We start from the raw sequence: 141,410 nt of genomic DNA, 5'->3' as shown, positions 1-141,410 counted from the left end.
CGGAACGTCAAAAGCTACTAACAACACACGCAGTCTCATCTCGTCACTAATGGTGGCGATAGAATTTCCTGTAAACCTGTTCCATGTGTTCCCCCGGTATTTCCTTATGAAACTCAACCGAAAGGGCTAACTGAGTCGGCTCAGACGAAAATTGTTATTACTGTAATAATAATAATGATAATAATAATAATAATAATAATAATAATAATAATAAAACATCTTAGTATTGGGCCAATTGACACTTTTATCGTTTTATATTGATCATTTATATTTAAGTAGTATTAGATATTATTATAGTTAACAGTCCTGTCATGCAGATAGGTTACAAATTTTCGCCCTATCTTGCTTAGCTCACTAGCATCCAAACGTGTATACTGCATAATAATAATAAAGCATTTATATAGCGCTAAGCTCGACTAGTTCTCCGTAGCGCTTTACAAAATTATAGACTAATTAACATAGCAATTAAATTATAAAAAATCGTAAATTAAAAAGCGTCTTTGAACAAGTATGTTTTAAGGTTCTTCTTAAAAATTGCAACAGATTCAGATGTTTTCAGGGAATATGGTAAATCGTTCCAAAGTTTGGGACCGGCAATGGAGAAGGAACGGTCACCATAGTTCTTTCGAAATGTTCTTGGAACCATCAGGAGCATTTGTGACGAGGAACGCAGTACACGAGAGCCATAATTCCTTTGATGCAACAGTTCAGCAATATAAGTTGGAGCTAAGCCATGTAGACCTTTATAGACAAGTAGAAGTATTTTGAAGATAATGCGATACTTAACAGGTAGTCAATGAAGTTTCTTTAATGCAGGTGTAATATGTTCCCATTTCTTTGCCAAAGTAATAACTCGCGCAGCAGCGTTCTGTATAGACTGTAGCTTTTTAATCATATAGTCAGGTAGTCCATAGAGAAGGGAATTGCAATTATCCAATTTAGATGTAATGTAAGCATGAATCACAATTTCAGCAGTTTCCAGACTGAGATATTTTCGTATCTTACTTATGTTCCTTAGGCCTGACAGACTATTTTAACTTGCTCATCCATTGTTAGATGTTGATCGGAAAACACTTTTAAATATCTTGTAGATTGAGCTGAGCTAATCTTTTCATCACCAACTTAAAAAAAACTTGAGTACAGGAGATTGACGAAGCCTGGAACTGATGAGTAACAATTCGGTTTTATCTTGGTTGAGCTTCAAGCCGTTCAATATCATCCATGAACTGTAATTAGATGTATGTTGGCTGTTTGCCAATCACTCGAGGAGTCTCCGAGGGCAGTAGATGAAGAAAAAAAAAGGAAGAAAGAAATCTTATAAGAGGAGACCTGAGGGGAAAAAAAAAAAAGCGAGATTAGTCAGTTTTGGAGAACCTTGCGTGTCATGGGAGATCGCGGTGCATGAAAAAATACTTCGTTCCCGGGACCTCTCCTCTAAACGAAGGCAAAGGGGAGAGAGTCTGAGAATGAGGTTGAATATTAGTGGACGACGTCGGCGACCGGGCCTGACGAGGCAACTTTTTGTTTTCTTTCTTGGTGAGCTTCTCGTTTTTATATTTTCTTCTTCATGGATTCAGGTGATCCAAATTTTTTGTCTTTACTGCTTTCCATTGGTCGCGAACTGACTGATGAAGATTTTGAGAATTTGAAGTTTTTGTGCGAGGGCACGATTCCTGCGAGTCATCTCGAGACGGTGAAGCGTCCGCGGGAGCTTTTTCTTGAACTAATTCACTGCTGTGATCTCAGCAACGAAAATAAAGACCCGCTGTCCTCACTGCTCTTCCACATTGGACGGCAAGACCTTAGGAATCGCCTTCTTGGAGTCCAAGGTCAGTATTGAACGGCGATCTTCTGGAAGATCTTTAGGTTCTGACGACATTTGTACCTAGCTTAAATTTTGGATTGTTAGCTTTTTATTTTGATTTTTTGAAAAGTAAACATTTTAGTTATAACCCCGTATTTAACTTTTTAAAGATATCTCTCTTATATAACGGAGAAAATGATTTCAAGAAGTGGTTTTGAGTAGATATTGGTTCTAACAATTATATATAAAACTGCGGACGTGATCACCCATTGTCATTAAATGGGGGTGGGGAGGCCAATGGAAGAACAGACTTTTGAATTATCGGAAATAATATGTCAAGCACTTGTAATACTGTGTATAAGGCCTACGCTTCGCCTAAATGCCATTTTTTTTCGAACTATGTTAACCCAGGCTTCGAAGGTTTTTTTTTGTTTTTCAGTTTAGGCAGCGTCTTTTCGTAATATATCTTCATGAATTTTACAAGGTGCCTAATCGTTGTGCATGAAGAATTTATTGTAAATAATTTATGCTACAACCTTTACCGAATTTATTATCTTTAAGATAAAATTTATTTTGAGGCTATTAACTGAAAACTTTTACCCTGAATGGCGTTAACGTTTCCCTAAACATGAACATCAAAGAAATTTAACAAATTTTAGATTCGGTAGGAAGAAACCATTGGTGTATTTCTTTTTCTGCATGTGATTACCATGTGATCAGTGTTTGATGATAATATTTATAATAAGTTTGTCATCACAGGTTGGGAGAATTCCTTTTTAGTTGCAATGTGATAAATGTCCCTCATTTGACATTTGAGTTACAATCCTTTCAATTAATATATGATTTTTCACCACTATTGTGATCACTGATATGGTGATAAGACCGAGCGGGGTTTGATTCAGTCTGTAATCCTGAGCGAATTGAATAGAATCAGACACTCTGGGGCAAGGTTCACATTTATAATTCAGGAATATGATTTTTGACAGAACTGGAAAACAGAAAGTGGTTGTATGATTTTTGAAAGAACAGGAAAACCCAGTGCTTTTTAATGTTTTCATAACGATTGATTCAAAACAGTGACATGTGAGACTCAAGGTACCCTTCTGTTGGACATATATATTCATGAATTGAAAACAAAAGTACAATTGACTTTTTTTCCATCTCACAATTAAAGCAATAGTCAAGAACTGAGCATCTGAAAAAGGAATACTGTCAACATGTAACTAAATGTACAGAATGAGTGAAGCATGACTGCCATATAATCACACCTGTATATTGTTCAATCATAAGCCTGGCCAGGGATTTCATCATCCTCGGAGACCCAGGGGCTGTGGGTCGATTTCAAGTTAGGGCATGAAGAGCCCCTGGGGACATTGCCTCACAAGACTAGTTCCAAATGGTCGCAGTCATTCTGCCATCTGATTGGTGCCAGAAAATCTGTGTTTTTCTGCCCAATCAGAGGGAAATGTGCTTTGGAGTCCTTTTGTGTGTTGTAACACAGACAAATACTAATTGCTCAGTTGCTCGCTATGTTTGTTTGGGCCATGTGACGGAGATTTGCTTGAGGTGAAAAGTTTCAGTCTCAGCACACAATGTAAGAGAAATCGATCAGATTGTCCGCGAAAAAATCTTACCAGAAATTATACTGAATACTTTCGCAGGTATCACTAGAGAACGTGTTTTAAAGTTTGCGAGGTTTGTATACAACACGATGGTTGCAGTCATTGATATGTCGCTTTAAACGTTAAACGAGATTGAAGCGTAGATCTTTCTAGATTTTTTGCATAATTTGCTGTGACTGAAACTTTGCCAATCCCATGAAGTTATTTCGTCGCATGGGCCACGCAGGTATGTTGAGCAACTGGTACTTGTGCAACTTTCTGTGCTTTCCAAAATCTAATCTCATCTTCGCTTGAAAAACAAGAAAAGCTAAGCATGGAAACTTTTGCTTATTAGCTGTGGGTAGATGACCCTGTGCTATTAAGCTGACATTTGCAATAAAGCAAACCCGCCCTTTCCATCCAATATTTCTTGGTCTTTTGTTTTGTTTTTCCCATTGAAAGCAGCATCGGATTGATTCCCAATGATCACAGGTATTTAACTTGTCTTCAACAATCGACAGAAGCGGTGAAATGACAATGACCAAGGGACTAGAAGAGAATCCGTGGCCTTCCCAGCTCAAGAATTTCAACACTCTAGGCAGCAGTTGAAAGATTAAACTCTTTCTAAACCCCTTCGGTAACTGCCCGAAAAAATCTGTCCTTCCCACAATGTTCTCGTTAATAAGTTTTTGTTCAGATTTTAATTAGCTAAACGGAAACACAGCTATGCTTTCTCTAAGGGCTTGCTGGAGGTCGTCCACGAAATTAAGCTGTATTGTGAACGACTTTACTACGAAGCGAAGATTAGATTTTGGCGCGCACAGAAAGCAGAAAGCTATGTAGGCAAAAGCGCCAGTTGCTCAACATACCTGCTTGGCCCGTGCGACAAATAACTTCACGGGATTTGTAAAGTTTCAGTCACAGCAAATTATGCAAAAAAATCTAGAAAGATTTAAACTTAAACTCGTTTAATGTTTAAAGTGACATATTAATGACTGCAACCATCATGTTGTATACAAACCTCGCAAACTTTAAAACATGTTCCCTAGTGACACCTGCAAAAGTAATCAGTATAATTTCCGTTAAGATTTTCGCGGACAATCTGATCGATTTCTCTTACATTGTGTGCTGAGACTGAAACTTTTCACCTCAAGCAAATCTCCGTCACATGGCCCAAACAAACATAGCAAGCAACTGAGCTATTAGTCTATGTCCGTGTTTAAACACACGAAAGGACTCTAAAGTACACTTCACTCTGATTGGGCAGAAAAACACAAAGATTTTCTGGCACCAATCAGATGGCAGAACGACTGCAACCGTTTGGAACTAGTCTTGTAAGACAATGTTCCCAGGGGCTCTTCATGCTCTAACTTGAAATCGACCCACAGCCCCTGGGTCTCCGACGATGGGATTTCATAAGATGCCAGCAATTGGCAAATTCTGGTGGCTACTTGCCAGAGCTGACTGCTATTGGCCATTTCATCTTCCACTTTTTGCATGTTTTTTGGAAAACATTCAATATAATATTCTAAAGGCAGTCATCAACAAAGGTGTTTTTTTTTATGATGCTTTGTCTCCTGTTTGGTTGTTGGGGGATTTTTATAATAAGTTCTAATAATAATGCAATCAACATGATTGCTGTGCACCATTTTGAATGGACAGAAGAGAAAGACTGGTGACAAATCTGCATTGATTACCCCTGAACTGTCTTCAGCCTACTTATGTCCTATTATACATCTACTTCCGAAATTAAAGAAATTCCTGCACGGCTTGTGAACTGCCCTATTACTATAATCTAAATGACCTACTTAGGACCAATCATGTTTGAGGGATTTGTGGCAGTTTTGATTTGATTAAAGCATTTCTAGTTTACAAGTTTGTTAATCATTGGTTTTTTAAGTTGTTACATGTAACTCATGCAAGAAAAACAAACTTATACCTTTAAACAGAGAAAAAGGGAAATATACGCCTTTTCTGCATAGAAAAGGCGTGTTATAAAATTTTAATTATCATTATTATTATTATTATAAATAATGTAAAACCTTGCAAAGCAGAGGTCAGTCACGCTCATACTGATAAGTTTTATCTCCTCAGAGGTTCTTCCTCATTGTTATTGCCTGACTTTTTTTTATGATCATCATCATCATACTAATGTTTTCCTTTCCTTCAGGAGTGGTTATTAAAAAGGCATTCCAGAACCTAGGTGGCATTCCCTCCAAAGTTCCAAACTTTGTTGGGCGGAAAGGTCAATGTTCCACAGTCATGGAAAAACTTTCAGCGAGTGATTCCTGCCAGATAGTCTCCATTACTGGACCTCCTGGGTTTGGAAAGTCTGCAGTAGCCATTCAAGTAGGACATGAATTAATAGCACAAGGAAAAACAAATGTGTATTATGTCTCCCTCAGGAGTTTGACATCCTTAAATGCAATGGTGAACTCCCTTCTAGGAGCTCTTCAAATTTTGGCCGGTAAGCAGCCAATCCAGCAGGCCAAGCACTGTCTTCGCACTTTAACAAAACACTGTGTCATCATTCTGGACAATGCTGAAGACATGTTACTGCCCCACGTGAAGGATGAATTTTGTAATTTTATTAGCACTGTTGCACAGACTGCTGCCCATGTGAAAATCTTGATTACATCTCGTCAGTCAATTACTTTCTTTTCTGTTGAAATGTTTGAGCTTCGGCTAGACTCGCTTTGTCCAGATCATGCCAAAGAATTGCTTCTGACGCTGGAGTCAAAAGTATCTGGACAGGATGCAGAACAGCTAGCCAATCACTGTGGTGGGGTGCCACTGGTTCTGCGCACCACAGCAGCCCTTCTGGCAAAGGGAGTAGATGCTAAAGCTCTCATACATGAGTTCCAGATGAGCCCAGTGTCAACTCTAAAATCTTTTAGTCTCAATTCACTGAGCCATGAGCATCAACTATTTAACTGTCTCAGAATCTGCTTCAGCCGACTGGAACCTGACCAGCAAGTTGCCCTGATTTCTCTAGCAGTTTTCCCAACAACATTCACTGTGACTGATGCCCATTTTCTCCTCAAAGACTTGTCAGACTACAAATTGGGGATATTACTTCAAAACCTTGTGGATAATTCCATGCTCCAATTTGATCATTTGCTAAAGCAGTATTACGTACACAATATTATCCAGTCATTTTGTCATGACTGCATGAACCAGGAAGAAGATTTGTACCCATTTTACCAATCAGCTAAGAAAGTTTTCAACATTCACTACTTGGGGAAACTAAAAGAACTCTATGCTGTTTTCCTGTCCAAAGATTGCTGCCAGGCTGTCCAGGTTTTCTTAGTCAATCGGCTTAACATCAGGCAGGCCCTGAAAGACTCTGTAACTGATCCTGACTTGGAAAAAAGGTGCATTGACACTGCTGTTGAAGTAACTCCTTTTCTAGCAAAGGTGTTCAGAAAAGAGAAGTTTCTCTCTGTTTTTGGGATGCTTACAGAAGCATGTAAAGCAAGCAATGATACAAAGAGGTATAGTGACTGCTTGACCTCTGAGGCATATTGTATCCTTTCCCACTGCGCGTGTCATCTGCCATGTCCACCAGCTGTTGCTAAGTTTAAGGAGGCTGACAAGATACAAAAAGAAATTAAAGATGACTCGTCCCTTGTGCGTGCATTTTGCCTGAGTAAACTTGGCCGCTGTTTTGGCCAACAGAGAGATCTGAAAGAAGCCCTTCCACGTATAAAGCAGGCAATTGAGATCAGGAAGCAACACAAGGATAGGATTTTTGTGGCAGTGGGTTATAAAGACCTTGGAGGTAAAATAAATAAGTTGGTATTAATCTCACTATTGTGTATAATACACTGTACAATTGTTTCACTCAATAATCTGTGAAGATTACCTGAGCAGCAGAGGGCCAATGTAGAAATTGAGTGGAGTGGAAGTTGGAATAGTAGGCCAGTTATCTTTGACTTAACAGCTACTAGTAACAGTGTCCCCACTTTCTTTGTATTTTCCAGTACAATGCATTTGTCACTCTCTAGTTCTAGGAACAAGAAAGCTCATTTAAAGACACAAACAAGCATTTGCAGAGTTTTCAACAGAATCAGTGAAAGTGGCTGAAGTTCAGCAGCAGGCCTAAAGCTGAGCACTCCTGTAAATGGTGTTGCTGTCCAGAAAGCTGTCAGTAGACACAAAGCTTTACAGCACAAAAAACACAAAATAACACAAATTGCTTCCAAATTAGTTATAATCCAGGCATTAGGTCCATCTGTTTTTCAAAAATGGATAAGCCCACCCAAGACTTGCATTCATTTCTATACTTTCTCATTCTACTCAAAAATTTGGGTGATTTCTAAATCAAAGAATGAGGTGAACTTGTGGGTTAAAATTGCTGGTCATCAACTCTTTGAAATCTGCGATTTACAAGCTCATTGTGGTGAATCAGCTGGATATTCTGTACATGATTGTAGAATATCGTATTCAAAAATGGGAACTTGCATGTGAACATTTCACAATTAACGGACACTACTCTGCGAAAATAAATTTAATGTACTGAATACTTTGTGAAAGAAGATACTGAATATTTGGTAGAAAGTTTTTGCAATAATCGATTTGTTTATATTTGGGGTAAATCAGTGAAATATTTTGAGATATTGCTTTTCAATGAGCACTTTAATGTAACTTAAATATTACACTTCATGACAAGTTCAGCCATATTTTTACATCTAATTGCAGCTGCTTATGCATTCAATGATGCTCACCAAGAAGCAAACAAGTTCAGAGCGGAATACTCCCTCCCAGTGTATTTGGAGTTGCTTGGAGACCATCCCTTTACTGCCACTCTGATGGATGACATGGGTATATCATACCAGGCCCTTGGAGACTATGAAAGTGCTATTAAGTTCCTCCGTGAAGCACTGCGCGTGAGGAATCATTCACTGGGTGACCACCAAGAGACAGCACGTTCCTTCCATGGTCTTGGAAAGGTGCAGAATTTTTCTCTTCATAATCAAGCAGAGAATGTCATGAGAACAAAATTAATTTTAAAGGGGATTGTTATTTGAACCAATTCCAAGTTCTCTGAGCTAACATCACAAGAGGTGTAATGCAAATAGTGAGGAGAGTTACTCATGCGATCCTGGGATTGAAAGGACTGACAAAAAAGCATAAATTAGCCTTTGTCTTGCCACATAAAGGTTAGCAGTTTCCAATTCAGAATTGCTAGTTTTAAAATGCCTTCTGCTCTCTTTTGCAATTAACAGGCTCTAGATATGAAGGGGGAGCTGAATGAGGCCCTAGAAACTCTGAGAAGTGCACTTCGCATTCAAGACAAGGTTTTAGGGAACCATCAGGAGACAGTGCGCACACATAGAGAGATAGCTCATGTCCTCAAACAGCTTGGGCGGCATGATGAAGCTAAAGAGGAAGAGCAGCTGGCTATGAAAAAGTGGTCATCTATCGACGAACCACAACCAGAGAAGTGATGATTTACTAAATCCACGGAGAGGAAAATTTATGTTTACTTAGATCTTAATTAGATAAGCAATGCTTTTTTTGTTCAGTGTGGAGTGTACTAAATGGTGAAGTAGTAAATATTGGAGCTTTTCAAGCCTCAGGTTTTGTAGAATTTTGTCTTCAAATTAGGCTTAGAAAACAGAGACATTTTTGTGATGATCATGACTAATGACAGCTTTTCACAACTGAAGTAAGCAATTTGTTAAAACATTATCATAGGTCCTGATTTGTCTGTGGAAAAATTGTCCTAATTATGTTTAAAATGGTAGAGGAGAGTTTTTAAATGCTGGACAATTTTAAGATTACATACATCATAGGCTTGCATTCATCAAAGTATAAGAATTGTTCAAGGTTTAGCTGAGAAATTTCTAGGAGCTTCATGTCAGCTGGGATAGGATTGTAAAACTCACAGGGCTCGACACTAACGGTGGCCCACTAGTCACAGACTAGTAGAAATTCTGTTTTGGCCGGTGGTTTTCAACTTCCACTGGCTAGTTTGGCTAGTAAACAAGCTGAAATTGTCGTAACATCTAAGATGTCACCAGCCACCAGGCTAATAAGTTGAAAAGTTAGTGTTGAGCCCTGACTCAGCTGACATATATGTATGAACCAGTTATTTAAGAACATTTTCAATTTGATACACTGTAGTTTTAATGTTGTGTAAATAGAAATTCCATTTCCAAGGCATAGATGTACATGTATACACCCTTCTCCTGATTAAGTAAACAAAAGCCTGTTTATGCAATTAAATTAAATTATATGAATTTAGTAGCTTAGCCATGAATTTTTAAAGCGTGTTGTATCACGACAAGTAGGGGCCGCCTCTTCTTGTCTAGTTACAAGTACATGTACATAATGAGTTTTATATCTTTACACTTTAGGAGAATCTCCTCTCTTATTTAAAGACATACAGGTAATTTTGGTATCACAGTAGCAAAGACAAATGAAATCTAGTGCAAGGAACATCACATCCCACTTCTGAAGGTCGGATCATCGGACCATTACACTATCTTAGCTAAACCAGCATGTGCCCCCCCTCGCTACCCACACAACAATGAAATCTGTGTCGCATGATATGCGAGACAGTGTGTGGCGCTTTCTTGGACGATGGATAACTCAAAAGGACTGGACCCCAATTCTCAATGCCTCCTCATGTGAGCAAAAGTTCCAGCTGCTTATGTCGGAGCTTAATGGCGCCATTAATAATTTTCTTCCGCAGAAGACCATAAAGGTACATCCTACTGACCACCTGTGGATAACTAGCAAGATCAAAATGTGGATCAGTAGACGCCAATCTTCATTTTCTCGACACAGAAAGGACTCAAATGCCTACTGGCATTGGAGAAACAAAGTCCAAGATGCAATAAAAACAGCAAAACGTCACTACTATCAAAAGAGGATTACGGAGGTCTAACATGTGAACCCTGCAAAATGGTGGAGGGAAATAAAAAAACTAGCAGGCCAGGATGTTAAGCAGGAATGGTACCATCAGTTCCTTGATAAAAACACAGACATCAAGCTGTTAGCAAATAAGATCAATAGCTTTTTTGTTGGGTTGACCGACCTTTCTCACCCCTGTGCCAAGGAGCACCCCTGCCATCTGTTCCTGATGAATTATTAATTTCAGAGTATGAGGCATACAATTCCTTGTCATCGCTTCAGACGTCAAAAGCAGTCCGTCCGGACAACATACCAAACCGGCTCCTAAAAGATTTTGCCTTTGAGTTAGCTCCCCTTGTTTGTGACATTTATAACCAGTCCCTGAGGGAGGGGTACATACCAGCTCTTCTGAAATCGTCTATTGTTACACCTATCCCTAAAGTGTCTCCACCTGGACTTATTGAGTAAGATCTAAGACCTATATCTCTTACCTGTACTATGGCTAAAGTTATGGAAGGCTTTACTTCTTCCAGACTTTTATCCCAATTGGAAGGCAAGATCGACCCTGATCAGTTCTCCCATAAAGGGCACTATACAACAGATGCTTTTATATATATGCTTCAAGTGATCTACGAAGCAGTTGATACTGGTGACGCCTCTGCTCGGATATTTTTCGTAGATTTTTCTAAAGGGTTTGATTTGTTTGACCACTTAATATTGATGCAGGAACTCGCAGACCTTGAGGTTCATCTTGTCCTTTTATCTTTGACTGCAGCCTTTTTAACTCATTGGAGGCAAGCAGTTAAAATTGGGGGATCTCTGTCAAATTGGTTAACACTAAAAGGAGGAGTGTCCCAAGGAACTAAGTTGGGTTTGATTCTTTTTATGGTGATGACAAACAGACTCCTGTCCGACTGGCGGTTGCGCATTAAATATGTTGATGATACCAGCACTCTCCAAATAATCCCGAGAAATTCCCCTAGCTTACTCAATGTTTTAGCCTCAGATATTCATAATTTTGCCATTGCTCATAATATGAGTCTTAATCCAACTAAGTGTAAAGAAAGGCATATTAATTTTCTACGCAACTCTAATTGTCTCATTAACCCCATATTAATTGGCTGCAACGTCATCCAGTGTGTCAGTACCTATAAGATCTTAGGAGTTATTATAGACAGTGACCCGAAGTGGAACTGTGATGTTAATTACATTATTAAGAAAGCTTGTAAGAGGTTATACTCCCCTAGAGTACTACGCAGAGCCAGGGTGTGTCAATCTAACATCTTGAAGATATATCTTAGCACAGTTCAGCCAATTTTAGAGTATGCTGTACCTGTTTGGCAGGATATTCCTGACTATCTGTCCGAATCCATGGAGCAAGTCCAAAAAAGGGCGCTTAATATAATTTACCCCGAGGCTGAGTCATATGCTTATGCCTTACAGCGCGGGTAAATTAGATAGGCTAGATGACAGAAGAGTAGACCTGTGTTATAAATACATGGCAAAAATGAAGTCCCCAAGGCACCCGCACCATCTGCTCCCCAGCCCACTCCTGCACCCATCTGCTCCCCAGTCCACTCCTGCACCCCTCTGCTCCCCAGTCCACTCCTGCTCCCCAGTCCACTCCTGCTCCCCAGCTCACTCCTGCACCCATCTGCTCCCCAGCCCACTCCTGCACCCATCTGCTCCCCAGTCCACTCCTTCACCCATCTGCTCCCCAGCCCACTCCTGCACCCGTCTGCTCCCCAGTCCACTCCTGCACCCATCTGCTCCCCAGCCCACTCCTGCACCCATCTGCTCCCCAGCCCACTCCTGCACCATCTGCTTCCCAGCCCACTCCTGCACACACCTAATTACAAGTTAAGGCAGAAAACACAAAAATACCATCTCTTCTGAAACAATCAGACATGTAGGACAAAGAGAACGGAGGACTTTTTTGCATTTAAATATTTTAAATCATTCAATTGTTATTATCATCATTATGGTGAGTCATAAATTTTTAGTTTTTAAATAATAGTTGTCTTAAGATTGAAAAACACTCGATAATTCAGGCCCCTTACTGCCAGACCGTTCAATAAACTTGTCATTCATATTCAACTAGTCATTCATTCAGACATTGGACACCCTGAATACTGTTACCTCTGAACCAACAAAAAGAATTCTAAAATAGTTGCAAAAGTTTCAGTGGAAAAAATTTCATAGTCCGATGGGGAGAATAAATAATATTTATGAAGGCTTGATTTTTTTGCAATTTGACAATGTTTTAATTCAAAACATTTTGTGTTATTTGTAATTTGTTTTTTTTGTATGTGTTGTCAATTTCAGGGGGAAAATAACGATGATTGATTATGAAGAATTATGTCATCAGAAACTGCTTTTCAAAATATGTTTCTTAACTTACTTGAAGTCAGCTTTCTCTAAGCTGTCAGGCACCATTGACTAATGTAGCTTGTAGTAATGTTGTCAGTGGTGTATTAGGCCATCATGGATATGCAGTTATAGTTACTAAAAGTTCCAGCATATCCCATGAGCAGCATCAAGGAGGTCTAAAGATGTTTTAGAATTATAGTAAGCATTAGATTTAAGTTCCTCTTCAGGTATCATAAGGAGTAAGTGCTTGGCTTTTACTGCTTTCTTGCCTCTCTTCCAAGGAGTTCAGGTTTATAATAATAATTCAAAATATTTATACAGGGTTCCTTTCTGGCACTGCAGCTGGTTATGAAGCCTTAGTCCTGGGGAGCCACCTTAATGGTAGTGCAGAACCTTGCAAAAATAGAACTCAGTTGACCCCTGCAAGAAAGATCTTTTCAACTTACAGTACTTCCCACCCATAATGAGGAGAGCCACACTAAATGTACAAGGATGCCCTGCTTTAATGCCCAAACTCTGGCCATTTTTTTTTCTTTTTTTTTTTTTTTTCACTTTTTGCCCAGAGGGTAAATGTACCCCTTTCTTATGCTTCCTTAGAGAAAAGAATCACTGTCTAGATTGTTAAACTGTGACCCTGAAACATGCACTAGTGAGAACTTTTAAGACAAGAAAATGTTTTGGAATGGAAACAGTCCCTTTTAATTAATTTCTTATTTTGAAATACATGGAGTCCACACTTCCAAATCTACACTTTTGCAAAGGAAAGTAACTTAAGAGGAAAATCCTTGTAAGTCCTTGTCAGGGTATACCCTAATAAGAATTTATTTTACCACACTTTGTGTGAGACAAATAATTAATATTCAATATTCCGGATGTAAATATAGTGTAAATAAAGTTCCACATATATAATGTGGAAATCTGCAGCTAAAAGCAATGTTAATATTTATTCATTTATTTATTTATTACAATTTAATGGCAAAAAGATGTACATAAATAATGAGAGCCATAAGGATAGCCTACGAAAGAGTCGAGGGACCCCATACAAGGCAGGCCACCTGCCATAACCCTCCCAATAACCGTTTACATTAAAGATAAAAACTTAAATGATAAATATTATTACATTATAAATATAGATCATGCATTAATTGAGAGACCAGAGACTGACCTGTGAGTCAGGACGAAAATATAGATATAAAAATAAAACTATATCTAAAACAAGATGAAAAGAAACAATCAAGTGATTCTAGTAAAGAGGAAGTCTCCTACTCCCCTTTTGAAACTAGAAATACTTGAAGCTTGCCGAACAGAAAGTGGTAGCACATTCCATGAGTCAACAATCCTATTAAAAAAACTTAAACTTAAAAGTGTCTGTCCTTGCAAAGTTCTTCTTCAATGTAAGTTCGTCCCTTCCCCTTAAAAGAGTACCTCTCAGAGTCTGAATAAAATTGAATATATGAAGAAACATCTAAGTTAATGTGCCCATTTAGAGCTTTATAAAAAAAGAAAACTTCCAACAAAACACATCTATCCTTCAAGGATAACAAGTTCAGTCTTTCTCTTCTAGCATCATACTCAGCATCTGTCTTTAATATAAACTTTGTAGCTCTTCGTTGAATTCTTTCCAACTTGTCAACATTTCTCGCTGTATAAGGTGACCAGAAAACAGAACAGTACTCCAGTTGGGACCTTTGACCAAGGTACAGTATAAGGATCTTAAGGTGCTTACATCATTCAGTCCCCTGCACATTCTTTTAATGAGGCCAAGAATGTTATTGGCCTTACTTGATATTTTGTCCACATGGGCATTCCAAGACAGCCTACTTGTAGTAACTAAGCCAAGGTCACAAAACTCGGATGCTTCCTCCAAGGTGTTATCATTGAGCTGAGGGTCAGAGTGGAAGGGCATCTTCTTCTTGGTGACACGCATCAGTTTACACTTCTTTACATTACAGTCCATTAAACTTTGTTGACTCCATGAGTACAAGTTATTCAGATCTGATTGAAACACTTCATAGTCGGATGGACAATTTATCACTCTTGATGATTTACAATCATCAGCATAATAAGGTAATTGTGTTACCAGCCATAACTGCATCAGGTAAATCACTAATGAATTTCACGAGGAACAGGGAACCTAATAATGAGCCCTGTGGTACACCAGATGGAATAACAGTCCAGGAGGAACTCATTCCCTCCATAACTCTTTGCTCTCTATCAGTCAAGTAATCCCTACACCAGTTTAGCAGAATGCCAGAGATGCCAAAGTTACACAACTTCTGCGGAAGTCTATCATGTATATATGAGACAATTTATCAAATGACAGCTTCTGAAATACAGTTTGGCTTCTTGAACACTGTTTGAAAGATTTCCTTCAACTCATTTGTGAATGACTATTGCGAACATTTTGCAAATTTCTCCTATCACTAAACTGATGTAACCGACTGACCCACCAACTCTTGATTCGACTGACTCAACAACACTAGGGGAGGCTGCCTGTCCATAGTGATGTGCTTTCCAAGGTTTGGCTTCGCTAATGAAGCGAAGTGAGTAGGCTAAGTATAATATAGGCAGTCATATTTTAAGGAAAATGTAGCCTGATGGAGCCTGATGTTACTTATTCAGCCCCGCTAATTGCGTGACTCACCCTCATCTTGAGATCGTCGTGTCACGCGCATCATATTTCAGACGCCAAGATCATCCACGTTTGCACCATGACAGATATGTCACTGTCCGCGCAATCGCTCAATAATCCGCCACCCGCTGGAAATTACCCAGAGTTTAACGCTTTCTTGGTTAAAATTGCTAACCGAATAACAGAAGAAGAGTTGGAGGAAATGAAATTCCTCTGTGACGAAAAAACCGACACTAATGATTTGCCACGAGGACAGCTTTGTGCCATCAAAAACCAACGCGAGTTTTTGAGCTTCTTACGCCAACACGGTAAAATCTGCCCAAATGAAATATCCTATTTGGTATGGCTTCTGAGAAACGTCGGATGCATTGAGCTAGCTGATTGGATCGAGGAACAAGGTAAGATTGTGGCAGGGACCCGTGTGCAGATGGATTTGTTAAGATTGAATGAGGCTTTTTAATGTGTAGTTCCTCTATAAATAATACGATCTTACAGACCTCAGATTTATCTTTGCGTTGAGAATTTTATGCATTCTCGCCAAGTCTTCGATAAAATCAAAGTTCATTTAGCTGTGTGCGCTTTAAAGAAAATGAATTATAAAGATAAATGCGCCAAAATTAATTGAACACGTTGAAACGTGGTATATTTCACGGTCGAGCGGCAGTATCGAACGATGTTTGATTTGATCCTTGTCTACGGCATCTATGCGTACAGTTGGAAATAAATGCAAGATTCTAAAACGTTTTACCTGACCACGAAAAACGCCTTTTAAATGAGTATTTCCTAGCCACGCCATCTTCGAAATTTTACGGATGGCTGCAGAATACAGTCAATATAACCAGAGGTAAATAATTCTGATTTAACAGATAATGGTAAACAGCTGTAGCATCTCTGTAATAGAAAGCTGAAAAGAAAAGTGGCTGTCATGTTAAATGGGAGAAAAGTAGCATCATGCATTGGTATTAACGATTGCAATCCTAAGACAAGCTTTCGCCATTTCTTGAGAAGGGCGGGAGCTGTCTAGACCAAGTCGATTTGGTCAGGTACAAAACGTAGGCCCCTTCTGGACTCCCTTCTGGACCCTCTTTTGGACCCCCTTTTGGACCCCCTTCTGGACCCCCAACTAGATTAAGGTGGCTCGATAGGCCAAAAAATCATAAAAACTTCATATTTTTGGAAATAAGTTTCTGGGCACCAACAGTCATTGTAGTTTCAAGAAAAGTAAGTCTTTTGTAATTTTTCCCATGGCTATTGTATGTTTTTCAACTGTTTTTGGATCTGTTTGAGCGGTTGCTATGGAAACCAGCATTGTTAACGCGTCGTTTTCCACCAAAAAAAGCCAATGATTTCAAAGAAATCTTCACAGGAGTGACCAGAATAGATTTCAGGGGCCTGGTAAATAGTTAGGCCCTAAATGAGGACATTGTGTGCTGATACATGACGTACTTGGCATGAGAAAAACGTGTTCGCTTGTTTACGATCTATCTACTGAGAGTTGAAGCGAATTATGCCTCCAAAAAGGAAATTTAGGAACGTTAGAAGAAAAAAAAGGAGGTTTACAGGCAACAAGTATACTAAGAAAAGAAATTCTGAAGAAATGGAAGGAACTGATGATCAGGAATCAGTGAAAGAAAGCGAGGAATCAGACATCACCGATATCGAAGATGAAAAGATTCCGAAAAACATCACACGGAATTCTGATCGTACTAAATCGATGCCTGCTACCCTGAGAAAGTTGGACGATAAGTCTAGCGATTCTGGAGACCCTGAAAACGATGAGGAGGAAAAGATGGCAAGTATAGAGGGTTTTCGTTTGATTGATATCTCTGTACTTGCTTCAGTCTTCGAGTCATTTTGGTGTCCGATGTGTAAATATGGCCACGTCACGTTCGAGGAGGATTGCAGCGCCAAGATGGGTTTTGCTACTCTTTTTGTGCTAAAATGCACATCCCAAAAGTGCAAATACTCGAAGAGGTTTTTTTCCTCTGCTAAAATCGAAGGGAGTCAGGCTTATGAAGTCAACCGAAGAGTTGTCCTTGCTATAAGGAACATTGGAATTGGACACCAGAGTCTTGTAAAATTCGCTGCGGTGATGAACATGCTACCGCCCATGAACGAGAACTCTTATCGAGATCATGTTGCCACAATTCGCAATTCTGCGGAGACTGTAGCCAAGGAGAGCATGCAAAATGCAGCTGAAGAGGCAAAAGAATTTTATGAGCCAGGAGAAGATGGGGTCTTTGACATTGGAGTGTCAGGGGATGGAACTTGGAGAAGAAGGGGGTACTCTTCAGCTTATGGGGTCGTCACTGCAATATCCACAGTTACTGGTAAAGTTCTCGATGTGGAAGTAATGTCCAAAGAGTGCAAGGAATGCATGGTTTGGAGAAGCAAAGAAGGAACTGTTGAGTTTCAGGAGTGGTGGGAAGGACACCAGCATCTTTGCCAGGCAAACTATTTTGGTTCTTCGGGGTCGATGGATGCTTCTGGAATGCTTGCCATATTTGAACGGTCTGTTCAAAACTACTCTGTTCGTTATACAGAATTTCTTGGGGATGGAGACAGTAAATCCCACAAACTTATTGTTGAAGAAGCCGTTTATGGGCCTGTTGAAGTAAGAAAATTGGAATGTGTGGGCCATGTCCAGAAACGTTTGGGGTCGCGACTTCGCTCACTGAAGAAGAGAACTGGTCAGACACGTCTTCAAGATGGAAAGTCAATTGGCGGAAGGGGCAGGCTAACAGACAATGTCATTGATAAACTGCAAGTATATTATGGGAAAGCCATTAGGAACAATACTCATGATATCCAAGCTATGGAGAATGCTGTAATGGCAATTTGGCATCATACACAGTCAACTGATGATAGCCCAGATCACGACCTGTGCCCCCCTGGAGAGAGTTCATGGTGTGGCTTTCAAAGGGATGTTGCACAGGGGACCTCTGATTATAGACATAACCATCCCCTTCCAACGGCTGTGGCTAATGCCATCTATCCCACCTTTGAAGCCTTGAGTGAGCAAAGTCTGCTTGCACGCTGTCTACATGGTGGTACGCAAAACCAAAATGAGGCCATCAATGCCCTTATCTGGCAGCGTGCTACAAAGGAAACCCACTCTGGGCTAGCAGTGGTGGAACTTGCTACCTTCTTGGCAGTCTCACATTTTAACAATGGCACTATTTCTATCATTTTAGTTCTTCGAAACCTGGGAATTGACCCAGGATTTCATTGCATCAAAGCTTGCCGAAAGCAAGATCATAATCGAATTCGCCATTCTCGCCGTAAAAGCTCTGAGCAAGCCAAAAAAAGGAGAAAACAGATCAGAAACTTCAAAAAAGGTTACAGTGACACTTTAGAGGCAATAGAAGGACAACAGTATGGTGCTGGTGCCTTCTAACATTGTTTTCAACTCTTGACTGCTTGCCCAATGATCTTGTGAACTTTATTTGCTATTTTCTAATTTTCCGTATTTCAGAGGTTTTGAAACCTTGTGACAATAATATCTCAAAAAATATTTACGATAAGTAGATCAAATTTTCACAGCATCTCAAGTGTCAATAGCTGTGTGCAATGACCTATTTTTATAGTGTTTGGACTTCTCACTCATGGGTTATGCCTTGTAAATTGAAGTGTAGTCAGGGTTATTTTTTGGTCTTTCTTTGTTGAGAGCTAATTCATGAATGCAACATAGTACTTACCTCAAAGTAGGTCATTGCACAGCTGTGATACAGTACAACAAGCACCTGAAGTTTTAGCTCTATAGCATAAAGCAGAGTAGAGATATCTTTGCCAAAAAACATACCTATTTTTGTCTCTCGGAATTGGGTGTGGCTAGAATAAATGGTGTGGCTCCTCTGAATTTTATGGAATGCTCTCCTAACTTAGTGGAAAGTAATGGGTAAGACCTATTTAAGTTTGTGGCACAAGTATAATGATATGATTTAAAGTTTAAGTGTTGGTAAAATTGTTGCCAAAATGAGCATTTTTAGACTATCGAGCCACCTTAAGAAAGGATGAAAACAATAATACCTGGTGCGACTTAGGGCCTGGTTACATGAGCCGGGCTGATTTCTTTTGTTTTCACGCTTTGGCAAACACCAAAACAAAAGAAATCAACCCGGCTAACAGGGCCAGCCCGGCTCATGTAATCAGGCTCTTAGGATGACGTCATGAAAGTGGCAGTTCAAGCTACAAACATTTGCCTTAATCTTGAAAAAGTGCTACTAGAAATATTAATTCTTCCGTGTGCTATTGTGGGTGCCATTTTGTTACTAAGTTAGAGTGGGGACCTCGGCACAAGACAACAAAACTTCCGGTGTTTCCTCTGATCGGCCGCTCCGATCAGATTTTTTCCTCCATTTTGATTGCATCATCTCATGTCCTTGGCTACCACCGGCTGACCAAAAAAAATTGTGGTAATCCATACAGGGAGCTATACGGTGAAATGTTGAAGGTAGGTGTGTGATTTTTTCGCATTTTGTATGCAATCTCGACATTCCTGAAGCCAGACAATCACGACATTTTCTTGCAAAACAATCACACACCTTACCCTCAACATTCCACCATAGGCCATTGCAGAAACGCGAGAGGACTGGAAAAGAGTGTGGTTGTTTTCCGTTTGTTTGAAAAACTAAGATATTCAAATGAAAGATCAACTAAATTTGAGAGTCTTAAACAAGAATAGAAGTACTTAGAGGAGGAAAAGGGCAAAATGACAGCTTTTCAAATATCACCTAAAATAGAGAGTTTGCATGGATTGGGTTAGTCTCCCTCGCAGCCGTTTGTTTTGGATGTCACGCAACGCTCCCCCAAAAGAACGGCTGCTGACAACCGAACTACATTCCTTTCTCATTGTCCTTGCGGGTTAGTCGCGGTCTATTGAACAGACCAATCACATACCAGAAAATCTGAATGACGTAAGGTTTCACGCGAAAATGTGGATGTTGGGAGAAACACTGAGGAAATTTGTCGATGAGAGCTCGAAATGTTTCACATGTTCATCGTTGTGCCCTGGTAAACATAGAGTTTATATTAGATACAATGAATATATGAAGTTTATATATTTGAACTGCGGTTGTAGATACGTATGATGCACGATCCTCGCAGTAGAGAGCGCTATTTATGCAATAGCGAAAATCAGACCTGAAAAAAATCAGGCCTGTACGGGATTCGAACCACTGACCTCTGCGATACTAGTGCAGCGCTCTTCCAATTGAGCTAACAAGCCAACTGGGAGCAGCCCGTTAAGTTGATTCGTAATAAACCCGTGATGATAAATCAGATACAATGAATATATGAAGTTCATATATTTGAACTGCGGTAGTAGATACGTATGATGCACGATCCTCGCAGTAGAGAGCGCTATTTATGCAGTAGCGAAAATCAGACCTGAAAAAAATCAGGCCTAAATAGCGCTCTCTACTGCGAGGATCGTGCATCATACGTATCTACAACCGCAGTTCAAATATATGAACTTCATATATTCATTGTATCTGATTCATCATCACGGGTTTATTACGAATCAACTTAACGGCCTGCTCTTAGTTGGCTTGTTAGCTCAATTGGTAGAGCGCTGCACTAGTATCGCAGAGGTCAGTGGTTCGAATCCCGTACAGGCCTGATTTTTTTCAGGTCTGATTTTCGCTATTGCATAAATAGCGCTCTCTACTGCGAGGATCGTGCATCATACGTTGAGTATATATTTTTGGGAAAACTTCTCACAATTTCGTTGAAATTATAGAATCTACTCTTAACATAGACGTCAACTGCTACGCCAACGACACGAACGCTAGATTGTTTGAGCGGTTAAAGTTTCAGCGAGCACCGAGAAAGTAGAAGAAGCAAAAAACTGAACTGAAACTCTTTATTCGCACTATTTCAAGAGGTTACTACAGATTATAAAAGTCAGAATATATAAGAAATAGTAAATTATATCAATAATCAAAAGGAAATACAAGACGCCTTTCAATCTAGGCCAAGGGCTAAACGCTTGCTTCGACCTACAGATGGAGATCAGGAGGAAAAAAGCGCGTGCTTGCCGTCAACAAACCTGGCGAAGCTTCGAGAACACTGCAATTTAGGTCGGCCAACGTCTCCTGCTCTACTTGTATTTCTTCATTTGCCAGTCCGCTGCTAGCTGGAGCCATAGTTAGTAGTATGCTGGAGCGAACCCGATTAGTTATGTTCGTGGCTTCTCACCGGGACAGGAAATCGGCCCGAATTATCGAGTGTTTCCGCAAGTTGGTACAACGCAACAACAATAACAATAATATGACCACTTTCATCGGTAACATGGTCAAACACGAGCGGGAGTGCTTGATATATTAACGATTTCCCGGATCCTGTAGGCAACTTAACAAAAACATCTTCTTTCTCGACTAAAACTTTTTTTAATTGCAAGCTTCTGGTGAGCTTTAAGCTCGAAAATTTTGAACTTTGACGACGCTTTGCGAAAAGCTCCTTCAAGCACCGCCATTTGTCTTGTGTTTTCCACATGAGGATCGCGGTAGAAAACGATATCTGATTGTACGAGTCTCAAAAGGTGAGTCTGGCGCGAAAAGGTTCCTGAAAATGGAACCCGAGCTGTGATTGGCCAATTCGGAGAAAGGAATGTAGTTCGGTTGTCAGCAGCCGTTCTTTTGGGGGAGCGTTCCGTGACATCCAAAAAAAACGGCTGCGAGGGAGACTAGGATTGGATAGACAGGGCAAAAAATTTTAAGGGTTTGTATGGAATTTTTTGCAACTTTTGCAAGGCTCCGATTTGGAAACTTTTCCGCTGAAAATTCTCAAACTTGGCCTAGTAGCTTTTCATTCAGTAACATTTCAATTGAAATGTTTAGATTTTTAATGTAATCAATATAAGAAACTCGTCCCAGTCCTCTCGCGTTTCTGCAATGGCCTGAACGCCGTGTATGATAACCACAGTTTTTTCGGTCAGCGGTGGTAGCCAAAGACATGAGATAATGCAGTCAAAATGGCGGAATAATCTGATCGGTCGATCTGAGGAAAAGACCGGAAGTTTTGTAGCCTTGCGCTAAGGTCCCCACTCTAACTTAGAAACAAAATGGATTCCACGAGAGCACAGGGAGAATTAACACTTCTAGTGGTACTTTTTGAAGATTCAGTCAAGTGTTTGTGGCATGAAATGCCACTTTCATGACGACCTCCTAAGTCGCACCAGGTATTTATTGTTTTCATCCTTTCTTAATCTAGTTAGGGAGGTCCATACAGGGTTCAAAAAGGGGGTCCAGCAGGGGGTCCAGAAGGGGGTCCAAAAGGGGTTCCAGAAGGGGGGTCCACGTATTGTACGGTCCCCAGATAAATGATTTGCAAAGTTTCGGGCAGAGCATCAAGCACAATGGCGTTATAACGGCTGAAATTATCGAGCATTAAACTAAATTCCTAGAACTATTACGATGACTTTATTTAGGGCCTTTCAGAAAATGCATTAACTGAGAGATAAGCGTGGTTAGTTGTGATTTGATTTTGCCTGTCGGTGGCAGGGTAGAATGGTTCTTATATTAAATTAGACATATATTTGCGTTCACTTGGGCTTTCTGTCGGCAAGAAACTTTGTTTTTTGTGCCTGCATTCGCCTGCACAGGATTGAATTTGTGTCTATGCTTCTTTCGATGAACACGAGAAAGCTCAGTTGATATAGCATTTTTCTCGATAAAAGGTTCTCTCATAAATGTTCGCTCGTAAAGAGATCTTCAGTAACATTCGCGGACCGACCCGTTCCGAAAACGCTCGACATCTTTTAGTGTAGGTCTACCGTGAACGCTGTTTTTATATTTTGTATGCGTTTTGAGTGTATTATACGCGTATCTCAGTGCTCTCAAGTCTCACGCATTGAGCGTTAGACTCACGCAAACAAAGTCAATCTCACACTCTCACGCTAAAACTATTAGTTCTCACGCATTTCAGATTACTTGCTCCTTTAGTGAAGTTCCTTTACAATAAACTAAATTTTATGATATAATTTAGCTCCTTGTTTGGTTTGTACTCGCTTCGAACACTTTATTCTTGTGCACAGCCAGCGTTTCTCTGGCCAGTGGGCTTAAGAAAGAGTTGATATTGGTCCATTAAAACGAAAATTCTGGGATCTAAATACTTAGTTTTAAAGCATGACATTTCTGCTCAAAATGAAGGAAAACAAGTCTTAGCTACTTCCATTTTTCAAAATTTCTTGAGGGAGCATGCCCCCAGACCCCTTTTAGCGGGGTGACGCCTATGGCGTCACAAACAACTGCTGCGCCGTTGCCGACCTCACTCTTTGCCAACAAATCATCTTGAGAGCTCTGGTATCTGTGCTGATTTTGCACGGCTAAAGCTTCTCTTCCTCTGCCATTACATCATACCATGTGCTTATTAGTCCAAACGTTGCGCATGCGTCAGAGTCAAAACGTCTCGCATGCGTGATAAGGACGTGACTACGATTTGCAACTGACTGAAAAAAAAAAAAAAAAAGAAAAGAAGGAAGCCGGAATTTCAACTCGAGCGTTTCCTTTGGAAAACCCGAGTAATTATTAAATGAAGTATGCAGTAAGAAAAAAAAAATTTTTTGCCACAATGATATGTTTTCAGGGGTGACGCTCAATAGCATACTGCTGTTCCTAGCATAATTTATCTCACCCCAATCAGAACGGTTGTTGTTCTCAAATAGTCAGTTTCCAGATGTCAATTTTCGTCTTTTCATACTACTCAAATATCACTTCCTTTCATGAATTTACTGTATCGAGATGAGAAAATCTAAAAGATTCGAAGAAGTCTTTATAAAATTCCTTTAAGGGAGTCCGAACCATTTCCAATTTTAAGCAAGAAATGTATTTCAGCATATGAGGGTCTGGAGTCCCTAGGTTTGGGGTAGGTAGGCCCGTATAGATTGTGTCAGTAAAAGTTGCACATTATGCTATTAGCGTTACTCGAGTTTCTTTTCAATTTATGTTCATGATTGTGCTCGTTTTTTAAAATTATGCTTCATTTTCTTTATATTTTTTTTAAGTATGTTTTTTAAAAAAGAACGGACAGGTCCAAAGTGTATATTTCTTGTTATTAAAGCGAGGTATCATCTCTATTTTGAGTTGCATTCTTGCTCTGAATTGTTGTGTCAAAATATATGATGTTTACGTCAGCTTTCTTTTCGACCATTTTGTCCTTCGGTGAAAGCGGAAACTGGGACGGACAGAGTCTTTATTTCCGGTGCGCTTACGAACGACTCAGTATATGCAGTAACCTTCTATTCTTCCCTCAAGACATTGCAAAAGTGAAAATGGACTGATCCAGTAACTTAACTTGAAAATAACCAACCTGAGAGAAGCAAGTCAGGACTCTGATAATGTTCCCTTCAAAAAAAGTGAAAATATGCTGATCATGCCATCAGTGCTACTTTTATAAAAAGAGCAAAAATTATGCTTGTTTTTCCAAATTATGCCAAATTATGCTCAGCCTGGTTTTGGGACATCTCTTGCACCTCTTATATCTCAGCTATCATTCTTGTATCGTTTAAACTCTTTTCGTTCTTTTCTCGTACTCTAGGTTCACCGTCGTCGCCGGGAGGTCAACCTCGAAACCTTCCGTGTTTGACTACACACTTTGTTGGAAGAGACGAGGACGTAGACAAAATCATAAAGAAAGTAAAGAGCTCTCGTATGGTTGTTATTCTTTCTATCCCAGGTATGGGGAAGACTGAAGTTGGAGTCCGTGTTAGTCACTTGTTAGAACAAGAGGGTAACCAGTTTGTTACACATATTCGAGTAGAGAGTCATCATCGGGGACTCGAAGACGTCTGCAGTGAGATTCTTGGTCGATTAAGTAGTCGTACCTGGTCGCAAACCGCTGATTTTGTGTCTCTTGTGAAGCGTAAACTATTGGAGCGAAATATCCCAACTGTTATAGTACTAGACAATACAGAGAATATACAGGATAAGGAATTTGACGAATTCGCTGAATGGCTGGTGAAATCTGCCCCAAATATAAAGTTGCTAATCACTACCCAGAAAGATGTTGCATTCGTGTCAGCAGACGTGTGTAAGTTTCGACTCAAACCTTTGGATCCCGACTCGTCCGCTGAACTGCTCCGGTTTCTAGTTGATGGCTGTAACGAGGAACACTCCAATGAACTTGCTAAGCTTTGTGGTGGGATACCACTCCTTCTTGTGACTTGCTCTGACTTGCTGAATAATGACTTTAGTCCTGAGATATTAATCCAGCACCTTGAGAATAATCCCATACAACTTCTCAAGACTAATGCGAACTGTGTTTATGACACGCTGAAAGTGTTTTTTACGAAGTTTGGCAATGAAGTAAAACAAAGTCTAGTCCTTTTTTCTGTGTTCCCGTCGGGGTTCTCAGCTGAGGACATTCAATTTCTCTTTGAAGATCCTTTACACTTTCAAACAGTGAAGACTAGGATGGTCAAGTACGCTCTCCTTCAGAGGGACACTGATAGAAACATGAGGATGCATGCTTTGGTCCAAGCCTACTTCCGGGCGGAGAAAGAATCTCTTGGCATGGGTGAATTATGGCGCGCCAATCAGCGTAAATTCAACCATCATTACCTTGGTCTTCTAAGAGTCTTGAGTAGAGAGTTTATTAGCAAAGATTCAGCTTTGGTTGCCATTCAGAAGTTTCGACAGCACAAAGCGAATATCGAGGAAGCGTTGAAGAATTGTCTCGAAGACTCTAGCGATTCAGATGACAAAAATTTCGTTCTAGACGTCGTTAACAGTACAGAAGTGCTGGATTTTGTGGCAAAAGTTTTAACTCCCCCCAAAGAGTGCACCATGCTGTACCAGAAATGCTGTGAGATTGCTAAAACATCCGGCGATAAGAAGAGACATGCAGAGAGCTTGAATTCACTCGGATTCCGTCGTCTCTGTGACGTGTCTCACAGCAAAGGCAGCCCAGAAGAAAACCAAGCCACCCTTGCAAAGTTTCAGGAAGCATATGTCATACGCAGCACTTTGCCGGAGGAAGAACAAAAGTCCCAAACGCATGCGCACACCGCTAGTAAGCTCGGAGTATGTTTTGTACTGCAGGTGAGATCATAAAAAACATAAAAGAGGACGGTGTGCTTTTTTGTTTTGTTTTTTTGTTTTGATTTTTTTTCTTATCCTTTCCTTTCCGAGGAAAATTTTTCTCTGCGGCTTTTTTAAGAACCACCCCTCCCCCAATTTTATTTCTGTCGGCTCATAAAATTTAAGTCGGAGTTTGTATGCTCTCCTCGTGTACCGAAGTTTGTTGAAAATGTAATGAAGCTTCATCATTAATATACAGAAATGGGCAAGTCTGCTTCAACCCTCATGGGGTATCACTTGTACTAAGATAGAATGAACCCGGATGTTTACAAGAGTGATTTATTTTGTAGGGAGACAAGAAAAAAGGAAGGAAGCTCATACAGGAAGGAATTTTAATAAGAGAGTATTTAAGTGACCGTTTATGTGTTGCTGCTGGATATTGTGACCTTGGAAGTAAGTAACCTTTTGGGTTTGCTTATCTCTGTAGGAGACTGGATGGAGGCGAAAAGGTGATAAAGCGCGCGGTGAAATTCCGAATTGGGCGGTTTTCATTTAAATTAAAATAGATCGTGAGAAAAAACGAATAAATTTTCAGTTAAATGAGAACCTGAAAGATGATTAACTAAGCCTCATGCATGTATTGCAATATAGTCGAGTCTTATTTCATGCAGAAAGAGGAAATGGTCTTGTCTGTGGTACATGGCGTGCCCCATTGACATAACAAACTTCATAAACTTCGAGTCGTATTTAAATTGATTCGTTTTATTTCCTCTGCGACAATCGTCTTTGTTTGGAAAAGGAAGTTATGCTGATGAAAGTCTAATGCACATGATAAAATATACTAACGTTCACATGTCAATCAGTTTTTAAAAAGTAAATAAACATAGTACGCACTGTCTGATTGGTCAGTTCAGTTATGGATGCTTTATCAGGTTATAGAGCCCGCATGTAACTAGTTATGTCATAAAAGCCATAGAAAGCATTTTCCGGGCTCTAAAACGTGATAAAGCCACTTGGGATGTTGGCAGAACTCTCGGAAAGCTTATAAATCACTCGACATCGGCTCGTGATTGATGAGCTTTCCTGCTTTCCTCTAAACGTTTACGGCTTATTTGACAAAATCACTCTTAAAGCGCCCACGTCCATTTCAACTGTTTCTTTTTAAAAAGCAGTAAGAATGTATTAATGTATTTAGAACGTATATCCTCTCTTTACACTTTGTTAGATTCCTATCAATTGTGTGATGATCATCAAAAAGCAATCGACATTTGGAAAGAGAACACTTTGCCAGTTTACAAGGAGCAGCTTGGTAAACACCCTTGGACAGCTTCGATTTTGTCCTACATCGCTGTCTCGTACAAGGCCCTTGCAGATGGAAGCTCTGAGAGAGGTTACATCGACCAGGCCGAAATGTACTTTAGAGAAGCTCTAGAGCTCCGAAAGAAGCTGTTGGGAGATCATCAGGATACAGCTCGTTCACGCGTTCAGCTTAGTGATGTTTTAGTCCTTCAAGGACAATTCGATGAGGCCTTGGAAGAGCTTAATAGGGCCTTTGTAATTCAAAACGATATTCTGGGTCCTGATCACGAAATCACGAGGGAAACTGAGAGCAAACAGAGTGATGTAGTGAACAAACGTGGATCAAATCCACGGTAATTGCATATTCTTACAACCGAAATATGAGGTAAAACTCTTGGGTTTTGATGAACAGACTGAAGCATGTAAATAAAACTCAGGCCAATTGTTATCTCATCAGTATTGCAAGAAATCTTTGTAAATCCATCGGCATAATGTATAAATCATGTTTTTGCCTTCCTTTATCATTGTTTGGAACGATTTATGATAGCTTAGTTTATCCTTATCTTGCATATTGTGTTTCGGTATTGGCATCGACTTATCCTAAAAACTTAAATCGTGCAGTATTATTATACTTCAGAAGAAAATCTTAGCATCATTACTCGGGCTACGCAGTTCCGGTTTGCTATCCATCTATCGGCAGTGTCGAAAGTGTGTAAGCCTGCGTTGCTTGAAGGTCTGCGGTATTCGTTTTACAAGTATGAGAAGCGTCAACATGGACGCCATATTGGAATCTTTCAAGATGACGTAATGCATTAGCAGAATCAAGAAAACTTGGTTTTATATCAGTGACAATGAGGATAAGTTTCTTATTTATTTACAACATTTAATAGCTTTGTTAACAAAGAGTTTGGTAATTGAACTCTCAAAAAATTGACGCTACACAAGCGAAAAAGCTGTCCAACTATCTGTTTTTGTTCATCCTATAAAGAGTCACATTTATTGGAGGAATACAGGTCTTTTTATACTAAATTTCTTACATCTCAATATGTTGATCACAAGCCTAGTGTTGTTTCGCGTGATCGAGAACCAATTGTGGTCAGCAGTTTCCAGGACATACTCGCGAACCTTTATCCGTGTTTTTCTGCTTTTGTGAGAAATACGTGTAAGTTGTTTGACTGCCCATGTCATGTAGAATGCATTGCTTTGTCAATAACTGTAATTTTGATCACGAAGAAGTAAAGTATCCCAAAAGTTATCATCAAAAGTTTAAGGGAAACCCAGCTTCTGGTATGCTTTACCCAGACGAAGGAAACTATGGTCTAGATATTCTCTTTTCATATTTCATAAAAAGGGCAAAGAATGCCAAGCTTATCATTATCCTCCACTGTTGACAAATCCAAGTTCACCAAAACGCTGCCTGAAGTTTATCTCATGTTTACAAGACTCTCAATCACAGAATCATTCACAGCAAGAAGCTACACAGACCTTTAATTCTCGCCGGATTTCCAGTTCAGAGGGAACGAATTGAATGCCTTGCTGTTTTTTAGCAAAATCGGGGTTGAGTGCTTTTCATTGTTAGTTAACATGGAGAGTTAAGGAGATTAACACTATAGAACAAGTTGATGCCATGACAAATTGGAAATACTAAAATCGCCAAATGAAATACGGGGACAAACGTAAGTACCGCGGCATAGTCTACAGAAAAGGAATAAGTTGCGTATGATGTGCGATCCTCGCAGTACATAGCGCTATTTTTGCAATAGCGAAAATCAGACCTGAAAAAAATCAGGCCTGTACGGGACTCGAACCACTGACCTCTGCGATACTAGTGCAGCGCTCTACCAATTGAGCTAACAAGCCAACTGGGAGCAGGCCGTTAAGTTGATTCGTAATAAACCCGTGAAAGTTATAAATGAGATGCAATGAATATATGAAGTTCATATATTTTAAACTGCGGTATTAGATGCGTATGATGTGCGATCCTCGCAGTAGATAGCGCTATTTTTGCAATAGCGAAAATCGGTTAAAGCAGTTTAAAATATATGAACCTCATATATTCATTGCATCTCATTTATAACTTTCACGGGTTTATTACGAATCAACTTAACGGCCTGCTCCCAGTTGGCTTGTTAGCTCAACTGGTAGAGCGCTGCACTTGTATCGCAGAGGTCAGTGGTTCGAGTCCCGTACAGGCCTGTTTTTTTTTCAGGTCTGATTTTCGCTATTGCAAAAATAGCGCTATGTACTGCGAGGATCGCACATCATACGCTTCTAATACCGCAGTTTAAAATATATGAACTTCATATATTCATTGCATCTCAGAAAAGGAATAAGTCACTTAGTGACTTAGCTCGAGTCAAGGAGAAATCAAGAATGATGGTAGCCATCCAACTCCACAGAACAATAAACGCATACCTCAGGCGTTCTACAAAACCAGTACTAAATAATGTCCTGCGTTTATCAAATTTCCGGTTGTAGAATTCATCAAATTTTGACCATGCAATACAAATCTTTCTCTGCCTGCACGAGTCAAATTGCCTTATTTTCCAATCCTATATCGAGTTTCCCCTCACAGTCACTCAATAAATAGCTGTAAGGCAAGCCTCGTTATCGTCTCAGTGGAGCCCAGCACTTCAAGCCTGAAACACTCTATGTCAAAACTCAACCTCGTTCCCAGGCTATGTCTACACCATTACTTTACGCCAGTAAAAAACTGCCACATGGCGTCTATTGTACATTTTCCTATACAGAAAAACCAAACCGAATTACTGATTCTGGCCCTTCACGGCAAGAATAATAAGTTGATCCTAGGCAGAGATGTAAAAAAAAATGCTGGCCCTTACACAGTTATTGATTCCAACAAGCTATTTCTGCTCCATATATATTCTCAAGCTGCGATATTTGGGTCAAATATTCTTTCTGTGCCACACATAAGTAGCCAAAGTACACGCCTGTAGGCGTCTACTTTCCAAGAAGCTTTTCGATGCTCATACTAACCCAAAAAATATTGAAGTTTCCTGCCACTTATTTGTTTCACATCTTGCGAGGTGTATGGAGTACCATTGAGGGCCGGTTTAATCGTGAAAATAATCAAGCATTGTTAACCTTGTTTGGTAAAACTCAAATTCCCAGATGCGAGAAACTCAGACATGAAATATTTTAATGTCGGGACAGGCATTAGCCTGAAGTTAATTTCATCAATTTTTCTTGTCTTCAAACTGAACTTAAGCAATTTGTTACCGGAACATTTTCCTTGATTTTCGTTTGTTAGAATGTGTGTCAGATTTAAATTTCTCTAGCTAGTTAACAATTATTCAGGTGGAAATGGCTAGTGGTGGATATTTACCACCACCGCTAGACACCGACACTGAGGTGAAGAGTTGTTTTGGTATATACTAAAACAGTGAGATAATACAGCAAAAAAAGACGATTTCAATTCATTTATTCCTGCCATGACGAGCTTTGCTCAAGAAAAAAATTCTCAGCAGGCATCGTAAACTGATGCCGAGGTTTGGGGAAGAAGGCGTTGGGTGGCTGTCATCACATTAATTACACCACAATGTAATTATACAGATTAGCGCCCACGAATCCACGAGAGATACGCGATTGCGTGCGAGTTAACGCGGGGTCATCTGTTGGCGATGAAAATCAAAATCATGAAATGAAATGAAGTTTGTTGTGCGTGTAATGGTCGTAAAATACTGCGTTTTCTCTGTTTCTGCCTGTTTCCTTATAACGACATTTTTAATCACGTAGTCTTTCAAAGATCCTTCCTTTTCACAGAAGAGGCAATACCGGCGAGGCGCCGTATTCGAAAAGCCTCTCTTTCAATTATTTAGGTATGATTCTTTCGCTTGGTTTGCCATAAAACAGTAACAAAAGATATCGCAATTTTCATGTGCCGTACGACCTGAATAACAACCGTATCGAATTTCCAGTATTGCGTTACTTGGTGGATCGATCAGTGTTCACGCTTTGCGATCGTAGTACACGATGTTACTGTTTTGGAACAAAACCTGTGGCGGTCGCACGACTTGGCCTCGTATCCTGGTTAAATTCTTACCAATATTGTAATATTAAACCTCGACGAGATTTTTCATGTCGAAATGTCGAAAAGCATCATGTTTTCGATTTCGAAACCATTCGAAATGAAGTCATAGAGGCAGTCGGATTTTCGACGTGCGGCTTTCCACCGGCTAACTTAACCACGCAGAGTCTTTGCAGGATTACAAGTGCCACACTTGACCCTTGCAAGCATTGGTATCTACTTTTGAAAGAGGTATGTGACGTTCCTTTGCGTAAATATTTCATATGCGATGTATTTAAGATATTTCCCGACGAAATCCAAAGTGTGGCGACACGGGAACTTCAGCCGGCCAACTCATCGTTCGGAGTAGTGGGGTTAGCCAGGATTCCCGACCTCGTTCACGTTGTGTTCACGTTCTGTCTAATAGCTGGTCTATCTTCTTCGTAATAAACAATCCCCGACGAACTTATTAAATCTGCGGGATTTATGACTATCGTAAATCTGGTGAACTCCGCCACGCTAGACTTTGAGCCCGAAGGCGCGAAAAATTTATCTTTTGGCGCCAAACTCAGTCACGACTCCGAAGAGCTCGCTTCCTAACTTACCGAAAGATCAGCTAGAGTAAATTCCCTAGGAGTGGAACTGAAGAAGCTTTGAACACAGATTTCTCATCTGGAATCAGCATGGAGTCAATTTTTCAGACCCTTTTTTCCACCTCAATATTCGTACCTTGTCATGGTGAGGTGTCTTGAGTGCCTCAATGACCAATTGCAATACAATGCCTTTAAAGAATTCAGCTTCAGTTGGTGGGCTGTATTTTCTGCAAGGTAGAGGCCAGACTAACACGGACTTTGTCGTTGTAGTTATTGTTATGATTATTATAATTATCATTATTATTACTGATTTTGTTATTGTTATCATTATCTTCATGATTGTGATTGAATCATTTTCAAAATGAAATAGGCTGCTCAATGAGGATGGCATGCTGAGGCAAGTAGATTTTCATTTATTTACCCCCCCCTCCCCCCAAGTAGAAATTCAAGTGTTTCTGATAGTTTTTCTCTTCAATAGATTGTTAGAATGCAGAAGATTTTCTAAGACACATTGTACAGAGGGCTTGTCTTAAGTAGTTGTTTTCTGATTCAAAACCACCTGCCTAGTTCTGTTTCTCTTGGGTAGTTAGTCCATGGACTGTTGTTATCTGATGGCAGAACTAACAGGTGGATCTGTTTCTCTTGGGTAGTCAGTCCATTATGGGCTGTTGTTATCTGATGGCAGAACCACCGATCTGTTCTGTTTCTCTTGGGTAGTCAGTCTATGGACTGTTGTTATCTGATGGCAGAACCAGTCCCTATTTTTTTCAGCACTATACAGTCAGTCTTTTATGGACAGTTATTTTTATCTGATGGCAGTTTTAGCTTGCTCTTTTTGTTTTGAAAAATGTGTTGCTTATGCTGTTTGTCACATATCATCTGTTATTAGTCGGAGGCACTTTGGTCAATCAATGCTATCATTGTCTTCATTATTATTATAATTGTTAATTCAGCTGCTACTCTTCTCTCTTTGCCACAGGGCCCACTACAGACAGCACTAGCTTAATGAAGTCCCAAAACCTTTGACAATGAGCCAACTCAAGAATTGCAGTCCTGAACAGTTTTTGGGGTTTTCCTGGCTTTTCTTGAGATTATTTTGTCTCAGTTTCAATTACTTCAATCACTTATTCAGCTAGACTAACAATAACACCATTTAGTTCATAGATAAACATTGAAATAATCATAATAGTAATATAAATGATAATAATAATGATTTGTTATTGTTATCATTATCATTATCTTTATGATTGTGATCATCATTTTCAAATTGAAATAGGCTGCTCAGTGAGGATGGCATGCTGAGGCAAGTAGATTTTCATTTAATTCCTCCCCCCTCCCCCCAAATAGAAATTCAAGTGTTTCTGATAGTTTTTCTCTTCAATAGATTGTTAGAATGCAGAAGATTTTCTAAGACACATTGTACAGAGGTCTTAAATAGTTGTTTTCTGATTCAAAACCACCTGCCTAGTTCTGTTTATATTGGGTAGTTAGTCCATGGACTGTTGTTATCTGATGGCAGAACTAACAGGTGGATCTGTTTCTCTTGGGTAGTCAGTCCATTATGGGCTGTTGTTATCTGATGGCAGAACCACCGATCTGTTCTGTTTCTCTTGGGTGGTCAGTCTATGGACTGTTGTTATCTGATGGCAGAACCAGTCCCTATTTTTTTTTTTAGCTCTATGCTGTCAGTCTTTTATGGACAGTTATTTTTATCTGATGGCAATTTTAGCTTGCTCTTTTTGTTTTGAAAAGTGTGTTGCTTATGCTGTTTGTCATGTATCATCTGTTATTAGTCATAGGGTGACTTTGGTCAATCAATGCTATCATTGTCCTTAGTATTATTATTATTAATTCAGCTGCTACTCTTCTCTCTTTGACACAGGGCCCACTACAGACAGCACTAGCTTAATGAAGTCCCAAAACCTTTCACAATGAGCCAAGTCAACAATTGCAGTCCTGAACAGTTTTTGGGGTTTTTCTGTCTTTTCTTAATTTGTTTTTGCCCCAGTTTCAATCACTTGGACACTCATTCAGCTAGACTAACAATAACACCATTTAGTTCATAGATAAACATTGAAATAATCATAATAGTAATATGAATGATAATAATAATGATTAGATTAATGGAAATAATCATAGGAATTATAACCATCAGGGTAATGAACATTATTTCTCTAACTATTGTAAATATTTTTATCATTATTATTATTATTATTATTATTATTATTATTATTATCATTATTATTGTTATCATTGTTATTATTATTATTATCATTATTATCATTATTATTGTTATCAATGTCATTACTATTTCCATCATGAATTATTAGAGATGCTTGGAAAAAAATGATCTATAGTTCCCTCCAACTCATTATTCTTTCAGTTAAGTGAATTAAGACTTTGTGAACAGTTACTGCTTTATTCTGTCATTCCTGATGACCATAGAAATGGTGAAAGTCCACAGATATTATCCCTCTAAGAGTTTTTCCAGGTGTTTTTTTTTTTCCTCTGAATTTGGTTACAACAGAATGAAGGGCATCAGAGTATAGTGCGCCCAGCTAGACATGAATTGCATTAATATTACAGGGTCATTTTGCTGTATTCAGGGTTTAATCTTAGCCTTCTACAGACAAGTTTGTTCCTCTAAATGCAAAACACATTTTATCGTTTTTTAAAACAAACTTACAAAAACTGCCAAGAAACAGCTACTAAATTTATGGAAACATGACGAACAAGTCAACTAGACTGTGTACTACACATCATTGAAATCAAAGTATCACTTTAGGAACATAAAATCGCAAGGTCAGTTTCCCATTTTTAGTGCCTGAGAAAAGATCAGGCCACCAGATTACTTCAAATTCTCTGGTTGCTCGTCCATCTCAATTTCCAACAACCATTTTAGTTTACTGGGTGAGAATCGTGCTTGATTTCTTGCCCCATGCTCTTTAATTGGCCGCCTGTAAAGCTTGTTGAGAGTTTAACAGCTACTACTTGCAGCAACCTCCATATTCCCCCGATAGCCTTTCTTCACTCTAATGCTACAGAACTTTGATGACTCAGACCAGAAATAACATCATTCACTCTACCATCCCTGTAATAAAAAACTTTGGATTTTTCTCTCCATACAGGGGGCCGCAAATATATTTTTACCCTCGCACGTTTATAAAAGCATTCGGCATGCCTGCTAACAAAGCTTGGATGTATGTTTCAGGAACTTAGTATCTTTCAACTCGACACCATTTGCCTGAAACCAAAATAATAATTACGAAAGTTAAGAGATTATTTACTTCTGGAGTGAAATGTACTAAATGATTTGCCCTTTCAAACATAAACCTGAGTTATCAGGTTTTGTCAATCACAAAATTACACGCCGGGTTATTAGTATTCCTTGGGGACCTTCCTATATTATCATAAATATCTAAGACAAGCAGGTCATTTAGCTAGGTAATCTATGTTAAAAACCGCGCAGTACAACACTTAGAATTATTTTCCTCACTCATTTTTCTCACACTGCAACTTCGCGTACTACGCAATTATTACTACGCAGTCATATCTGGTGTCCAATTGGGAGAGCTTATTATTTTTGTTTTAGAGGTGAATTGCGATTTCTTGTATGTCCCCTATTTCGTCGAAGAAAAGCTCGAACAAATACTGAAAGGTTCTGTCCTGGTGTACCGGTTCACAAGAGAATTACCATTGTTCTTTCTTTGTTTAGGAGTCACTGGTTAGCTGTTGTGCATTGTTCGGTCTTTTGTAACGGCTCTTGTGAACCGGTACATGAGGACAGAACCTACTGAAAGTAATGAGTAAGTCACTATGAACAACTAGTGCAAAGTGACAGCACTATCGAGCCAAACTGAGAACTGTTCTTTAATGATTTTTAACATGAACCACCAATTCTTACTATTTTTAATTTCTTCGTTTTAATAGACTTTGACATGTTCTTGAGAAGATATTAAATCGGTTAGCGCTGTTGTTCCCTTCAAAATTATTTTGGTGGAAGCGCCTCAGAAGACACTGGTTTAACTAAAACCATGTTGGGCGACGTTATATTTTGACTGCACAACCCGCAATTAAATTTAATTTTAACAGCTATTCGAGTGTGTGAAGAACGGTAAAGAGCAAAATTACATACCATCGGCCTTTCGATGCACGGACGAATTAAAACTTTTTACAATTCCACTTATCCATTGCTTGTAACTGATAGACCTTGTCCTTATTCTTGCGGGAGGCCGTACGATCTGTTGTCCATTGTAGAACTTGGCAAACTTCGCGCACTTCTTCGAGCGCAACAATGTGATCTTTCGATTCTCTATCTCACTAGCGCAGTTGTGTTGAACATGGACGAATAATACATCGCAGCGTGTCTTGTAGATAGCTAGAGATGCCATGCATGTTTAGGATAAGCGCTGAATATGGACGAGCGTTAAAGCCGCCACTGAAAAAGCACAATCGACCGTTTTTCATTGTAAGGACCAGGTCTTTCACACAGCTGTCAGAATTAAAGAGAGGAAGAACGTCGATCTCGCTCACCTAAGTAGCGAAGTACACCACGAGCGGCGACGATGATCAAACACCTGGAAGATCAGCGTGGTGTCCCTCTACTCTTTGGTATCATAACCAAGAGCGAGCACTTTCGACTTCTCACTAAGTTTTACGGTTTATAAAACAAAGGCCCCGCTCTACACAAAGCCTTAAAGAATGAAACACTAGAAAAGCTTACTTAGCTTGGAATTATAAAAATTTCCTTTCTTAAAAATCGAAGATTTTCATGGTTTCGTAACTTCGTATTTTTCCAAATTTCCTCTTTTACATGTTATGCCGTTTTGCATTTTCTTCAACGTATAATTTAGTTCAGCGTCGATCATTTATCATCCTTAGAAGAAAATATTCTGATCTTTACGTTTAACTATAAAATTGCTTTGGCTTACATTGTGCGCATAAAAGGAGCGTTAAATTAAACATGAGTTGATTCCACGCGAGGGTTTTACCTGGAAAAATGCCTGCACACGAGAGACACCGACATTACCGCGTGTCCCTTTCTGGAAAACATTCGTGTTATGACAAGAAAGGTCAGCTTAAGGGTTTTGGGTTACCCAAACTATGCAATTTTGACGCCGAAAAGTGCCAAAAAGTAATTACAGAAACTTCATCCGCAACACCTTGAACGTGCTGTGGGCGCGAACTGAGATCTTCTCTTACAGTTAATAATTGCCAGGCGGAACTCAGATCCGGCTAAGCCTAATTTGCATAAATTTTTTTGGTGGGCAAAGCTCGTCATGCGATTACAATATTTTCAGGCGCAAATTCTGCAGGCGTTTCTCGGAGATGAATAAGGAAAGGATATTCGGAGTTTGAGTAGTCAATCAGAGCGCGCCTTCAACGCTTTCTTCGGTTTCAGTATATACTAATTAACAATTAGAACATAGCTAGCAGAGCCGCGCAATCAAATTCAGTATACGTAAGCGTGCTCAAAATCCCGATAGTGCACACCGTTAGCGTGAGCAAATCGCTTAGCGAGAAATTTTTTTTTTCGCACGAGCGGCCAATGTTAGCGCGGGGAAAAATAATATATTTCGCGACAATAATGGATACAAACAGAGACTCGGCCTACTAGTCCCAAAACGAAGACAATTTTTCAACCTTTTCCCTTTCATGGGCTAGAGTTCTTAGATGAGGCAGAAAAAGACAAAAACAATGCAAAAGGAGACTCGGCATCAGCACCGCCACGATTCACTGCAATTGATATTGTTGTCCGTTTTTCGCGTCGGATTTGATGCACAATTGCACCGGCTATGTTCTAAAACAATTGGTTCATTCTTTCAGCTGTGCACTATCGAGTTATGGAGCACGTGGGAAGTTTGGAGAGCACTCAAGAAGCTAGAGTTGCCCTCAGCTATTGCCTCGGGCAACTCTTACACTTCTTTCGTGCTCTCCAAACTTCCCGCGTGCTCCATAACTCGATAGCGCACGCTAAAGCATGAACCAATTGTTAATTGGTTAATTGGTTAACTTTTAAAGCTCTCGATAACTTAGCTCCTGGTTACTTTGGTAATCTTCTGCACTTATACACCCCACATAGGTTGTTAAGGTCTTCATCAAAATTTCAGCTTCAAACTGCTTGGTGTGTATTTTTGTGGCGCTTTTGAAAGCACTCTTATGTTTACATGTCGTATCGCAGCACAGAAGACCCTTGAGTTGAAGGTGAGAACAGTCCAGTGAAAGGCTGACTTCCTGATTCATAGAAGGCATAATGCGCATCATATTTACTTCACTATGGGTTTCCTTGATCAACAAGGATGAATCTAGAAACTTCTAACAGTCCTTTCACCAATTTGGAGATAAAGATCGGGAAATTCTTCGCCATGATTTTTCACTCTCTTCCTCTGGATATGAATGAAAAAAAAAGCAATTTTACAAAAAATGGTAATGCTTTGTGTATTTTCTTCAGCTTGAGCTTCTTGTTTACTAAGGTCTCGCTAAATCCGGCGTCATTTGACAACCGCTAACCTCGTTGGCAAGCAAGCTTTTTTAGTAAGATTACATTTCCCAAGCTACCTCGGAAGAATCTGCTGAGGACCGTCCTTCCTGGAGATCCCTCGTTAAGAATGGTGTTGTTGAGTTTGAGGTAAACTGTATTTGGGACAAGGAACACCGGCGTCATAAAAGGAAAGACCGAAACAGTTCTGCCCTCCAACCCCAAGCATCCCCTGCCCCCATTGCAATAGGGGAATCCTTGTTTACAATATTTGCCTCAATAGCATAAGCAATTCAGTTTCTGATGGAGCTAAAAATAAATCAGTTCTGAATATCGAAAGGTCAAAGTACGATTAACTCGGCCAATGAATACGAGCCTGATGCATTGAATATTTTTTGTGCAACACGGGTTTAAAAACTCAAAATTTTACATAGAATGTATGAGCTGATTAGCGCTTTTGCCACCCAGAAATTTTGCAGTTTTTGATGGACTATTTCTCCTTGAATATTACACCCAAAGAGCTAAAAATTTCACCATGTACTAAGGTTTTCTAGCTCTTTAGCTGCCTGAAGTCAATTTGTATCTAACATGCTTCCTTCTTTACGCAAAGCCGTATGCAAATGAGCAAAAATGTAAACAATGACGTCAGCATGAATCCGCCTATAGGCAGTTCCGTGCGAAGATTGGCCTAATCAGCCATCTTCGTACTCACGCAACCCCTCAGTGACATTTTTGAAGTCGATGGTCATCTTCGCTTTCGAAGGACGAACATAATCACTTACACCCCAAAGTGATTCGTTGTGCTGCAATCTTACTTGCCAAGGGAAGCTGATGCGAAACGGTAGGGTCGATGATGCTGCAGTAATTACACAATTGTTACTTTACAATTACAGGAAAAGAATTGCAAAGACAATTGGGAAGTATTGTTTCAGAGTTCAGACAACGGACAAAATGAAATTTATAAATTTTATTTAAAAGTGGACTGGGTTGAAACAACCTCTTCTCGTATTTTGTTTGTACGACTGAAAATGTCTGTGCAGCGAAGTAACGTTTACCACTACCTATCCTTTAGCTTTGAAAGACATCTTTGCTGGGAAGTGACAAGTTTGAGTAAGCCGCCTCGAATTAACAAATGGTAAACACCACAGCGTACACTATTGAGTTATGGATGCACGCGGGAGGTTGCTAAGCACGAAAGAAGCATAAGAGTCGCTCGAGGCGATAGCCGAGAGCGACTCTAGCTTCTTGAGTGCTTAGCAAACCTCCCAAGTGCATCCATAACTCAATAGTGTACGCTGTGGTGTTTACCATTTGTTTTATAACATAACATTGACACATTGTAGCTAAAGAGTTCCCTTTTATTTAACAAATCTTACGCGACCAGAAAAAACAAGCGCGCGCGGAAAAATAGCCTTTGCATTTGCTCACGTCAGCAGCGTACACCCATGGGCAAATGGGGGACGCTAAATTGACCAATCAGAGCGCGCGCTTTACTTTGGTTATGTTATAAAATCAATTTGAATAGTTCTATTGTAACGCAAGTGAAGCAGAAACGTGAAACGTTGGCCAGTAGTACACTGAAGAAAACTGTTCTGGTTGGCGTTTTACAACAATTAATTGAAACATGAAAAGCGACGCGAATAACTTTGTCATTGTCTTAAACTTAAATAAATTTCACATATGGGAAACTATTTTCATAAAGGTCGGCACACACGAGGGGACTAGTCCCTGCGACTAGTCCCACCGACCAGTTTCATGCGACTAGCCCCTTCGTGTGAACTACACATTTCTGTGGTCGCAGGGACCAAAATTTGGTCACTGCGACTGGTCGCACGAATTCAAACTGGTTTGAATTCGTGCGACCAGTCGCAGGGACTTGTCGCATGAAACAAATGTTTGTCCCTTCGTGTGAACTGTTTGTGCGACCAGTCCCTGCGACTAAACGGTAAATAAGCCAATCACGGGTCAGTATGATGCGTGACTTCCGGTATTTGTAAACATTGCAGTTTCTAATGATGAATTTTCCATGACTTCTAGATTTCTACAACTGAAGAATAAAAAACTATTTCTAGTTTTGTAAACATATACAGATGGTTTGGAACCGTTTTGATGGAATTTTTACCCTATTTGACTGTGTCTGTTAAAAATAAAATTAAAAAAAACAAAAACGGAACACGTAAAAGCCTGAATAATCCGACTGAATAAGTGTAGTTCGTTTGCGCTGATGTTTAATAGTGCTACAATGAAAAGTTACCAAATTTTAATTGTTTTAGTGTAACGCCCCAGACTAAGAAACATCTTTTGCCTCTTAATTTTCCTATGTTCTTGTGCAATTGAGTGCTCTCGTATGAACACCTTAAGGGACTAGTCCCTGCTACCGGTCCCCTCGTGTAAACCCTTCAAAGACTTGTCGCCGGGACTAGTCGCACGGACTAGTCGCAGGGACTTGTCCGCTCGTGTGTGCCGACCTTAAAGATCACTTGCGTTACCACTTACCTAAATTTGGTAACTATTTCACAAAACTACGAAAAATCACGTGATTTCTGAGAAAGCGGTTCTACATTCAAAAAGTTGTTTTGCAAAGCCTATCATTACGTGTTTGAAGATTTCGTTTGTCATGAATTCGACGAGGAAGCACGATAAGATGCGATACTGTCTTCCGACATTCATCTTCTTAGACTCTTCTTGCCACTGGATCGGTCTTCCACCTGTTTTGAAGATGGTGGCAAGAGGATCGCGCTTCACATACCTGCCACGAAAGACTAGTGTTAAAGGGTAGTCGGCCAGAAAGTATGGTGGGTGATTCCCGCCAAAATTCAAGTCTTAATTGCTGTTTGATTTCTAAATTTTATGTGAGAGTGAATCTTATTTTGTCGAGTTTATATTCTATGCGGGTTTCTGATTTCCTGTGCTCTTCAAATTTTGTGACAAAATCAATTGAATCACACACAGCGAATTTTATGCTACACCAAACCTGTTCGGTCGGTACGAAAGCGTTCCGTCAACTTCTACCAGAAGTGGTCCATGTACGCGTCCTCCAGAGGTAGCGCTTGAATCCCCCTCCTCCACTCCCTCGACTGTTAAGGCACTCTGCAAAGGACGGACATACGCAAGTGCTTGTGCCAACCTTGACTGGTCTGCCTAGCTAGGTGAAAAAGATAGAACTTTAAGAGGCCGGTTTAGGCCGAAAATAAAATGGTCTTTGGCGGTAAAGATGGAGCAGCCGAAGTCAAAAGTAAACTGGAAACTATCTGCCCTAAGCTTGTGGAGGGGGCTGGGTTTGAAATCCTGCGTTTCTGGTGGAAGAAGTGATCCCGTTGTCGTGACACCTCCTACGGCTGGATATTTGCTTCCGTTTTTCCGACCGTCTCTTGCAGTGGATTTGACGAGCAGAAGAACTCGTGGGTGCGAGTTTCTTTCACTTTATAAGGCTGGAATCTTCTACCATTTCTGGCGACTGGCGCTACCTCTGGAGGACGCACATGGACCACCTCTGGCAGAAGTCGACGGAACGCTTAAGGGTATTATAAGCGTAAATTATCGTAAACTTATTTTTTAATGTGTAATTGTACTTTAGACTTAGATGCACGACCCCATAAGCACTAGCTTTAACTATCATCGTGCTGAAATAAAGTAGATGTATGTATGTATGTAACGCTTCCGTACGCACTGAACAGGTTTCGGAAATTTGCCAACACGGCGCTGTCATCGTGACGCAAATTAACGCGATTAGAAGTGGTTGGTGTGCTTGAGGTGGTAGTAGACGTCGTAGTGGTGTTATGAGGGCTGTTCAATCTAGACTAAAGTTCGTAGTTTGCCTTAATTAGCAAGTTGATAGCCGTCAAAAACTTTACAGGACTTCTACCTTCTTCGCTCTCCGCCATTTTTACAAACCACAGAAGTTGTTTTTGCCTCTTTCTCTTGTCTAGTCACCAGTCCCCAACGGACACTACTTGTCAACATCATCAAATTTGCCGAAGCATTAAATTTTAGACAGTAGGGAGTTTAAGCAGATCACTACGGCTGGCGCTGCTACGGCTACCATGGTTGACGAGGTTTGGGGAGAGTACGTCGCCGTAGCCCGCCAAAATTCAACTTTAAGCAACGCGAACTACAAACCTTGTACGGCTGAGAAGTTTAAAACCAATAAGCGTCTTCGAGGTAGTTTTTGCTCGTCTAAAAACTCAAAATGACTTCGTTCAAAGAGACGAGGGATTCCGACGTTTGGAAAAAAAATTGTAAGCGATCCTGTGCACAGTGAATGAGCGAATTAAAATATTTAAGCTTACGTGTTGTAAAATTGCCAGTTTGGAGCTTATAAACACCAAAGCAACGCTTCTACACGGTCCTTTATAACCCTCGTCATTCCTCAGCTTCAGCTATTTGAATTTCAAGTAGTCTTTAAGGTTCGAAAAGGAAAAGTTAGACTTTCTACTTATGTATTTCTCCTGGCGTTCGCTGCGTTCTCCATGTGCACACCGCTTCGATCCTTCGACAAACCCGGCTGCAAAAATAAAGGCAGATTCACTCAGTAAGGGACAGCAAGCTTGATAAATATTCACGATAAGCTATTTTTAAAGATGTTAAGTGTATTTCATTAGTTAAAGTTGCTCAGGAGAACGTATAAAGCGAAGAAAGAAGCGAGATAAGTTCACGTACGACAGACTACGCCGAAACCTTCCCACTCGCGTAGAAGGATTTCCCGCTACGGCTGGATGGGAACCACTGACATGCGCAATGACTCGTTTCTGGACAATTTTACTTCCGGTAGCCGTAGCAGCGCAAGCCGTAGTGATTTGCTTAAACTCCTTAGTAATAAATTTGATGCGGCATAAAATATGATGAAGCAGGACATTTAGAAAACCGTACATTAACTATTGTTTCCAAAATGCCTTGCATCACCAAATTCGTGTTCAACACAAAGTTACTCAATCATAAAGTTTGGTGTAGCATGAAATTCGCTGTCTGCGACTCAATTGATTTTGTCACAAAATTTGAAAAGGACAGGAAATCAGAGACCTGTTTAGAAAATAAAATCGACAAAATAAGATCCATTCTTATTTTGCGGAAGCGGAACGGAATCGGCGCGTTGTCGTGTTGCTGTTTCAATTTTCTTCAAGAAATGAAGAAATTTCCTGGTCGTCTAGCTGTTTTTCTTAGTTCGATTAATCTAATAAACTTAGACCTATATTTGCCAATCACTTCGACTCTTCGTTGTTAGGAATATGATTCAAATTGTCTGCGATGTTTTTTTTTTCGTAACTTCAATCCAATTCTTCGCTTGCGCGATGCGAAAAACCTGCGTAACCGATTCTCTAGAGTACAAATACCGCGTGATATTTGTAATCGTCTATGGCGTTATTTGTACTCTACGGAGTGTAGTTAGATAATAAATAGAGTTCACATCTTCAAATCTACACTTTCGTACACGGTGGTAACTTAAGTTAAGCGGAAAATCCTTTTAAGTTCTTGTCAGGGCATACCCCAATAAGATCTTATTTTGCAACAAATAATCAATACTTAATATTCTAGTTGTAAATTTAATTTAAGTATAGTTCCACATCCATAATGGCGACTCTGCTGTTAAAATCACGTCATTATACTTCAGACCTAACTCATCAAATAGCAGCTTCTGAAATATAGTTTGGCTTCTTGAGCACTGTTTGAAAGATTTCCTTCAACTCATTTGTGAATGATTATTGCGGACATTTTGCAAATTTCTCCCATCACCAAACTGATTATTGACCACCAAGTCATGATTCGACATGATGATCGACCAACAACTCGACGGGAATGCAGCTTGTCCATAGCGATGTGGCTTCCAAGGTTTGGTTTCACTAATAAGACGAAGTGAGCCGGCTAAGTATATATTCAGTTATGTTTTCAGGCAACTGTAGCCAGATGTTACTTTTTTAGCCCGTTTTGCGTGACCCACCCTTCGTGGTGTCACGCGTATCGGTTTTCGGTCGCAAACAATCAACCACGTTTGCACGGTACATGTCGAGACAGACCGTCTGTCAGAAATGTCGCAGTCCACTCGATCGCTGAATATTTCGCTACCCGCCAGAAACTACCCGGAGTTTAACGCTTTCTTAAATCAAATTGCTGACGAAATAACAAAAGAAGAGTTGGAGCAAATGAAATTTCTCTGTCTCGGACAAAACAACGATAATTACTTGCCACGAGGAGAGCTCCAAGCCATCAAGAGCCAACGCGAGTTTTTGAGCTTCTTGCGCCAACACGATAGAATCTGCCCAGAAGACGTGTCCTATTTGGTATGGCTTCTGAGAAACGTCGATTGCATTAGGCTAGCCGAATTGATTGAGAATCAAGGTAAGATTGTGGCCTTGACTCGCACGTAGATGGATTTGATAAGATCGGTTTTGGATGTGTTCTTCCTTTATGAATAATACGATTTTACAGACCTTAGATTTCTCTTTGCGTTCAGAAGTCAATACATTCCCGCCAAGTCTTCGATTAAATTAGATCAAAGTTCATCTAGCTGTGGGCGCTTTAAAGAAAATTTTAAGTTATAATGATAAATGCGCCAAAATTGAACACATCGAAAGGCAGTATATTTCACGGTCGAGGAGTTTGCTCAATCAAGACCAATGCAAATTAATTACATGTTGTTGGTGTCACGAAACTAAGACCCTCGAAAACTAAGATCTAAGACCTAAGACTCGTCTTAGTTTTCGAGATTACGAAAACTGAGACCCCCCCCCAAAATCGAATCCGTCCAAATATAAAGTCAAATTGTAACTAGAATAGATCTAATCTGTCAAATTATCTCCTGTCCGATCCTTTCCACCGAGTTTAAGGTCAAATTAACGGTAAATTTAGGGGTCTTAGTTTTCGTAATTTCGAAAACAAAGGCCCCTCGTCATTACGAAACGAAGACCCCCATCAAACCAATCTGTAAAATTTCTACAAAGTCGAGTTACGCCCGTTCAAAGACTATAATCTGTAAATCAACTAAAAACTACTATCGTACGCGTGCTAGACGATCCGCTTCTTCGAACAATTTGGAGCCATATCAGCATTGTGGCTTTAATTATAAAGAGGACGAAAGCCACAGACTACCTACTATAATTGTACACTGAAAATATGCCTTACCCTTATTAGTCTATAATTTTGGTTGTTTATCCTTAAAGTCATAAAATTGTTTTTCCACTGGAGTTGGAATTTTGTCTTCTTTGCGGGCTGACATGTCGCTAAGAGGAGTCTGTTTTCGAAATTACGAAAACTGATACCCCCAAAGTTACTGTTAAATTTGACCTGAAACTCGGTGGAAAGGATCAGACAGGAGGCAGTTTGACAGATTTCGTAATCTTAGTTTTCGTAATCTCGATAACTATAAAGACGGGTCTTAGGTCTTAGGTTTTAGTTTGCGAGGGTCTTAGTTTTCGTAACAGCCATAACGTGTTTGCAGCCGCACCGAATGATGTTTGATTGGGTTTTTGTCTACGGTATCTATGTGTAAAGTTGAAAATAAATGCAAGATTCTAAAACCACGCAAACTTGACCTCGTTAAACGCCTTCTCATTGAGTATTTCCTGGCGACGCCGGCCATCTTCGAAATTCTACCGATGGCTGTAGATTACAGTTTGTCAATATAACAGACAATAGTGAACAGCTAACACCTCTTTAATCATGATAGAAAGCTAAAAAAATTGGCTCTCTTGTTGAATGGGAGAAAAATGGCATCATGTATTGGAGTAAACACTTGCAATCCTGACAGAAGCTTCCGCCATCTCTTGAGAAAAGCGGGATTTGTCTAGACGAAGTCAGTTTAGTGTTTACATTAGGCTCAGATAAATGTTTCCCGCATAACCGCCTCCATAAGCTCAATGGATAGAGCGCTGGACTGATGTGCGGGAGGTCGAGGGTTCGAGTCCCGGCCGGATCAACACTCAGGGTCTTAAAATAATTGAGAAGAATTTGCTACCATTCTATAACATCAAGAAATGGTTAGATTTTCTAGTCTTCTCGGATATGGACGAATAAATGGAGGTCCCGTCTCCTGCAGGGTTGGGGTAGGAGACGTTAATTTCCCACACACGAGATCGCTGTGTGATGAATGTCCTCCCTTGGGGTGGGATTGGTGGGTTTATTGGGCCCGCAGTAATCGGCGCAAGCTGTTGCGGTGTCCCTGAATCTAAATACAAACGACTCAAAATCCGTTTTCTGTACCAAAACCTAGCGCATGCCCGTAAGTTATTCAGCTTTATCAGCGGAAGCTGGGACCGACGCAATCTTTGCTTCCGTTGCGCCCACGAACGCCTTGTATGCGGTGACCTTCCCCAAGACGAGAATGAACCATAGACCGAACTTGAAAATAATCATTCTTGAGATCAAGCAAGTCAAATATGCTAATCAAGCTGACAGTGCTACTTTTATAAAAAGGGCAAAAATTAAGTTGGTTTTTTTCCAAATTATGCCGAATTATACTCAGCTATCTCTTGTGTCTCGGCTATTATCCTCTTGTGTCTCGGCTATCATCCTTGTATCTATTCAAAGTTTTCCTTTTTTTTTTCCTCGTATTTTAGGTACACCATCGTCGCCGGGATGTCAACCTCGAAACCTTCCGTGTTTAACCGCACACTTTGTTGGAAGAGACGCGGACGTAGAACAAATCCTAGAGAAACTGCGGACCTTCCGTATGGTTGTTCTTCTATCTATCCCAGGAATGGGGAAGACTGAAGTGGGAGTCTGCGTAAGTCGCGTGTTAAAGCAAGAGTGTTACCATTTTGTTACACATATTCGAGTAGAGAGTTATCATCAGAAACTCGAAGACGTCTGCAGAGGGATTCTTGGTCGATTAAGTAGTCGTCCTTGGTCGCCAACCGCTGATTTTGTGTCTATTACGAAGCGTAAACTATCGGAGCGAAATATCCCAACTGTCATAGTACTAGACAATACAGAGAATATACAGGGTGAGGAATTTGACGAATTTGCTGAATGGCTGGTGAAATCTGCCCCGAATGTACAGTTTATAATTACTACTCGAGAAGATGTTGGATTCGTGTCGGCAGACGTGTGTAAGTTTCCACTCAAACCTTTGGATCCCGACCCGTCTGCTAAACTGCTCCGGAGTCTAGTTGATGGCTGTAGCGAGGAACATTCCAAGGAACTTGCTAAACTTTGTGGTGGGATACCACTCCTTCTTGTGACTTGCTCTGACTCGCTGAATAATGGTTTTAGTCCCGAGAGATTAATCCAGTACCTTAGGAATAATCCCATACAACTTATCAAGACTAGTGCGAACGATGTTTATAAGACGCTGGAAGTGTTTTTCAGGAATTTTTCCAATGAGGTAATACAGAATCTTGTCCTTTTTTCTGTTTTCCCGTCGGAGTTCTCAGCTCACGACATTCAGTTTCTTTTTAAAGATCCTTTACACTGTGAAACAGTGAAGACCAGGATGGTCAAGTATGCTCTCCTTCAGAGGGACGCCGACGGAAAAATGAGAATGCATCCTTTGGTCCAAGCCTACTTCCGAACAGAGAAAGAATCTCTAGGCATGGGTGAACCATGGCGCGCCACTCAGTATAAATTCAATCATCATTACCTTGATCTGCTAAGAGACTTGAGTAGAGAGTTTATCAGCAAAGATTCAGCTTTGGTTGCCATTCAGAAGTTTCGACAGCACAAAGCGAATATCATGGAAGCGCTGAAGAATTGTCTCGAAGACTCTAGCGATTCAGATGACAAAAATTTTGTTCTAGACGTCGTTAACAGTACAGAAGTGCTTGATTTTGTGGCAAAAGTTTTAACTCCCCCCAAAGAGTGCACAATGCTGTACCAGAAATGCTGTGAGATTGCTAAAACATCCGGCGATAAGAAGAAACATGCAGAGAGCTTGAATTCACTCGGATTCCGTCGTCTCTGTGACGTGTCTCACAGCAAAGACGGCCCAGAAGAAAACCAAGCCACCCTTGCAAAGTTTCAGGAAGCATATGACATGCGCAGCACATTGCCGGAGGAAGAACGAAAGTCCCAAACGCATGCGCACACCGCTAGTAAGCTCGGAGTATGTTTTGTACTGCAGGTGAGAACATGGTAAACATAAAAGAGGACGGCGTGCGGTTATTTTTTTGTTTTGATTTTCCTTCTCATCTTTTTTTCTTTTATCTTTTCCATTCCCATTCCCACATTTTTCTTTTTCTGGGCTCATGGGAATCTAAAGCTAAGACAAAGTTTATAAGCTTTCCTCGTGTATCGAAGTATGTAGAAAATCTAAGAAACTTCATCAATAACGGGCGGAAATGGGCGAGCCTGCTTCAATCCTTATGGGGTTCCACTTGCACTAAGGTAGAATGAATCCGGATATTGAAAAGAATTATTCGTTCTGCAGGGAGATGAGGAAAAAGGACGAAATCTCATACAAGAAGGAATATCAATAAGAGAGTCTTTAAGTGACCGTTTGTATGTTGCTGCTGGATATTGTGACCTTGGAAGTAAGTAACCTTTTGGGTTCGTGTATCATTGTAGGAGACTGGATGGAGGTGATAAAGCGCGCTGTCAAATTCTGAGTTGGGGGGTTTCTATATAAATAAACCGAGAGAAAAAGACAAATAAATTTCCAATTAAATAAAAACTGAAAAAAATATTTACTAAGCTCGTGTATTGCAATCTCGTCGAGTCTTATTTTTTTGGAGAAAGAGGAATGGTCTTGTCTATTGTCCACGACGTGCTTCATTGACTTTTACAAGCTGTCATAAACTTCGAGTCGTATTTAAATTGGTTCGTCTTATTTTCTCTGTGACAATCGTCTTCGTTCCGAAAACGAAAATATCTTGATGGAAGTCTAACGCACATGATATCACATACAAACGTCCAACAGTCAATCAGTATTTACAACATAAATGAAGGTAGTACGCATCGCTTGATCGGTCAATTCAATTTTCAAGCGGATGCTTTATTAGGTTATAGAGCCCGCACGTAACCAGTTATGTTATAACAGCAATAGAAAGCTGAATAACCAGGCTCAATAACGTGATAAAGCCACTTGGGATGTTGGCAGAACTCTCGGAAAGCTTATTAATCACTCGCTCTCGGCTCGTGATTTATGAGCTTTCCTCGAAACGTCTACGGCTTACAAGCTTGATATTATTTGACACAATCACCCTCGCCGTAGTCTCCCTCGCAGCCGTTTTTAGTCTCGTCACGCAACGAGGAGCGTTGCGTGACGAGACTAAAAACGGCTGCGAGGGAGACTACCCTCGACGCGCCCAAGTCCATTCCAGTTAGTTGTTTCTTTTTGAAACGCAGTAAGGAAACATAATGTAATATATTAAGAACGCATATCCTCTCTTCACACCTTGTTAGATTCCTATCGATTGTGTGGTGATCATCAAAAAGCAATCGACATTTGGAAAGAGAACACTTTGCCAGTTTACAAAGAGCAGCTTGGTAACCACCCCTGGACAGCTTCGATTTTGTCCTACATCGCTGACTCGTACAAGACCCTTGCAGTTGGAAGCTCTGAGCAAGGTTACATCGACCAGGCCGAAATGTACTTCAGAGAAGCTCTAGGGCTACGAAAGAAGCTGTTAGGAGATCATCAGGATACAGCTCGATCGCGCGTTCAGCTAAGCGATGTTTTAGTCCTTCAAGGACAATTCGAGAAGGCCCTGAAAAAGCTCAATAAGGCCTTTGTAATTCAAAACGATATTCTGGGTCCTGAACACAGGATCACGAGGAACACTGTGGAGAAACAGAGTGATGTGAGGGAGAAGCTTAGATCAAATCCCCGTTAACTGAATATTCTTACAACCAAAACTCGAGATAAAACTCTTGCGTCTCAGCGAACAGACTGAAGCGTGTCAGTTAAACTTAGGCCAACTAGTATCTCATCAGTGTTTCAAGAAAATTTTCTTGATCCATTGGTATAATGTATAAATCACCTCCTTTATCAACATTACGTACGATTTATTATAGTTTATTTTAACCCTATTTTGTATAGAGCGTTTCGGCGTTGGTGTCGTCGTATTAAAAATAGTAAGAGAATAGTTACTTTTTGACTGTTGCACGTATGTTGACTGTGTTTTTATTTTAGTCGTTGACTTCAACACACCTTTTTAGTTACATGAGAAGAAAAAAGTTACTACAAGCTTAATGCTGGTTGAGATGTTAACTTAACGCAATATATCTAGTAAAGTGGGAATACAAGTTTCCAACCAAGTGGCGTTGAGGTACGCCTTCACTCTATCTTACCTAAAGAGCTTTGGAAAATTGCCACTCTAGATGAACTCATTACCCTAGCAGCGCCATAGACCAAATGAAAAAGGCTTTATTTTGCTTTGTCTATCCCAAATAATTTGATGTAGCGATCCGCGAATGGAAAACCACCCTTTTTAACAAAGAAACCATCATCAATTTTTTACATTCCATATAATCGGCATTCGAAAGCACCTGAGCAATTATCAGATCATATAAGGACAATTCGCCTCAGGTTCAGTAAATATGATTGAATAATCCCCCGACTTCGTCTCGGTGATTATTCAACAAGATAATTTATTAAATTTCGCCCTCTGCGAATAACTGTTTAAGATTTGATCGTGTATGAACGAGAAACAAAGCTAAAAACATTTGATCTTGCCGCCTCAGATATTTTACTTCTATTTCTGCCTGTCAATAAGGGCTGATCCCCACCTCTGTTCTTTTGAAAACCATGTGACCCTCCCTCAAAAAATTAATTTTTTCTTCCGCAAACCCCCCGAACGAGCGAGTTGAAGATTTTTTTCATGATGATGCTACTCTGAAAAATGCCAAGTCCACGTGGATCATCCTCTAGTTAAAGGTTAGAGGTGCATATTTTAAGTCCAAAAGAAAAAAGTAAACATTGATCATGGTGTGCCCATTTTGTTCAAAAAAGGCCATTCGTAGTAATCGTGCAGTATCGCAAAGTACCTAACAAATGTATCGCCTCTTTACGAAAACAAACGAGAGGAAGTTCACTTTTTGACGTTTTATCTCTTCTGTTGCTCTTAAATACCTTGGAGAGGCAGTCAATGTACAAGAACTGAAAATTAATTGTCATACAGGACGAGCTGATTCACACTCACCAAGCCATGTCAATAGCTCTTCGAGGTCATAGAAGAACTAAGGAGGTAGAAGATGGAATGAATCGAGTGGGAGAGTGTGTGAAAAAGGTCGATTTGGGAGAGGCTCCTCTAGAAAAACTGAAGATCCCGAAGAACGAGGGTAATGGGTTGAATATTCCCCAGTCAAGCTTCGAAACGCAGAGCTTTAGAAAGTATCTTGTGCCTACAACAGGCGAAAAGACATCATTCTGACATTAGATAAATCAGTTGAAAACAGACAATCAATCCTTTAATCACCTTCCAAGTTTTCATTGGTTGGTTTGTTTTGTCAGTCCATCCGGTCAGTAAAGCGCCAGTCTGAAAAGTCTGTTCGTTTTTTCCTCTGTCCCTTTGTCGGGAATCCAGTCAATCAATATATTGATCAATCGGTCGGACTGTTCTATTCGTAGAAGTGCTCACTTGGTATTTCTACACAAAAAGAGAAAGAAAAGGGAAAATGAAGAAATTAACTTACTTATGTGAGTAACAAGATTGGCAAGGATTGATTTTACAATCAAGGATTGATTTTACAATCATCGACTTTAGGCATTGCGTAAGTAAGGAAATTCACTGCTCTTTAAGGACCTGCCCTTTTTTTGAACTTAATTTATTTAGATCCTTTTCGTATACTTCTAAAATCTCCTTTATCAATTAATAAATTCTACGTACCCAGAAATCCGGCCAGTTTTAAACCAGGGCTGAAGATAAACTCATAATTAATACGGAGTTGAAACACAGACTGCATCCTACGGACTACCTACGAAACAAAGACCTGGGTACAAAATACGTATACAGCAAAGTTTTCTGGTTGCTCTCCAAGGCCTTTGCAGCGATCTGTTCTTTTTTTAGACCCACTCCATGTTTTACAACCATTGCATAGTCCACAGCTAGGCGGTGTGCGCACTCTGATTGCGTTGCATCATGTTTTTTTCTTCGCGTTGGTGTCCAATTCGTTCACCTCTCATCATCATGGGAAAGGACAGACCGGTCTTTGATGCGACGTCTGACGATCGTCGACGTGCGTTCAAGTTTTTTAGGGCGAACTTTCGCGACTTTTGTATTATGGAAGACTACGTGGATCCTACTTAAGTTGTTGACAGCAATGAGTATTGGATTGCTGCGAAGCGGCCAAAAGTTATGGCTGCTCTTAGACGAGCGTTTCCCCCAGCAGAATGGGACGTCATGACCGTTACCATCGATGCTCAAATTGCAGATGGGGACAAAGGGCATCCTGCGAGATGGTTGACCCAGCTTTCGCAACACTACCTCGGCGAAGAACCTATTATTCAAAGTACTCATAACTTTCTTCGTTTACTCAAACAGGAACCGGGTATGAGCGTTCAAGCCTTGCACACGCTCGTTCGCCTCGAGTATCAAAAATGCAATTTCCCCACACAAGTGGATGATCGCCTTCAAAGAGATATTTTCATCATTGGTCTAAACGAAACTTTTAAAAAATTTCGCAGTGATGTCATTTCTCGAGAAGACATGTCGACACTCACTTTCGCTCAAGTAATTTCTTAGGCTCGTGATTTTGAGGCTGGACTCAACACGGAATCCGCTATCACCAAACACCAGCTGGAAGAAATGGTCCATAAAGTCCCCTCTGCTGGCAATAAGACACCACATCGCTTACCCCGACGTCAACCCCATGGTCAGCCTGGCGTGATTTCCTCCTCATCTTGTCAATGGTGTGGAAAGGCTACGCACTCAGCCAGGCGAGACTGCCCTGCAGCAAATACTACTTGCCATCGTTGTGGCAAAAGGGGCCACTGGCAGCAAGTTTGTCGCTCCTCCTCTTCAGCGAATACCGTATCAGAATCACTGGAAGCCCATCCTGTTAACTCACAATCTGCATGCGTCATCACTCAAGAGGTCCTTCATGTGCACTCCACACCTAAAGGTATATTTATTGACCTAGACCTAGACCCAGCATCCTCCAGCCCCCACCGACTTCGCTTCCAACTTGACACCGGATGCTCCTGCAACACCATCCATACCAGTGATCTTCAGCAACTGCCACAAGCTAAGATCGAGCCTTCCACAGTCCGTCTCCTTGATTATTCCAAGAATGTCATCCCCACACAGGGGCACACTGCTTTACACTGCACCCATCGTGGCAAATCTTATGACATAGTGGTTCAAGTCATCACAACTCAGACCTATTACGCTCCCCTACTAGGTCTCTCTGACTGCACACGGATGGGAATTCTTAAGTATGACGTCGACACTATTCAGAAACTCGAGGCGACCCCAAGACCTACTTTACCACCTCTTGGTGAGTTGACATTTAGTTCTATAAAATTAGTCTATCCTCACCTTTTCGAGGGTCTAGGAGAACTGGGAGAGCCCTATTCATTAACTCTTGACCCTACCGTAAGACCCACTCAAGCCGCACCTCACTGTTATGCTACTCCCAAACTTCCAATCATCAAGGAAGCATTAGACAAACTGGTAGACTCAGGCCAACTGGTGCGTGTGAATGACCCAACCCCTTGGATCTCCAATATGGTGGTTCGTGAGCGTCCAGCCTCAGCCACAAAACCTGCCAAAGTCCGTATTTGCCTAGACCCTTCGCAAACCATCAACAAAGCCATTATCAGGCCTGTATACCCCATTCCCACCCTAGAGGAAAACATTCACCATCTACATCGAGCTAAAGTCTTCTCCACGTTTGACCTAAAGGACGCTTTCCAAACTATTAGATTAACAGACCAATCTTCTCGGCTGACCACAATGCATACTCCCTGGGGCCGCTACGTTGGACTCGTCTCCCTTTCGGAATCAGTTCCGCGCCCGAGGAGTTCCAGCGGAGACTTCACGATGTTCTGTGTGGCATTGAGGGAGTAATTAACATTGCAGATGATATTTGTGTAGTTGGTCGCTGCGCATCATTAGCCTCGGCTCTGGTTGATCATGACCGTTCTGTTTTGGAACTCCTAGAGCGTCTTTCAGAACAAAATCTGAGACTCAATCCAGAGAAAGTTAAATTTAAAACAGATGCTGTCCCGTTCATGGGTCATGTCCTCACTTCTGAGGGTCTCAAGCCTAGTGCGGACATTGTCTCTGCCATCCTTGACATGCCTTGTCCTGAAGACAAAGCTGCTACCCGCCACTTCATAGGGAAAATCAATTACCTCTCCAAGTTCTGTCCTCACCTCAGCGAAATAGTTGGTCCACTACGTGAACTTACTCGCTTCAATCAGGCCCTCTTATGGGCTGACCAGCACACAGAGGCTTTCACTAAAGCAAAAGATTCAGTTGCTAAAGCTCCATGTCTTCGTTATTTTGATGGACACTCTCCCGTAGTACTTCAGGTTGATGACTCCGACTATGGCCTGGGAGCTGCCTTACTCCAGCCAACCTCTTCGTCTTCAAACTCAAATGACATCCAATGGCAACCAGTTGCTTTTAGCTCCAGCTCCCTCACTCCCACTGAACAACGTTATGCTCAGATTGAGAAAGAGGCACTAGCTATTGTCCATGGATTCCACACGTTTGATCAATTTCTTTTTGGCAAGGCTGACATAACTGTCCAGAGTGATCATAAGCCTCTTGAAACCATTTTATAGAAACCTCTTGCATCTGCACCACGTCGTCTACAAAGTATGATGCTTTCTCTCCAACGCTACTCGTTTCGTGTAGAGTACCACAAAGGTGTGTCATGACACATAGCTGACACGCTCTCGCGAGCACCTCTGCCTATGACATCTCACAAACAGATGCAGGAAGAGTTTTTGTACCGCAATGAAATAAGATTAAACTCTCCCGACCTGTCTGGCTTTCAGGATGCTACCCTACAGGAGATCAGAGCTGCATCAAGCACAGATCCAGAGCTCACGGCTCTTCGCCCTTTCATTGAGTCAGGTTGGCCAAATGACAAGGCTGCTGTCCCTACCCTTGCGCAACCGTATTGGTCCATTCGTCATGAATGAACTAAGCACGAGAACTTGTTTTTCAAACAGGATCGTGTCATCATACCTCTAGCTCTCCGCCAGAAGATTTTGCACAAGCTTCATGTTGCTCATCGAGGAACAGAGTTCACTCTCCGTCATGCGCGTAGTTGTGTGTATTGGCCTCGTATAAATGATCAGATCACGGAAATGTGCAAAACCAGCGTTATCTGTGCTCGGTATCCTCATCAGCATGCTCGGGAACCATTACAACCCTACTTGCATAGAGTGATGGCAGAGCAAGCCCAAAATGACGGAAATCGCCAAAAAACACAACGGAAACACAAAGAATGCGTAATTTTTATTAATCTAGCGAGTAAAATGTTCATATTTTGGAATATTTAGTGTTTTAAATGGACCATATTTTGTTCCCCATACTATTCCTTATAACGCATTCAAATCCTCAACAGTTGCTCGCGTAACCTAACACCGCATCACACAACGCGTGACGCTTTCATGAAATAATCCTTCGCTTTTGCTCGAGACGTGACCTTGGGATGCCTGTGGTGGATCTAAGTACAAAATTCAGTTACAATTTGAAGTTTACGTAGTCTCCTTCACAGCCGCTCGGGCCGGAGTCACGCAACGCTCCTCGTCCCCACGCGGCTGCTTCAAACCGACATACATTCCATTCTCTTTGTGTTGCGCTTTTGTTTGCTCGGACCAATGAAATAGTTGTCATTGTATACGCTGCACCAATCACACGAGAGGTCGTGTTTTCTTTCGCGGGAAAACCCTTGCGGCATCCAACGTGCTATGGAAGAGACGCCTAAGAAGATTGTGCAAAGCAATAAGTGTTTTATTTGTTCATCTATCCCTACCAGTAAAAATAAGATCTATATATTTGGTAAGACGTCCACTGATTTAGCTGGACTAATTCGATCGTCGCTGGAATTTGACGTAAATAAATACCACAAGGACAGTAATTTGTTTGTTTGCCGACAGTGTTTTCAGCAGTTAACTAAATACGAAAGAGCAGCGAAAAAACTGCGAGAAATCAAACAGGAACTGCTGTCTGCTTTTAGAAATAGAGAGCAACTGAGGGAAAAAAGACTTGGACGCGATGAAAACAGAGACGATCCGGAGACGATCAACAGTGGAGATGTGCGAGTGAGTGCTGCAAAGAGTCTCCGGTTCTCTACGGAAACTTCACATGTTTATTCCGATCCTGCCGCTTGTACTTCTTATGCTACACCGCTGGCTCAGTCCACTCCTGCTCCATCAAGCAGACAGGCATTCCTCTTTACCGGAATTTCACCCATTCAAACCAAGAATAATGCTTTTACTGACAGTCAGGGTGATGTTCAGGGCGATCTTTGCAACGTGTCCACGGGCTTCCATTTGTCAAAACCTGGATGCTCTGATAGCACCATTGTGAAGTTACATGTACATTATCCGAGTAAAAACTTGAACAAAACCCTAGTTGGCTCCCACCAGACTCTTGGTAAGGCATTAGCTCACGGAGTCCCTTCCCAAATCGCTAAGGCTGTCATGAATTGCCCAACAGTGCGAATTCATGTCGTTTCTAGTGTAATAAAAGCTGTATCAAAGGAAGTATCAGGGTTATGCGGCAAGAGCAGGCCGTCATTGCTTAGAAAAACAAGCAAGGAAGATTTGCAGAATTTTGATCTTCAAAAGTTGTGCGAAGAATGGCAAGAAAGGGCTCCAATATTTTACGCGTTCCTGTTGAACAGTGCCAGCCGACCAAAGCCGGCAAACCGTAAAAGCACTTGGTTTGGAAGTGTTGCACTTGCAGGATCGATACTCTTGAAACAAAGAAATCGTGAAATGAACGCAACTGTCGCTGTGATGGGGATTTTGCTGAAGAGCAAAGCTGCTGAGGTAAATTTGATCCCATAACGTCTATACTGTTTTTATCGGGCAGAATCGAAGTGGGTCAGTGGAATCAGAAGGAAGGGGAAGATGATATATTTTTAGAAAATTGAAATACACATGGTTTTCAGTGTAAAATTATGTAAAAAATTGTGTTTTAATTCTATCCTTGGTTAATAGTGTTTTTTGGTTTTAAATTCATCACCAGATATTTAAACTGATAACAAAGGAAACCATAAAGATAAAATTGGAAAACAACACGAACTATTAATATCTCTGTTTTCTTACAATGTTTGTCAACACAGAACCAAATACACTGTACAAGCCAAAACAGTTTCATCTCACAAGGATAAAGTTATTTTTAAAACATTAATTTAGTCTTGCCCCTTGTGTACAGTGAATGGTTGTGTTAACAAACACTCAGGTCATTATTAATAATATTGTTATTGGCACAATTGATTGCCTTAATTGAACTTAACAAGTTCAAACTTTATGTGGCAGTATTTTGGCTTACCTGCAAATAGCCACAGCTACATGTAATCTAGATGGCAAGAGCAAAAAGATCTTATTTCTACACTTACATGCACTTGATATTCTTCTATAATAGGCTACTATTTCCAGGTTCAACAAGCTCAAACTTACTAATTCCAACTCAAGCATACTTAGTAAGCTTGATGAACTGGGGAAGGATCACGATGCAGATCTAATCACTACCAGAGACCAGATTTCAGAAGAAAATACCACCCTAATGAAAGTAAAGGAGAGGATTTCAACAATTAAGGAAAACCTTGGAATGGCTGTAATCACCTCACCTACATTGCTGGCTGCCACACGGGAGGAGCATGAATTGAAAAAGTCTTTTCATCCTGGATTTGTCATATCCTTTGACAACCTTGACTTTCAGGTTAAGAGGAGGAATATGACTAAGGATAACCAGAATCAAGACTACCACTGGGTCAACCACCAAATGGTGGAAAACCGAGTTTCTGGCAACTCCCTTGATGTCAGAAAACCTGATCCTGAAGATATTGTAAATATCTCAAACACCAGGTTTCTTCCCAATTTGTACAATCAGCATAATCAACTTTTGGACTACATAATTTTGACATCAAGAATTTTAGTATCATACTTCGAAGTCTTGAAGCCACTGCAGGATGCCTGCATATTCCACATACCACATATAGACAGTAGGGAGATGTCTCAGAAGTCCAAAAAGGTATGCATTTTATCATTAAATGTTAATTCTTAGGAGTAAAGTAAACTTGGGAATTGTGGGGTCATTACTTTTGAAGTTCTATAAACTTTCATAAAATAATACTAATAGTATCACTGAAACGAACTTATTGTATAAATTAACCCATTTGCTGGCTGGAAAATATAAACCTGTTGTTTGTAATTTCATGCCTCTCAGTTCAAAGTGAATGCTTAATGTCTGTTGGAATGTTTTCTATTACATACAGTTCCTAAGAAAGTGTACACTGTTATCTTTCTCACTAAAATATTGTATTTCCAACTGATGTTTGTTTCTCCCAACAGGTTCCCCTTGGACTTATATTCAAGGATGAGAATGTTAATGAGGACATGCTTGAAATTTTGCAAATGTTCCACACCTATCTCCCCAACTCTAGTGATGCAGCCATTAGAGTGGATGGACAGCTGTTTTCAGGTGACCAGTTGACTGTGGAGAGAGCTGTCAATGTAATAGCTTCAGTGGCAAATGGACTAACACCACAGGATCGCTTGGATGGGATTCACTTGCAACTTGGGGATTGGCATGCCTCAGTGAAATTGCTAAGTGTAAGTGTCTATATTGGTGTACTTGAATTACAGTCAAGTCCATTTAAAACACAATGGAGGACCAATTATTATGATCTGGTATGCACATCAGCAGATATGCTTCACTTCTCATTTTTTACTTACCAAATTGATGAGGGAATATACACCATAAAGGTGAACTTCTGAAATTCAGAGCTATTTGTAAATGAAGAAGCAAATATCCAGATAACTTCTGCTGAACTCTCAGAAAAAGATAATTCCCTAACAACTATTGTTTAAAGCCATGTTTTGTTCATCTTACCTAAATCTTTTATCCAACATCTGGGGTGCTTAGCTCAAAAGCTACATGTGTGGTCCTCTTAATTCACCTTTTTTTTTTTTTACTTAAGGAAATACTCTGTAGACTTCATTTTATCTTAAAGTGTGAATAAAATGAAGTGAACTGAACTATGGCTAAGACTGTAATAGCATGTCTTGACCATGGACAGCATTATTATTTATTTAGGTTATTTGTTTTGTTGTTTTTAGTTGATCTATTCAAGATTCTATAGTGGCTCTTCAGCTGTTGACCAGTGTACCATGTTTGCGGACCGTACAGTGATAAACAGGAGGAATGTTTGCAGTGATGTCAAGTCAGCATACAGGGCAGACAGGGATTTCCTATCAACAGTGTTGAAGTCCAGGGTTATTGCTGCTGCCATGAATGTGTTGGGACTTGAGAACAAAACAGGGAAACCATCCAAGTTTGTTCCTCCTCCCAATATTGAAGACCTCCAGGAATCGAAGAAACTCAAACTGCTGCACGAGCTTGCAGCCAAGGTGGTTGATGGTTTCATTTTTCAAGACAGTAGTCATTTGGTGGACCGCATCCTAACTGCTGAAGAAAAACAGCAGGTGTTGCAACAGCAAGAACTGACAGATGATGACAAGTTTCCAGGTAGGTTTCCTGGATGTAATGCGAAATACAAATACAAGAAGAGGAGGAATAATCATGAACTTTCTCATGATCCACCATTTGTTGCTGAGGAACCTTCTGTTGAGCTTACCACTGCTATGCCTTCACCATCCTTAGACAAACAACACAATGTTGATGATGTCTACAGTTATAACTGTGCTCTCGACTGATGCAATGTTATTTTTCAATTTCCTTGATGCCATAAAGGAAGGTGACGGTGCACGAGTCATGCAGCAGTATAAATACTTTCTTCTCTACTGTAGAGCTGATGAATCAAGAAGCACCAAATATGCACTTGAGATTTTGTACCAGTTCTTCTTAGTTCATGCCTTGTTGTCAAAGAGGGACAGGGAGAGGTTTATTTGGAACCGATTTGTGAACAATCATGGTGTGAAAGGGGGAAATATCCCCCTTGATGAAGACATGGAACACAGTAACAATTTTGTTAAGCAAGGGATAAGAAATTTGGGGCCTAATTTGACAGTCTGCAATTTCGCGAGTGTGCAAAGCAGAGAATGCAACACGCACCATTTTAGACAAACTTGATGGCAGTTTGAACAGACAAACCCACTCAGGCAAGCATCCAGAAGGTTCACCAGATAAAGACATAGAAGAACTTGTCAACAGGGCTGTTGACCTGGATGTTTTCACAGAAACTGATGGGCGACACTACCAAACGTTCAATGACTTTAAGAGGGACAGACTTGAAGACCTGGATCTATCAAGTCTGTATAAATGGATCAACAAGCACAAAAGGAATATCCAATTGGGCTCACGTGCTAGATGAATCATTTTATTGAGGAATCTTTCTTTCAAAGCCCCAATCCTTTCCCCAAGGTATTCCCCAAAGTAGCAGTTTCATGGCTTTGACTTTAGATCAGTAATAATATGCACTTAATGTATGGTTCCCGGGGAAACAGTTTCTGTTTTCCCGAGTCCTTTGTCTTGGGAAACTTCAGAACTAAAGGGAAAACAAACTAACTAGTTTCCCAAGGGACCATACATTAACTGCTGGCTACCTCAACATTTTCCAAAGTCACTTAGGGCTTCATTCCACTCACCCCTTCAATTAATAATATTCGATAAGATATTAGTCCACGCCAGTCCAAGCGGCTGTGAAAGGAGACTAATAAGATCAAGATTTTATTGAAAAAAACAATATATTAGAATGAAGAACACATGATTACTAACATTTTATAAAATTGCAAAATGCAAAGGATCTAATTTGATACAGATCCTAAATTTAGATGTTCCAGTTTCATAGACCCTGGCTTTAGGCCAGCAATGGAAATCCACAACTGTGTGTAGGTGAAAATATGAATTTCTAGTGTGTGTTACCGGTAGGTGCTTGATTAACTTCAACTAAAGTGAAAATGATTGACATAAATTAGATTGGCCACAACACAAGGCCACATAATTATCATCTATATGACAATACTAAGTAAAATCCTCTATTAGAATCTCTCACAAAAAAACAAAACAAACAAACAATATTCTACAATGTTGTAAAAAACCTTTTATTTTGGGGAAAGGGTGGAGAGGTTTAGGGTACTGGAACAATCCAATAATTTACTAATCTTGAATAGGGTCAATTAAATGTCCACTTAATATTAATTACTTATTAATAATACATCATAACACACCAGAAGTTCCTGCAAAAGCTGTAAGCAAATCATTGTCATCATCAACAACGTCTACATCAGATGAATCATTGGGTTGATTGCCAAGGAAAGAACTTGTATCCATCTGGGAAAGTGAAATGTTGTCCATGACCATTTCAAACAGTTCATCGTCAAGTAAAATATCACTCCATTTGCCAAGTTGATCCTCACTAAAAACAACATTGTCGTCATCATCACCATTGACATCATATCAGCATTATTGCTGTTGAGATTTGTGTCATGAAAAGTTTCACTAATTACTTGGACAATCTCTAGTGCATGCCTTTTATGCCAGATTTCCACTGTTCTGTAAACATCAGACATTTCAAATATGTGCTCCAGGTTATCAAGAACCTGTGAAATTTGAAGATCTCCAAATCCTAGCATAAATTGAATGTTGGTCAATGTCCTGAGATTTGCTTTTGCAGCCATGCCTACAAAATCAACCAAGAGTGACTTGTGATACTTTATCAGGCAACTTTTTACATGCTCCCTCTGTAGTGGTCGAATATCTCTTGTCCTGCCTGAACTTGTGCTACTCTTTGCATCTACAGACACAGGATATTGAAGTGAAGTTTTGCATTCTGGCAAACCGCAGTCACAGTTATTAGCGCAATTATCACGGCAGAGATGTTTCAGTAGAGGCCTCTCATTATCATTGTCAGTGTTCCAGAATTGCTTTTCTTCGACAATCAGTTAATTTAATAAACAACTTAATGTCTCCCTCCACGTGATTCAAAAGCATGCCATTATACAACAAAAATGAGCTACTCTGATGGCCATCACGCCCAGCTCTCCCAGTTTCTTGAACAAAGGCTTCAATATTCTTTGATGGCCCATAATGGATGATCCTGTGAACAGCTTTGCAATTGACTCCCATGCCAAATGCTATAGTCGCAACTAAGACCCTTATGATCCCATCCTCGTGCTGGAAGGAGATCAAAATGTTTTTCTTGTTTGAGGCAGGGGTGCATGAATGCAACATCTCTACTAAGAGCAATTTTTGACCAGTGCTTGTCTTCTCGATGAAAAGGTCTTTCCCTAATAGTCCTCTTAGCATTCCATAGATAATCCCACACTGTTTTATGGTCTGACAGTAGATTATGGTCCTGTCACACTTATCTTTTAATTTCCTGTTGTCTTCTACAAGCCACTCAAAGAATAATTCGAGGTCACAATCTTTGTTCATCTTTGTAACTGAATAGGTAAGATTTACCTTGTTTGGACTTTCTTTAATGTCAAATGGATTCTGCATTAGGAGAACTTTTTTGAAGGTGTCTTCAGTTAGCTTTGTTGCTGTTGCAGTTAATGCAACCATTGGGGTATTTGGAGCAAGGGACCGCAACTCATACTGCTTTCCATAGCAATGACGACTTGCAGCTAAATACAGGAATTGCACCGACCTGTGATTGGAAGTTAAAAATAGCATTAGTCACGCTGTTGAGCTCAAGAGACTTGTAGATCACGTAGGCATTTGTGGTCGAAAGTTATGTTAGCATTAAAAATCTTTCCTCTTTTCGAGTCAAGTAAACACAAACTTTTATATTGTCGCTGGAAGAGAAATTTTCGGGTCAAATCTACTTCGTTAAAGGGGTAAATTTATGCCGTGGATTCGCTACCTACCGTTCGTTAATCATGGTCGAAAATTCACCACTGAAACAGCAATAATATTTGTTTTCGCTTCAGTATTGAGCACTTTTCGTTCGTTTCGTTTCCTGCGAAAGTTTCGAAAAAAGAGAATTTTCAAGGTTTCTAAACAGCGGTATCTCATTAATTAAATCATGTAATCGACACCGAAATTAAGTATTCTTTCCGGTGCAATTCCTGAATTTAATAGTTGAAAGCGTTAAAGGCAAGAAAAGCACCGGGTCGAAAGCGCGTTCAGAACGGGAGCTGTGGGCAAAATAACTTCGCTAGTGAAGATCTAAGGCTTTGGACTGAAGGAAGAAAGATTATGGCGTTCGGCGTTTCCATTTTTCACCGCTGGAAGTCGACCAATCGGGCCGGTGCAATTCCTGTCTTTAAGACTTGCGTTACAGAAAGGAATTGCACCAAGAGCGTAACGTTTGCAAATAGAACATATCACACAGCGAGTCAATTAACGAACGAAAACTGCTCGATACTGAAGCGAAAACAAATTTTATTGCTGTTTCAGTGGTGAATTCTCGACCATGGATAACGAACCGTAGGTTGCAAATCCACGCCATAAATTTACCCCTTACCGAAGTAGATTTGCAGACCCGAAAATTTCTCTTCTTGCGATAATATAAAAGTTTATGTTTATTTGATTTGAAAAAAGGAAAGATTTTTAATGCTAACATAACTTTCGACCACAAATGCCGACGTGATCTACAAGTCTCTTGAGCTCAAGAGCGTGACTAATGCTATTTTTAACTTCGAATCACAGGTCGGTGCAATTCCTTTATTTAGCTGCAAGTGCAATGACGAAACGCAGCCATCTTGTTGCTTTGGGATGTCCCCCTGTAAAAGAAAAACCAATAACCATCAAAAATTTAAACTGCAGCAAAACAATGAAAAGGATGGTATTTGATCAATTTGCATTGCAAAGCAAGATTAAAATTTTATAAGTGGAGTGCTAAGCAGAAACTTTAAACATATATATATACAGACTTCACTTCGTCGATGGCCAAAGCACATAATGTTTTGGAATACACAGAATTTCCAAGCATTGTTCTCCACCGTTCGTTTTGAATCCAAGCTTCTGGGGAGCCAAAGACAACAGAAATCTTTCCCTTTTCTATCAAAGTCGCCTCTTCTTCAGTGTAAGAGCTAATGTTTGCCGCTGTAACTCCCTTGCCTCTCAAATATTCCACTTGATCATCCACTAGAGTGAGCAAAGGCGACACAACAACACAAATGTGGCCTAGCTGACTTGATACGTGGTCGATGACTAACGGCAAAGCTTGAAAAATCAGAGATTTTCCGAAGCCAGTCGGAAAATTAACGAAAATATCCTTTTTCCTTTCAATTAACTTCGATATTGCTAATTGCTGATGCGAATTTAAAGCCTGTATGCCGAATTTTGACGCTACAAGATCGAAAGCTTCTTCGAGATCCGTCATTATCTGATCCATAAAAGGAGCCAGGTGATTGGTTGAAATTTAAGGCGCGAACATTCGCAAGAAAATGAAAGCCAAATATTGATTGGTTCATTTCCGAGAAAGGAATGTAGGTCGGTTTGAAGCAGCCGCTTGGGGACGGGGAGCGTTGCGTGACTCCGGCCCGAGCGGCTGCGAAGGAGACTACAGTTTACGCCGAAGGATGGGGTTAGCGGTTCCAACCCACGAGCTAAGATACAAGAGAAAACGAAATGACCAAAAAGGTGTCAGAGGAGTGTGTCGGATTCAAAAAAGCTGTACAGGAAATCGAGGTAGTGATCAACGTTATCAAACAGTTGGCTCTGGAGGAGTAATCAGACATAACATCAATGAACAATGGAAGTGTAAGTATTTTATCGTAACAACTTCCAATATCTTCCCAGAGGATTGCGACCTGAGAAACTACCGCGTAAGCTTTGTAAAATCAAAATCAAAGTTAAAAACATTTCAACTGAGTGACGCCGTTGTTGGTGAAGCAATTTATCGTAATCCGTCGGGATTAGCCGTCATTCCACTCAATTCACGTTCTTCCGTCTTCCGCCACGGTCGTTTGTTGCGAAGGAAGTGTGGAATATTGAGGCATTACTCTTTTGAAGTGGAGCCATTTGACAGTGCGGAAACTTCGGATAGTAAATTCTTAAATGGATTATGTTGTCACTCGGTGGCTGACGATTTAACGACGGACTTATTTGGAGTGAAGCCGCTTGGACTCTCCCAAAACTCTTCGGGGCATTATTCGACACATTTGAACCCTTTACACAATTATGTCCCACTTGGGGCTGCTATTATACGAAGGAATGGGAATAAGTGGAGTGCTGCTGGAGTTTTGAGTTCTTGTAGTTCAGGTGGCGTTTGTTGTCCTGCCTGGCTATCCCGTGAAAACTTTGCAAATTTGCGTAAAGGCTGTTTAGTACAGGATGTTGTTGGAACACAGAATATCCAACCTTCGAAGTCAGGAAGTATAGGAAAAGATGAAGTCAATGTTAACGAAGTTGAAGAAGAACATTGCAGAAATGAGACAGCGAGCGACCATGGTAAGTAAGTGTGAAAAGTTTTGGCATCACTTTACTCCGTATAACCTCATACATGAATTATGCATAGAGTGTTGCAAAGAAACCTTTATATTTAGTCTTTATGAAATGAATGCATAACTAATGTGCGGGGTCATATAGAACTCTTTACCCTCTTATTATCCAACTACACTCCGTAGAGTACAAATAACACCATAGACAAGTACAAATATCACGCGGTATTTGTACTCCAGTGAACTGTTTGTACATGCAGGTTTTCTCGTATCGCGCAAGCGAAGAATTGGATTGAAGTTACGAAAATAAAAATGGTGAACAATTTGAATCATATTTCTGACCAAGAAGAGGCGGAACGGCTGGCAAATATAGATCCAAGTTTATTAGATGAATCGAACTAAGAAAAACAGTTAGACGGAAAACCAGGAAATTTCTTCATTTATTGAAGAAAATAGAAACAGCAAGACGACAATGCGCCAATTCCGTTCCGCTTCGCATACTTTTGTCACGCAGTCTCCCTGTAAATAAATATCCACGAAATTCGCCCTCACAGAATGAACAATTTGGCGTGTTGGATAATCAATAACTTTTAAGACGTTTTGTTGTGTAGTATCACTGTGTATTTTTACCCGTTATTTGTATTTTTACTTGCCCTACCGGCTCGTCAAAATACAGCACAACTTGTAAAAGTACTTAGTTCTTATCAACCGAGCGGGAGGTCTGTATTGGAGAATCTTGACCAAAGTCGCCAGTACAGACCTCACTGCGTTCGGTCTGTACCAGCGACTGAGGTCAAGGTTCTCCCATACAGACCGACCTAGCTCGGTCAATAAGATGTTTACTATATGGCTGTGTCTTACATGCCAATTTTTTACATTCTTTGTACCTTTTTTTCTATACCGGTCTAGATGCCGGTCTAGATGGGAAAATCTAGACCGCTTTCAATATTGAATTGACAGCCAATCAAATTTGTGAATTTGGTAGTTCCCAGTCCTTGTGAGACACAGCCATAGAATAATCAGCAATATTACATAACAAAATGTCTAATTAGATATATTTACTTACTGTCTCCTTTGGGGGAAGCTGACATTCCTGAGTCGTTGGGGGTATTGATTTTTTTTGTCGTAAAAAAGTAAGATATTCTGTCAGATTAAACTACATGTTTTAGGATAGGTACTGGTGAGTCAATAAACCTCACTCTGTAACTGTTAAAATTTTTTCTGTGAAAGGGCACTGAAATGAAACATTTTGCCTAAAACTGGGTTTAATAATTGTATTTACTATTGAGTGTTGCCAGTGCACCCCACTCAAACATCCCAGAGAACCCCACCTGGCTTCATGCAAAAGACAATTTTTCAACATGCAGTAGTTACCAGTTAATGGATTTCCTCAGATCTATTAACTAAGTCCTTTTTTCAGAAGCAGCTATCCCTGCTAAAGATGGCGATAAACTTACTGTGAGCCATGAACGAAAATTAGTACAAGTTGCAGTGACCTGTCATGATTTCTCCAAGTCATCAAGGAAAGCAATAGAAGGTAAATTAATTCCCCTCTGAGGATTAAGCTCAGGTATTGAACAGTGTTTAAAAGCAAGGAAATTCCCACAGCTTAGACAGCAAGCTCAAACTATGTGAAAAAGAATGGACTGATTAAGAAAATGAACTACTTAGTATACAAGGCTAAACTATTTAACAAAGGAGAGTATTCAACTTTAGGCGATTGGTTAGCCACTAGCTTAGCTTATTTTTCAGCTCTATCAAACTTTATGGATATTGACTGTTAAATATTGAGCTTGTTTAACATCCATTTTAAAATTACTGGTGATCCTTGCAATCTAATAATAATGTTCTCAGCAGTGCAATTTATTCATGAATTGCACTACTATTTGCTCTAAATTGCATCTTTTACCAGCCAATAAGAAAGCCATAATGATTGCAATAAAAGAAAACAACCAGTAAGATTTCAAATTTTGTTTAAAATAACCAATCAAATTGTGGGAAAATTAAAGATTAAAAAAGCCATTGTGTGGAAAACTTTTCAGTTTTTGTCCCCAAAGCTCTTCTTTGTGAAACCCTGTATTTGGATGTGTAAATTTTGTGATTTTAAAGTGGATGGGGAGAAGTGATTATTTAAAGTTTGTCGTACAATTTTAGCCTGATGTTTATAATACTTGCCACTTCAAATGAATTTTGAAATCATGTGTATGATTTCAGACCAAATTGCACTCCATTCAATTCAGTGACCATAACTTGTATGTATCCAATAGTTGGTCAACATTATTCTTGGTGAAATCCTAATTCTGACTGGGGTATATACATATAGCTGATTCTAACTAGCACTTGCCAGTGGAATGCTCTCCTACATTGTTTCTAATTATAGACGATAAGCAATGATTGGATGAGGTTGAGCATGATATCATGAATCATCAAAACCAAGGTCTGATTCAGTTATCAGCTGAAGCCAAAGGCTGAGGCAGATTAAATAACTCAAATCAAGCATAAACCAATTTCAATAATAATTGTTTTGTGATACATTGTTTAAACAACCTGCAAAAGAAGACACTTCTCTCTGAGTTTGCAAAAGTTTGAAAACATCACATGGATGGGTGGTAAGGAAACTGGGAAGATTTTGAACTCAAAAAACAAGTAATAGGTACAATATCCACTGCAGATATCTGCTATGGATATCTGCAGCATACATGTAGATCTATATTGCATTTATCGTATCAACTTCATACACTAAGGTATGTTGATTGAATGCTCTCAACCAATTAGATTCTTCATAGTAATAATGTAATAATTGGGAAGTGACAGTCTAATGTATAACTATAATAATATAGTCTTTAATATGTGAGGGTCATGACAATTAATCCTTCAGACATTAGATTTCAGCTTTATGCTCACCTTGGTCTCTGTTTTCAATCTATAGCCATTGGCTTAGCTGGCAAATATCACAACAGTCATCATTAACTAGAACTAACTAAAAGTTCTTCTTATGAGACATTATAGTTGCTAAGAATGGAAATAACACATTAGCTAACCAAAGACTTGCAAAAATGTTAATTACAGTGTTTCGAGCAATTAGGAATGGAAACGTACCTGCAAGTATTTCCGAGTTGTTAACTACACGCAATTCCAATTATAATTTACGTGGTGATGCTATTCTAAAATTACCTAAAGTTAATTCGACAAAGTATGGGATTAAGTCATGGAAATATCAAGCTGCCCGACTATGGAACACTATTCCTAATAATTTGAGGAATATGGATACCTATCGCAGTTTTAAACGTGAACTCAAGGAGCTCGATGTTGAAAGTTTATAGCTCCTATTTTTTATATTAACTTAGCTTTCTTAGTATATAAGTGTTATAGTTTTATAATATTGTAGTTTGTATATACTATATCATTTTAAACACTTTAAAGGCAAAGCAATCTCTTATCGCAATTTATTCTTGTTTTATAAGTTAATAGTTCTATAACTTTAGGCAGTTTCCATAATACTAAATAATTTTTATTTGATTTATTTATCTTTTCTTTTCATTACCTTCTAATCATCATGTTCAGTGCCATTTAAAATAATTATGGTTAATTACCATTCCAGGTTTTTTTTCCTTTTGTTGACCTGGGGCCTTGATAACATAGCTTTAAAATGACAGCTACAAATAATGGCTTCATCTCATGTTCAAGCATATTCATCTCACTTAACCTTTCAATAATTAAACAAAATAAACTGAATGAATTGATATATTAACCACTTAGCAAACCAACTGATTCTGTAATTACTCAATCTAGTCTAAAAAGCAATATTAACCTCCTGCAACTTGAAAATAATAATGAAAAGCAAACTTGATATTTGAATGAGAAAACAATCATTGCACACTCAGTTATGGTGAAACATTCATTTGTCAGTGTTAAATTAATGCCAGTGTCAAATTTTCCCTGTTAAGTTCTCCGGCAGTGCTTGGTACTATATCAATTATTTTCCTTAACTAGATAAATTATCTAGTGCTTTCTTCTGGAAATTTAAAATCATGATGTTTTAATAACTTTGTTTTGGTTATTGTTAGTATCCTACAAAAGAAAGTACTGTAAATCTACAGTTTACCTGAGAACTTATTGTCTTTAATTTGTATGAGTCAAACTAATAATTGCCTAAATTCATTTTAGTTGTGATTAACATCAATTGTATAACTATTTGTGTACTTGTAGATGACAGTCTTGGAATAAGTAATGATCAACACTCAATGAATGAGGAGCAAACAGATGATGCATTAAGAACCCATAGAGATGATGGAGGCAAAACAGAATCAGGGCAACCTAGAGGTGATACAATAAAAAACGAACTTAGTTTTACAAAGTTAGTGTAACTATGCACATTATTTTAAATTACTGGCTGCATATGTTTTTAAAGAAAATGTATTATTAGTCTTGCATGTATCAGCTGCCTGAGTTCCTGAGTCCCTGCTTTGTTAAAGTGTCTGTGTGTGGGGGGGTCGATATAAGGGCAGTTTTGTGGTTTTCCACACTTTTCAGACTTTGCCCAAGCATTTCTATCAACTATGTTGTGCTATTTTGTGCTATGTTGTGTTATTTGGAAGTCATGTTTTTTCTCCCCTGAGTAAATCCTAAGCAAAGAACTCCTGCAATACCTTTTTAAAGGTACATGTAACTGTTTTTGGGGTGGGGGTTTAGAGAAGATTGTTATAGAATGCAAAGTTGAAATCATTTCGATTTCACTGTCTATTTCAATCATTGATAATAAACGTGTTTTTTGTTCAGTAAATGAAAAAAAAACCAGAACCTTCTATTTTTACCTCTACTTTAACTGTTAAAATAATTCACATGTGTTTCAGTATTTGTCAACAATATTGGAGAGTTTCCAAATTTTTGGTGTGTCTGGTAAGATCAGAGTGACTCCCATATTTGGGGGAATGATTTATTGGTTTCGGTTGAAATAAAAGGGGAAATATTTTTTCGTTTCCCTTCAGGTTTTCACAACTTTGTTTTACATTTATGTTGTTCAGATTTTTATGCCCTAGTGGCACGAGCTCAATTGGCTTAAAACAAAGAATTGAACTAAGGTTTCTAAGAGTTTTCAGACCAGTTGTCCTTGATGATTAAAAATAGTTTGTGTACAAACATGACAGTAAACTTTGAACATCTGACCACTCCACTCTTTCTTTTCAACTTTTCTTTTTTTGAAAAAATGATTCAATTAATCACGAAGACCAAGTGATACACATAACGAATCCAAGTTCCCACATATGTCTATTTTATAAGTCTGTAAATTTTTTAATAGTATAATATTGTGCCAAATTTATTTTCAGCTATTAGCTGTAATTTGAAATCTAGATGTACACTTCCTAACTTATTATGCTCTAGTAAGCCTCCAGTGTAAAATATGACAAAGTACAGTGGTTGTTCTTTTAGGTAAGGCAGCATCTCTTTCTCTTTATGTAACTCAACCCATCTTTGTCACCCGTACAATCAGTTTTAACTCATAAAATGCCAAACACGACTTTTTAATGAATGGAGGAATCGGTTACTGTTGGCAATATCATGAACATTTTCGCTGTTTGAAACGACGATGAGCTCAGTAGCAGAAGTTTACTCGGAAAACCATTGATATCACTCAAGATAACATCGACTGCTGATGTTCTCTTGTATCAGGCTAACAACCATCGCCAGCACAAAGTCCACAGTAAAAAAAAAATGTTTAATGAATCACAGACGTTATCAAGATCATATACCTTAAATAAACATTTCAGCGGAATGTGATAGACTAAATGGAGTCAAAAAGCAACGATTCATTTTTGCCGTAACACGAATTCAAGCTCGAGTTCCTTTTAGTACCGGTAAAGCTGTAAATATTGTTTTTGAGTTGTGAACGTACACAGGTCTGCAGCCTTGGGCAGAAGGAAACCCTCATGTCTGTAAAAGTCCACCGTCAAAAGAGCTCTTAAAAGATTTCACATCAACGACTGAAAAATAGGTCATCTTTGAACCTTTTTTTCTTTAATTAGTTACCTCAAACATGTCTTTTTCTTTAACTTACAAAGAGTCAACAACTACCTAAAGAAACCAAAAAACACTAGTTTGGATATATTTTCAAGTTTCATTATACCTTTTTCGTTCTGTGTTGTTTTTAAACACGAAACTTTATATACTATACGAGTGTCAGCTGTGTTTGATTTTTTTTGTTTACCGTACGTAAGTTTACAATCTGAGTGTAAAACCTTCAAAACTCGGACTGTCCATTTCGTTTTCTCTTAGAGGATTTCCGTCTCTCTGCACGATATAATGATGCAAATTAAGGCGCTTGGCATGTTTACAAACCTTTGTTTGATTCTTCTGTTACTACTTGCCGGCTCGCCTATTCAGAAATTTCAATTTCAATTAACGAAAAAAATTTAGACATGGTACAAGTTGGCAGATGGCGCGACAGCCCTTTCAACCAATGACAGCGTGTGTTATATCCGAACTTTATTATAATTTGAAATCGAATGGCGGGAGTCAAACGCATGTGGTACGTGTGGTACTAGGCTCATACTGCCCATGTCCAGCGGTTTTTCCGCCGTGTCTATCTATGTGCGAACGTTTGACGACGATTACAGTGTCAAAATGCAGAGGTGAGGTCCTGGAGAAAAATTTATAAAGCTCGGAAAAAAAAAAATTATCCGAAGAAACCCGACCAGAGTCGTTCAATGATGGAAAGTGTCGGAACAGACCCAGGAGGAATTATACAAAATGTTACAAGTGTCTCACGATAGTTCGCCATTTTGAAAACCGCGACGGGCTTGGGGGAAGGTTTACGGACTTACAAGACACCAGAACATAGTGCCTACGGCCTTCCTAGAAGGAAGGCATAGTAGGCACAAAAGCAATTCGATAATTTGCAATTTTTATTCATTTTACAAACATCATTTGCCATGTAGTTTTCAGGTGTACCTTTTTCGCTCTTACTCCGTTAAAATTACGTACAGTATTTCGTATCGTAAAAAAGAGAGCTTTTAACGTTTTTCGAGCCATTAAAAGATCAACTCAAGCGTAACTGTTATTCTAACTGTTTTTTTCTTTTGTGACCTGTGTCCTGCGACTTGTAAAATACAAATGAATAAAGGCTGATAGTTTCGAAAGAAACTGTTTGGGGCTGCGTCGGTGGGAGTAACGAAATAATTTGGATATATTAACAAAGTTGAAATGGTTAATTGGCCACCGTAACGATTACAAAAGCTGACGTTTCGAGCGTTAGCCCTTCGTCGGAGCGAATGGTAGAGGAGGTAGCGCCGATACAGTCGTCGATGTAGCGACCGTAGAGTTCAGGTTTGGACCCGTTGTATTGGCTGAAAAATTGATGTTCGACAAAACCTACAAAAAGATTGGCATAGCTAGGTCCCATTTTGGTGCCCATGGCTACACCATTGGTTTGCTTGAAGAAGTTGTTTCCGAATGAAAAACAATTGAGTGTGAGCACTAGTTCGGCTAAGCGTAGTAGTGTTTCATATTTAGGTTCCTTAACAGTACGTTGATCAAAAAAAATGTTTAAGGGCCAGAAGGCCTTCGCCATTTGGAATGACAGTGTAAAGGGACGTAATATCCATGGTGAAAAGAAGTTTGTTTGGCCAAGGAAATTAAAGTCTCGAAAAATTTGAAGAGCGTGTTGGCTGTCTTTAATATATGATGGTAAAGTTTTGACGATGGGAGCCATAATTTTGTCTAGAGAGCTGGAGATAAGTTCGGTAGGGAAACTGCAAGCCGAGACAATGGGCCGACCCGGGTTGTTAGGTTTGTGAATTTTAGGTAAAAAGTAAATATGAGAAGTCCTAGGAGTGGTTATGATGAGTTTTTTTGCTGAAGGCCTTTATTCCTTCTTTCTCGTTAACGACACCCCATCGAACAGCCTGCACTCGAGAGATGTCGTATTCTCCAAGAACACGCTTGATAAGGGAAGGAGTGACTCTTTTTGCTTCAAGAACTGGACCAAAATTGCTAGCAGTCAAACGTCCTTTTCTCACCACATGCCACTCTCCACATTCACGTTGCTCTTTCGTGATCTCACAGACTGATTTCACTTGCTGCTCACTTACTTTCAATTTTTCCAACAAGAAATTTGTATCAAGTCCGCTTTCAACAAACTCTCTCGATAAAATGATTTCTTCGACTGTGGAGATCGGCAGACGATTCTCTTTGTCAGGTTCGGGGCTCAAAAGCCATAACATTCCTGTGAACTCGCCGTATCTCTTCAGCTTGTTCCGTAGCCATTCTCTGTCCTCATCTGTAGTTTTTCGTTTTAGGACTTTAGTTTCTTTGGGTGGATACAGATCTTCTACCGTTTTAACCACCTCGGATGCCTTTTGTTTCTTCCACTGACATTCGATGTCAGTTCTACTTAAGTTGTGGTAGCCATGAAGGAACAGAGCTACAGCGTGACTACACTTTGAACCGCCACGAGGGCACTCGCATTCTGTGGAACGTATTTCGTTTTCTTGAAGATATATCTGCGAAGGAAAGAGAAAAAGAAATATAAGCTTACTTTTCAAGATTTCCTTTAAACGAAGATTCGAAATCACTTAATTTAAATAAGTTTTGGTTTGGCGATGTTAACGGATAGACATCGAGTAATAGAAATTTTACACTTACTGTGACTTTATACGTCGTACTTTTCATGCTCGCTTGCACTGACCCTCTGATAATTCCATCACAATAGCAAAAAGATAGAACGTGTCCAGATTGGTAATGGTTTTCGCCACGGTTTAAAGATTTAGGCTCATCTGAGAAGTATTTTGCGAACGATGTTATCGACAACGCCGCCATGTTAAACACATGTGAGTTTGTTTAGATCCAGCAGAAATGCAACCATGGAAACGTGACGTCAGGGCTTCGGTACTCTATTCTTGACGGAGTTTTGGTTGCTGGCAGTGAGGTCTTTGTCGACCTTTTGATAAAAAGAGGTGTCAGAAAGTTGCCGCAAAGCTTCTTTTTGGTAGAGGTCGGTGTGCCAAACAACGACTGAGCCGCCCTTATCGGCCGCTTTGATAACTATGTCTTTGCGTTTTCTAAGACTTTTTAGAGCCGACGACTCTTCAGAAGACTCTTCAAAATTAGAAAATTTGGGAATACGTTTGAAATTGAGTTTGTTGATATCGTGGCGGTATTTTTTGATAAAAAAGTCTAATGGTGCGAATTGGCCCTCTGGGGGAGTCCATTTAGACTTTGGAGTCTGAAGTGTTTCGAAAGTGTCTTTGTTCGAGGTGTTAGAATCATCCTCTTTGTTGTGAAAAAAGGCTTTTAATTGAACGCGGCGAGGGAATTTTTCTACGTCTTGTTTAATTGGGAATTCGTCCGTTGTTTTAGAAATGGGAACGAAATTTAAGCCTCTACTGAGAACGGATTTTTCTGGATCGGAAGGTGAGAGGTTTTCTGGAATGGTAACTACAGTTTTGAGGTTTTCTGGTGATGAGTGGTTAGCGATTTGGGGACCGATAAGTTGGTCAAGTTTTTGGGCCTTAATTTGGTTCAAATGATTGAAAAGTTTCGAATTAGTTTCCTGAATTTTGGCACGGATAGATTGTAATAAAACTGCTGGACAGATTTTGGAAAGTTCAGAGCGGCAATGTAGGATTTGTTCGGTGAGGTGATTACTATTTTGGCACATAGCTCTAATGGTAATTCTCTTGATGTTACGTGAAAAAGAATTTTGGGCGCACTGAATTTGGTGATGGTATTGTTTGGTAAATGAAGATGCATGAAAATTGGAGCGAAAACCCTTGGGAATAACTTTAGAATGAAGGCAACGACCGATGAAGTTTATGTGGCTACAAAACCTAGTTTTGGCGAAAGTGAGAATGGCTAAACGGAATGCTAGATCTTTACTAATAGGGGGAAAAGGGAAAAGATAACTTACGATTTCATGGCGTAGCTCCTTTGTGAGTTTCTTGAGGCTTGGCATGGTCCGCTGTTCTGAATGCTGTGGATTGAAAAATGCTAAGACAAAAGTTAGTAGTCGCAGCAATCAAAATACAAATGAATAAAGGCTGACAGTTTCGAAAGAAACTGTTTGGGGCTGCGTCGGTGGGAGTAACGAAATAATTTGGATATATCAACAAAGTTGAAATGGTAAATTGGCCACCGTAACGATTACAAAAGCTGACGTTTCGAGCGTTAGCCCTTCGTCTCCGAGCGTTAGCCCTTCGCTCCGACGAAGGGCTAACGCTCGAAACGTCAGCTTTTGTAATCGTTACGGTGGCCAATTTACCATTTCAACTTTGTTGATGTATCCAAATTATGACTTGTAAAATAGGCGTGCCGCCCGATTTCGTGCGAGAGCTTTAATTCGGTTTGGCCCGGGTGCCATGGAATAATGTGTCGTCAAGTTGCAACTAAGTGGTCGGAAAAAAAAGACCATCGAAGGTAGAGTACCAGGTTCGGCAGGTTTTAGCATAGCTCCTTGTTTTAAACCAAGAAATTCTGCTTTTTATTCTTGGAAACAGTCAGGTGTGGAATGATCCAAGTACAGCCTCGAGTTTTCCGAAACGACGAGATCCGCTCACGAGATCTTTGTCAGCCACCGTGAGCGTACATGTAGATCCCTAGGGCAGCCAAATAGTAGAATATCCCATGATTTGTTGTTACAACTGAACGTCGCACAGTAGACTATTAATTGAGCTAACCGCCTCCCGGTTAGCTCAATGGATAGAGCGCTGGACTGTAGTGCGGGAGGTCGAGGGTTCGAGCCCCGGCCGGACCAACACTCAAGGTCTTAAAATAATTGAGAAGAATTTGCTACCTTTCTATAACATCAAGAAATGGTTAGATATTCTAGTCTTCTCGGATAGGGACGAATAAATGGAGGTCCCGTCTCCTGCAGGGTTGGGGCAGGAGACGTTAATTTCCCACACACGAGATTACTGTGTGATGGATGTCCTCCCCTGGGGTAGGATGGGTAGGTTAGGGCAACAGGTCCACATCAGCTATTACAGCTGCCAATTAAGCAACCTGCTTAAACAAATAAATGAACTTCAACAATGAGTGCGAAATCATCACAGTAAATATAGGGCTAGTCAGTCGTTTGGAATATATTTGTAATTATGAACTGAATTAATCAGGTTTCTGATTACACATCACTTATTGAGTAAGCAAATAGGTTAAACCATTATAAAGAACTAAAAAATGTAGCCCGCTATAAATTTAAAGATTGCATTCCCTTTAGACTCCTTTTGACATTGTTATCAAACATATACCTCAAATTGTGTGCATATCATCCAGATTCCGAGTACTGCACCTTCTTTCATGGGAATTTGAGTAATTCCAAATCCTCTGACGATACACTGCTATACCTCTATGTCATTTGGAAAACGTTCAAATCGGCTGACCATTCGTTAATATACATGTACATTAGCACGATGGCGTTACGCTGTATTTGGCTATGATGTTTCCATGGGTCGTTCCAAGGAAAACGAAAAACGGGTACTTTTCGATACTTCAGAAAATTTCTGTGCCTTTTGAATAAAAAAACAAACAAAAAAAACACAGGAAAACCACGGCTGAACGCTCGTAAACGCGGTGAGTGTCAGAGAGTATAAATCGCAACTTGTCAGCGGTAATGCTGCATGTAAATCCCGATTGCAACGTTATTCTCGCTGAAACTATCACAAAGTAAATATTTTGATCAACTCAGTCTCAATTAGCGTGCTGCGCATGCGTCTTATTAGGATGAGTTGACGTTAAGAAGCGCGCGATCATTTATTTAACCGGTCATGTTTAATTTAGTGTCAGAGTCGACGGTCGGGGGAGGGGGACGGGAAGGGGCGAGAGGACGCCTGCCCGAAGAGACTGTTAAAAAGCAGAACACCCCCTGATTAGTTGCGCGTCACTCCATTTCCGGAAATGAGCAGGTACCCAATCAAAATAAGTTTGTTTAAAAACCGGAAGCATTGTCCTCTGACAGGGAAAAATAAATAAATAAAAATAAAAAACATGCGTAGAGCCGATAAGTGATACGGTGAAGCAATTTTTTTTCGGTCAGGAAGGAAATGGCTTCTATCGACTTCTACAAAACCTCCTCCGTTGTCACAAATATGAGCTGATATTTGCTACACTCTATTTTTTTCCAAACGACTATCCTTGAGTGTAGTTGCCATTTATTCATTCGACGGTGTTTCATCCATTTGATCGTAAACGATACTTTGAAGCAAGTAAACAACTGTACTAGAAGGTGTACCCGACATAAGTTGTTTGATGCGAACCGGCGTATTTTTGTGAAACGGTGTTGCTGATTTTTTTCATCTACGAAAGAAATGGCTTAGCCAAAACCTCTTCTGCTGACGAAAATTCGAGTTGACATTTGCCGCACTCTATATCCTCCAAACGACAATAAACGTAGCTGCCGTTAATCCCAACGAAGATGCTTCCATTTGATTGTAAAATGTACTTCGAAGGGGAAAAACGACAACTACGCTCGAAGGTTTCTCTGTCATAATTTCCGAAGCTAGTGGGCAACACGGCCTGTAGATCCTTCCCAGAAATCAGTGTAGAAATTGCTTTTTATTTTTTTGGTCCGATCTCAATGCGCATCATATACCAAATTCTCAAGAGCGGAATCGAAGCTAAAAACTTCACCATCAACAGAGTTTACCATCTTTCTCTTTTTCCCGGAAGTGTGAAATCTCCAAATGACACATTTGGCTTGTAATTGACAGCTACAGCTAAACCGCACCAATCGGAAACTCCGTTAGTGGGCGAACGGAGGTTTGCAAAATAACAATGAGTTTGGGCAGGCGAAATATTCATTCCCCCACCCCAGCCGCTCTCCTTACTTTTGACTGTCACTCAACCCTTAGTACAAATTTCTTTCTCTCCCCAGCTCTTCGCTGCCATTGAAATCAAACATGGCGGCCAGTATTTCGCTAAGAAAATACTGAGCTCTCGCTCGCCCAAATGCACTACAAGATATGGAACATAGATTTCGTCAGAATCATTTTCCACAAATTTTTTTTATTTTAGGGAATTGTTTTAAATGCTAGAACATTGTTTTGCCTATTGCTCGGTCATTCGACTATTCCCTAGTTTGAGATTTACTCGTAACGACCTCACTCTCTCTTGGTTATTAACTAGTTAATAATCATATGAGAGTTATGTATTTATAAAAACATAGTTCAATTAGTAAGCATGTATTAATAAAAGCAGTCTTTGTCCCAATCATTGCTTGATGTTTTGTTTTGTGGTAATGGTCAGCTTCCACTACGCCATCAGAAACTATTAACTCATTTAGCGTAAAATAATATAGTCAGTGGTGTCGTCGGCTGTCTCAGCTGTGCAGTTGTAGTTGTTTAAAGTTCCAGCACATCCCATGACTAGTATAAAGAAGGTCAAAAGATTTTTCAAAATTAAGCATTGGATGTTATTTTTCTCGTTTGGTTCTTCTTTAAGTACTATTGAGAGTAGGGCTTGATCTTTACTGCTTTCTCACCTCTGTTCTTAGGAGTTCACGAAAAAGCGCAGTTCAGTCGATCCCTGAATATTTCGCAACCCGCAAGAAATTACTCAGAGTTTAACGCTTTCTTGCTTCGAGTTGCTGACCAAATAAGAGAAGAAGAGTTGGAGGCAATGAAGTTTCTCTGTGACGAACAAACCAACGATAATTATTTGCCACGAGGAAAGCTTCTTGCCATTAAAAGCCAACGCGAGTTTTTGAGCTTCTTACGCCAACACGGTAAAATCTGCCCAGATGATGTGTCCTATTTGGTATGGCTTTTGAGAAACGTCGGCCTCAAAGAGCTAGCTGATTCGATTGCGGAACAAGGTAAGATTGTTGTCGGGACCCGTGTGCAGATGGATTTGTTAAGATTGCATGAGGCTTTGAATGTGTTGTTCTTTACGATTAATACAATCTTACCGACCTCAGATTTATCTTTGCGTTGAGAATTTTATACATTCTCGCCAAGTCTTCCATTAAATCAAAGTTAATCTAGCTGTGAGTGCTTGAAAGAAAATTAATGATAAAGATAAATGCGCCAAAATCGAACACCGCGGTATATTTCACGGCCGAGGAGTTTGCTCATATTTAATTAAGACCCTCTATGCAAATGAATTACATATTTGCGGCAGCAACATGTTTGATAGGATCTTTTGTCTACGGCATCTATGAGTGCAGTTCAAAATAAATACACGATTCTAACACGCTTTACCTGACCGCGTAAAACGCCTTCTAAATGCGTATTTTCCGGCGACGTCATCTTCGAAATACTATCGATTGTTGTTGATTACAGTTTGTCAACATAACAGATGATAGTGAATTGCTAAAACACCTCTTTAATTGAAGGCTTAATAAAAGGGGCTCTGATGACGTTCCCTTCAAGAAAAAATGCTGATTATGCTAGCAGTGCTACTTATATAAAAAGAGAAAAAGTTATTCTGGTTTCAGGGTTCGATTGGTATATAGTCAGCTTAGTTTTTGGACATCTCTCGTGGTCCATTATCGTCCTTTTATCTGTTCAAATTTTGTCTTTCTTTCTTTAAGTTTCCTTTTTCTTTTCTTCGTATTTTAGGTCCACCTTCGTTGCCGGAAGGTCAACCTAGAAACCTTCCGTGTTCCACCGCTCACTTTGTTGGAAGAGACGCAGACGTAGAGCAGATTATAAAGAAACTGCAGACTTTCCGTATGGTTGTTATTCTTTCTATGCCAGGAATGGGGAAGACTGAAGTGGGAGTCCGTGTAAGTCACTTGTTAAAGCAAGAGGGTGACCATTTTGTTACACATATTCGAGTAGAGAGTCATCATCAGAAACTCGAAGACGTTTGCAGTGAGATTCTTGGTCGATTAAGTAGTCGTGTGTGGCCGCCAACTGCTGATTTTGTGTCTATTGCGAAGCGTAAACTATCTGAGCGAAATATCCCAACTGTCATAGTACTAGACAATACAGAGAATATACAGGATGAGGAATTGGACGATTTCGTTAAAGGGCTGGTGAAATCTGCCCCAAATGTAAAACTGATAATCACTACTCGAAAAGATATTGGATTCGTGTCAGCAGACGTGTGTAAGTTTCCACTCAAACCTTTGGATCCCGACTCGTCCGCTGAACTGCTCCGGTCTCTAGTTGATGGCTGTAACGAGGAACACTCCAATGAACTTGCTAAGCTTTGTGGTGGGATACCACTCCTTCTTGTGTCTTGCTCTGACTTGCTGAATAATGACTTTAGTCCTGAGATATTAATCCAGCACCTTGAGAATAATCCCATACAACTTATCAAGACTAATGCGAACTATGTTTATGACACGCTGAAAGTGTTTTTTGCGAAGTTTGCCAATGAAGTAAAACAAAATCTAGTCCTTTTTTCTGTGTTCCCTTCGGGGTTCTCAGCTGAGGACATTCAATTTCTCTTTGAAGATCCTTTACACTTTCAAACAGTGAAGACTAGGATGGTCAAGTACGCTCTCCTTCAGAGGGACACTGATGGAAACATGAGGATGCATCCTTTGGTCCAAGCCTACTTCCGGGCGGAGAAAGGATCTCTTGGCATGGGTGAATTATGGCGCGCCAATCAGCGTAAATTCAACTATCATTACCTTGGTCTTCTAAAAGTCTTGAGTAGAGAGTTTATTAGCAAAGATTCAGCTTTGGTTGCCATTCAGAAGTTTCGACAGCACAAAGCGAATATCGAGGAAGCGTTGAAGAATTGTCTCGAAGACTCTAGCGATTCAGATGACAAAAATTTCGTTCTAGACGTCGTTAACAGTACAGAAGTGCTGGATTTTGTGGCAAAAGTTTTAACTCCCCCCAAAGAGTGCACCATGCTGTACCAGAAATGCTGTGAGATTGCTAAAACATCCGGCGATAAGAAGAGACATGCAGAGAGCTTGAATTCACTCGGATTCCGTCGTCTCTGTGACGTGTCTCACAGCAAAGACAGCCCAGAAGAAAACCAAGCCACCCTTGCAAAGTTTCAGGAAGCATATGTCATACGCAGCACATTGCCGGAGGAAGAACAAAAGTCCCAAACGCATGCGCACACCGCTAGTAAGCTCGGAGTATGTTTTGTACTGCAGGTGAGAACATGGTAAACATAAAAGAGGACGGCGTGCGGTTATTTTTTTGTTTTGATTTTCCTTCTCATCTTTTTTTTTATCTTTTCCATTCCCATTCCCACATTTTTCTTTTTCTGGGCTCATGGGAATCTAAAGCTAAGACAAAGTTTATAAGTTTTCCTCGTGTATCGAAGTATGTAGAAAATCTAAGAAACTTCATCAATAACGGGCGGAAATGGGCGAGCCTGCTTCAATCCTTATGGGGTTCCACTTGCACTAAGGTGGAATGAATCCGGATATTGAAAAGAATTATTCGTCCTGCAGGGAGATGAGGAAAAAGGACGAAATCTCATACAGGAAGGAATATCAATAAGAGAGTCTTTAAGTGACCGTTTGTATGTTGCTGCTGGATATTGTGACCTTGGAAGTAAGTAACCTTTTGGGTTCGTGTATCATTGTAGGAGACTGGATGGAGGTGATAAAGCGCGCTGTCAAATTCTGAGTTGGGGGGTTTCTATATAAATAAACCGAGAGAAAAGACAAATAAATTTCCAATTAAATAAAAACTGTAAAAAATATTTACTAAGCTCGTGTATTGCAATCTCGTCGAGTCTTATTTTTTTTGAGAAAGAGGAATGGTCATGTCTATTGTCCACGACGTGCTTCATTGACTTTTACAAGCTGTCATAAACTTCGAGTCGTATTTAAATTGGTTCGTCTTATTTTCTCTGTGACAATCGTCTTCGTTCCGAAAACGAAAATATCTTGATGGAAGTCTAACGCACATGATATCACATACAAACGTCCAACAGTCAATCAGTATTTACAACATAAATGAACGTAGTACGCATCGTTTGATTGGTCAATTCAATTTTTAAGCGGATGCTTTATTAGGTTATAGAGCCCGCACGTAACCAGTTATGTTATAACAGCAATAGAAAGCTGAATAACCAGGCTCAATAACGTGATAAAGCCACTTGGGATGTTGGCAGAACTCTCGGAAAGCTTATTAATCACTCGCTCTCGGCTCGTGATTTATGAGCTTTCCTCGAAACGTCTACGGCTTACAAGCTTGATATTATTTGACACAATCACCCTCGACGCGCCCAAGTCCGTTCCAGTTAGTTGTTTCTTTTTGAAACGCAGTAAGGAAACATTATAATGTAATATATTAAGAACGCATATCCTCTCTTCACACCTTGTTAGATTCCTATCGATTGTGTGGTGATCATCAAAAAGCAATCGACATTTGGAAAGAGAACACTTTGCCAGTTTACAAAGAGCAGCTTGGTAACCACCCCTGGACAGCTTCGATTTTGTCCTACATCGCTGACTCGTACAAGACCCTTGCAGTTGGAAGCTCTGAGCAAGGTTACATCGACCAGGCCGAAATGTACTTCAGAGGAGCTCTAGGGCTCCGAAAGAAACTGTTAGGAGATCATCAGGATACAGCTCGATCGCGCGTTCAGCTAAGCGATGTTTTAGTCCTTCAAGGACAATTCGAGAAGGCCCTGAAAAAGCTCAATAAGGCCTTTGTAATTCAAAACGATATTCTGGGTCCTGAACACAGGATCACGAGGAACACTGTGGAGAAACAGAGTGATGTGAGGGAGAAACTTAGATCAAATCCCCGTTAACTGCATATTCTTACAACCAAAACTCGAGATAAAACTCTTGGGTCTTGGTGAACAGACTGAAGCGTGTCAGTTAAACTTAGGCCAACTAGTATCTCATCAGTGTTTCAAGAAAATTTTCTTGATCCATTGGTATACTGTATAAATCACCTCCTTTATCAACATTACGTACGATTTATTATAGTTTATTTTAACCCTATTTTGTATAGAGCGTTTCGGCGTTGGTGTCGTCGTATTAAAAATAGTAAGAGAATAGTTACTTTTTGACTGTTGCACGTATGTTGACTGTGTTTTTATTTTAGTCGTTGACTTCAACACACCTTTTTAGTTGCATGAGAAGAAAAAAGTTACTACAAGCTTAATGCTGGTTGAGATGTTAACTTAACGCAATATATCTAGTAAAGTGGGAATACAAGTTTCCAACCAAGTGGCGTTGAGGTTCGCCTTCACTCTATCTTACCTAAAGAGCTTTGGAAAATTGCCACTCTAGATGAACTCATTACCCTAGCAGCGCCATAGACCAAATGAAAAAGGCTTTATTTTGCTTTGTCTATCCCAAATAATTTGATGTAGCGATCCGCGAATGGAAAACCACCCTTTTTAACAAAGAAACCATCATCAAATTTTTACATTCAATATAATCGGCATTCGAAAGCACCTGAGCAATTATCAGATCATATAAGGACAATTCGCCTCAGGTTCAGTAAATATGATTGAATAATCCCCCGACTTCGTCTCGGTGATTATTCAACAAGATAATTTATTAAATTTCGCCCTCTGCGAATAACTGTTAAAGATTTGATCGTGTATGAACGTGAAACAAAGCTAAAAACATTTGATCTTGCCGCCTCAGATATTTTACTTCTATTTCTGCCTGTCAATAAGGGCTGATCCCCACCTCTGTTCTTTTGAAAACCATGTGACCCTCCCTCAAAAAATTAATTTTTTCTTCCGCAAACCCCCCGAACGAGCGAGTTGAAGATTTTTTTCATGATGATGCTACTCTGAAAAATGCCAAGACCACGTGGATCATCCTCTAGTTAAAGGTTAGAGGAGCATATTTTAAGTCCAGAAGAAAAAAGTAAACATTGATCATGGTGTGCCCATTTTGTTCAAAAAAGGCCATTCGTAGTAATCGTGCAGTATCGTAAAGTACCTAACAAATATATCGCCTCTTTACGAAAACAAACGAGAGGAAGTTCACTTTTTGACGTTTTATCTCTTCTGGTGCTCTTAAATACCTTGGAGAGGCAGTCAATGTACAAGAACTGAAAATTAATTGCCATACAGGACGAGCTGATTCACACTCACCAAGCCATGTCAATAGCTCTTCGAGGTCATAGAAGAACTAAGGAGGTAGAAGATGGAATGAATCGAGTGGGAGAGTGTGTGAAAAAGGTCGATTTGGGAGAGGCTCCTCTAGAAAAACTGAAGATCCCGAAGAACGAGGGTAATGGGTTGAATATTCCCCAGTCAAGCTTCGAAACGCAGAGCTTTAAACAGTATCTTGTGCCTGCAACAGGCGAAAAGACATTCTGACATTATATAAATCAGTTGAAAACAGACAATCAATCCTTTAATCACCTTCCAAGTTTTCATTGGTTGGTTTGTTTTGTCAGTCCATCCGGTCAGTAAAGCGCCAGTCTGAAAAGTCTGTTCGTTTTTTCCTCTGTCCCTTTGTCAGGAATCCAGTCAATCAATATATTAATCAATCGGTCGGACTGTTCTATTCTTAGAAGTGCTCACTTGGTATTTTTACACAAAAATAGAAAGAAAAGAGAAAATGAAGAAATTAACTTACTTATGTGAGTAACAAGACTGGCGAGGATTGATTTTACAATCTAGGATTGATTTTACAATCATCGACTTTAGGCATTGCGTAGGTAAGGAAATTCAGTGCTCTTTAAGGACCTGCCCTTTTTTTGAACTTAATTTATTTAGATCCTTTTCGTATACTTCTAAAATCTCCTTTATCAATTAATAAATTCTACGTACCCAGAAATCCGGCCAGTTTTAAACCCGGGCTGAAGATAAACTCATAATTAATACGGAGTTGAAACACAGACTGCATCCTACGGACTACCTACGAAACAAAGACCTGGGTACAAAATACGTATACAGCAAAGTTTTCTGGTTGCTCTCCAAGGCCTTTGCAGCGATCTGTTCTTTTTTTAGACCCACTCCATGTTTTACAACCATTGCATAACCCACAGCTAGGCGGTGTGCGCCCTCTGATTGCGTTGCATCATGTTTTTTTCTTCGCGTTGGTGTCCAATTCGTTCACCTCTCATCATCATGGGAAAGGACGGACCGGTCTTTGATGCGACGTCTGACGATCGTCGACGTGCGTTCAAGTTTTTTATGGCGAACTTTCGCGACTTTTGTATTATGGAAGAGTACGTGGATCCTACTTAAGTTGTTGACAGCAATGAGTATTGGATTGCTGCGAAGCGGCCAAAAGTTATGGCTGCTCTTAGACGAACGTTTCCCCCAGCAGAATGGGACGTCCTGACCGTTACCATCGATGCTCAAATTGCAGATGGGGACAAAGGGCATCCTGCGAGATGGTTGACCCAGCTTTCACAACACTACCTCGGCGAAGAACCTATTATTCAAAGTACTCATAACTTTCTTCGTTTACTCAAACAGGAACCGGGTATGAGCGTTCAAGCCTTGCACACGCTCGTTCGCTTCGAGTATCAATAATGCAATTTCCCCACACAAGTGGATGATCACCTTCAAAGAGATATTTTCATCATTGGCCGAAACGAAACTTTTAAAAAATTTCGCAGTGATGTCATTTCTCAAGAAGACATGTCGACACTCACTTTCGCTCAAGTAATTTCTTAGGCTCGTGATTTTGAGGCTGGACTCAACACGGAATCCGCTATCACCAAACACCAGCTGGAAGAAATGGTCCATAAAGTCCCCTCTGCTGGCAATAAGACACCACATCGCTTACCCCGACGTCAACCCCATGGTCAGCCTGGCGTGATTTCCTCCTCATCTTGTCAATGGTGCGGAAAGGCTACGCACTCAGCCAGGCGAGACTGCCCTGCAGCAAATACTACTTGCCATCGTTGTGGCAAAAGGGGCCACTGGCGGCAAGTTTGTCGCTCCTCCGCCTCAGCGAATACCGTATCAGAATCACTGGAAGCCCATCCTGTTAACTCACAATCTGCATGCGTCATCACTCAAGAGGTCCTTCATGTGCACTCCACACCTAAAGGTATATTTATTGACCTAGACCTAGACCCAGCATCCTCCAGCCCCCACCGACTTCGCTTCCAACTTGACACCGGATGCTCCTGCAACACCATCCATACCAGTGATCTTCAGCAACTGCCACAAGCTAAGATCGAGCCTTCCACAGTCCGTCTCCTTGATTATTCCAAGAGTGTCATCCCCACACAGGGGCAGACTGCTTTACACTGCACCCATCGTGGCAAATCTTATGACATAGTGGTTCAAGTCATCACAACTCAGACCTATTACGCTCCCCTACTAGGTCTCTCTGACTGCACACGGATGGGAATTCTTAAGTATGACGTCGACACTATTCAGAAACTTGAGGCGACCCCAAGACCTACTTTACCACCTCTTAGTGAGTTGACATTTAGTTCTATAAAATTAGTCTATCCTCACCTTTTCGAGGGTCTAGGAGAACTGGGAGAGCCCTATTCATTAACTCTTGACCCTACCGTAAGACCCACTCAAGCCGCACCTCACCGTTATGCTACTCCCAAACTTCCAATCATCAAGGAAGCATTAGACAAACTGGTAGACTCAGGCCAACTGGTGCGTGTGAATGACCCAACCCCTTGGATCTCCAATATGGTGGTTCATGAGCGTCCAGCCTCAGCCACAAAACCTGCCAAAGTCCGTATTTGCCTAGACCCTTCGCAAACCATCAACAAAGCCATTATCAGGCCTGTATACCCCATTCCCACCCTAGAGGAAAACATTCACCGTCTAAGTTTGCGAAGACATTCACCGAAAAGTTTGCTTTACTTTACTTTACTTTACTTTACATCGAGCTAAAGTCTTCTCCACGTTTGACCTAAAGGACGCTTTCCAAACTATTAGATTAACAGACCAATCTTCTCGGCGTATCACAATGCTTACTCTCTGGGGCTGCTTCGTTGGACTCGTCTCCCTTTCGGAATCAGTTCCGCGCCCGAGGAGTTCCAGCGGAGACTTCACGATATTCTGTGTGGCATTGAGGGAGTAATTAACATTGCAGATGATATTTGTGTAGTTGGTCGCTGCGCATCATTAGCCTCGGCTCTGGTTGATCATGACCGTACTGTTTTGGAACTCCTAGAGCGTCTTTCAGAACACAATCTGAGACTCAATCCAGAGAAAGTTAAATTTAAAACAGATGCTGTCCCGTTCATGGGTCATGTCCTCACTTCTGAGGGTCTCAAGCCTAGTGCGGAGATTGTCTCTGCCATCCTTGACATGCCTTGTCCTGAAGACAAAGCTGCTACCCGCCGCTTCATAGGGACAATCAATTACCTCTCCAAGTTCTGTCCTCACCTCAGCGAAATAGTTGGTCCACTACGTGAACTTACTTGCCTCAATCAGGCCCTCTTATGGGCTGACCAGCACACAGAGGCTTTCACTAAAGCAAAAGATTCAGTTGCTAAAGCTCCATGTCTTCGTTATTTTGATGTACACTCTCACGCAGTACTTAAGGTTGATGCTTCCGACTATGGCCTGGGAGCTGCCTTACTCCAGCCAACCTCTTCGTCTTCAAACTCAAATGACATCCAATGGCAACCAGTTGCTTTTGTTCACACGAGATTACTGTGTGATGGATGTCCTCCCCTAGGGTGGGATGGGTGGGTTAGGACAGCAGGTCCACATCAGCTATTACAGCTGCCAATTAAGCAACCTGCTTAAACAAATAAATGAACTTCAACAATGAGTGCGAAATCATCACAGTAAATATAGGGCTAGTCAGTCGTTTGGAATATATTTGTAATTATGAACTGAATTAATCAGGTTTCTGATTACACATCACTGATTGAGTAAGCAAATAGTTTAAACCATTATAAAGAACTAAAAAATGAAGCCCGCTATAAATTTAAAGATTGCATTCCCTTTAGACTCCTTTTGACATTGTTATCAAACATATACCTCAAATTGTGTGCATATCATCCAGATTCCGAGTACTGCACCTTCTTTCATGGGAATTTGAGTAATTCCAAATCCTCTGACGATACACTGCTATACCTCTATGTCATTTGGAAAACGTTGAAATCGGCTGACCATTCGTTAATATACATGTACATTAGCACGATGGCGTTACGCTGTATTTGGCTATGATGTTTCCATGGGTCGTTCCAAGGAAAACGAAAAGCGGGTACTTTTCGATATTTCAGAAAATTTCTGTGCCTTTTGAAGTAAAAAACAAACAAAAAAAAACACAGGAAAACCACGGCTGAACGCTCGTAAACGCGGTGAGTGTCAGAGAGTATAAATCGTAACTTGTCAGCGGTAATGCTGCATGTAAATCCCGATTGCAACGTTACTCTCGCTGAAACTATCACAAAGTAAATATTTTGATCAACTCAGTCTCAATTAGCGTGCAGCGCAGGCGTCTTATTAGGACGAGTTGACGTTAAGAAGCGCGCGATCATGTTTAATTATTAATAACCGGTCATGTTTAATTTAGTGTCAGAGTCGACGGTCGGGGGAGGGGGACGGGAAGGGGCGAGAGGGCGCCTGCCCGAAGAGACTGTTAAAAAGCAGAACACCCCCTGATTAGTTGCGCGTCACTCCATTTCCGGAAATGAGCAGGTACCCAATCAAAATAAGTTTGTTTAAAAACCGGAAGCATTGTCCTCTGACAGGAAAAAAAAAAAAAAAATTAAAAAACATGCGTAGAGCCGATAAGTGATACGGTGAAGCAATTTTTTTTCGGTCAGGAAGGAAATGGCTTCTATCGACTTCTACAAAACCTCTTCCGTTGTCACAAATATGAGCTGATATTTGCTACACTCTATTTTTTCCAAACGACTATCCTTGAGTGTAGTTGCCATTTATTCATTCGAAGATGTTTCATCCATTTGATCGTAAACGATACTTTGAAGCAAATAAACAACTGTACTAGAAGGTGTACCCGTCATAAGTTGTTTGATACGAACCGGCGTATTTTTGTGAAACGGTGTTGCTGATTTTTTTCATCTACGAAAGAAATGGCTTGGCCAAAACCTCTTCAGCTGACGAAAATTCGAGTTGACATTTGCCGCACTCTATATCCTCCAAACGACAAGAAAACGTAGCTGCCGTTAATCCCAACGAAGATGCTTCCATTTGATTCTAAAATGTATTTCGAAGGGGAAAAACGACAACTACGCTCGAAGGTTTCTCTGTCATAATTTCCGAAGCTAGTGGGCAGCACGGCCTGTAGATCCTTCCCAGAAATCAGTGTAGAAATTGCTTTTTATTTTTTTGGTCCGATCTCAATGCGCATCATATACCAAATTCTCAAAAGCGGAATCGAAGCTAAAAACTTCACCATCAACAGAGTTTACCATCTTTCTCTTTTTCCCGGAAGTGTGAAATGTCCAAATGACACATTTGGCTTGTAATTGACAGCTACAGCTAAACCGCACCAATCGGAAACTCCGTTAGTGGGCGAACGGAGGTTTGCAAAATAACAATGAGTTTGGGCAGGCGAAATATTCATTCCCCCACCCCAGCCGCTCTCCTTACTTTTGATTGTCACTCAACCCTTAGTACAAATTTCTTTCTCTCCCCAGCCCTTCGCTGCCATTGAAATCAAACATGGCGGCCAGTATTTCGCTAAGAAAATACTGAGCTCTCGCTCGCCCAAATGCACTACAAGATATGGAACATAGATTTCGTCAGAATCATTTTCCAAAAATTTTGTTTATTTTAGGGAATTGTTTTAAATGCTAGAACATTATTTTGCCTATTGCTCGGTCATTCGACTATTCCCTAGTTTGAGATTTACTCGTAACGACCTCACTCTCTCTTGGTTATTAACTAGTTAATAATCATATGAGAGTTATGTATTTATGAAAACATAGTTCAATTAGTAAGCATGTATTAATAAAAGCAGTCTTTGTCCCAAACATTGCTTGATGTTTTGTTTTGTGGTAATGGTCAGCTTCCACTACGCTATCAGAAACTATTAACTCATTTAGCGTAAAATAATATCGTCAGTGGTGTCATCGGCTGTCTCAGCTGTGCAGTTATAGTTGTTTAAAGTTCCAGCACATCCCATGACTAGTATAAAGAAGGTCAAAAGATGTTTCAAAATTAAGCATTGGATGTTATTTTTCTCGTTTGGTTCTTTAAGTACTATTGAGAGTAGGGCTTGATCTTTACTGCTTTCTCACCTCTGTTCTTAGGAGTTCAGGAAAAAGCGCAGTTCAGTCGATCCCTGAATATTTCGCAACCCGCAAGAAATTACCCAGAGTTTAACGCTTTCTTGGTTCGAGTTGCTGACCAAATAACAGAAGAAGAGTTGGAGGAAATGAAGTTTCTCTGTGACGAACAAACCAACGATAATTATTTGCCACGAGGAAAGCTTCTTGCCATTAAAAGCCAACGCGAGTTTTTGAGCTTCTTACGCCAACACGGTAAAATCTGCCCAGATGATGTGTCCTATTTGGTATGGCTTTTGAGAAACGTCGGCCTCAAAGAGCTAGCTGATTCGATTGCGGAACAAGGTAAGATTGTGGCTGGGACCCGTGTGCAGATGGATTTGTTAAGATTGCATGAGGCTTTGAATGTATTGTTCTTTATGATTAATACAATCTTACCGACCTCAGATTTATCTTTGCGTTGAGAATTTTATACATTCTCGCCAAGTCTTCCATTAAATCAAAGTTAATCTAGCTGTGAGTGCTTTAAAGAAAATTAATGATAAAGAGAAATGCGCCAAAATCGAACACGGCGGTATATTTCACGGCCGAGGAGTTTGCTCATATTTAATTAAGACCCTCTATGCAAATGAATTACATATTTGAGGCAGCAACATGTTTGATAGGATCTTTTGTCTACAGCATCTATGAGTGCAGTTCAAAATAAATACACGATTCTAACACGCTTTACCTGACCGCGTAAAACGCCTTCTAAATGCGTATTTTCCGGCGACGTCATCTTCGAAATACTACCGATTGTTGTTGATTACAGTTTGTCAACATAACAGATGATAGTGAATTGCTAAAACACCTCTTTAATTGAAGGCTTAATAAAAGGGGCTCTGATGACGTTCCCTTCAAGAAAAAATGCTGATTATGCTAGCAGTGCTACTTATATAAAAAGAGAAAAAGTTATTCTGGTTTTAGGGTTCGATTGGTATATAGTCAGCTTAGTTTTTGGACATCTCTCGTGGTCCATTATCGTCCTTTTATCTGTTCAAATTTTGTCTTTCTTTCTTTAAGTTTCCTTTTTTTTTTTTTCGTATTTTAGGTCCACCTTCGTTGCCGGAAGGTCAACCTAGAAACCTTCCGCGTTTGACCGCTCACTTTGTTGGAAGAGACGCAGACGTAGAGCAGATTATAAAGAAACTGCAGACTTTCCGTATGGTTGTTATTCTTTCTATGCCAGGAATGGGGAAGACTGAAGTGGGAGTCCGTGTAAGTCACTTGTTAAAGCAAGAGGGTGACCATTTTGTTACACATATTCGATTAGAGAGTCATCATCAGAAACTCGAAGACGTTTGCAGTGAGATTTTTGGTCGATTAAGTAGTCGTGTGTGGCCGCCAACTGCTGATTTTGTGTCTATTGCGAAGCGTAAACTATCTGAGCGAAATATCCCAACTGTCATAGTACTAGACAATACAGAGAATATACAGGATGAGGAATTGGACGATTTCGTTAAAGGGCTGGTGAAATCTGCCCCAAATGTAAAACTGATAATCACTACTCGAAAAGATATTGGATTCGTGTCGCCAGATGTGTGTAAGTTTCCACTCAAACCTTTGGATCACGACTCGTCTGCTCAACTGCTTCGGAGTCTTGTTGATGTCTGTAGCGAGGAACACTACAGGGAACTGGCTGAACTTTGTGGTGGGATACCATTCCTTCTTGTGACCTGCTCTGACTTGCTGAACAATGGTTTTGGTCTCGAGAGTTTAATCCAATATCTTAGAAACAATCCCGTAAAACCTATCAAGACGAGTGCAAACGATGTTTATAACACGCTGAAAGTGTTTTTTACGAAATTTTCCGATGAGGTAAAACAGAATCTTATCCTTTTTTCTGTTTTCCCGTCGGAGTTCTCAGCTCAGGACACTAAGTTTCTTTTTGAAGATTCTTTACACTTTGAAACAGAGAAGACCAGGATGGCCAAGTGTGCTCTGCTTCATAGGGACGCTGACGGAAAGATGAGGATGCATGCTTTGGTCCAAGACTACTTCCGGACAGAGAAAGAATCTTTAGGCATGGGTGACCTATGGCGCGCCACTCAGCGTAAATTTAACCATCATTACCTTGATCTGCTAAGAGTCTTGAGTAGAGAGTTTATCAGCAAAGATTCAGCTTTGCTTGCCATCCATAAGTTTCGACAGCAGAAAGCGAATATCATGGAAGCGTTAAAGAATTGTCTCGAAGACTCTAGTCATTCAGATGACAAAAATTTCGTTCTAGACGTCGTTAATAGTACAGAAGTGCTGGATTTTGTGGCAAAAGTTCTAACTCCTCCCAAAGAGTGCACAATGCTGTACCAGAAATGCTGTGATATTGCTAAAACATCTGGCGATAAGAAGAAACATGCAGAGAGCTTGAATTCACTCGGATTCCGTCGTCTCTGTGACGTGTCCCACAGCAAAGACAGCCCAGAAGAAACCCTTGTTACCCTTACAAAGTTTCAGGAAGCATATGACATGCGCAGCACATTGCCGGAGGAAGAACGAAAGTCCCAAACGCATGCACATACCGCTAGTAAGCTTGGAGTATGTTTTGTACTGCAGGTGAGATCATTCTCTGCAGTTTGCAGAAAATCTAATGAAACCTCACCAATAATGGGTGGAAATGGGCAAGTCTGCTTCAAACCTCATGGGGTACCCCTGCACTAAGGTAAACTGAACCCGGATATTTACAAGAGTGATTTGTTTTGCAGGGAGACGAGGAAAAAGGACGAAAGCTCATACAGGAAGGAATTTCAATAAGAGAGTCTTTATGTGACCATTTGTATCTTGCTGCTGGATATTGTGACCTTGGAAGTAAGTAACCTTTTGGGTTCGCGTTTCCCTGTGGAAGACTGTATGGAGGCTAAAAAGTAATAAAGCGCGCTGTGAAATTCCGAATTAGGCGGTTTTTATGCAAAATAAATCGAGAGAAAAAAACAAATAAATTTCCAATTCAATGAGCACTGAAAAGAGGATTTACTAAGCTCATCTATTGTTACTCTCGTCGAGTCTTTCATTTTCATGGAGAAAGAGGAAATGGATCATGTCTATGGTTCACGGTGTGCCCCATTGACTTTACAAACTGTCATAAACTTCGAGTCGTATTTAAATTGATTTCTTTTATTTTCTTTGCGATAGTCGTCTTCGTCTCGAAAAGGAAAATATTCTGATGGAAGTCTAACGCTTACACAAACGTTCACATGTCAATCAGTATCTACAACATAAATGAGCATAGTATGCTCCGTCTGATTGGTCAGTTGAGTTGATGAACTTGATCAGTCCAGTTGATGGATGCTTTATCAGGTTATAGAGCCCGCATGTAACTAGTTATGTCCTTAAAGCAATAGGACGCATTTTCTCCGGGCTCTGTAACGTGATAAAGCCGGCCACTTGGGATGTTGGGAGAACTCTTGGAAAGCTTCAGTTCTAAATCACTCGACCTCGGCTCGTGATTGATGAGCTTTCCTCGAAACGTTTACGGCTCACAAGCTTTATATTAATTGACAAAATCACCCTCGACGACGCGCTCACGTCCATTCCAGTTGTTTCTTTTTGAAACGCAGTAAGGTTACATTAAACAATTTAGAACGTATATCCTCTCTTCATACTTTGTTAGATTCCCATCGATTGTGTGGTGATCATCAAAAGGCGATCGACATTTGGAAAAAGAACACTTTGCCAGTTTACAAACAGCAGCTTGGTGACCACCCCTGGACAGCTTCAATTTTGTCCTACATTGCTGACTCTTACAAGTCCCTTGCAGATGGAAGCTCTGAGCCAGGTTACATCGATTGGGCCGAAAAGTACTTCAGAGAAGCTCTAGAGCTACGAAAGAAGCTGTTGGGAGATCATCAGGATACAGCTCGTTCGCGCGTTCAGCTTAGCGATGTTTTACTCCTTCGTGGACAATTCGATAAGGCATTAGAAGAGCTCAATAAGGCCTTTATAATTCAAAACGATATTCTGGGCCCTGATCACAAGATCACGATGAACACTGTGAGCAAAAGAAATAACGTAAAAGACAAACTTGGATCAAATCTCCGTTAATCGCCTATTCTTTCAATCGAAACTCGCGGTAAAACTCTTGGGTCTTGGTGAACTTCACCAAGACCTAAGAGTCTGTGACGGACTGAAGCATGTAAATAAAACTAAGGCCAACTGGTATCTTATCAGTGTTGCAAGAAAATTGTCTAAATCATTAGCATAATGTATAAATGACGTGTTTGCCTTCAGTTATCATTGTTTGGTATGATTTATGATGGCTTAGTTTATCCATATCTTGCATACTGTGTTTCGGTATTGGCATCCACTTATCCCAAAAATCAAATCGTACAGTATTGTTATACTTCAATACAATGCAATACAATACAATACAATACAATACAATACAATACAATGTTCTTTATTTCAAGAGGGTAAATACATGATTAACCCAGTAAAGAGTTTTATAACACATGGCCCTCACTTCATTACTCGGGCTACGCAGTAGGCCGAGTCTAGGTTCCAGTTTCCAATCTATTTATCAATCTGTCGACAATGTCGAAAGTGTGTAAGCCTGCGTTGCTTTACGGTCTAGAAGCCTTGGTTTTATATCAGTGACAGTAAGTATACCTTTCTTGTTTATCATATCGTTTTTCTCAGCGATGTCAAGCAGTCAATCTAACACTGAGTCTATCGTTTGTTCAACTATCACTTAGCTAGCCTGTTGATTATTTGAATTATTCTGTTTCTATGCTTACAACATTTCACAACTTTGTCAACGAAGACTTTCGTAAATTCTCTAAAAAATTGACTGTGATGTATTTGAAATAGCTGTCCAACAGTTCTTTTTTTGTTCATCCCAATAAAGAGTCACATTATTAGAGAAATGCAGGTCTTTTTATGCTAAATTTGTTACTTATTAATATGTTGATCACAAGTTTCGTGTTGTTTCGCGTGATCGAGAACCAAGTATAGTCAACATTTTCCACGACATACTCGTGTTTTCCTGTTTTTGTGCAATAGACGTGTAAGTTGTTTGACTGCCCGTGTCATCTAGAATGCATTGCTTTGTCAATATATGTAATTTTCAACACGAAGAAGTAGAGCATCCCAAAAGTTATCATCGAAAGTTTAAGAGAAACCTAGCTTCTGGTGTTGCTTTACCCAGACGGAGGAAACTACGGTCTAGATATTCACTTTTGAATTTCATAAAAGGGCAAAGAATGCCAAGCTTATCATTATCCTCCACTGTTGACAAATCCAATTTCACAAATATGCTGCCTGCAGTTTATCCCATGTTTACAAGACTCAATCACATAATCGTTCACAACAAAAGGTTACACGGACCCTTTATTCTGGCCGGATTTGTAGTTCAGAGGTAACGAACTTCCTTGCTGCGTTTTAGCAAAATCGTGGTTGTGAGCTTTTCATTGTCAGTTAACATGGAGAGTTACGGAGATTAACACTTTAGGACAAGTTGATGCCATGACAAATTGGAAATACTAAAATCGCTAGATGAAATACGGGGACAAACGTAAGTACCACGGCAAAGTCTACAGAAAAGGAATCAGTCACTGCTTAGTGACTTTTGCTCGAGTCACGGAGAAATCAAGAATGATGGTAGCCATCTAACTCCGCAGAACAATAAACGCATACCTCAGGCGTTCTACAAAGCCAAGACTAAATAACATCCTGCGTTTATCAAATTTCCGGTTGCAAAATTCATCAAATTTTGACGATGCGATCCAAATCTTTCTCTGCCTGCACGAGTCAAATTCCCATATTTTCCATTCCTGTATCAAGTTTCGCCTCACAGTCGCTCAATAAATATCTGTAACAAGCCTCGTTATCGTTTCTGTGGATCCTAGTACTTCAAGCCTGAAACACTCGATGCCAAACTGGCTCAACCTCGTTAATAGATTATGTCTACCGCATTACTTTACGCCAATAAAAAACTGCCACATGGCGTCTATTGTACATTTTCCTGCACGGAAAAACCAAACGGAGTTACTGATTCTGGCTCTTTACGGCCAGAATAATAAGTTGATCCTAAGCAGAGATGTAGAAAAAAATCTTGGCCCTTAAACAGTAATTGATTCCAACAACTTTTTCTGCTCCGATGATATATATTCTCAAGTGGGCCAAATGCTCTTTCTGTGCCACACGAGTAGCCCGAGTACACGCCTGTAGGCGTCTATTTTCCAAGAAGTTTTTCAGTGCTCATACTAAACCAAAAAATATTGAAGTTTCCTACCACGTACTTGTTTCAGATCTTGCGAGGTGTATGGAGTACCATTCAGGGATTAATCGTGAAAATAATCATGCATTGTTAACCTTGTTTTGTAAAACTTAAATTCCCAGATACGAGAAACTCAGACATGAATTATTTTAATGTCGAGACAGGCATTAGCCAGAGGTTAATTTCATCAATTTTTCTTGTCTTCAAACTGAACTTAAGGAACCTGCTCCCGAAATATTTTCATTGATTCTTATCGGTTAGAATGTGTCAGATATAAATTTCTTCGGCCAGTTAACAATTATTCAGGTGGAAGTGGCTAGTGTTGGATATTTACCACCACCGCTAGACACCAACACTAAGGTGTACAGTTGTTTTATTATAAACTACAACAGTCAGACAATACAGCACAAAAAGACGATATCGACTCATTTATCCTGCAACGATTACAATATTTTCAGGCGCAAATTCCGCAGGCGTTTCACGGAAGTGAATAAAGAAAGGATATTCGGAGTTTAAGCAGTAAATCAGAGCGTGCCTTCAACACTTTCCACTGTTTTAGTATGCACTAATAAAGTTTAGTGCTTATTTTCTATTAGCTGTTTAACTGCTCGTTTTGACTGGTCTGGTAAGAAGGTGTTGGTAATCAGACAGGAAAAATTGTATCATAAAGGCTTTTAGGGACCATTTAGATTCGACCATATTGCTACTGACACAACTTTTTAGGAGGATGTAGATCGAGCTTCTCCCGTCTGGGGAATTCTCTTCTGTCTACAGTGTTTCTATGTAGTCCTTCCTTTTCGGCTAAGTTCGTCGCGTGAGTCCAAGGTATCGGTGAAAAAAATGACTATGTTAGTGCGTCGCGCGGAACTCTGGGAGTGATCGAGGCGCTCGGAAGCTACAGTCTGTATATTTATTTATAAAGTTACCTTTTTTTTGCGCGTCGTACTTCGCCGAAAAGGAGGGACTGCTCGTGACCAAGTTTCTAAAAAGTTTATCCATGATCAATATTTTTCGCTAAACGAAAATTTCTTTTTTTTTGTGGTTATCTGTTGTTTCTTTTGATCACGGTTTTTGTCATTCGATAACATGTACTCATCTAGTAGCATAAGTGTTTCTAAATTAATCAACAAATTTACCCTTTTGAAATAGAAAGAGTATGAGAATAGTTACATGTTGATTGTGGCACGTGTGTTTGACTCTGTTTTTTTCAGTTGTAGACTTCAACACACCTTTTCAGTTGCACGGGAAATAAAAAGTTATGACAAGCTTACTGCTGGTTTAAATATGAACTTAAGGGAATATATATTGTAAGTTGCAAATGCAAATTTCCAACCAGGTTGCGGTTAGGTTCGCCTTCACTCTATCTTACCTAAAGAGGCTTGGAAAATTTCCACCCTAGATGATGTCATTAACCCCAGAAGCGTCATGGACCAAATAAAAAAGGGCTTTATTTTACAATGCCTATCCCAATGAATGAGTGGCCAGTAACCGGATCCTTTGCGTTTGCACAAAGATTTCTGGGATCGCCAAGGGGCAAACATTGCAGTCCGCTAGAAAGAAATATATGGCAAAAGGCAGTTTACTGCTCCTTAGTGCGTTCCCATTTTGTTATTGTTCTCAGCTATGGGCACCTCAGTCCAGTATTAGTAATTTACTCTTAGTAGAAAGGGTACAGAGAAGAGCCACACATTTTATTGTTAGAAATAGTACCCTATCCTATAAGGATCGTCTTGTTAGGCTTAAACTATTACCACTTAACTATTGGTTGGAGTATTTAGATCTCATATTTTCCTTTAAATGTCTTCATGGACATATAGATCTAACCCGACCGATTGATAAGTATTTTTCACCTGTTACCAGTCAGACTCGCCTAGGACGCTCAGCTTTTACCTTTAAACTAAAATAGAAGCAAAACATCTACTTTTCGAGACTTTTATTTAATTAGAATTATCCCCTTGTGGAACAATATTTCAGTTGATGCTAGGCAGTCAGAATCCCTTGGCTCTTTTAACCGCAAGCTTAAGGAGTTTTACTTCAACAGACTCTTAAATGTCTTTGATGGCGAAAATTATCGCACTTTCAAAATAATGTGTCCTAAATGTCGTCGGATAAATGCCCACTCGGTTCGTAGCTGTTAGTTTCTAGTTATTGTCTTCTTTTTGTGTGAGTTTATTAGATTTACGGGATAGAGGGGATAGGATGCTTAGTTTTTGAGGGTTGGGTTGGTATTTAAACCTAGTAGGGGACTCGTGTCCTATTATTTATATACCAGTACTTTGTACAAATCCTTAAATAAATAATAAGTAATAAGTTTCTATATTAAAAAAAAAAAACATTTTTGAGAGAGATCAACGTTTTTTCACCGAAGTTTTATCATAGACGGACTAAGATAATTTTAATACAAGGTGGGTATAAGTTTTGGTGGGAATTACGCCAAAATAAGTTATAAAATATACTTATAAACTTCTCTCCTTACGTAAGGTTTATTGTGAAATAGCCATCGAGTAATGTCTCGACGTATTACAAAATTAGCCAATATTATTAATCGCTAGGATACAACTCCTATAAGTCTTATTAGTGATATTTATGTCGTCGTCAGCGTGATGGAAATGATTTTTAACCGAGCTGTTGCTCTTTGAAACAATGGAATAAGCGATGAAAAAAACGAGGAAACCCCTGGGTCAAGCGACAGTTTGTTTGAGCATAGTTAGTACTATGGTTTGAGCCGAATCCAAACGTTTTTGAGCTGCCACTTTTTCCTCGAGCTCCTCGGAGGATCTAGAAAGGCAAGATCACGGGAACTGTGGCAGAAACTGTAGACCTATATTCAGTTGTACATCGCTCCTTAAGCGACCAATGATGAAACGCGTATGAACCGCCGAGAAATAATTCATTGAAGCCTTTTCAGTTTCTTTTAATCGTCTTAAGTGTACCTCTTGCTATTTTCTTGGCTTTGTAATACAAAAGAGCGCTGAAACACTGAGCTACCTCGAAACAGCACGAGATTGAAACGGTGTGCTTAAGCGTTAGATATTATCGGGATACATTAAAGGGATTTAACACCTACATTGCTTATTTATTGTGATCTATGAGAACGAACCAGCATTGAAAATCGGCTCAAAACTAAACCTTTTCTTCTGCGATGCTGAGCAGGTAGCTCGGCTAAAAAACATTTCTATGACGCTGACAGCGACTTCTCTCCCTTGAAGAGGACCGGTATGAATCTGAAGAGATCTATTGTTGCATTTCAGACCATATGCTTCCCTGTAAAATGCGGTTTTGACGTTGAATATTTAAGTTTTAGGAATTAGAAATAAGGAAACAGTTGCAGTGTTTCTGATTACAGGAACTTTTTAGCAATCACGCGCTTGCTCGATAAGTGTTCGAAGTCCCGTCCATAAAATCGTTAACCGTCTAAAAGCGGTCTCTGGCAAAAATGATTAAAAACTACAAGCTGAATGATAAGCAAGCGATGAGGGAATTTAAATAAAGACGTGAACTGCGAAATAATAAGAATGTAAATTATTATGAACATTTGTTAAAAAGAATGTTGCATTGTCCAGGTAACGGGCAAGAATTGTTATCTGCGTTAGGTGTCACTCTGGTATGCCACGCTTGTAATGTTTTTCTGGTTCTAAGTGTCTTTGTCAGTAATTGACGCGTTTTCAAAATCAATGGCGTTTTTGTTGGACCAGGCGTGATTAGCAATTCTAGAACCTTTGGCTGCAGTTTTGATATTTCTCAGATGTTCCTTTTTTCGGGTATTAAAAGCTCAACTGGTTTCCTCAATATAACTCCATTTTACCCATCGAAGACTGCAGTTCGGGCAGTCGAAAGCTCGTAGTTTTTAATCATTTTTGCCAGAGATCGTTTTTAAATTTCAACTATGTTTCATCCTGGCTGAGGCCCTTCAATATTTTCACGTTAACTATCTCGGTAAGTTTGGTTTTACTCTCCAAATAATTTACCACGAATTGAACGAATGATAAACTTTTGCACTTACTAGATCAAAATCGAAGCCGGAAGAGAAACCATTTTGTTTTTGAGCATAGTTAATAGAGGGCCAAAACGAAAACAAAGAGATACTCCTTTGATGTTCGCCTGGTCTCCTAACCAGTCCCTTCTATTAACTATGTTTTGAGTAAATACGATAATTAGAAGTAGCTACGGCCGGCACAAGGGACGCGGAGACTACTCCATGAATGTTTTTGTGGCGCTTTTGAAAGCACACTTATGTTTACATGTCGTATCGCAGCACAGAAGACCCTTGAGTTGACAGTAAGAACAGTCCAGTGAAAAGCTGACTTCCTGATTCAAACAAGGCATAATGCGCGTCATATTTACTTCACTATGGGTTTCGTTGATCAACTAACAAGGATGAATGTAGAAATTAAAGTTCTGACATTCATTTCACCAGTTTGGCGATAAAGATCGGACAGTTATTTGTATTTTTCACTCTCTTGCTCTGGATATAAATGAAAAAGACAGAAATTTTTACAAAAAATGTTAATGTTTTGCATATTTTCTTTACCTTGAGCTTCTTACAACAACAAACATATGAAACATATGTGTGAACTGCGGTTATGAGACGTATATGAGCACGATCCTTCGCAGTGAAGCACTATTTGAGCAATAGTGAAAATCAGACCTGAAAAAAATTTCAGGCCTGTACGGGATTCGAACCACTGACCTCTGCGATACTAGTGCAGCGCTCTACCAATTGAGCTAACAAGCCAACTGGGAGCAGGCCATCAAATTAATTCGACATAAACCCGTAGATGATAAATCAAACAACAACAAACATATGAAACATATGTGTGAACTGCGGTTATGAGACGTATATGAGCACGATCCTTCGCAGTAAAGCACTATTTGAGCAATAGTGAAAATCAGACCTGAAAAAAATTTCAGGCCTGTACGGGATTCGAACCACTGACCTCTGCGATACTAGTGCAGCGCTCTACCAATTGAGCTAACAAGCCAACTGGGAGCAGGCCATCAAATTAATTCGACATAAACCCGTAGATGATAAATCAAACAACAACAAACATATGAAACATATGTGTGAACTGCGGTTATGAGACGTATATGAGCACGATCCTTCGCAGTGAAGCACTATTTGAGCAATAGTGAAAATCAGACCTGAAAAAAATTTCAGGCCTGTACGGGATTCGAACCACTGACCTCTGCGATACTAGTGCAGCGCTCTACCAATTGAGCTAACAAGCCAACTGGGAGCAGGCCATCAAATTAATTCGACATAAACCCGTAGATGATAAATCAAACAACAACAAACATATGAAACATATGTGTGAACTGCGGTTATGAGACGTATATGAGCACGATCCTTCGCAGTAAAGCACTATTTGAGCAATAGTGAAAATCAGACCTGAAAAAAATTTCAGGCCTGTACGGGATTCGAACCACTGACCTCTGCGATACTAGTGCAGCGCTCTACCAATTGAGCTAACAAGCCAACTGGGAGCAGGCCATCAAATTAATTCGACATAAACCCGTTGATGATAAATCAAACAACAACAAACATATGAAACATATGTATGAACTGCGGTTATGAGACGTATATGTGAACGATACAGGCCTGAAATTTTTTTCAGGTCTGATTTTCACTATTGCTCAAATAGTGCTTTACTGCGAAGGATCGTTCACATATACGTCTCATAACCGCAGTTCACACATATGTTTCATATGTTTGTTGTTGTTTGATTTATCATCTACGGGTTTATGTCGAATTAATTTGATGGCCTGCTCCCAGTTGGCTTGTTAGCTCAATTGGTAGAGCGCTGCACTAGTATCGCAGAGGTCAGTGGTTCGAATCCCGTACAGGCCTGAAATTTTTTCCAGGTCTGATTTTCACTATTGCTCAAATAGTGCTTTACTGCGAAGGATCGTGCTCATATACGTCTTGAGCTTCTGGTTGATGTCTCGCTATATCCGGCGTCATTTGATAACCATTAACCTCGTTGACAAGCTATTTTAGTAAAATTACTTTCATCCTACAGTGATTCATTCTGCTACGATCTTATTACCCAAGTGAAGTTAATGCGAAACGGTAGGGTCGATGATACTGCAGTTATTATACAATTGTTACGGGAAAAGATCTGCCAAGGCAATTGGCAAACATGCTTTACAGAGTTCAGACGACAGACAAAATGAAATTTCTAAAAAATATTTTTTGAAAATGGACCTAAAGATGCCCAATTTCTACCCGACTGGGTTGAGATAACTTTTTCTCGCATTTTGTCTGTAAGACTTAAAATGTCTATGCAACGAAAAACTTTTATCGCTACATATCCTTTAGCTTTCAAAGACATCTTTGCAGGGAAGTGACATGCTCGAGTAATTAAGGCGCCTCGAAAATCAATTTGAGTAGTTGTGATGCAACGCAAGTAAAGCAGAAACGTGAAACTTTGATTATTAGTGCACTGAAGAAAATTGTTCTGGTCGACGTTTTACAACAAATAATCAATGAGCTTAGGATCCGACGACGGTAGACGTCTGGGACAGCAGACTTGGTCAAGGGAGCTTGGGGAGAGGTCGCCGTTGCAATGGCACGAAAAATAGCCTTAAGATAGCGCGCGCGGCAGCGGCTGTACTGGCTTTCCTCTTCGATGTTTAGCAGAGGCAAGGGCTACCTTTAGAAAGCCTCGTAGATTGTTGATCGCAAGTTTCGTTGATGATGACATTTCAGAAGGTGAATTTTTACTGTTGTATGAAGCCAACATTTCAAAGAATCTCGATTATCTCTACCAGAATTACGAACATTTTGACTTGGAAAGACTCGAAAGACGTGAGTGCTTGGCAGAATGATTTCGTTACCGAATTTAGGACATACCAATTCTCGCAGACGTAATGGGGCTGCCTGATTCGTATACCCGTGAACAAGGGATTGTATGCGATGGAATTAAAGGCCTTTGTCTTTTCTTGAGAAGATTAGCGTACCTGTGTGGGTACAGTGACCTTTTTAAACACGGGAAAAATTTGAATCACAACAATATGGTCAATATAATCTCAACGTAACTTAAACAGAAAGTATTTCCTAATGACGTTTTGGATGGACTCTCACGCGATCCCAGGCGCATGTTGCGTTTCCTTTCCTTGAGGACGGGGTCGAGCTACCGCTTCTCTTTGTTTGTATTTGCCTTCGTTGACGTGAATTTTGCGCTTTCTAGAAATTGAAGCTCTTGCAGGAGTATTAAGAGTTGCCCCAGCGGCTATGGTAACCTCAACAGGGTCAATATCTGTATTATTTTCATTTTCTCCGTCAGACATTTTGGTTTCTAATTGTGATGCCTCGCACGCGCGGGAAGCTCTATTGTTGGAGCGAATGACCACTGGATGCAAGCGCCCGTTAGATAGATAGCTGCTGTCCAGTTTGTGGGCGTACGACATCCTTAGTCTTGACCAGTTTTAATAAAAAAACTCTTTTGATAAAGACCTTTTTGATGGTTTGATCATTTTGTAACTACTTGTTGACTCAAAAGTTGTCAAGGAAGGCAAAAGTTGCTCTAGGTTACTGACCGTTGCTCGCAATACAAAAAGTTGCTGAAAACGCTAAAAGTTGCTCAAAAGTTGCCGAGCACAATCTTTTTATGCCTACTTGAGAAAAGACAAATGGAATAATATCATGTCCATCAATTTATGCCCGAACAAGTCTACGAATTTTTCATTGAAATAAAGAGAAACAGTGAGATTGTAAAACTTCTTGGGTTCCTTTCCTTGTTAACATCGAGCCAGTACTAATGACGAACTGTTTATGAGAAAAGCAAACGAATAAAGCTAAAATTTCCTCGAACAAATCGTTTATATTTTCTCAGCTATTTTACAGACATCCTCTCATAACAATAAACTTTTAAAAATGGCCAACAATTTTCGCCCAAAGTAAGTTCAAATGGCGTTATTTTGCTAAAGTTTACTCACGTTTTAGGCGCGATGGCAAAATGGCCTCCTCCACACAAGGGGCTTTAAGCAGTCAGGAGGGCAACGCCACGGAAGACGTCGATTAAAAAATGAGTTTCTACTTTTAGTTAGAATTTCGAAAATGGCTGCATGTGTTTACCGTCTCATAGGGCGCCAGACCTCAAAATCAACATAACGCATAAAAGTAGCGTTGAGTTCCAAATGTAAAATTGAAATAATTTTCCGCCGCGGTTTCGCTTCGCAGACGACGCAAATTTTGGTGATTTCACGTTGTTCTTTTGCAAAGGACGGCTAAGAAATGTACAAAGTTTTAAAACGCACGTGCTGTGCTATTGTTCTGCCGATTAGATGTATTGTTTTAGATCTACTGTTTTTCCGCTCTCGTTACCGTAGCCGTCGTGGTTTGCTAAAAGTTCCTGGGCCCGGGACAAGGCAGCTACGGTGGGAAACTTCACAACGACAGCAGCCGGAAGTACCGGCGGTAACTTCACTTCCGCTTGCCGTCCCACATGTCTGCTGTCGATCTTAAGCTCATTATTAAAACATGGAAAGCGACGCGATTAATTTTGTCGTTGTCTCAAACTTGAATAAGCTTGACACAGAAAATTATTTTCATAAAGATCACTTGCGTTTCAGCTTGCCCAACTTTGGTAACTCTTTCACAAAAATACGAAAAATCACGTGATATCTGAGAAACCGATTCTACATTTCAAAAGTTGTTTTGCGAAGATTACGAGTTTGAGGATTTCGTTTGTCATGAATTCGACGACAAAGCACGGTAGGGACTTAACACTTATATTTGGTCTCTAAATATGTTATTCATTAGCACAGGTCGGTCCGTATTGGGAAAAACTGTGCCCGAGGTCTTGGATACCGCCCGTGGCCTACGGCCTCGGATAGTAATCAAGACAGAGGGCACAGTTTTTCCCAATACGGACCGACCTATGCTGGTAAACAACATTTTTATTTTTTTCTAACACAAAACAAAATGATTGCCAAAAGAACCCGAACGATTTAGGGCTACAATTACCATTTTAATTACGGGAAAATCCTCCATGAACTTAACAATTTGTTAGCGAGTGGACGATAAAGAATACAGACGTTATGAAGTTATTCAAATGAAAGAGAAAGCTTTCAACGAAATATTTTTTATTTGTAAATATAACTGAAAAGGCTTCCGAGCAAACTTTGAAACATTTTTTGACAAGTAACTGTCACCATGTGACACCTGTCAATTGAAGAAGAAAGCGTACGCTTTAGAATAAACAGCAGTACTGGTGTGACAAACACACACGAATTACATGACAATGCGACGATCTTCTCGTAAAAAAAAACAAACAAACAAAAAAACACTCAGAGATCTTATGGAAAGCATTGTTTATTTCTATGTTTCAGGAAAATCCAGAAATTGCTCTTTAATGCGTTTTATTTTTCTCTCTCTACGACTAAGAACCGACAAAAAAAGTAAACAGCCTTAATTAAATGATTAATTGTTTAAATAAGTGTTAGATTTAATTTTTCTTGTTTTAGTTTTTCTTCAAGATCAGGGCTTGATCTCTATACTGCTTTCTTACATCTGTTCCTAGGAGATCAGTTCGATGCTTTCTTGGATAAAATTGCTGACGAAATAACAAAAGAAGAGTTGGAGGAAATGAAATTTCTCTGTAACGATCAAACTAACAATAATGATTTGCCACGAGGAAAGCTCGATGCCATCAAGAGCCAACGCGAGTTTTTGAGCTTCTTACGCCACCGCGATAAAATCTGCTTAGAAGACGTGTCCTATTTGATAGGGCTTCTGACAGACGTCGGATGCATTAGGCTGGCCACTTCGATTGAGGAACAAGGTAAGATTGTGGCCGACACCCGATCTCGGTCAGAATATATCAATATACTTAAATGAAATGTTAATCGACACATTTGTGGTATTTTTTTGCCTTCATGGGCCGTCTGAAGCGTCTTTTTACAAAATTACTTTTGGCCGGAGGCCGGACAGAGAGGAAACGGAGAAAAGCTTGTGTGGTCTGCCTATAGTTTGAGGAAGCACCTAAAGATGTTTGATTGGATCCTTGGCTACGGTATCTATGTTTACAGTTCGACAAAATATTCTAAAACGTTTTACTCGACTGTGTAAAACGCCTTCTAACTGAGTATATTCTGGTGACACCATCTTCAAAATTTTACCGTTGCCCGAGTTTGTAAATCTCGCGGTTAAGGGCTGGTTGCAGTTTATCAACAAACAGTTGATAGTGAACTGTTAAAACACCTCTTTTACAGAAAGCTAGAAAACGTTACTTTTAATTTTTAAAATGGGAGAAAAGTACCATCATTTGTTGGAGTAAACCAATGCGATTCCTGCGGGAGCTTTTGCCATTTTTTGAGAATATCGGGATCGAAGTCTTAACGGTTTATTGTTTACATTTGGCTCAGATGAATTATGCAGGCATAATTTTGGGCATAGCATCCAGCATACTGCCGTCATAGCGACTAAATTTCTTGAGTGAACATAGACGCGTTCAATAACATCTCCAGGACTTTAACGAAGATAAGTGATATTGATTCGTATCTCTTGTTTTGCGCTCAGAATAGAAACAAATAATATTAATATTGTCGTTTTCTTTTTTTCTTATTTTTATTCTATTATGCGTTTCGCGCGATATCGGTTTTCAAGAGCAATTTAATGCGATATTCCCCCGTCAGGTAATGGATTTTCCTAGAGTATATGAGGGTTTGGGGTTCCACGGTTTGGGTTAGACAGGTAGGCCTGTATAGATTGTGATAGCAAAAGTTGCTTATTATGCTACTTACATTGCTCGGATTTTTTTTTTTTTTTTCAAATTATGCTCAAAATTATGCTCGTCAGTAGGAAATTATGCTACGTTTTCTCAAAATAACTTATTCAGACAAGTCCAAATTGTATATTTCTTGTCTATAAAGCAGGATATATTCCTTGTTTTGAGTTGCATACTTGCTCTAAAAAGCAAAAAGATTATCTAAAAAACTTCCGGTGTGCCCAGTTTGGCGTGCCCCCCCCCCCCCCCGAACGACTCAGTATCTGCGGTAACATTCGTCCTTTATCATCCAAGACAATGGACCATGGACCGAACTTGAAAATAAACAATCCTAGACCAAACGAGTCATCACTCTGGTAATGTTCCCTTCACCAAAAATCCTAGAAATATGCTGATTATGCTACTACTGCTACTTTTAGAGAAAGAACAAAAATTATGCTCGTTTTTTAAAATCGAGTTTCCATCTGGAAACTCGATTTTTCTCTTCTATTAAAAATTGTTTATTTCATCTTTTTTAAAATCGTCAACAATTATTTGGGATCTTATGTTTTTGGGGTTTCATTGGTTTATCGACTTCCGTTCTTGTATCTGTTCAAACTCTTTTTTTTTTTTGTTTTTTGTATTTCAGCGAAAGTTCAACCTCAAAACCTTCCATGTTTAACGCTTCACTTTGTTGGCAGAGACGCGGAGGTAAAACAAATCATAACGAAACTACAGACTTCCCGTATGGTTGTTATTCTTTCTATTCCAGGAATGGGGAAGACTGAATTGGGAGTCCGTGTAAGTCACATATTAAAGAAAGAGGGTGACCAGTTTGTTACACATATTCGAGTAGAGAGTCATCATCGGGGACTCGTAGACGTCTGCAGTGAAATTCTTGGTCGAATAAGTAGTCGTACCTGGTCGCAAAACGCTGATTTTGTGTCCCTTGCGAAGCGTAAACTATCGGAGCGAAATATCTCAACTGTCATTGTACTAGACAATACAGAGAATATACAGGATGACGCATTTGAAAAATTCGTTGAATGGCTGGTGAAATTTGCCCCGAATGTAAAGTTAATAATCACTACTCGAAAAGATATTGAATTCAGGTCGGCAGACGTTTATAAGTTTCCACTCAAACCTTTGGATCCTGACTCGTCTGCTGAACTCCTCCGGAGTTTAGTTGATGACTGTAACGAGGTACACTCCAAGGAACTGGCTGAACTTTGTGGTGGGATACCACTCCTTCTTGTGACTTACTCTGAATTTCTGAATAATGGTTTTAGTCCCGAGAGATTAATCCGATACCTTAGGAATAATCCCATACAACTTATCAAGACTAGTGCGAACGAGGTTTATAACATGCTGAAAGTGTTCTTTACGAATTTTTCCGCTGAAATCAAAAAGAATCTTGTCCTTCTTTCTGTTTTCCCGTCGGGGTTCTCAGCTGAGGACATTCAGTTTCTTTTTGAAGATCCTTTACACTGTGATTTAGTGAAGACCAGGATGGTCAAGTGTGCTCTCCTTCAGAGGGACGTCGACGAAAAGGTGAGGATACATCCTTTGGTCCAAGCCTACTTCCGGAAAGAGAAAGAATCTCTAGGCATGGGTGAATTATGGCACGCCACTCAGCGCAAATTCAACCATCATTACCTTGATCTGCTAAGAGTCTTGAGTAGAGAGTTTATCAGCAAAGATTCAGCTTTGCTTGCCATCCATAAGTTTCGACAGCAGAAAGCGAATATCATGGAAGCGTTAAAGAATTGTCTCGAAGACTCTAGTCATTCAGATGACAAAAATTTCGTTCTAGACGTCGTTAATAGTACAGAAGTGCTGGATTTTGTGGCAAAAGTTCTGACTCTCCCTAAAGAGCGCACAATGCTATACCAGAAATGCTGTGATATTGCTAAAGCGTCCGGCGATAAGAAGAAACATGCAGAGAGCTTGAATTCACTCGGATTCCGTCGTCTCTGTGACGTGTCCCACAGCAAAGACAGCCCAGAAGAAAACCAAGCCACCCTTGCAAAGTTTCAGGAAGCATATGACATACGCAGCACATTGCCAGAAGAGGAACAAAAGTCCCAAACGCATGCGCACACCGCCAGTAAGCTCGGGGTATGTTTTGTACTGCAGGTGAGAAAATAGTAAGCATAAAAGAGGACGGTGCGTCGTCTTTTTTTGTTTGATTTTCCTTCTTTTCTTTTTCTTCTTATCTTTTCCATTCTAATCTGTAGGGCTCACGAGAGTCGAAGGCTAAGAAGTAGTTTGTAAGCTCTCCTCGTGTACGGAAGTTTGTAGAAAATCTAAAGAAACTTCATGGATGCAAATGGGCTAGTCTTTTCAATCCTCACGAGGTACCACTTGCGCTAGGATAGAATGAACCCAGATATTTACAGGAGTGATTTATCTTGCAGGGAGATCAGGAAAAAGGACAAAAGCTCATACAAGAAGGAATTTCAATAAGAGAGTGTTTGAGTGACCTTTTGTATGTTGCTGCTGGATACTGTGACCTTGGAAGTAAGTACCTATTTGGATTATACTCCTTATAACTCCCGGGTCCGCATATCCTTGTAGTAGACTGGACGGAGGCTAAAAGGGTGTTAAAGCGAGCTGTGAAATTCCGAATTGGGGGTTTTCATATAAATAAACCGAGAGAAAAAAACAAATAAATTTCCAGTTAAATGAGAACTTAAAAGATGATTTACTAATCTCATGTATTGCAATCCCGTCGAGTCTTGTTTTCATGGAGAAAGAGGAAATGGTTTTGTCTATAGTCCACGGCGTGCCCCATTGACTTTAAAAATTGTCATAAACTTCAAGTCGTATTTAGATTGATTCGTTTTACTTTCTTCATGACAGTCGTCTTCGTTTCGAGGAGGAAAATATTCTGATAAAAGTCTAACGCACATGATATTCACGTGTCAATTAGTATTTACGACATATCGTGTGCATCGTCCGATTGGTCAATTCAGTTTCCAAGCGGATGCTTTATCAGTATATTGAGCCCGTACGTAACTAGTTATGTCATAAAAGCAATGGAACGCATTTTCTCCGTGCTCCATAACGTGATGAAGCCACTTGGAATGTTGGGAGAACACTCGGAAAGGTTTTGAATCACTCCCATTCGGCTCGTGATTTATAAGCTTTCCTCTAAACGTTTACGGTTACAAGTTTTACAGTATTTGACAAATCACCCTCGACGCACCCACGTCCATTCGAATTGTTTCTTTTTGAAACGCGGTAAAGGATGTATTAAACTATTTAGAAAGTGTATCCTCTCTTCACACTTTGTTAGATTCCTATCGATTGTGTGGTGATCATCAAAAAGCAATCGACATTTGGGAAGAGAACACTTTACCAGTTTACCGAGAGCAGCTTGGTGACCACCCCTGGACAGCTTCGATTTTGTCCTACATCGCTGACTCGTACAAGGCCCTTGCAGATGGAAGCTCTGAGCCAGGTTACATCAAACAGGCCGAAATTTACTTCAAAGAAGCTCTAGAGCAACGAAAGAAGCTGTTGGGAGATCATCAGGATACAGCTCGTTCGCACGTTCAGCTTAGCGATGTTTTTGTCCTTCAAGGACAATTCGATGAGGCTTTAGAGGAGCTCAATAAGGCCTTTGTACTTCAAAATGATATTCTGGGCCCTGACCACAAGATCACGAGGAACACTGTGAGCAAACAGAGTGATGTCATGGACAAATGTGGATCAAATCACCGCTAATTAGTTATTCTTGCAACCGAAACTCGAGGTTAAATTCTTGGGTCTTTGTGAACAAACTGAAGCACGTCAGGAAAACTTAGGCCAACTGGTGTCTCATCAGTGTTGCAAGAAAATTTTCTAAATCCATTGGCACAATGTATAAATCCCGTTTTTGCCTTCCTATGTCATCGTTAGGTGCGATTCATGATAGCTTAGTCTATTCTAATCATTATCATAGCTTAGTTTGTCTAATCATATTCTAATCTTGTATCGACTTCTCTCAAACTTACATTGTATTGTTACAGTTCAGAAGAAAATTGTTAGCATCATTTCCACGAAGCTTTTCGATGGTCATACTAACCCCAAAAAAAGTATTTCAAATCTTGCGAGGTCTATGGAGTACTATTCAGGGGTTAATCGTGAAAATAATCAAGCATTGTTAACGTTGTTTGGTAAAACCCGAATTCCTCGATGCAACAAACTGAGACATGATATATTTTAATGTCAGGACAGGTATTAGCCTAAAGTTAATTTCATCAATTATTCTTGTCTTCAAATCTTGCGAGGTTTATGGAGTATTACTATACACTAAAACAGTGGATAGCGTTGAAGGCGCGCTCTGATTGGCTAGTCAAACTCCGAATATCCTTTGCTATTTACCTCCAAGCAACTCGAGGAAAAATGGCGTCCCGGTTTGCATCCGTGACAAGCGAAGAAATCACTCAAATTAATGACGAAGCAGTCCCTGAAAACGCAAAGAAAGCGACTAAATTTGGTTTGGCCGTGTTTAAAGGTAATGGTGTAAGTTTTTAACCCGTAGTTTATCGATAAAAACCAACTTGAGAAAGATTTTGTTTACAAATGCATATTAATCTTGCGTAACCTCGTTCACTTCTGCGCATGAAAATGTTTGAATCGTTGCTGGAATGTACGAATTAAAATCAATTTCTGGTGGTGCATATTATCTCACTGTTTTAGTATATACTAAAACAACCATTCACCTTTGTGTCGGTGGTTAGCGGTGGATATTTACCGAGCCGCTTCGCGGCTCGGTAAATATCCACCACTAACCACCTCCACTTCGGTGAATAGTTGTTAACTATTCGGGGGTTAATCCTGAAAATAATCAAGCATTGTTAACGTTGTTTGGTAAAAGCCGAATTCCTCGATGCCCGATGCGACAAACTGAGACATGAAATATTTTAATGTCACGACAGGTATTAGCCTAAAGTTAATTTTTTTTCATCAATTATCGCCTGTCTTCAAACTGAACTTAAGCGACCTGCTCTCGGGAGATTTTCCTCGATGTTCATCGGTTAGAACGTGTGTCAGATTTAAATTTCTGTAGCTAGTTAACAATTATTCAGGTGGAAGTGGCTGGTGGTGAATATTTACCCCCACTGCTAGACACCGACACTAAGGTGAATAGTTGTTTTAGTATATACTAAAACAGTGATATAATACGGCACTAAAAGAGCATTTTAACTCATTTATTCCTGGTACGGCAACAATATTTTCGGGCGCAAATCCCACGGGCGTTGCTCGGAGGTGAATAGAAAAGGACATCTGGAGTTTGAGTAGTAAATCAGAGCGTGCCTAGTATACACTAACAAAAGTCAGGGCTTAGTTTCCATTGGCTGTTTAACCGTCCGTTTTGACTGGTCCGGCTTAAGCGTGCTGGTAATCAGACAAGTAAAATTGTACAGTTCAGTGACTCTCTCGTTTGAAAAAAGTGATAAATAGAGGCTGTTAAGGACTAATTAGATTCGAGCGTTATGCTACTGACACAACTTTCTAGGAGGATGTAGATCTAGGTTCTCCCTTCTGGGGAATACTTTTTTGTCTGCAGTGTTTCTAAGTAGACAACGAGCTGTCTCTCCTTTTCGGCGAAGTCCTTCGCGTGAGACTAAAAGGATCAGTCAAAAACATATGTTAGCGCTTCGCGCGGAACTCTGGGAGGGAGGCGCTCGGATACTACAGTCTGTATTTTTTTATTTACAAATTTACTTTTTTTGCGCGTCGCACCTCACCGAAAAGGAGGGAGTGCTCGGGGTCAAGTTTCTAAGAAGCCTATCCATGATTAATGATTTGCGCTAAGTTAAAAATCCTTTTTTAGTGGTTATCTGTTGTTTCTGTTGATCGCGGTTGTTGTCATTTGATAACATGCACTCGTCAAGTAGCATAGATGTTTCTAAATAAATAAACAAATTGATCCGTTTGTATTGAAAGACTAAAAGAATAGTTATGTGCTGGCAGTTGCACGTATGATTGTCGTCGACTCTGCTTTTTTTCAGTTGTTGACTTCAACCCACGCTTTCAGTTGCACGAGAAAAAAAAAGTTTTGACAAACTTATTGCTGGTTCAAATGTTAACTTAAGGTAATATATATTGTAAAGTGCGAATACAAATTTCCAACTAGGTAGCGTTTAGGTTCGCCTTCACTCTATCTTACCTAGAGGGGTTTAGAAAATTGCCACTAAAGATGATGTCATTACCCCCAGCAACGCCATAGAGCAAATGAAAAAGGCTTTATCCTTCAACGGCCTATCCCAGATCATTTAATGCAGCTACCCACGTTTGACAAAACCACACATTTTTACCAGGAAGCCATCATCTATTTTTACATTTCAGACACAAAGCTTACTGGCAAAATGATTTCACGTTGAATGATTTCTAGGAATTGGAAATACGTAAACAGTTGCAGTGTTTATGATTGTAGCAGCAAGATAGCGTTTGCAACGCTGCGGTTGCTCGAAAAGCGTTCACAGTCCCGTGCATAAAACCGGAAACCATCTCGGTAAGTTTATTTTTACTTTCTCATGATATAATTTACCATGAATTGAACGAATGATGATCTCATGCAGTTGCTAAATTAAAATCGAGGTCGGAAGAGAAAGCCATTTTGCGTTGAGTATAAGCAGCTTCGGGCGGCACGAAGGACGCGAAAACTGCTCCGTGCTTGTTTTTGTGGCGCTTTTGAAGGCACATTTCGTATCGCAGCACAGAAGACCCTGGATTTGATGGTAAGAAAAGTCCAGTGAAAGGCTGACTTCCTGATTTACACAAGGTGTAATGCGCTTCATATTTATTTCACTACGGGTTTCATTGTTCAACTAACTTGGATAAATTTAGAAAGTTCTAAAAGTCCTTTCACCAGTTTTGCGTTTATGATCGGGCAATTTTTCATATTTTTCACTTTCTTCCTCCGGATATAAAAATGAAATGACAAAAATTTTACAAAAAATGTTAATGCTTTGTATATTTTCTTTAGCTTGAGCTTCTTGTTTATTATGTCTCACTACGTCCGGCGTCATTTGATAACCAACCTCGTTGGGAAGCTTTCTTAATAAGATTACTTACACCCTACAGTTATTCGTTTTACTGCAATCTTATTACCCAAGGGAAGCTAATACGAAATGGTTGGGTCGATGATACTGCAGTAATTACACCATTGTTACAGGAAAAGAGTTGCAAAGGCAATCGGCAATCATAATTTCAGAGTTCAGACGACGGACAAAAGGAAATTTCTAAATCTTTTTATTTGGAAATGAACCTAAAGATGCCATTCTTTCCGACTGGGTTGAGACAACCTTTTCTCGTATTTTGTCTTAAGACTGAAAATGTCTGTGCAACGAAGAAATTTTGTCACTACATATCCTTCAGCTTTAAAAGACATCTTTGCTGGGAAGTGACATGTTCGAGTAAGCCGCCTCGAAAATCAATTTGAATAGTTATGATGTAACGCAAGTGAAGCAGGAACATGAAAATCTGATGGTCGGTGGTTTACCGCAAATAATTAAAACATGGAAAGCGACGCGAATAATGTTGTCATTGCCTTAAACTTAAATAAATTTTATAATTTGAATTCAGCTCATAGACAATTACTGGCGAATGAAACAAAACGTATATGGATGAGAAGTAATATCCACACATTGTTATGTAACCCTTGCGTAACTTCATGCAAACCGTCGTGATAGAGAGCGATAGAAATCCCAGTTGCTTCACGAACTATTATTAATTTATATTTGACGAGGTAAAAAGCTTAAGCCGTTACAAGTTGCCTTTACTATGGCCTCTCATCCCCTGTCTACTAAGAATGCAACCAATTATGCACGACTTTGTCAGCTCCTAATTGACGTCGGCTCCCAGGTATTACGGGAGAAATTCAATGATATCCATGATCCTGAAAATCTCCTCGTCGTAGTTAACAATTTTATGTCTAAACTGAAGTCTTTGAGATCCAGAAGAATCCTTAGCCAAGCACAGTGGGACTCCATAGACCCAGCCATACACACGACAGTTTCATCTGAGAATTTTGACATCTCTACCTTGTGCATGCTCTTGACAAACATCTATAACCTTCCACCTCCAGTAACGGGCTGGAAACACCCTCCAGCTCCAACGGATTACTGTCCTGGGGCAGACATCTTAAGAATGAGGCAGTTCAGAAATTCCTTGTATGCACATGTCACGAAGACCTCCATTGACGAAAGCATCTTTAAAAGCTATTGGAGTGACATCCGGGAAGTTTTAGTCAGACTAGGAGGGACAAGGTATGACGAAGCGATAAGACTGAAGTAAAAACTGAGTGCATGGATCCTGATGTTGAAGAAGATTACAAAAACCTTCTAAAAGAATGGCAAAAGCAAGATGATGACATTAAAGATCGACTCGATTCGATTGACAAGAAAACGGAAAAAACCCACGAGTTACTTTTCGATTTAAAAGACCATGTAGTCTCTTTAGGAGGTACCTCAGGTAGGTAAATCAACTGTCTAACTAGCAGTTAGCTGAGTATTGATTTCACGGCTGCTATCTTTTATCCCAAGCGAATTCTTCCTGATAAAAAGCGCTCAGCTTCAAATCATTTTTTATTAGAAAAATATCCATGTGACAATTAGCTGTTTTGGTTTCTTAGGTTACAAATCCCTGCTTAAAACTTTATAATATAAAGTGTTTCTTGAGGCACCAGGAAAACATCTGTAGTAACTATCAAGGCGTTCTGTTTTCGCTTTAATGGAAAGTCAAAAGGAAATTGTAATTACTTTGAATCAAGGAAGAGACGCACTAAATGTTTGCTTCATACGTGTATACAGCAAATTCAACGGTCAGGACACATACTGAAGCCGAAAGTTTTCTTGTTTTGAAACAGAAAATTAAGTGTCGACGAGCATTTTAGTTTCAGAATAATAAGGGTGTAGCTGGAGGAGGGGGGGGGGGGGGTTCTGGGGTGCCTGTAACTCTCCCCTCCCCACACTTTGTAAGCCTCTTCTTAAGTAAACAACCCACAATATTGAGGTCGCTAAGACTGGTAAGCACCCTTGTGTGATACCCCGTGTGAAAGATTCAGGCTACTCTCCTTATTCATATAGTCTCATATAGCATCTCTGTAATTTCGGCATCTCTGGTAGCCTACTAAGATGGTGCGAGGATTACTTGACCCACAGAGAGCAAAGGGTTGTTATTGAAGGACAGAGTTCTACCTGGTCTGTTATCCCATCTGGTGTACCACACGGCTCCCTACTAGGGCCATTATTTTTTGTAATTTTCATTAGTGATTTGCCGGATGTGGTTATGCCTGGAAACACAATCGCACTGTACGCAGATGATTGTAAAACATCAAGACTGATAAAATGTACATCAGGCCAACATGATTTTCAATCTGACCTGAATAATCTACACATCTGGAGTCAGCGAAATCTAATGGATTTTAATGTAAAGAAATGCAAATTGATGCGTATCACGAAAAAAAGTGTGCCTTTTCGTTCTGACCTTAAGCTGAATGAGAGCTCTCTGGAAGAAACATCTGAATTCTGTGATCTTGGATTAGTTACCAGTAACAAGTTGTCCTGGAATGCTCAGTTGATAAGATATCAAGCAAGGCTAACAAGATTCTTGGCCTTATTAAAAGGACATGCAAGGGTCTGAAAGATGTTAACATGTTAAGAAGGTTGTACTGTGCTTTGGTAAGGTCCCAATTGGAATACTGTACTATTGTCTGGTCACCCTTCACGGCTAGAAACATTAATAAATTGGAAAGGATTCAGCGAAGAGCTACCAAGTTTATTCTAAAAACTGATGATGATTACAACACTCGCAAAGAAAAACTGAACCTGTTATCTCTAGAGGACAGACGCTTCTTTTTTGACGTACTATTTTTTTATAGAGTTCTTAATGGGTATATTAATATAGATATATCCTCTTATATCCAATTTTATTCACATTCGGAAAGATACTCGTTGAGGGGTAAGGACGAACTTAAATTAAAAAAGAACTACGCGAGGACTGATACTTTTAGGTTTTGCTATTTTAATAGGATTGTACACATGTGGAATGGGCTGCCACTATCGGTCCGTCAGGCTCCAAGTGTTTCTTGTTTTAAAAGGGGTGTAAGGGATTATTTGACTGCAAGATTTGATTGATTTTAGTTTGGATTTGTTTTTTTTTGTTAAAGGTGGTCTACCGTGCATGGGGATTTATCTCTTTTGCGGACCATCCTTATGGCACTTTTCTTTTTACTCTTTTGTATTATTATCTATTAATGTAAGTAAGTAAGTAAGTAAGTTATATGTGTCATTAAATTGTAATAAATAAATAAAATAAAAAAAAGTCTCCATAATGGTATATCCCGATCCCACTGGATACAGGTGAAAGGCACTTGCAGCTTTCTATTGAGGAGGAATTAACTTATGACGATTTTGAGAAGCTAAACGTGTTGTGTGGGCTATCCATTCCACTCAGCCGTCTCGAAACAGCGAAACGCCCACGGCACGAGCGGTTTTGCGATGTCACTGATTACTCTGACTTGAGCGACCAAAATAAGCACAAGCTCTCTTCCTTGCTTTACCACATTGGAAGAATGGACCTCAGAAATCGTGTTCTTGGTGTACAAGGTAAGTATTCAACGTTGGAACTCTAAGATCTGTGGACCAAAGGACATATAGAGCTAACCGCCGCCTGGTTAGCTCAATTGGGAGAGCGCCGGACTGCTGTGCGGGAGGTCGAGAGTTCAATACCGGCCGGACCAACACTCAGGGTCTTAAAATTAACTGAGAAGAATATGCTTCCTTTCTTTAACATCAAGAAATGGTTAGATATTCTAGTCTTCTCGGATAGGGACGAATAAATGGAGGTCCCGTCTCCTGCAGGGTTAGGGGCAGGATACGTTAATTTCCCACGCACGAGATTACTGTGTGATGGATGTCCTCCCCTGGGGTGGGATGGGTGGGTAACAGGACCCCCGTTGATACCAGTGTTTACTACACTGAAGGGGCTATCCTATATAAATATAGATGTCTGTCTGTCTATATTGCGCACTATTTATTGCAGAGTGAATTAAACAAGAGGTCTTTCCACAGTCATTGTGATATATCTGTTAAACATCGCTATTTCTGATGTGAGTAAATATGCCACGTCCATTCAGGAAAGAAAATTCGTTTTTGATGCGATAAGCTTAAAGTGCCTGATATCGTGAAGTTTCCAAAAATTAGAGAAAGCAGTGTGCAATTTACACGCAAGCGCTCCAGCCCACAAGTTAATTTGCTTCTCTTTCCATACCAAGTGATTGTGCCTAAAGCAAGCAACAGGTTTTCGAGAGGGCTGTGTTTGTCCTTGCGGGTCTGCATACTCCCTTAAATTACCTTGGTTAACAGAACAATTTAAAGAAAGGACAAGTGATCGTTATTTATTCCTATTTTCTAAAAACCTGAACTTGTATTGAATTTATTACAAGCTGTTCTTACAAAATCATTCAAGAACTTGGGTGGTATTCCTTGTGAAGTTCCGAATTTTGTGAGTCGGAAAGGGCAATGCTCCCTCATAATGAAGAAACTGACCCCAGGTGATCGCTGTCGAGTCGTTTCCATCACAGGACCGCCAGGTTTTGGCAAGTCCGAGGTGGCCATACAAGTTGAACGTGAACTGGTTTCACTAGGAAAGGTAGATGTGTTCTTTATTACCCTTAAGAGTATGACGTCATTGAATGGCATGGTGAACTCTCTTCTTGGAGCTCTTCAAATTTTGGCCGGCAAGGACTCAATTCAGCAGGCAAAGCATTGTCTTCGCACACTAGAAAATCACACCATTATCATATTAGACAATGTGGATGACATATTATTTCCTGAAAATATAGATACATTTTGCAATTTCGTTAGTTCGGTGGCCCAAACTGCTTCTCGTGTTAAGTTCATAATCATATCCCCCCAAGTGATAGACTTTTTATCCGTCAATACGTTACCACTCTGTTTGGACTCTCTTTGTCCAGACCATGCCAAAGAGTTGCTTTTGACACTGGAGTCAAGAGTATCCGAGGAAGATGCGGAACAGTTGTCCCATTACTGCGGTGGAGTGCCGTTAGTTCTGCGTACCACAGCTGCTATTTTAGCGAAAGGAATTGATGCTAAAGCCCTTATAAGTGAGTTCCAAACAAGTATAGTGCCAACTCTGAAATCATTGAAGTCTAGTCTCCCAACGTTGTCCCATGATCATCAACTCTTTCACTGCTTTGAGATCTGTTTCAGTCGTCTTTAACCTGACCAAAAACCGCTCTTGTAACTTTGGCAGCCTTCCAAAGAACATTCAGCGCACCTAAAGCTCAGTTCCTGTTTAGCCACCTATCTCGGTACAGACTTGGAATGTTGCTACAAGGCCTTGTGGATAAGTCCATGCTACAGTTTAATTTCATGTGAAAAGAGTATCAAGTCCACAATATCATCCAGTCGTTTTGTGTTGATCGTGCATTCAAAGAGGACTTGAAGCTAAGGTATCATTCAGCCAAAAGATTATTCAACGCTCGGTATTTGGAGATGTTACAGGATCTATACGCTCTTTTCTTGTCCCACAACTGCTGCGATGCAGTCCAAAAGTTTTTCAACAATCGATTCAACATCAAGAAGGTCTTGAAAGATTCCCTTTCTTTCTCCGATTTGGAAAAAAAATGCATTGATACGGCAGTTGAAGTTACTCCTTTCCTAGCCAAGATGTTCACCAAAGCTAAATTCCTAACAGTATACAGTAAATTTACAAATGCCTGCATTGTAAATGGAGAAAAGAAGAGACAAGGAGAGCGTTTGACAGCAGAGGCCTACGATATCCTTTCACATTGTGCATGTCACCTTCCGTGTTCATCGGCTGTGTCCAAATTCAAAGAGGCTGACAAGATCCAAAAGGAACTTGGCGACCACTCATCCATCATTCGTGCCTTTTGACTGAGTAAACTTGGCCGTTGTTTCGGCCAGTACAAAGACTTGGATCAAGCCATTCCACTGATAAGGAGGTCCATCGAGATCAGTGAAAAGAAGAACAACCGCATCTTTAGTGCAGCAGCTTATAAAGACCTTGTAGGTAAGATATTGCATTTTGTCTCTTTGGATGGGTGCACTGGTAATCGAATCACAAAAAATATTTTGATTTCAGCCCTTATACACTAGGCGCTCCTCCGGTTCGAACCACAGTCAAACATGGATCAGTTGTCTCCGAGTATGATTAGCTATGATTTCTCTTCTCGCATATGGAGTACAGAAAAGTTCAATGTAACTAGTGAAAAACTCGAACATATCCCTTAACTCATGGTAAGCTTGACCCCATATGAAATTATTCTTGCACAGCCAGAGTCATGTGACCAAGCAAGAATCAGTCTTTTGAAGTTGTCAAGCTTTCCTAAGCAGCCCACTCTGATAGCTCTGCTATGAGTTACTTAGTTTCATAGGGGCTTTTTTTTTAAGCGAGTGGCATAAATGGAGTGAGAACAACTACATGATATCGTCAGGACTGGTTATAAACATTTAATTAACTTTTTTCAGCCCTTCAATGCCAGAACATGGGAAAAATCTCAGTCATACATGCATGGTTTCTATGTTTCTTTTTTTTTTTTTTTTAAGTGAGTTTAATAATTTTATTTACTATTAAAAGTGTTGTAAAGCGTCCTCCAAAGCAACTTTCGTTGTACATAAAATATTTCCTCATGAGTGATGTGCTTAACGATGGCAGTTGGTTACTCATGAGACAACTGATTAATCTAAGCTTTGTGTTGTTCTCTTACCTGTAGCTGCATATGCGTTCAGCGGAGATCATCAAGAGGCCAATACAATCAGGGAGAAGTACTCACTTCCGGTGTACCTAGAGTACCTAAGAGACCATCCTTTCACAGCTACGCTGATGGACGACTTGGGGACATCGTACCAAATTCTTGCAAACTATGGCAGTGCGATAAAGTTTATTCGCAAAGCGCTGCACATAAGAAAACACTCCCTGGGTAATCATGAAGTAACAGCAAGGTCTTTCTATGACCTTGGGAAGTTAAATATAGATTAAATTAAATCTGTCTGATGAGTGCGTAACCACGAAACTCCGAGTAGCAGAAACCATGTGTCGTCTTGTTTGATCGCTATCCACTGTATTAAGCTCTGCACATGTGTATTGAGCACTGTTCAACGGTATCGGCTACTTCCCCAAATATATATATATATAAATATTTAGCTTCTATGGTGATGCGTAGTCCGTTGTTGTTAAAGATACTTCGCTCTACTTCTATGTATTGAGCACTGTTCTACGAAAATCAAGTCACACTTTATATAATATATATATATATATATATATATATATATATATACACATATATTTGTTCTTTGAAAACGTATCCAATTCTCACATTCTCAGAATTCTTTTCCTTCACAAAACCTCTACAGTAACTCGAGGTTGGCAAGTATTTGGAGTTCTGAGCTTAAAAGTCATGATTGTTTATCACTCCACGGACATTTACACACTATTGTGAGTTATCAATTCAAAACAATTTTATCATTAATTCTTCAATCAACAGGCTTTAGCTATGAAAGAAGAACTGGACGAAGCTCTAGAAGCTCTTAGAAGTGCCCTCGCTATCCAAGACGAAGTGTTAGGAAACCACCAGGAGACAGAACGTTCACACAGGGAGATAGCTCACGACCTAAAAAAGCTTGGGCGACACGAGGAAGCCAAAAGAGAAGGTCTACTAGCTCAAAAAATGTCCTCCTCTCTTCTTGAGCCCCAGCCTGTGTCCTGATTATACTTTTGGTATCCTTTAGAATTGTTTATATACATTAATTGGCCAGAATTACTCACTAGGGGAAAAGAATCATCTAAACATAGCGTTTCTCTTAACCATTACCTTCTATATATAACTTGAGTCTTCATTTCCTATCGGTTGACCTCTTTAGCATAACGGTGGCTTTCAGACTGTGATGCCCTTTCACTTAGTTAGTCGAGCAACAAGCGAGAAGTTGATAAGAAAGATGTTGTTAGTATTCAGAGTACATTTCAAATGCTGGCGTTTTGTGCATTCATCTCTTCGTCCCGAGGTCTAAGACATGGCTTTAAGGGTAAAGACAGGACGGAGGACTTTGTTCACTTAAGAGACAGTTAAGTATACCTTACGGAGGCAATCTTCCCATTAGAAATTGAGAAAAAAAAGCGCTAGCTTTTTAAAGTACGTGAGAAGCAACAGTTTTATGGAGCAAATTCTTCAGAGGGACTAAAAAATGTTGGTACGATTGAGAGAGACTCAGAGAAATTGAGAGAGGGAGAGAGAGTGATTGAAAAGTTAAAATAAAAAATTTGGCTGTGATCTCCCAGAAAACATTAGTTTCGAAAGTAATCGTTGATTTCCTTTGCTTTCTGATTAGTCTATAAATCTCGCACCAACTACTCATTCCAGACGTAAACGGCATTGTCATGAGCGTTTTCTATCGCATGAGGAGTTTGCTAGTTATTACGTCTTTAACCTCTTAGTGGCTCCATGTGAAATTTGATGAGTTCAGTGAAGAAAAATAAAAAAGGCCAAAAAAAAAAGATGCTGATGTCAAAATTTTATGTCAACAGCAGAAAACTTCATTGTTAGTTCACTATTTTTGGGAGTAGTATAACAGAATTACCAAGGGCAGAGTTTATTCAATAATATGTAGACATTGTGTAAGCAAGAGGAGCCGGATTAAGTTCCCAGATTTAGCCAAACTAGAGTTATATAACATCAACTTTAAGTGTTTATGTTAAATCAACGGCGTTCGGCAAAAATATTTTTGTATAGTTAAGATTAAGAATAATTGTGTAGTTTTTATCGAGAAAGGTGTTCTTGAGTATCCTATCGTTACATTTCAGAATTCGGTGTTTCTATCGTTCAAAATCAACTTGAAACTTTCGGCATTTTTATAAGCGAAGGTTCACATCTATGGCGCATTGTTTCTTAAAGACGGAGTTATCTCTGATTTTAAGCCTTTAGAACTTAAGATTTTTTATCACATGGTCGAATATGGTTCCATCTCGTATAGAGCGCAGGTACTTCCAAGTTTAAGAAAACACAACCAAATGAAAATATAAGCGCATTGCTTATATCACATCTATCAGTTGGAGTCATTAGTTCGATAGTGATCACTGAATAAAGACGTTGTAACAGCGAGTAAAAGGTGCATTAAAGAAGAAGCTCGTGTGATCCAAGTCTCCTTGATACCATACCCTCAGCGACTTTGCTCTAAATTATTTTCCCCAACAATATCCAAGATGTATCCTCCAGGTACAAGTGTCCAGGACTATCATAATGGTCTGCCCAAAGTCGAAATGGTGTTGTAGCACTCCGAATTCTAAGCCCATTTTGATATTGGTTCTTACCCGTGAGTTGTGGAAGGACATAGGGCATAAGTGATGTAGCCTTCGATACTTTTTGCTTCGCCTCTTTTAAAGATTTTTTGTTATCTTGTGTTTGCCCAGAAATAAATTAAATGAGACTGAAATGAGATAGAAAAACAAGGCTTGTCTCTCGAAACGTGTTGAATCACCCGAAAACAGGGTTGAAACAAAATCATTATCTAACCGACAGGAAGAAATATACTTCCTACAAATGTCTCTCCCAAGATCCCAGGGCTTTCATTTAAAAAGTTGCTATGCCTTGAGAACAGTTACTTACCTTGGTTTCGCCTTTTTTTGTTTTTTTGTTTTTTTGTTGTAGACTGGACTGCACACCACACGCCTTACTATTGATCTATCAGAGCGCAGAATCACTTTTTTCCTCCACTTTCTTCGAAAACGCGCCCGGTTTTGTTAAAGCTTGAAAAAGATATTAGCTCTGAAAAAGAATAGACTTGAATAAAATGTAGTTGAATGTGGAATTTTTAAAAGAGAATGACGAGCATAATGAGTAGTTTCTACATAAAAGGTAGGTTTATTTGTGTTCATACACATGAAAGGATATGTGAAAATTTCCAAGATGCTTTCTTTGTTTCTCTACCTCTAAAACACCAAGTTACCGCAGATGGCTAAAGTAATTTGTTGCAGCATAATATGGATGAGAAGAATCTCTCCAGTAATCTCATTGATGAACGACATATTTTGTCAACGAAATTATTGAACGGAAAACGGAGGTGTACATATACCATTTTCCGAGAATTCCCATTGTTTCCAGTTTTTCCAAGAACTCGACCGAGATTCTTCCTGGTGAGAATATTCAAGTACGAGATCGGTCCTAGACTGATTTCCAGTTGAAATTATTCCGTTTCATCTGACCCAACTTGTTTGATTTAATATTCTAACCTCACAAAAAAATGGCAAATGGGACCAGTGTGTTGTGGCTAAATCCTTTAACTTACGTGAGTGACCAAGCTAAGACAGAATTTCTCCATACAATATCAATACAACATCAAGCAGAGAAGTAATGTGAAAAAGGAAAAACATCAATAAGGGGACGATTAGTTAATACAATACCAAATTCTTTAAACAAAATCATAAAAATTGAATTAGAAAGATGGAAAGTTTTGAGCTCGGTAAAGAAAAAGCGGAAAATGTTTCTTTCGTCTAGTCACGAGCGTGGGACAAAGAAACATTCTGAGTCCCCGCGCCGTGAGGAATCGAGTTTTTCTTTGCCCCACGCTCGTGTCGATACGAAAAAACACCTTTCGCTGTAATGAAAGTTGTAAGGCAGACAGTAATTACTTTAGAAATTTTGGGAGCTAAAAGGTTTAGGCCATCCAGAGCCCTGAATTAAAGAACAGACCATGATCATATAGTACCTTCCCCGCTGGTATTGACCTTTACTTACAGCTTTCCATAGGAATATAATATATATAAAACAAAAATCTAGGCCTTGTGCCTATAACAGAAGTATTTTTAGACACAATGAAAGTAGTTCTTGTTGATCATCATAGAATATTAACTCCACTTCAAACAGTTCGTCATCTTTAATTCTCTTTAAACCCTGAGTCATTATTTTTCATGAAAAACGACTCTGGTAATTCCTGACTTAACCGTGAGATACAGCAACCAGTGCACGGACTGGCTTGATTGTTTTACTTCGTAACACAACTTAAGTAAGACGTTTATACCAATTCAATACTAAACTCCACTAAGACAGATTTTACTGCTTGGTGAAAGACTCAGGTAGGTAGATGCTATGTCTTTGAGGATTTAACTAAGTACTGATGGTACAAAAAGTACTGAATAGTAATAGACTAAATTAAAACTTGCAATTCCTTTAAAATGTATAATTTTCCTGGGCCTTGAGCAAATATGGCATTTATTTTATTAGTTCATTCCCTAGGGAATGGCGGTGCTTGAAAACGTCAAATTAAAATTTTCTATATATATGCGGAAAAACATACACAAGAAGTAGATAATAACCATGTACTCCATTAGTCAAAAAAACCTATTGTTAGTCTTTTACCAAAAAAAAATGTTAAAAAGTAAAGGGAGTAAGTTAGTTTCTTAAGAAACTGTGGTGCTGCATCGGTGGGGCAGAAAAACAAGATAATTTGGTTTTATCATGAATGAAGTTCATAATATAAATTGCCCTTACCAAAATTGAAGCATGGCTAGTATACTTTTTGTCTACAAAGAGTATACACTGTTTGTACCTCACTGTTGTGGTGTACATATTTAGTATACATCAAATATATATCATGCAAAATTTAGTCTTGCCATTTAACAATGTATACTATTTGTATATCACTGTTGCACCAGGGCTATGATGTATACTGTAAGACTGTGGTGTATAATTGTTGTAGACATTGAATGTCCTAAATACCAAAACGTAACTTAACTTCAAGAGTAATGTATACTAAGAGTATACATCCATAGGAGCTGAGTCATACATTCTACCTGGTTTTCAACATGACGTATATTTATTGTCTACACTGCCAGAACTGTCTGACATCTAGGATGTAAATTACAAAATTTACAACTGATATTGACAACAATACAATTTTTCCAATGATACTCTTTCATATCATTACCATAAAATCTCAGTTATTTAAGCAAGTGCATGTGTAAAACATTGATGGCTCTAGAAATTTCATATCAAGTTGTAAGTGTAAAAACTTCAGTCCTTTTCATACTGATCAGGAAAAATTCCCATGAAGGAAGTACTAGTTATCATCTCCACAGTCAATGCAAAAGCATAATTGAATAATGTCCTCCACTGGAATGGCAGTGATACAATTGTCACTCCTCAGGACTGGAACCAAATGAGGAACAGTAGCACCAGTGTAAACATCATTAGTAATAACAAGGTTATTGTTAAGTCTCAGAAAATTTATCACGGCATAATAAAGTGGTTTTTTTACATTTGCATTTGTCATCACAAGCTGAAGGATTTGGACATTGCAAATTAATCTTGATATAAAACAAGATGTGCCCATAACAAGGTGATGGACTTCCACTGCCAGGTTTGACTTCAACAGTATGGTTGTTCCTTCTAGTCATGCTCTTGTATGACTTGGAATGAAACTGTGGTGCTGCATCGGTGGGGCAGAAAAGCAAGATAATCTGGTTTTATCATGAATGGAGTTGATAATGTAAATTGGCCACCATGACTTAGAAACATCTTTACAGTGGCCGATTTACATTATCAATTACAAAATATACCAGTAACTACACATTTGTCATAACTATTAGTGCTTGGCAAAGATTTCTGATATAATTATTTAGAGACAAGTATGTACAGTAATTTATCATGGCATGAGTGCTGAAAGTTTCTATTAATCACTGAACGTTCTATAAAACCTCTCTCTGCTAACCAATGGTTGATCTCGTTTATAACATCGGCACAAAAATGACAAGCACTGAACACACCCAATTATTAACCTCTCTCTTATCTTGGTGGTACACCAGAAAAACAAGATGAAATTTGTAAAGCCCTGGCTGTTGATCCCAATGCCCTGGAAGAAAAGCATACAAAGTAGATTTAGTCATACAACACCAGGGTACCATTCCAAAAAAGCTCTCCCCCTCCCCATCCCACATTGATGCCCATCTCTCCTCCCCCCCTTCCAACCAACAGAAAAAGAGATGGTACCAACAAGCCATAAATTTGGATAATAGTAATGATATGTAAAATATATGGAATTGTCTTTTACAGACAACCAATGGGTTTGCAAAATTAACAAGCAGATCTTTCATTGAAAGATATAAGAATGCTAGGAATGCCCTAGGAAACATATAAATTAATGTTACCACCATTCAAAAGTAAACATTGATCTGTATTAAATAACTGCATGCTTTTTGGCAGTTCAGAGATTATTTACCCATTTGAAAACTGACCTCAGATGTATTGAAATTTTGATTACAAATTTCACTACTTTGAAACAAAAAAAAGACTCATGCAAGTATCTAGTCTGCACACACAAAACTTAGAATATTCATGTAGTTCACAAACATGTACTTCTGCTAGTCTAGTCATGACATAGATCAAAGTATTTTTTAGTTAGAAATGTTCTTTTGTGTAGCTTTGAATCAACTGTTCAAACAAATTTGTAACATTAGAGATGGAAAGAAAAGAGCAATTGAGACTCTTGTGCCAAACTTGGTGATTCTCCAAAGCATGCTCAAGACCACAGGTAAGGTGTAGCAATTAAATCTTAATATTACAGGTCCATTATATTTATTAGTGATAGTACAGGGCATTGTTACTTACGTAAAGAATTTCAAGCCATTGTAAAGAAGAATCCAGCTTCCCTTGTTCATAGAAATGTGTTAAGAGGAGGAAAAATCTTATGGTTCCCCATATATGCTCCAAGACAAATACCACAGGAATAAATGTTAACTTGTGGTGATCATTCTTGCAACATGAGCAGATTTCCATGTAAAAAATGCACTTCCTGGAGAAAATCTTGACTTGAGCTAGAAAAAAAGAGAGGAAAGTGTTGATTGCAGTGTAACTGTGCCAGTTCAAGTTAGACTGATTATGAAGTGAGCAAAAAGGAAAAGGAAGCTACAGGTGGCAAGTGAAGGAGTGTATAGGCATACACTGAAAATTAAAGAGAACCAAGTTGCATTAGCTACCAGTATTAAGCTTAAGGTGTAAATTTCCCTGCTGACTTCATTAGTACATAAAATGCAAGGTATACACTTAGTTATAGGAATCTCATATCTTTCTTGTCCTCAATGAGTTAAAATTACTTGGTCCAGCCAGTTGTTTATAGGATTCTGAACACTGGACTGAGAAGACCTACTTTAGTTGGAGTGCTGACTGAGTTATTATCATAATGTTACTATTTTGGCATTAGACACATCTTTATATCAATGTGCATATTCTCCATACTGTTCTATATACTTAGTTTGAGATGCTGACATGGATAATTCGTTTAACAGTGAACAGCTTCTTTAGTTGGTGATCAACTCCTTAATATTCTTATGACCTTGATGTTTGATTCAGGGCTTCTAGCATAAGGAGAAACTACTTGCTAGTCACTCACTCAGGTTAAATTTGACGGTATCTCTCTCCACTTGAGGGTATGAACTCAGGGAAGAAACTGTCATGCTGGGAATACTAGTGGAAGAACCATGGAGGGGCTACATTTCCAGTCTCCTTTCATACAAAAGACTGGGTTAAACTTTGCCAGGCACAAAGGGGGTCACTTGGCTAAGGTCAGACTTGACTTTTTTTTCCTCAGAAGACATGTGCTGGAGGTGGGTCATGATACAAAGGAGGTAATTGTTCCAAAAACAAAGGGGAGTGACAGGATTTGGTTAAATTTATTTCATTTATAAACAAATGCTAATTGATGTTGTTGTGTTCTTGAGACAGCTATGCACACTTAACTCTCCCTGTGGGTCTGTTCCCTTAAAGGTATAAATAAGCCAGGATTATTGGCAAACTGTCTGGGAAACTTGACAAAAAAGCTGGAGGAGATGACTTTGATAAGAATTTACACCCTTGCACTTTCATGCAACAGAAAACAGGATAAGCTCAGCCTCAGGTTGGGCCTTTTTTGCTTGAGTGCAAAAATAACCTTTTCCTCCGAGCACTCTTTATCAAAAATTTTCCACCATAATTTCAGTTTTTTAATACCTCTCTTCTTATGCGCTGCTTAACCAAAATGTAGAACACGGTCATGGTAATGTATGTTATGATGGTCCAGCCCTCTCCTGAAATGGCCACCCAGATTCACATTGTCTTCCAAGTTTTTTCCTTCCAGATGCAGCACTTGTACCCAGTTTCAAAGTTTGCCAAAAATTGAACTCCGTTTAAGAAATAGGCAACCACAGTGATCACAAAAGGTGCTCCCCAAGCCGATATGTGAAACAACTTTATGAACAGTCTTTCTGATTCTATGGAAATCCTTCTGCAAATTGTTAAGTAAAAATAGAAGGACAAATGAACTGTTCAAATGAGCGACGAAACAAGCGCCATAATTCGTAGTATTTGTGCGATGATCGGAGGCGAAGTAGGAAGAGTGGAGGCCAAGTATATATTTAACGCTCTACACTTGATGGGAAGAGGAGCTTACAAGATCAAGGCCTGAGGTCAAATGAACTGTTGCAAAATCACATCAGGATATTTATAAGTCGAGCGCGGTTGCTAGGTAATAAGAGGATTTAGGGCTAATCCCACAGTATTGTCACCTCAAGTGTTGGGGCGAAATAACCTGTTGATCCCAATCTGTCCTCCAAATAATCTACGATGGTTGTGCCTGCAAATAGGAAATCGGCGACCGGAATAAACACGATCATCCTACGAGCGGTCGTTCGTAAATCGGGCGACATCCAGAACGCGCCAAATTTACCCTGTTTCAAAAAAGGCTTCGGAAAAAAAAATCCAAATTTTGAAAACAAAGACTACTAGTCTCTGGGAAGTTCTATTGTTATCGCTATTGTTTTCAGATCTTTTCATTGAACAAAGACTGAATGCATAATTGATGTATGAGGTTATATGGTACTCTTGCCTAGTTTCTTCTACGTGCATGTTACAGGAATAACAACCTTTGATTCACATCCCCACATGTAAATTCGACATCGTCAAAAGGGAAAGTGAAAGTTAGCATAGAGATGTACAGATACCTTAAGAAGTCGCCCTCAGTAAAGCGCCAATGTTGATTCGTTTGATTTCGTTCATCCTTTGAAGCCTGAGCAGTTGGAGTGAGAAAACTGGACAACCCTCTTTTCAAATTTTAGGTCTCCAAAATTAAATGAAATGGTAGAGAACACGTGGGGGCAAGATGACTTTCATATGCAATGCTGCCAGTGTAGCCATAACAGGGATTCCGTCACACAATGATGGAGGCAGAGTAACCCACATGTGACCGATCCCCCCTCTCCCCTAGGAAAGCCGCATCTATTTTATTGTCGTCCGTGCGAAGGGGTGGGGAGTTTGTGCATCGCCTAGCTGGGCTGGGGTGGGGAATTTGAACCGGAACTTGAGGTGTTTAAAATTCGCAAGCGAATGGCCCACAAGAAAACGTCTTCAAGGTCTAGGTTGTAAGACTTGACAAGAGATCAGTTTAAAATCTTTCAGCTTTGTCAATCTATTAATAGACAAGGTCGTTGGTTTGGCCTTTTATAAAATAAAATTGGATAGAGCATTTGAACACATTTTTGGCCTCAAGGGCTGGAATTCGAACCAAGCAATCTACTAAATTCTAAATTTCCGAGGAGTTACACGGAGGATTTGTAGATCGACCCGTTAGCAGCCTCGCGGGGTACCGCTGGATTGGGTCGCCTTTTTAACTATTGGGGTTGCATTTTCATTGTGTTACTACAATGGACTCGCAGCTTTTCGGGGTTGTTTTATTTTTTTATTTTTATTTTTTTGGGGCGGGGGAGGGGGGGGGGGAGATTATTCAGGTAAGTTAGGATTTAAAGATGAGAAGATATGTGGATGAAAATTTGTTACCGTGTCGCCAAAAGTGATTATAAGATGGGGCAGGGGATCTAAGAGACCAGCGGCACGTACCCCAGAGTACCTCACCCCTTGCCCTCGGTCAGCAGAAATTAGTTGACATGAACAAGTGAGTGGGCTGTAGGAAATCGGACCGCAAAGCCCTCAAGCCCTCCCCCTTTCAAAAGAGAAGAAATAGTAAAGTTAGGATCGAACTCACAGCTTCCCCTTGCCGCGAAGTCCGGTGAAATATTTTACATATAGGTTGTGACAAAGCGAAGCTTGGTTACATTGAAACATCATTTTCGTCTCCTATTCCATCCCTTCTGGAAAACAATTCGTACACGCGCTCTTTTTATAGGAAACCACAACATACTTTAAATCACTAAAAAGGTTATAAAAATAAAAATCGATGAAATTTTAAGTTATTTCTATTTTCTCTAAGGAGGCAACAACTAGACCTTTTGGAGAGGAGATCTGGAATGCGTAAAGAGAAAGGCAAAGAGGGGCAAGGCTGAAGTGTTTTGTTAAGATATCGAGGTCTCAAATAAAATTGTAACCACTGAGTTAAGAGTGTCGATCACACGAAGACTCGTTTGTGTACACGAGGGGGATGAACTTGGATAGCCTTTATTGAACATCTTGTGAGTATCGAGTCCTAGGGGTCTGGAACCGAGTAATCTTCCTGCCCAAAGATACTAAGAGGCCACAGACTCGAATGAATTTTAGAATCGAACCCACCGTTAGCAAATTGGTTGCCATGAATCCAACCATGTACAACACTTGAACTGATATAAATCTCGCTCTTCAGTTCAATTGCCATTTACATTGTGGTGCGACGCGTTCTTTCGTGTAATATACTTAATAGTGTTTTTTGCGCTATTTTGAGCACAATTCACATCACGCTGCGCACGCGCGCCATAAAAACTGCCGGGTTCGCTGTGTGCAACATTTTTGGGCCGTGAAGTTGGGAGACTGGGCTCCAATAACATTTTCCGTGCGTCGTCGAGATCGGCCGTTTTGTACGAAGCCTAACGACAATGTAGTTCGATTGATCGTCGATTTGGCGCCAATATTGCATTCTACGAAGTGAGAGCTTCACTTTGATACCAAACATGGCCGACCTTCTCGTTACGGTCTCTGCAGGTATTGCAGGTATGTCCCCACTCGAGTTCTTATTTGTGCTTAAGCGTATCGCTAAGTAACAGTTGCTAATATTTGGCTTCATATAAATTTCGTCTGTCTACAGCAAGAGTACAGTTTTTCACCAAGAACTGTGGAAAAGCAATGGAAGAAGAAACCTATGTTTTTAAATTTTCGGTTCTCACAACCGATTAACTGTGCGACGGCCAGGAAGAGCGAGCTATTTGGTCTATTTGGTGCAGCGATGTGTGAGAACATATCGCACTTTTTAAACAAGAGGCAAAAAGATAGTTAAAGGGCTTTACGAACAACAAACTCGAGGGAACGTTTCATTTTCCATTTTTTGTGAATCATCACTCAACACTGGAGCACATCAGCTTTTGCTGAATTTTTTATCGTGTTTAAATAAATGCTGTTGTTGTTGTTGTAGCAGTGTTAAAGAAGACGTCATAAACATTAACCTTATGGCTCGAAGGAAGGCTAAAGTTTACAGCCGGTTTAATGTTGGGGTTTTTTTGAAAGAGAAAAGGCGTTTAAGAGATGAAGCTGCCAAGACTCACAAAGTTCTAGTCAAGCAAAAGGCTAAATTATCAAACCTTATTCTGAAAGTAAGTATTCATACCCCCCCCCCCACGAAAAATATTTTTAACTCCTCACTTACATACATTTTAGAGAGAAAATAAATCAACATATTATAAGTAAGCTGGCATCCAGATCTGTGCCTTTGCAATCAAAATATTTTACATAGAAGCCTTATGGATTTGTGTCTATTAACATTCCCACTCATGATTAAAAAAAAAAACAACAAAAATAAAAAGTTAGACTATACTGGCAAGGACACTAAGGAAAAATTGTCAAATTTGTTTATATTTGCTGTAAACTTATGTGCATTTTCATATAGTGCAATTACAGAGTCTGCTGGTTTGACTTAACTTTACAACTATATACATGGATAATCAACTTACATTAATGAGCTAAATGACATGAATGTTTTGTTTCATTTTATCCTTGACTCAATAAATATTTTTCTTAATGTTCTTGTATATAGCAATGAGTTAAAAACAAAGTGAAATTATTGAGGTTATGATCAATTTGAACCACGGCAGATACAAGCATGTACCAGAATTGAATCATTTCACATTTTCCACCTCTTTAAAGTGTATATGACACGAAATTTTTTTTTTTGTTGATAGCTAGTTCCATGTGTATAATAAACGGTTTGAGAGTTTAAAATGAATGAAACAATTTTTTTGGTCGATTTTTAGCGCCCGAAACACGCTAAATTTATGTGTAAAATTGTTCCCGGAGACTGGGCCGAGAATTGGGACTCGTGACGTCAGGTTGTTTGATCCTATGATTGGCAAGGTCAACAACTTTCAGTGTTTTCCTTGTAACACGCTGTGATTACTCGCTCAATTCTATCGTTTCACGCTTCGAAATGTCCAGCGATTCCGAGAGTATTGAGTCGTCTGACTCTATAGAAAGTATGGATTGTGGAATAAGCGACAGTTCTGAAGAGGAATGGGGAGTTATCACTGGTGTGATAGCTCCATATCAAGATGAGCCGCTCGCGGACGAGAACGACGAAGAAACTGGCGTTTCGAGCGAACAAACCGATGTTGATGGACTTACCCCGTCAACTCTGGAGGCTAGATACGAGAGAACTGTAGACGTAGACTCCTGGTTAGTAAAACTGGTCCTTTAAAATTCCTTGTATATATACTTGTAGCAAATCTTTGTTAGACAACAATTCATTTTTGCTGTCTTCTTCAGGTGTCGCTGCAAGCAATGTAATACCGGGACGTTAGTTGGTTCCCTGGAGTTTCGATGTTGCAGAGAGGTAACAAATTCATCTGCAAAGATGGTTTTTGATGGTTCCATTGAACGGATAAAATGCATCACACAACACGAGGACTACGATGCGATTAGGAACCGCGCAGTTCTTCTCCAAGTGGCTCCCTTGTTGAGAAACCAGGATGGTGGGACTTACCGTCGCCGAGGTGGAGTCAGAAAACGAGTCAGTACATTTTTAGTAAAAACATAAATAAAAACATACAATGTGTAAACTAGCATAATCACTTTGCTGGGCATAAAACATTAAGCTTCAGATAAATCAGGGTAAATTAAGGCACCTCAAGCTATAAAAGTTGACCAAGTTAAGTTAGATTTTGCATTTACTTGGACTTTTATCTGATGCACTGACCTAAGGTAAAACAGGAACTAATAAGATTGCTTGCAAAGTAGCTTGTAGGAAAATGTAAGCTTGAGAAATGCCCTGCAGTTCATTATCAATTCCTAAACATAAATATTTTTTATTTGAATGTGTGTGTCATGGAGAGGTGAAAGGCAGGGTCCTGTAGTAATGTAGAGCATTCTTACACACCTTCCTATATAATTTTCATTGTGCTTTTACTCTAGGTTCATTAGAGCTGTTGCATACCGATGGACCACAAGGTGGCTTTGTGGCTACATGGGCTGGGATAACAGAAGACCACTACCAGCCTGTGTTTACCATAATATCAGAACTAAATACCAGTCACAAAAATTAATACCAGAGGTTTTGCTGCTGCTCATGACAGAGACTAGCATAGTACACGTAATCAAACCTATGACATGATTGTTCTACACTGATTGTCTCGGTAAACAACAATTTTCAAGTTGATTTTCATGGGTGGTTGTTTCTTGTTCTATTGTTTGGTAATGTATGGACTGTGAACCAGAAACAGCTTAGGTTCTACATGCACACTAGTTTGACTAAATTTAAAATTTCAACTTGTTGTAGGTACAGTGCAAATATTGTAAGTCGATGAATACAGTGCAATGCAGGCATGGAAAATTTAAAGTAAGAAGGAAAATTGTACCACGCAGAAAACCTTCCTGTGACAAAAGTTTGGTCACTTTATTTTTTGCAACGGCTTTTGTGACTTCGCAATGGTTTTTGTCATATTGAGCAATTGTAAGGTCGTCTTGAAGTGGGTTGACTGCTGCTTGAGGTATTGTCACTGATAGACATCTGTAGTTTTGCCTGCTCTGCTTCTGTAAAATAAATAAATTTATTTAATTATGTTAGTGCATTTTTAGTTTGTTTGTTTAGCATCCTTTTACTATGGAAAAAACATGTAGAAGATATCCTCCGTGGAGACAATCACATTGTGCATTACCATGATGGCAAACTTGTTCCCAAGGTCTATCTTTTCCCCAGTTCTAGTGGGTGGGAAGAAGATAGACCCTGAGGACAAGGTTGCATGACAGTTGGTACGTAGAACATTATGTCATATTTGAACATTGCGCTTCATGAGCTTTGAAGAGTCAAAGCAAACTAACCTGGTGGAAATAGTGACGTTTTCTTCGTTGCCTTTCTTGCCTGGTAAAACTTTACAGCATCCTCTTTATTTACTCTGTCTGGGAACTGCTGGTTGAGGGGTTCTGGTACCCTTGCTGCATACTTCTCATCTACTTTCTTCATTTCTGCCTTTGGCAAGGTGAAGAGAAGATTCTTCAGTGTGTCAACATACCCTGAAAAGATCACAGCCCAATTCATATAAAATGTCGACGTCATTTGAAAAATGTGCAACAGTGTTTTATCAGATATAAGGAAACAAGGTGAAGCAGAGTCCTTTACACAAGATGCTGGTCAATAGTACTTATCATGGTAAAAAGAGTGATCTGACTCTTAACAAAAGAGCATAACATTTCCTACACTTAGTTCAGTGTAGCCACTGTACTTTTAAAATCATAATGGTCAATAATTACCATAGCTAGGTGGAGATGCCACCTCTCTAACAACCTCTTCTCCCAGTTTAAATTTTGGATAAGTCACCCGAATGTATTCTTTTCCATCGCTTGATGTTTGGGTTTCTCTTCTGAGGTTTTCATTAAAATGCAAGCTTGCCATTATATGCCTAGAAAATTTTACTTTAGATGAGCGAACACATGAAAATCTGAAAATGAGATTGTGTATGATAATGGTTGGAACACAAGGGAAAGAACAAAGGAAAGGAATTAAGGGGATGGGAATGTGATAAATGATAACAAATACTGTTTTGTGTAGTTGCATACATTGTAGACATGTTGCATGATGTCTGGTCAATAGATCATGTGTAACATTTAGCAGTCACATACCCATTCATTTTCAAAAATGACAGTTTTGAGCTAAAAGTGCAATACAAAACACTACTTTGGCCATAAAACTTCCAGGAATACTACATCTGCAGAGTGTAAAAGGAAAAGGATAAAATATTGTTTGCAACATATTTAGGTGGGAGTCACTGTAATACAACTTATACATAGCTACAAAAAGAACCTAACCAAGAGTAACAAATCAACTTGGGATGCCAGGTGTTTAGGGTGGCATGGAAGCCTTCTAGGCAACTTGTCTGGGCATCTGGTGAGAGTTTTTTTATGTCATTCAGAAGGATCTTTGTCAACAGCAATTTCAATTTGTCATATGCTGCCGTGCCTACCAAAGTATTATTGAACAATTTTAAAATGACCCACTACATTGTACATTGTTGAGATTAGAGGATGTAATGTGAACATGTTGATGATTCACTAAGGTATAGGTTTTAGCAGTTCAGTTTGCTTTCAGCACGGCAAAACCGCAATTAGACACGGACATTTTACACATAAATGCTTCCAAAAGAATAGGTTATTTACATCAGAAAAACTTACACATGTTAATGTTTATGATCGGAGATCACGAGAAAACGCTTACCTGTCGCCTTTTGCGATCTGTCAGAACTTCAGGACCTTCTGGTAGAACTGCATGTCTTGTTGGAACAGAGCCCTTGATAAGAACTTTGTTCCGTTTTATCTGCGTCATACCGTCCAGCGAAAATGCCAAGCTGCCCTCGTAACAACTTTGCTCAAAGTGAGCCGAACACAACGAGGCATGTTTGGCAACAGGTTCGCCGAAATCAACTCGGTGCCGCTGCACGAATTTCACCCATTGGGCTCTCACTGTTGGATTTACAGGAAACTGGTGCATCGAAATACCTGGTGTGTAGCTGGTACTCGTACAGCTTCTATTGTTGGGCGCCCCAGCCACACAATAACGTCCACCTTTCCGTACTGGCCTATTCTTTTCCGCCATAGACCACTTTCATAAATGGCTGCCGGATTAATATTCTTTTGTTTAAACTTAAATTTTCCCGAGTGGCCTCGCTTGAGATAATGTATTCTTGTGAATTTTGTACTGAAGAACGAGGCCACCCTGTCAAATTTATATGTATACAAAAGAATTGTAATGCGACAGCCATTTATGAAAGTGGTCTACTGAGTCAAACAACCTGACGTCACAGGTAAAGTTCACGTGACCTTTTGGCCGCGCGTTCGAGGGGACAAATTTCAAGCCAACTTAGCGCGTAGTTTAAACGAAAACTATGTATTTATAATTATTTTCAACGATTTTTAACTCTCGAACCGTTTGTTATATATATCGAACTAGCAGAAAACAAAAAAAAAAATTTCATGTCATATACACTTTAAAGGTAGATGAAGTGTCTGAGGACATACAAGAATTGGAAGAACACTTGCCTGAAGCTGGCACAGCTATCCCTCAAAAACAGAAGGCCTTTCTAACCAGGCAGTCTATCGAGGCAAGATGCAAAAACCCGACTGTCCTCCCTTTTGATGATAAGAAAAGGCCATCTTCAACAGTGGAGACACAAAGAAGGTCAGAGACATACCAAGCAGCCAAAGAAATACATGGGGCTGACCTAAATGATAATACTCCAGCACACATAGGTATTCTTAGTACAGCTGAGAAAAGGTGCCCTACAAAGATACTAGTTGACTTTATGTCAAAAAGTAAGAAGTTTTCCAAAAAGGTTTTTCCTAAACTTTATAAGAATGCAGCAGAAAAATTTGAAACTTCAGACATAAACATGCTTAGAAGTGTTTCAGTTTTCTATTCAAAAGGGGTAATGGGTAAGAAAAAGTACAGATCTGTGTACAGATCTCTTTCAATGACTACCAATCCTAAGAGGAAAACCAAAACAACACGCATTCAAGTAATGTCATGTTCCTTGCCTCGGTTAGTTCCCTATGACAAACTTATCAAGTTTCTCAAAGAAGTTGACATAGGAACCTTAAAGAGTGTAAGAGAGAGCTTCTGTTCTGATTTGGAACCTGAGGATCAGGTTGATGGCTGTTACAGAAATTTAACAGAATGTCTTGTTAGATTAGCAGCTTTCTACCTTACAACATTGAAAGCTGAAGATTTTGATTGGTTTGGGGAACCAAATACTTTCCAAATAGCCATTGGTGGAGATGGAGCCCCTTTTGGTAAATTTGACCAGTCTTGTGCCTGGCTCATTAGTTTTCTAAATGTGGGTCACAGGGTTTTGAGTAACAAAGATAACTTTTTGATCTTTGGGAGTAACTGCTCAGAACAAAGTACAGCAGCCAAAAGGTACATTGCAATGATTGCTAACGAAATGGAGCAAATAGAGAAAGGCTCATTTGATGTTAATAACACCATCATTAAAATTAAGTTTTCAGAATTCCCCAATGACATGAAAATGTTGGCTTTTCTGGCTGGGGAGCTTCCAAACAGTGCCAAGTATTTTTCAACATTTGCTGACATTTCAACTGATCAACTGCTTGATGTAAGCAAATCATTTGGCCCAGAACCCCATAATGATTTCAGACCATGGGAATATCATAAAAGATTATCTGTTGCTAAGAAAGTTGGTGACCTCAAGGATAAATTAATCAAGACTCAGTTAGCTTCCAACACTAAACGCAGCAAAATAACAGCATTCATTGCTTCTAGTAAGAGTAGGCAGGAGTTTGAGCCACTCATTGGTAAATTCATTGACAGAGCACATTTAGATCCTTTGCATCTAAAGAATAATGCCTGTCAGCATATCCACAAAATAATGTTGCATGAAGCTATCCAAAAGTCTGCCCTTGGAGGTAATGTAACAAATATGAGTGGGGTACCTTGGGATTCTCCATTTTCCAAGTTTGTACAGGCACTGAAATCTAAATGCCAGCTGTCCCGCTTAGCAAACAAAGTAACAAGGTGGTTTAATGAAACAAAGGCAGATGGGAAAGACTTTGAGTATAGATTTACAGGCAGAGATTCCAGGTTGTATTTACATAATTTTATGCATCTAGTTGTGTCTTTGGAGTCCCCTGCAGACACTGCAAGGCAAACCTTCAGACTGCACACTTTTGCATTTGTGAGCTTGCAACTAAGAAATGCAGTTTCTTTATTCTGCAGAATGACTATCAGTGATGATGAAATTAAAGTGCTGTCTTCTTACTGCACCAACTATTTCAGGGCTTATAGTTTTTTTTATTGGGATAGTAACACCTACTGTATGGAAAATAGGTCACATTGTCCCTGTGCATACCAAAGATGTTAAGTCCAAGTATGGAAAGGGCCTTCAGTTACCTCAATGGAAGGGAGGGAAGCTAAACACATTGCTATTTCAAGGTACTCGCAAAACACCAACTATGGCATGAGATGGCAGCAAATTTTTCGCCATGAATTTCTTTCTTTAATCTGGTTAAGGGAAAGGGGATATAACCTTGAAAATTACATTCCTTCAAAGGACAGGTATGTCCCTAACAGAGTTGCCCTGAACAACTTCTGTTTTTGTGGTTGCCCAAAGCCAGAGGTGTCAGAAAGGTGTGGGTATTGTTCACATCCACATAGGCAGGCTATTTTGCTTTCTTGTCAATCAGGAAAGCTGGCTGTTGCTAAGAAGCTCTACTAAAGCAATTTTTAACTCAGTGAAATCACTGTCCTTTAAAATGTGTAAAGCTTTGCATGTTGGACAATCAAAGTGCCTTTCAGAGGTTTATGTACATTTTCTGCAACAATTGTCTTTGATGTGCAGTTAGATCTTTAAGTAGTTACTTGCAAATCAATGTTAAAAATTGGGCATGAACTATTACTTGCATAACTTGTTTAAATAAGGTATCAAATACCAGTTTTTTGAATTTTACATTTCAATGCCTGTATTTATATTTGTGTATGTTACTTGCTGTATTTGTATTCACTGACCATGCATTAAGTACTGTTAATGTATATGAATAATTTATTATCATTCCATTGAATAACATGTATTACAACAAACTTTTAGTCCATAGACCAGAAGTATTTATGCATACCTTACATGCATTGTAGTAAAGTATTAAAATTTTCAATTTTTATTTGTCAAGAAGAAGTGTTCAGAGGTTTTAAAAACCCATATTTATTTCCAATCTTGTAAACAATCAACAATGCAAGAATCTTATTAAAAGCATTTTTAACAGACAACAAATTGTATATAATAAACTTAGTCGTGTAAAGGAAACCCATGTATGTTCCAGAAACCATAATGACACGAAACAGTCATTTGCCGCTTTGAATACTTGTAGTAC

The 141,410-nt window shown here is 39.7% G+C and overlaps 9 protein-coding genes, 2 long non-coding RNA genes and 6 pseudogenes across 28 annotated transcripts; 12 read left to right on the top strand and 5 right to left on the bottom strand.

Moving 5' to 3' along the window:
• The first annotated feature begins 1,473 nt into the window (after nt 1-1,473).
• Nucleotides 1,474-9,654, top strand: LOC111325360 (uncharacterized). Its single transcript, XM_022929170.2, has 4 exons — nt 1,474-1,829; nt 5,576-7,186; nt 8,107-8,357; nt 8,634-9,654. Exons 1-4 carry the CDS (start codon nt 1,568-1,570, stop codon nt 8,853-8,855), a joined length of 2,346 nt encoding a protein of 781 aa, XP_022784905.2. The 5' UTR covers nt 1,474-1,567; the 3' UTR covers nt 8,856-9,654.
• A 5,668-nt stretch (nt 9,655-15,322) lies between these two features.
• LOC111325361 (uncharacterized) lies at nt 15,323-28,589 on the top strand. The gene is made up of 4 exons (XM_022929171.2): nt 15,323-15,666; nt 24,806-26,307; nt 26,637-26,739; nt 27,512-28,589. The coding sequence occupies exons 1-4, from the start codon at nt 15,348-15,350 to the stop codon at nt 27,940-27,942; spliced, it is 2,355 nt and encodes a 784-aa protein (XP_022784906.2). The 5' UTR covers nt 15,323-15,347; the 3' UTR covers nt 27,943-28,589.
• Nucleotides 16,391-19,127, top strand: LOC148733610 (uncharacterized). Its single transcript, XM_088757165.1, has one exon. It carries the CDS (start codon nt 16,776-16,778, stop codon nt 18,663-18,665), a length of 1,890 nt encoding a protein of 629 aa, XP_088613291.1. The 5' UTR covers nt 16,391-16,775; the 3' UTR covers nt 18,666-19,127.
• Nucleotides 28,590-31,031: 2,442 nt separating the features above from the next.
• On the top strand, nt 31,032-36,300 carry LOC148733609 (uncharacterized). Its single transcript, XR_016000578.1, has 4 exons — nt 31,032-31,864; nt 32,576-32,602; nt 33,185-35,863; nt 36,006-36,300. It is a non-coding gene; the product is annotated as an uncharacterized LOC148733609 (long non-coding RNA).
• A 3,113-nt stretch (nt 36,301-39,413) lies between these two features.
• LOC111347443 (uncharacterized) lies at nt 39,414-50,714 on the top strand. Of its 2 annotated transcripts, none has more exons than XM_088758389.1 (4): nt 39,414-39,524; nt 47,233-48,734; nt 49,041-49,143; nt 50,015-50,714. In XM_088758389.1, the coding sequence occupies exons 1-4, from the start codon at nt 39,515-39,517 to the stop codon at nt 50,443-50,445; spliced, it is 2,046 nt and encodes a 681-aa protein (XP_088614515.1). In that variant the 5' UTR covers nt 39,414-39,514; the 3' UTR covers nt 50,446-50,714. The 2 variants fall into 2 exon arrangements, with proteins under 2 accessions (XP_088614515.1, XP_088614514.1); XM_088758388.1 differs by lacking the exon at nt 39,414-39,524 and adding an exon at nt 44,651-45,016.
• LOC148733608 (uncharacterized) lies at nt 39,636-45,909 on the bottom strand. The gene is made up of 3 exons (XR_016000518.1): nt 45,800-45,909; nt 42,973-43,187; nt 39,636-41,432 (listed from the first exon to the last, which is right to left on the bottom strand). It is a non-coding gene; the product is annotated as an uncharacterized LOC148733608 (long non-coding RNA).
• A 6,412-nt stretch (nt 50,715-57,126) lies between the features above and the next one.
• On the top strand, nt 57,127-61,281 carry LOC148733607 (uncharacterized; annotated as a pseudogene). Its single transcript, XR_015999732.1, has 4 exons — nt 57,127-57,566; nt 58,165-58,773; nt 59,094-59,354; nt 59,862-61,281. The product of XR_015999732.1 is annotated as an uncharacterized LOC148733607 (transcript).
• Nucleotides 61,282-61,410: 129 nt separating this feature from the next.
• On the bottom strand, nt 61,411-65,044 carry LOC148733606 (bifunctional 3'-5' exonuclease/ATP-dependent helicase WRN-like; annotated as a pseudogene).
• A 180-nt stretch (nt 65,045-65,224) lies between these two features.
• Nucleotides 65,225-95,937, top strand: LOC111320398 (uncharacterized). Of its 5 annotated transcripts, XM_088756101.1 has the most exons (8): nt 65,225-65,340; nt 65,452-66,102; nt 67,513-67,629; nt 70,302-70,415; nt 79,573-79,893; nt 80,639-82,140; nt 82,444-82,546; nt 83,326-84,025. In XM_088756101.1, the coding sequence occupies exons 1-8, from the start codon at nt 65,232-65,234 to the stop codon at nt 83,754-83,756; spliced, it is 3,348 nt and encodes a 1,115-aa protein (XP_088612227.1). In that variant the 5' UTR covers nt 65,225-65,231; the 3' UTR covers nt 83,757-84,025. The 5 variants fall into 5 exon arrangements, with proteins under 5 accessions (XP_088612227.1, XP_088612225.1, XP_088612226.1 ...); XM_088756099.1 differs by lacking the exons at nt 79,573-79,893; nt 80,639-82,140; nt 82,444-82,546; nt 83,326-84,025 and adding exons at nt 91,139-91,459; nt 92,205-93,706; nt 93,856-93,958; nt 94,761-95,937 and having other exon boundaries at nt 65,232-66,102; XM_088756100.1 differs by having other exon boundaries at nt 65,232-66,102; nt 67,516-67,629.
• LOC148733605 (uncharacterized) lies at nt 73,916-74,981 on the bottom strand. Its single transcript, XM_088756439.1, has 2 exons — nt 74,733-74,981; nt 73,916-74,590 (listed from the first exon to the last, which is right to left on the bottom strand). The coding sequence occupies exons 1-2, from the start codon at nt 74,904-74,906 to the stop codon at nt 73,916-73,918; spliced, it is 849 nt and encodes a 282-aa protein (XP_088612565.1). The 5' UTR covers nt 74,907-74,981.
• Nucleotides 86,049-87,794, top strand: LOC148733604 (uncharacterized; annotated as a pseudogene).
• A 9,916-nt stretch (nt 95,938-105,853) lies between the features above and the next one.
• LOC148733603 (uncharacterized) lies at nt 105,854-113,993 on the top strand. 2 transcript variants are annotated; one of them, XM_088756114.1, is made up of 5 exons: nt 105,854-106,080; nt 106,889-107,149; nt 108,723-110,191; nt 110,491-110,593; nt 111,372-113,993. In XM_088756114.1, the coding sequence occupies exons 1-5, from the start codon at nt 106,059-106,061 to the stop codon at nt 111,800-111,802; spliced, it is 2,286 nt and encodes a 761-aa protein (XP_088612240.1). In that variant the 5' UTR covers nt 105,854-106,058; the 3' UTR covers nt 111,803-113,993. The 2 variants fall into 2 exon arrangements, with proteins under 2 accessions (XP_088612240.1, XP_088612239.1); XM_088756113.1 differs by having other exon boundaries at nt 108,723-110,209.
• Nucleotides 113,994-114,208: 215 nt separating this feature from the next.
• On the top strand, nt 114,209-124,197 carry LOC148733602 (uncharacterized; annotated as a pseudogene). Its single transcript, XR_015999731.1, has 5 exons — nt 114,209-116,531; nt 118,412-118,674; nt 119,514-121,123; nt 121,827-122,101; nt 122,598-124,197. The product of XR_015999731.1 is annotated as an uncharacterized LOC148733602 (transcript).
• Nucleotides 124,198-126,896: 2,699 nt separating this feature from the next.
• LOC148733601 (uncharacterized) lies at nt 126,897-131,288 on the bottom strand. Of its 6 annotated transcripts, none has more exons than XM_088756142.1 (5): nt 131,075-131,288; nt 130,086-130,707; nt 129,490-129,602; nt 128,709-128,914; nt 126,897-127,953 (listed from the first exon to the last, which is right to left on the bottom strand). In XM_088756142.1, exons 3-5 carry the CDS (start codon nt 129,551-129,553, stop codon nt 127,774-127,776), a joined length of 450 nt encoding a protein of 149 aa, XP_088612268.1. In that variant the 5' UTR covers nt 129,554-129,602; nt 130,086-130,707; nt 131,075-131,288; the 3' UTR covers nt 126,897-127,773. The 6 variants fall into 6 exon arrangements, 4 of the variants coding, with proteins under 4 accessions (XP_088612268.1, XP_088612267.1, XP_088612266.1 ...); XM_088756141.1 differs by having other exon boundaries at nt 130,086-130,359; XM_088756140.1 differs by lacking the exon at nt 131,075-131,288 and having other exon boundaries at nt 130,086-131,059.
• Nucleotides 131,289-134,197: 2,909 nt separating this feature from the next.
• Nucleotides 134,198-136,100, top strand: LOC148733600 (uncharacterized; annotated as a pseudogene). Its single transcript, XR_015999722.1, has 3 exons — nt 134,198-134,717; nt 134,808-135,051; nt 135,453-136,100. The product of XR_015999722.1 is annotated as an uncharacterized LOC148733600 (transcript).
• Nucleotides 135,909-138,516, bottom strand: LOC111347446 (THAP domain-containing protein 2-like). Of its 4 annotated transcripts, XM_088756144.1 has the most exons (5): nt 137,749-138,505; nt 137,157-137,242; nt 136,788-136,936; nt 136,359-136,550; nt 135,909-136,070 (listed from the first exon to the last, which is right to left on the bottom strand). In XM_088756144.1, the coding sequence occupies exons 2-5, from the start codon at nt 137,162-137,164 to the stop codon at nt 135,976-135,978; spliced, it is 444 nt and encodes a 147-aa protein (XP_088612270.1). In that variant the 5' UTR covers nt 137,165-137,242; nt 137,749-138,505; the 3' UTR covers nt 135,909-135,975. The 4 variants fall into 4 exon arrangements, 3 of the variants coding, with proteins under 3 accessions (XP_088612270.1, XP_088612272.1, XP_088612271.1); XR_015999726.1 differs by lacking the exons at nt 135,909-136,070; nt 136,788-136,936 and having other exon boundaries at nt 136,413-136,550; nt 137,749-138,514; XM_088756146.1 differs by lacking the exons at nt 135,909-136,070; nt 136,788-136,936; nt 137,157-137,242 and having other exon boundaries at nt 136,413-136,550; nt 137,749-138,515.
• Nucleotides 138,517-138,644: 128 nt separating this feature from the next.
• The window catches only part of LOC148733599 (uncharacterized), a 3,213-nt pseudogene continuing 447 nt past the window's right edge, over nt 138,645-141,410 (top strand).

This window comes from Stylophora pistillata, chromosome 4 (assembly GCF_964205215.1).
Source record: "Stylophora pistillata chromosome 4, jaStyPist1.2, whole genome shotgun sequence".
NCBI classification, from domain to species: domain Eukaryota; kingdom Metazoa; phylum Cnidaria; class Anthozoa; order Scleractinia; family Pocilloporidae; genus Stylophora; species Stylophora pistillata.
This window is presented reverse-complemented; position numbering and strand designations above follow the sequence as displayed.

Excerpts from the sequence above, each read along its gene's own strand:
- LOC111347446 (XM_088756144.1), bottom strand. Across the intron at positions 136,551-136,787 it reads GGCATCTCCACCTAGCTATG|GGTATGTTGACACACTGAAG; the intron begins GTAATTATTGAC and ends TGATCTTTTCAG. Across the intron at positions 136,071-136,358 it reads AACGTCACTATTTCCACCAG|AAGCAGAGCAGGCAAAACTA; the intron begins GTTAGTTTGCTT and ends TTTATTTTACAG.
- LOC111347443 (XM_088758388.1), top strand. The coding sequence starts at position 44,707 with ATGTCGCAGTCCACTCGATCGCTGAATATTTCGCTACCCGCCAGAAAC. Across the intron at positions 45,017-47,232 it reads CGAATTGATTGAGAATCAAG|GTACACCATCGTCGCCGGGA; the intron begins GTAAGATTGTGG and ends CTCGTATTTTAG. Across the intron at positions 48,735-49,040 it reads GAGTATGTTTTGTACTGCAG|GGAGATGAGGAAAAAGGACG; the intron begins GTGAGAACATGG and ends TTCGTTCTGCAG.
- LOC148733601 (XM_088756142.1), bottom strand. The coding sequence starts at position 129,553 with ATGACAGTTTCTTCCCTGAGTTCATACCCTCAAGTGGAGAGAGATACC. Across the intron at positions 128,915-129,489 it reads TACCGTCAAATTTAACCTGA|CTCAAGTCAAGATTTTCTCC; the intron begins GTGAGTGACTAG and ends CTTTTTTTCTAG. Across the intron at positions 127,954-128,708 it reads AATGGCTTGAAATTCTTTAC|GGCATTGGGATCAACAGCCA; the intron begins GTAAGTAACAAT and ends CTTTTCTTCCAG.
- LOC111325360 (XM_022929170.2), top strand. The coding sequence starts at position 1,568 with ATGGATTCAGGTGATCCAAATTTTTTGTCTTTACTGCTTTCCATTGGT. Across the intron at positions 7,187-8,106 it reads GGGTTATAAAGACCTTGGAG|CTGCTTATGCATTCAATGAT; the intron begins GTAAAATAAATA and ends ATCTAATTGCAG. Across the intron at positions 8,358-8,633 it reads CCTTCCATGGTCTTGGAAAG|GCTCTAGATATGAAGGGGGA; the intron begins GTGCAGAATTTT and ends TGCAATTAACAG.
- LOC111325361 (XM_022929171.2), top strand. The coding sequence starts at position 15,348 with ATGACAGATATGTCACTGTCCGCGCAATCGCTCAATAATCCGCCACCC. Across the intron at positions 26,308-26,636 it reads GAGTATGTTTTGTACTGCAG|GGAGACAAGAAAAAAGGAAG; the intron begins GTGAGATCATAA and ends TTTATTTTGTAG. Across the intron at positions 26,740-27,511 it reads TGGATATTGTGACCTTGGAA|ATTCCTATCAATTGTGTGAT; the intron begins GTAAGTAACCTT and ends ACACTTTGTTAG.
- LOC148733603 (XM_088756113.1), top strand. The coding sequence starts at position 106,059 with ATGAATTCGACGACAAAGCACG. Across the intron at positions 106,081-106,888 it reads GAATTCGACGACAAAGCACG|GAGATCAGTTCGATGCTTTC; the intron begins GTAGGGACTTAA and ends ATCTGTTCCTAG. Across the intron at positions 107,150-108,722 it reads CACTTCGATTGAGGAACAAG|CGAAAGTTCAACCTCAAAAC; the intron begins GTAAGATTGTGG and ends TTTGTATTTCAG.
- LOC148733610 (XM_088757165.1), top strand. The coding sequence starts at position 16,776 with ATGCCTCCAAAAAGGAAATTTAGGAACGTTAGAAGAAAAAAAAGGAGG.
- LOC111320398 (XM_088756099.1), top strand. The coding sequence starts at position 65,232 with ATGGGGTTAGCGGTTCCAACCCACGAGCTAAGATACAAGAGAAAACGA. Across the intron at positions 66,103-67,512 it reads TGAGACAGCGAGCGACCATG|AAGCAGCTATCCCTGCTAAA; the intron begins GTAAGTAAGTGT and ends TCCTTTTTTCAG. Across the intron at positions 93,959-94,760 it reads TGGATATTGTGACCTTGGAA|ATTCCCATCGATTGTGTGGT; the intron begins GTAAGTAACCTT and ends ATACTTTGTTAG.
- LOC148733605 (XM_088756439.1), bottom strand. The coding sequence starts at position 74,906 with ATGGCGGCGTTGTCGATAACATCGTTCGCAAAATACTTCTCAGATGAG. Across the intron at positions 74,591-74,732 it reads GTACGACGTATAAAGTCACA|ATATATCTTCAAGAAAACGA; the intron begins GTAAGTGTAAAA and ends TTTCCTTCGCAG.